General features: G+C 38.8%; 3 protein-coding genes and 1 non-coding gene across 5 annotated transcripts; 3 read left to right on the top strand and 1 right to left on the bottom strand.

Annotated features, from left to right (window-relative positions):
- Positions 1-13,324: 13,324 nt before the first annotated feature.
- On the top strand, positions 13,325-46,003 carry LOC124300277 (uncharacterized). 2 transcript variants are annotated; one of them, XM_046754191.1, is made up of 12 exons: positions 13,325-14,150; positions 14,358-14,472; positions 16,817-17,016; positions 34,440-34,560; positions 35,229-35,394; positions 41,776-41,969; positions 42,090-42,259; positions 42,342-42,524; positions 42,607-42,685; positions 42,777-42,955; positions 44,674-44,862; positions 45,646-46,000. In XM_046754191.1, the coding sequence occupies exons 2-12, from the start codon at positions 14,461-14,463 to the stop codon at positions 45,710-45,712; spliced, it is 1,560 nt and encodes a 519-aa protein (XP_046610147.1). In that variant the 5' UTR covers positions 13,325-14,150; positions 14,358-14,460; the 3' UTR covers positions 45,713-46,000. The 2 variants fall into 2 exon arrangements, with proteins under 2 accessions (XP_046610147.1, XP_046610148.1); XM_046754192.1 differs by having other exon boundaries at positions 13,325-14,134; positions 44,674-46,003.
- On the top strand, positions 40,319-41,159 carry LOC124300279 (probable small nuclear ribonucleoprotein E). Its single transcript, XM_046754194.1, has one exon. It carries the CDS (start codon positions 40,453-40,455, stop codon positions 40,735-40,737), a length of 285 nt encoding a protein of 94 aa, XP_046610150.1. The 5' UTR covers positions 40,319-40,452; the 3' UTR covers positions 40,738-41,159.
- Positions 46,004-50,943: 4,940 nt separating the features above from the next.
- LOC124300278 (knirps-related protein-like) lies at positions 50,944-68,227 on the bottom strand. Its single transcript, XM_046754193.1, has 3 exons — positions 67,731-68,227; positions 60,073-60,150; positions 50,944-54,092 (listed from the first exon to the last, which is right to left on the bottom strand). Exons 2-3 carry the CDS (start codon positions 60,148-60,150, stop codon positions 52,899-52,901), a joined length of 1,272 nt encoding a protein of 423 aa, XP_046610149.1. The 5' UTR covers positions 67,731-68,227; the 3' UTR covers positions 50,944-52,898.
- A 6,351-nt stretch (positions 68,228-74,578) lies between these two features.
- Trnap-cgg (transfer RNA proline (anticodon CGG)) lies at positions 74,579-74,650 on the top strand. The gene has a single exon. It is a non-coding gene; the product is annotated as a tRNA-Pro (tRNA).
- The last annotated feature ends 51,844 nt before the right edge of the window (positions 74,651-126,494 follow it).

Below are 126,494 nucleotides of genomic sequence, written 5' to 3'. Positions count from 1 at the left end.
ACGCGATATCTCTGCGAACAAACATGTCAGTATGAGCGGTCTGACACCTTGTCAAACTGATATAATAATATACCCTGGACGTTGCTGAGGTATAAATTTTTTCGTCTATTTTACTCTTGGGTTCCAATTAATTGAAAGTCATGTTCCGGTGCAGCAAACGGCTTGAAACTAGTTTCGTATTAAAAAAGCTCTGTGTTGTAAAAGTAATTTTTAGTTGCTGAAATCCTTCCGCATAATACAGACTTATTTTTCGGACTACTTACCGGTCACTTATTTCAGTTTGTTCGTATTATAGTTCACCACGATTTTACTAGTTTCTTTCACACGTACCAAAATTGTGGAAATCAAAAGTTTTCAAAACCTTAGATACAAATTATTTAAACTTACAATTTACAACAAATATAGAAGTCAGAATACGGTATTTTACGAGATCACTTGAAATGTTGCTAAACTTGGACCATTTTCAATCCGAACAATCAAAATTTGCGTGTATTCAACAAAAAACGATGGGAATTTGGGAAAGCTTATGAGTATTTATCTTGGACATTGTTAATTCGAAAAAAAAAAACACACACACATACACAATTTATCAGTCTAGTTCAATCGATTATTCGCGCAATTCTAATATCGGTTCAAACTTGTTTTGAATCTTGGTATTGAATAATGGTATTACCTTGAGGTATTCAATTTTATAGAATCAAAAAAGGCTATGAATGCCTGAGGCCAAAAATTTTTGAAAAACAGAGAAAAACTATTTTTCTAGCATTGGATTTCTTTTTTCTTTTGTTCAATAAAAAAAAACTGGCACTCGCAGTTTTTTTAATTCTTCAATTGAAATTACAATCTTCAACTTTAAGTATACGTGGAATCGCATAATAGAATTTTGCTGAAAAATCTCTAATCGTAAGCTGAAAAAAGTTTTTTCCTCGCGGCTGGTTTTAGATTCACGCGTTCCAACACCAAATTGTTGCGGCAAGAGCAGCAGGGTTACGTCTTAATTAAACGTTATCACGGTAGCCGCGTAAGTCTGACTCAACCAAACTCGCACATCGCGCCGTATCACGTTCAAAATAATTCTCTTACAGCGGCAATTCGAGCCTGCAAACTGCCTCGGAGGATTTCGTCTACATATCGTAGACACCGCCTGATTCGGGACCACAACAACTAGGAGTGCTTGAGCCCTTCCAGTTACGAATTAATTAGACGAAACATACCCGCAATATGGTTGCGTGTAGACAGCTGTAAAAGCTGCTATCCACGTTATTAACCCACAGCACGTTGCACAAAATCCTGGACGGTGTAATCTTTGTATTCCCGAGGTTTATTCTAGCTCTTCAATGGGGATTGTAAAATGATTGTTGTAAAATGATACGCGAAGAGAATAAGAATCAAGCAAAAGGAAGATGTCGGGAGATTTAAAATATTGGAGATAAAATTTACACACTAGTGTGTTACTACAATGAGAGAAATTTTTAGTTCCGGTTACCGCTCAGTCCTTAACTATTTTCATTTTTTACCAGAATTGAAGAATATAGTTCTGGGTACGAAATGAAAATTAGATTCGTATCCTGATGCGTATTAATTGAATAAAAATTCTTTATTTTCATATTTTTCGAAAACATACTTGACTTGATTCGATGCAGGATAATTCCAACTGCTAATTCTACTCTGAGTAGTAAATAATATCTTCAAATTGAGGATATTCTGATTAATTTTACAACTTTTTCATTATTCTTCACACAAATTCGATATTATAGTTTGTAAAATTATCAATCATTTTCTGATCAACAGAAGTATAAGTCGCTATCTTCACTATGAGTTCTATGAAATTTTTTTTCAGGTCACATAAAAACGAACAATATCACTATGACGGATAGCAAGATAAAAAAAAAAAAAAAGATAACAGTAGCGGTGAAAGGGAAATTTTTGTTCATTGCAAGACTTGAGTCTTCGGTCTAATGTTCCTGCGACTAAAACTGATGATTCTCTGTCTACAGCAATTATATTCGGTTAAATGTGTATAAAATCGGGTACGAACAGAGAGCAAGAATGAGCGCATTGTCGGCTCCGGCAGTTAGGCACTGCAGGTGGTAAATCCGGGGAGTGAAAGAAGGACTGCAGGAGCTGCTGCAGGGGGAGAGAGAACCGATGTAATATCTTAATGCATCAATTTGTAACGCCGGTTATATACTTGTACCTCCGTAAAATACACGTGTGCAATTCGTGGGATGCGAAACGTTTATGCACACATAAATGAAGGACGTTCGTACCTACGTACATACTTGCAGAAATGTAGGAAAGCGCGAAACACTCGCGATTTCCGAGTCCGTTAAGTGATCACTCGGTAATAATTTACATTGTCAGCGGTATCTCACGTATCTATCTTTGCCAGGTCATATTAATAATAATACAAGGACAGTTCCGGATAAAGATTCCTTCTACCGACACTTACCGACACTTTACCCAGACTCAAACCCTTTTTCGCTAGGACGTCACCGCGAGCGGACTCCTGCTGTACCGACCGAATTGTCGAAATGAAGCTGCCTTACCGACACCTCTTTGTATTACTACTTATGTTTTTACTTCCATTTCTATTTTTTCAACGAGATTTGAGGAAAGTAAGTTTTTTATGATGTGTTAAAACGTTGTATTTACCCTTCAGGGTCCGAGAATTTCTCACTTTGAATCGAAGCGACTTATTAGCCCAAGTTTTTCAATTTTTGTTACTGTGTTCTCATGAAACGATTATTGCAATGCTCAGTTTGACGGAAGTTTGTAGATATTTCAGCGCGTTTAAATATCTTCAACGATTTTCACCGAACGAGCGTAATTAATAATTACGTTTGTTCGGTTACCAGATATTTTTTTAAAGATTTATTAGGTTCGAGTAAAATAATTTTAAGAGCATTGTAACTTTTTTTTTCTTCTCTTTCTTCAAAACTGACCGAAACAAACGTTTATTCAATTATTCATTTGTAACTTACAATTTGATTCAAACAAATTCAATGATTCCTATATCAGCTACGTACAACTATATGAATGGTTCGCATATCTTTTTCAACCAATAAAATACTTCTTCCAATTCTTTATGAATATCATTTCAATTCGATTGAGGTCAATTCTAACGACTAAAAAAATTAAATATAAATCATTCTATGAATTGAAATTGTTTGGAGAGTCGACCTTATTGCTATTACAGATAATTTAGTTTTATAGTCGATATTAAACCAGGAATGTATTTTGTCACAGTCAGTTAAACATGATTTCAAGAAAATCAAAAACCAAGTCGACGCTGGCACGAGTTATCCTAGTTTCTCGTATAAGCGTTTCAACAAATTAAATCAAGTAAAGGTGACTTCACATTTTTTCAAAACGCGTACTCGAGTTTCTGAAAATGTCCGTTCGAGCTTGAAAAATACGTTATAAAATAAGAACTCATTATTGCAACGCCACCTTGTTTTTTCCCGAGGCGCGAAACCGTGGCCCAGTAGTATTGAAAACTTTCAGGACATACAATATTATACGTACAATATGAGGTACAGTTAAGCGGCAAGTTTCCATGGATATATTCCCATTCACACGTCGACTGTGAGAGGTAGGTATTATTTTTTTAGTGCCAATGCAAACCTAGAGCATAAACATGTGCCGCGCATAATGCTGAACTGCGATGTAGAGACTCCGTGCAAGCTGCTGCAGTTGCGATGCAAAGAATCTTTTCATCCATACAAAATTATACCTCGAGCTATTAAAATGCGCTCACATATATACAATACGCGTATAATCTATTATTACTTTTAGATTTTCCCCTGTTATTATACAAAAATACTATTACTAAAATACCATTGTCACTAATTCCACCTTAATCATCGTGAATTTTGATACATTGAGAAACTCTCTATCAAAGTTCATGTACAAAATGCTGGAAAATAAATCGATATCGTTTTGTGCAACTCTTTTTTAATTTGAGAAATTTCTTTGTCGAGCAGTCATAATTTATTAAGAAAGAGAAAAAGTAAGAGGAAAGACAATTTCCAGACTTGAATATCGTTGAATTCTTGATCACATCGCGTCTTACAAGAATTTCAGTGATACAGAAGAGGAACAGATTTTTACACATCTTTTGACATTTTTAGCAATGAACAATCTAAAGTATGAAACTATTATCTCTTCAAAACTTTTATTTTTCCTGCATTTATCTGGTCTCGCAGTTCTCAGAATCCAGACAGTCTCCTTCTACACATTACAAGTCCAGTAGAATATTTCAATCCCCGAATTATGGGTACAATAAAATTCCTAACATCTCGAGTTCGAGAAAAACATGAAACTATTTTCTATAAAATATTCATCGCCAGACTTTGGGAAACGTAGAATTTTTACTGCGTAACTGTTCAAAGAAGGCTTTCGATGTTAAGAGATGAGGGGAAAGAGTTAAAGCAGATAGCAATTTTTTCAAAAACAGGTACACCGATAATTGAGAATTAGATGCGAATATCGGTTTACAGAAGATTTTCTTTTGGAGTATAATATAATTCAATGACTCTTGTATCAATGGGTTCAACTATTTGAATGGTTCGCATATTTTCTTCAATTAATAAAATACTTTTTTAATTATTTATGAATTCGATTGACGTCAATTTCAACGACTGATAAAATTAAGGAGAATTCATTTCATTCGATGAATTCAAATTGTATGGAAATTCGACCTTATTCTTACAACAACATTCTAGAGTATTGTGTCTAGCCAAGGGTGACGTTAAAAACGCGCAGCTTCCGGAATCTCGAAGCACTTCTCGCTTCGTTGAACTTCACGGCTATCTCTGCCGAATTTCGTCGCCCTGAGTTTCCTTTCAGCTAAAGAGACACAGTCTTTTCCTCGACAATTATCTCCACCCTATACGCTGTACGTTCTTCGATTCTTCTTCTCCAATTGGCATCTTGCAGAGATAAAATGAATTTCTAGTAACATTTTCATAATTAACCGAAACATCTAGATTTGGGTAACAAAAATTAAGTCAATTTCATAGGTATTTAACGCTGCAGAAACCAAAAAATACAATATCGTCTATAAGTTTGCGATCACTTTTCAAATTTTCAATTGTCATAAAAAGTTAGATATCTCGGGCAAAAAAGGGTGCAAGTAAATGTTCCGGATCGTATTTGAAAGTAGAAAGAATCAGCTTCGTTACCTTTTTCGAAATTGTCCACAACCTGTTTAGGACACATTAGGTGATGTTAAACATGTCGTTCTTTTTTTTTTTTTCTTCGAGTTTTACAACTTTCTTAAAGAGCCGCTTCATTTCTTCGAAAGTAGCAATAAAGATTTTTTCTCAACAGAATTTCAAAAAGGGCGAGATTCTGTTTCGATTTCGTTTGTTACCGAATTTCTTGCGAATTTATCCCACTTTTTGTACATTAGTTCAGTTTTTGGAAAACCCATCGTAACTTAAAAACTATGGTATTTGAAATCAAATGTCAACTTGTTTTTTTTTGTTGTATAGAAATTTCTAAAAAAAATTCAACACGTTCAAAATATAACAACGCAACTTTTTTTCTTCTTGAGATTTGATTTTCAACCCCATAGGCTCGAATTACGATGGATTTTCGGAAAATTTGACTTCTGCACAAAAAGTTGAATAACCTTGCATTAAAAGATTGCAGAAATTTTTCGAAATACGGAATCAAAGCTGAAACTCACGCTTATCAAATTCCATCTAAGGAAAAATTTACCTACTATTCCCCAAAAAATTACACGCAATTTTATGAATGTAAGAAGATCACAAAAAACCATCTTCAACATCACCTAGTGTGTGCTAGAAAAATCGTAAAGAATGTTGCAAAAAAAGATAATGAAGCAGATTCGTTCTTCGTTCAAATGTGACTTTAATCATTTCTTTACGTAATTCTTTTTGTTTTGATTTTGACGAGATATCTAACTTTTTGTTCCGATCGAAAATTCGATAGGCGATACCGAATTTATGGACGGTACTGCAGGGATTTCGATTATTTAAACCATTATAACCGCTTGAGCAGTATAATTTTCTGGTAAGTAAAACGTAGATGTAATTTTTTCCCATTGCGGACAAGATAGTTGGTGAATTCTGAATTATTTTTTTCAATTCGCGAATTTTCGACTCCGATTTCGCGAAACTCGATTTCGACTTTGTACCCTAGTAATCGAGCCGAACGATGATTCGTTTGTTTTCAACGACTCCTTTCATCTTTCCTAGCGCATTGGGAAATCCTCAAGAGCCAGACGCACCGCACGCTGCACAGTCGGGAGGTTTTGCGTGTTTCGGAAGGGCTTCGCGATCTCTTTAGAATCGAGCCGACCGAAGTTGAAGAGGACTTTGAATAGGCCCACTTGTCGCGAAAAGGTGAATACACCCACACCTCCACCCCCACACCCCATGGAGTAAGGACAAAGTGCGTATAGTCGAAGGCTGTCGGCTGTCAGAGGCAGCGGACGCCGTCTTCTAGCTTGGCGTTCAAAGAATCCGCGCCAGGGTGAATTTTCGAAGGGCAGCCGCAGTTACGGACGTTATCAATGTTACGTGTCCTGCACAGCAGGCGAAAATCCATTAACGGCATTTCCGCAGACTGCGCCAATTCAAACATACGAAACCTCAACATCGACTTTCGCTGAGAAGACTTACGCATCGACCCTGTGTCGTTTCAATGGAACCGCGTGAGAGCGTGGCTGATATCGTTCTCTTGTGTTCCACGATTCTGAAAGCCTCAAGGATCAGGCTGATTGGCCTACAATCGACACTTTGCATTCGTAAAGGCTCCTTTAAGAGTACCAAAACAGAAAATACCGGAATCGTTGAACAAAAGATTGGGGTTCGATGCTTCGTTTCGGATCGCTTCAAAAACGTTGGAAGTCTAGTTGATACGCGATGGATATTTTATTCTTTGTGAATGTACTTGGGTACTCGTATTATTCGAAAGATTCTTCTCTGCAAATTCAGTGGAAGAACTTTTGGTATTGATTAGAATCAAACAATGACAGATTGAATTGACTACTGGATGAAAAATAAAATCTGTCCGAGAGACTATTTGGAAGACAGACTTTTGAATAACATCAGCCATTGTAGAATGAAATCAAACGATTCTACTTGATTTTGATTTATTGTGAATCGATTTGAAATTACGCACCGATATCTGAGCACTCGTTTAAAAAGATTTATGGAGCTTTCAGATAAGATAAATTAATAAGAACTTGATGTACGATTATCTAGAAAAAAGCTTAATGAGCAGTATTGATTACTTATCAAAACACTTTTTTTAAGACTGTTTTCTTTTCGTTACAATAAGCGTGATATTTTATTCGCACGGTGTACAGAAAGCCAATCGCAGGAAATGATTTTCTATGTAGAATTGTGAAAATCAATCGAATTCTCGTCCGTAATTTCGCTGAGAAAATACAATTTCTTTACTATTGTTTTCGTTCACATTATACTTGTTCGACTGCCACAGTAACGAACGAAAAGTTGGTTCAATAGTTGAATGATGAATGATGATAAAGAAAAAAAAAAAAATACAGCGAATGGATGAAAAAGAAATTCATGTATCCCTACAATTATTTTCAGATAGCTAAAGTCGCCATAAAAGAATAATTTGACTAATTTTCTTCTTTGTCCTTTATCAGGCTGCATTTAGAGCTCGAAACATGCTAAAGCTTGCAAGCAAAGCTCAGGGTGTAGCCCCAATTATTCATAAATGACCCTTGCAGTTGAGACGCGTTTAATAAATTCTTAGCATTTGCCTCTAATCTAACAGTTAAAAATTTCTCTAGATGCGGAATTGAACAGTGCGTTGAATTAAAAAAAAAATATACAAAAAGGTGAATTCAGTGCATCCGAGGGATGAAGAAACGTAAAAGAAAATCATTTTCCTCAAAATTCAAGATCGAAAGCTGTGCAGGTTGCAGTTGCGGAGAGAACAAAAAATCGGGAGAGAGCCGAGAAAGTAAAATCCGATCCGTTCGTTATTAAATGCAAAATTTCCTATGCACTTCTGGCCCTGTCTGCCTTTCAGCCAAGGCTCACGGGAGGGTCTGTCAAGTGACGTCATATTATTCAAATGTGCAGAAACGGGCTCGAGGCTAGGCAGGGAAGTACGAAGCTCCCCTTCGTGCTTGCAGATAAGACATTCGCGGCTTCCCTTCCAGGCACTCGATCCTCGACTCCGCTTTCGGATCGCAAAATTTATGCGGACCGGTCGGCGTTTATTGACTTCGCCATTTCCGAAACCATACTCCATAACGTTTCATCGCTGTCTAGCAAGGAAGCGGAAAAAATGGACGGGTTAAAACGCGGGGAAGAGACAGGAATTAGAAGGGGAATCCTTTCTCCTATTTCATCAATATCCACGATATGTTAATGCGCGGAGAGAACGTCTCGAGCTTTTCGTTCTTTCTAGGTTTTCCCGAGTATCATCTCGTGATTACTTTCCTCATGACTTATTCAAGACCCTCTGATTAAATCAGCAATCCACCTCTGAAAGGTAGGATTTCTTCATTTTTTTATTTTCTTCTTTTGCAATTTACCTTATTTTCTTGAAAGGGTTACGGTGAAATTTTTACAAACCTATCGTCGGCGATTCTGAATTCAACGATTCTAATACCTTGATCCTCGTCACTGTGACCGTAAAAAACCACTCAACAGGATCTTGTGATAAAAATGACGATGTTTTATCGATTCAAATAAGCGATTTCAAAATTGAAATCATTGAAAATTGTCAGTGTTTGAAATCAAGTGAAATCCTCTTACGTCACTTACAATTTTATAAGATTTTCAGATGCCAAGAAGTGCACAGATTTCACATACCGTGTAGAATCTTTCAAAATTTTGATGTTACATTATGCAACACTAAAACAATGATCGAAAACTGTACTTGCGGTAACTCTGGCAAAGTGTTTACAGTTCAATTGGATTACTTTCTGTGATACTTTGCTGTATAATACTCCAGTGTTCTCACACACCAAAAAATCATTGAAAAAAACCGTCAAATCATTGGAGTTTAAAAATGTTGAGACCTGATTCACGACTGCAAAAATTGGTCAGACGGCAACCAATTCTGATGAAAAACACCCAACATTCAATGATTAGTCAAGTTCTTTTGAAAACCGCGCCTCTCCGGTGAACGAGAGAAATATTTTTTGAGGGCGCAACTTGTGCCTCTTCAAAATATTACCCATAATGGAATACGCGGAGTGGATGGAGAGAGATGTGTTGGTTGAATGGAACCCGGGACAATGGGTACGTGTCAAATGTACCATGAATGCGGAGACATTCGCCCTATCAACACGCGGACAATGACCGCACTCGCATGTCTGTCCCGCATGCGTACATAAAAGCTTCCACGTCTGCATCGACGCGAATGGAGCTTACACCTAGTTGTGCTCTCCGCGCTTGCACGCGGGGTGTGAAGGCAACGACGTTTGTTCGTTCGCGAGAGAGTAACAGTCTGCAGAAATCTCCCTCGAATCATCGCAACCCGCAGCCCCGATCCACCACAGTATAGAATCCCATTATGTTCCGATGAATAGAGACCATCCCTGACCGCTTGTGGATGTATGTCCTAGGCGCATACGCGTATATATATCCACAGTTTGCGGTTACTCGACAACTCCGATGACATCTGGAAATTCACCCGCTCGGACATGCCGAGCTTTGATCAGAGGAAATTTTTATTTATATGATTGTTGAATATACTTAAACAGAACGCAAGAAGCCTCAATGCTGTTTCAAACTACGCGGGTCAACGCGCGATCTTCTCCGAGGCTCGGCAGATGGCGCGTCGATCGCGTAGCGATTGATCGATGCGCCGTTCTAATAGACGCAAACTTCACGACGCACTGTTCGATAATCTGATCCAATATGGCGACGATTTGATGACGTAAGATGTCCGGACACGCATTGTTTCTAAATGAAGCTTCTTCATTTTATTTCTATTTTCTCCAAGATTTCTGAATTGATTTATTTGCATAACCTAACTGTTATGTAGGTACACTTTGCTGAGGGGATTGTGTACGGATTTAAAGTTGATGAAATTCAGCGAAAAAGTAACAGATTTATTGTTTTAAGCTGCAATCATTCGATTAACGATCATTTTTATTGTATCATAAGTTATATTTTTATTTTTTGCGACAATCGAGAAATTTATTTCTTTTGGATAAAAAATGTGAAGAATAAGTTTTGCAGCTGTAATCTGCTGGAGGTCTCGTTGGCGTTACTACATTTTTTGTAATTTATGTTGTTACAGCGATAGATTGATGTTAAAGCCTTGTTTAGATAAAAAAAAAGTTGAGTAAATTAAACAAACGAATTGAATGGTGCGAATATGATAATACTAAATAGTTGCTTGTAACACGGTTTCCTGTAATTCTAAAAATACTTAAATTGTTATTTCACAGAATACCCATTTTGCTACAATTTTCTAGTAATTTTATCCAACAAATCAAATTTTTCTCACTAAAGTTCTATTTTTTCACATCAAAATCTATTGCCGATGAAAAAAAATCTCTCAAAATTTCTGTAATTCGGCAAACCTTGAAAAGTTTTCGTATACGGTGTGAAAACAATAAAAATCTGTGAATAAATAATCGTTTCTTTTTAACAATATCCTAAACACAAATATTAATATTAGAAATTATCTGTACGTATTTCAAGCACCGCGTAAGTACATAATAAACGATTTTAAAATGTCAAGATTAATATACACCGTGGTTTTTGATGAAAAAAAAAAAAAACAAAATTGCTGTTATAATTCCGTAACACAATTAGTACAGCCGGCCGAGCTGAATTAAAAATAAATCCATGGCGGAAGGAAGGGAAGAAAAAGCGACGCTGAAGTAACAATGCCCACCTAGAGGCTGCCTGGGATAATTATGTTACCGACGCGCAAGTCTTTTCACCTCGAATAGTAATTATCAGGTGTGTTTTCCAAGCTTCTGGCCCCTGCTGGCTCATTGTCTACGCCGCGAGGTGAGCCGTGAAACGCAAGAACCTTGTTTCACAAATATGTCTTTATGCATACTCACGCGTCTGTACCTGGCGAATTGCCATTCGTCGGTGGAGGAAACGTTGGAGCAAAAACCCGTGAATTAGTTATGAGCAAAAAATTACAAGACTGAACATTCTTGTTTTATGACCGAGTGAACAGAAATTACGATGCGCACAGCGACCGATTAAATCCCAAATTTTATTGTAGAAAATGAATCGATTTGCCCGAAAAATCCAAAAAACTCCATTTTTCCCGTTGTTCGAACAGGCAATCAACTCTTTTAAACTCACATTTCAGCTATTTAGTCACTCTTGAACAAATTCTCAAACACGTTTCCCATCTTCTGTGAAAACGTTGATGAGTTTTTATAATTTCTGAAATGTGAGTACACTGATGGAAATTAACACAATTGATGATTCGAGTCGTATTCGTTGATGCTGCTTCTTTCAATGTCACAAAATGTCTGGATTCGGCAGTACGGAACTTTGCTAAGATATTGTGAATGTATAATATGCGCATTATTTGTACTTTGAATTTCAGAGAATCATAACTAAAACACGTTTGAAATTTTTTCTTCAACCTTTACAGAAAACAGTTCGCAGCTAAAAAAAACGATTCAGAAAAATCATAGATGACGAGAGTCTGGAAATAGTGAATTTTGTAGGAATGGCCCGATTTATCGGTAGAATTTGAATGTAGTCGGTACATTGAATCCGAATAAATTGAATTTCCAATCATTGTATAAGTTTTCACGCTTCGGGATTTGCAGTCAAAATATAGGCTCCAACTTTTCAATTCGCCCGAGTTCGATGGGTGCCTGCAGGTAATTACGAATCGGATTTTATCCGGAATGCGATTATCATTCGGCTGTGAACCTCGCGAGCTAGTCTGAACGAGTATAAGTTAATTAGGTATAATTCAGAATAAAACGATCTGAGAATAATCGTAGAGTTAGAGAATATTTGAAAAGGATATTTTTTCAAAGACGTTTCAACTTGTCGTCGTCGTTCGTCGTCGGGTTATTCAAAATGAATTAGTATCAAGTTCTATGAAAGGTTCGTGTATGTAGGCATGCTCTGTGGCATACAGAAATCCTGTGGCTCAATGCAATATGTAGACGATGAAAAATTCTTTTCACATTCAACCATTGTATACGGAGAAAAAGAAATTGAGGGGAAGGAAAAAGACAGCTAGGAATGAAGAAAGAAAACACCGAGGTAACTGCCAAGCTGCTTATAGACCCTCTACGGAACTGTGACTAAAACAAAATTGCGTCAAAGCCGAACCACTCCGCATTCAACCGAGTTTTCACCGGGAGATAATGCGGTAATAATTTCTTTGGGACTTACAATTAGATAAGCAAGAGAGTAGAGCAAGGTATATGACTCTAAGATTGGCGACAATTCTATGTGTTTTTGCGATTTTATAATTTTAGTGAATAGCGAAATTGTGTAACACTTTACTGTTCTTAAATAATTTTTTTTCCACATTTTCCTGGTCTAACTACGTTGGTTGTGAGAAAAAATCAACTGTCAAACTTCAACGCATTGAACAGAAATATAATGGAATACTATACTCGGATGAATTTTATTAAAAATCTGGGTGGATGTAAGATAGTTCATCAAAATGGAAATCTTTCAATTTATCAATTCATATCCTAATCCAGCTGTCGGCCTGCGTTAATAAAGTTTGCTTACCATCCGTCGGTAACCTGTATGCCATTATCTTACGAGTCAGATGATCTATTAAAATGATCTACTAGATCGTTCACAAGAAAAAGTTACAAAATCAGGTTTACAATACATGATAACACTGGTGCACTTCATTAGATTTCATTTGATACTATTGTCTTAAGAAATACAAATGTTTTTGATCTGTATCGATTGATGGAAATAACTTACCGACCGCGTCTCGTGGAAAAAGGATGAAAATTATCGCCAATTTCGTGTACACCAACATTATTCGCGTCGTATTTTTGCGGTGATCGATTAATTAGTCTAATAAATTGGAGGTTGAATCGAAACAGCGGTTAATTGACTGGTAAATCATCAACTACGTACTTCGTTGATAACAGTTACCGACTGCTTACCGTACCGCCGAAGCTTAGCGTCGGATAAATCGATCGAAATAACTGACAATCGATCAAATTGTGGTAAGTTACCGTACGCAAATGGTACAATCGAAAAAGGATCGGTAAGGATCGACGGCCTCGCGACCGCGTACGATCATTACCTCGCTGAAAAAACGAGAAAAGAAGAAAGAGGAGATCGGAGGAGGAGTTGGTGGAAGGAGGGCCAAGCACGACGTTGAAAACTACTCAGACTGGGTCGGACCAGATTCCGAGTGAATTGTGCTCGGCGGTAAAGAATTCGTGCAGCCCGCGGTTAACGATCCGGTTACAATCGTCACGAAATAAAATGGCCCACGTGGTAGTCTTGGATCGTTGCGGTTCATCGGGTTCCGCATTTTTCGCAATTCGTCCGCGAAATCTGTACATCGATAGTTCGAGTTACTCTCCAAAAAAACAATCAGTAGCACATAAATTAAGCTAAATATTTGAATCGGAGAGGCAACGCGATGAGCTCGACTGTGAAAAAACAGGGACTGCAGAAATCTGCAGCACGGTGATAAACCGGGAGTAAAAAGGAAAAGGAAAAGGAAAATTGGTGAAAATTTTTTCATCGTTCTCGGCGTTCCGCTGGAGTGATTTTTTACCCGTGTACAGGTAGCGCGATCCTCTCGGTTGCAGAGGACGTGGCAACATCGGTGAGGAGAGTTTATCCTTTCGGTGAGAAACACACGTCGGTTCCCGGTCTCAGAAGTGGCCGCAGGTCGATCTCAGCATCGCGCGCGCAATGATTGTCTGACCTGGGTTTATCCGATTCCGGAAAGCGGTGATTTGTGGTCCGGTGAAAAGAGGAAGAGAACGGGGAAAAAATCGATAGATCGGATCCTGTCGTGCGATCGTTTGGATCAGCGAAGCTGTGAGCGGTGGGACGTCGAATTCCTGCGGAAGTGCGGGAGGATATAATATCGGTGAAAAACGTGTTTGTTTGACGGTACAGAACTAGCTAACCACCTCAGAGGGTGAGGATAGGTGATCCATCTTGGGACGAGGTTGAAGTTGGTAACGTTATTGTAACGTAACGTTGAGAAAAAAATCAATATCTTCTTACAGTAACAATAATTTTTAAGTAACTAGGATTACAAAATACAAGCTTGGTTTCCTTCATTACCGTTTAACGAGTTTCAAACAGTTCGAAAATTATGAAATAACGGTTTTTCCTCAAGCACGAATCGTTACGGATAACGTTACCAACTCCAACACGATGTCTTGTGCTCATTTATAGTGCTGTAATAAAGCGTGGTGGAAACAATATCTGGAGGATTAATTCCGGTATTCGATTCCTGATCTCGGAAGGATCTTTTCGGGATTCTTAACTCTTGGATACCATGGCCAGACGGGTTCGTCGACGTTTATTATTTTTTTTCGCATCTGACTTTGACGATTCGAGATGGACGAAGAGATACGCGTGATGCGATTATCTAACACGCCGTTCCTACTTGTGTGGATCATGTTGTGTGCAAATCTCGCACGCGACGCGTCTTCTATCATGACACGCGCGAATGTTTACAAGCCGGGATTTCATGCCGAAACGACAGATATCTTGCGAAAATTTTAGGACAATTTTAGAGACAAGTACAGTCTGGTAGAAAATTTTACGAAATGGAAATAAATCTGTGACACGAAGTTGGTTAAAAGTTGATCTTACAATTAGAATGGTCGATTTTTAAGGGTTTGAAGAAAATCGCGTTATTGAATAATTTTGCTCTTTTATTGATCGAAGACCGCTATTTTCCGATTCTGATGAATTATTACGTTAAATCGTATAAAAATTTTACGTTACACGAATTTTTGATTCAACGAATAGATCGAAAAGAAATTATAAATTCAGAGTTATATCTAATTAACTTATAATACCGTTATTAATCTTATTACAAAAATAACATTACACGTAATTTTAACTGGAAAAACTCTCTGATTCCAAAATTCTAAAAACCGAACGATGATATGTAAAAATTCTTCGCCTAATTTTCCGTTTACAAATCAAAATTTTTATATCTGTAGTGAAATTCATTGCAATTAAATTCAGTTTCGCATTTGACCGTTTATTTCTATTACACAAAACGACGGTTTTTACAATTCGATTTGTAGAAACAAATTTCTTTCTACTGAACCTGAAAGTGTTGAAACTATTTTGCGGTAGATTGTATAATTATTTCTGGCGTCATTTGTTCCCACCAAGTATCAATTCGTTGATCGAACCCAACAAAAAATGTTGCCTAATCACGTTTAACGGTTGTACTCATGCCTAGAATTGATCAAGTTCATTTGACTAGTTAGAATAGCATGTGCAATACGAACACAGTTTGTGACAACAAGAATAATATATCAACTTGACAAGTATAAAGATTGTTTGTTAAAAAAAAAAAAAAAAAGAAAAATTGTTTTCTTAGAGTAAATCAATGCTTCAATGAATTCCCAATCGACAAATTGTCGACGAAAATATTGAAATGAAATAATTTGCTAATCTCAGTCAGTTAAAATATTATAATCCATCGGGACGTTGGATGAAAAGCAATTTCACAATGAGTGACTATTTTATCAGGAAATAATGAAACGAATCACGTAGCACCTAATATCCGTTTGCTGGTATAAATACGAAATCTTCTCCCAGCAAATTGAATCGAGTTTGAATTGAATTCCGAATGAACAAAGTGAAAAAAACCTTGCAGGGCTTCACGCCGAGTTTTGCTTCTCGTTGTCCGTTCGTCGTTTGTAAAACAATTGACGTATGACGAATACGGTGGTTAAAAAACTGCAAAAAACCGAACCAATTAAAAGAGGATCAGCTGCATCAGAGATCGCCTCTTGAGCTTGGTTGATGCAGCACCGGCATCAACGGCAAGCTGTGCACCGGACACTGATTAAATATTAATTACTCAATTAGCACTGATTGTGTTTTGATTGCGTTCGTTTTTAGTTCGACGTCACCGCAATTATACCCCCTTCACCCTTGACAAGCGACACTTTTCCCGGAATTTCTGTCACGGCAACGGCCATTGTCATCGCTCAAACCGTCCCTTCTATATTATTTCCCGAAGTATTTACGATTTCAAAACGTTTTTCCTTGTCACTCGGAATTTGATAGGAAACAGTTGAAATCCGTTCGGATTTTTTTATTAATGCAATACGAACTCAGACGTGAATTATGTAATAAAATAATTTTACTGCTTTTGTGGTTAAAATTGTGATATTTTTGTAAAACCTTTTCGAAAAATCGACGGGAATTTCTCATAATTGAAACTTGTGCCTTGAATTATATCTTCTGCACTTCTTCGGCTTGAAATTGAAACGCAGTATGATTATTTTTTTGCAAAGACCGAAAGCTGCTTCTTCGTATTTGCTTCTGCATAATATCTTGTACAATTTAGATAGATACTAAATATCTCCAAGTCAAAGTAACGGCTGATTAAAATTTTTGTTTCAACGGAATGAAAACCGAGAAAAATGAGTTGACAATTTCAACTCACCACAAAAGCATTTCGTAACGTTTGTCTCGGCAACTTGACCTGGAAGAAACAAACAATAAAAACACAAATCAGTCTGTTAGGACGACTAATTGTTTTCACGTGCAATGGTCATAAAATCAATGGAGATAAAATTGGAAAAGTGAAAAATCTGGAACGGAAGAACGAGGCTACTGTTTCCGTCGTGATTGCCTGATAATTTAGCGATCGTTTTCAGAGAATGGCGGGCAGGTCCGCAGTCGGAGGATCGGCTGCGGGGGCGGCTGGAGTGCCAGGAGAAGCAGGACTCGCGGGAGTTCCTCGACTACTTGAAGATTTGGCTAGATTATCGGAGGACACGGAATCCGCCGACATAGTATTTTTACTCGGCAGGGAGGAAACCCCGATCTACGCCCACAAGATTATCCTCCAGTCTAGGTGAGTCCGAGCAGAATTTGATAATCGCAAAAGTGTAAGTGTGAAAAAGAAGTCGAGAGAACGGTTGAAATAATTTTTATCACAAGTTTTGTCATTGTCGAATAGAGGTGTGGATTTATATATATATATATAATAATATATATATAATATGACGGGAAGGGGTTGAAATTCCGAATTTCAAAAGTTCCGGAAGAGCCAGATTTCAAATTTTGCGGTGGCGAAAGTTGAAGTAAAGAAATTAAACTTGGATGAAATATCAAAGTTTCGAACGGTCCGAAACCCGACCCTCAAAGTTCCGAAAGTGCAAAAATGAGAATATTTAAAAATCTGGAATAACTAAATTCCGAATGATCGAAGATTTTTGGTTCTGCGAATTTCCGGCTTGGTGAAATTTCACCACTTTGGTCTTTCTCTGTTTTGGATATTTTATATTTTTACGTTCGGAATCGTGGTCACTCTGATTTTTGGTTTTTCTGATTTTTTACACCCACTTGTTGAGTAAACTACGCTGTGTGAGTATATTTTAATATTCGGAATTTTACTCTATCGAAACTTTATTTTTTGTAATTTTGTTTTGTCGGAACTTTACTTCTTGGAACCTTGTTCTATCGGAACTTGAATTTTCGGAATCTTGCATTTCGGAACTTTGAGCCGTCGGATTTCCGACCATTCAAAACTCTGTTGTTTCCTAAAAGTTTGATTTCTTTTCTTCAAGTTTCACCACCAAATAATACGGAATTCGGTGCTTTCGGAAATTTTTGAATTGGGAACTTCAACTCCGCTCCAATATGGCAAAGGTAATGTTTCGATAACTCAGTTGAAAATACGTAGTCTGAACAAAAATTTGCGCTATCAATTAGTGAGACTACATTTATTTGATTTGATGAAATGTTTCTTTTGCTGTATTTGATCGTCATACTTTACAAATTAATACAACCAATTTTTTAATTTTTCAACTCGACGCATTTCCATTTTTGAGGATATATCATCGGCACATAAAGAGATCAAAGACTTTTTCAGACAATTGACACGTACTTATATATTTGAGAGAACCGCCAAAGATTACTTAACTAGATATGCTATAATCAGAAGAACTTTGCCCTCGACGCACAAAAATGGTGGGGGGGGGATAAGTTCAAAATTCTACGTTTTCAAACAACAAATATTTCTCCTTCTATTGAATAAAAAGATATTCATACACACAGAGAAAGGATTTTTCGGATCTACAAAATACAGAGAACGGAAAGTTTTTTCGATTCAAAGAACCGTTATTTTATCCAGCAAAAAAGTATTCAGAACAACAACTTGTGTTACTAAATGAACAAAAATTAATGTGAATCAACAAAACATTTTTTTTCAACATACTTAATCCTCACATTCGTTATATTCGCCAAGTTTTCAAGATACTCGAAAATCCACGTGGCAATTTCCTAATATTTACAAAAAAAAAAGCGTGGAAAAGTTGCATTTTCTTATCGGTCTAAATTGACGCAATCTTTTTTGGAAACAAGAAAAATTGACCGATCCACAACGTAACGATGGATTGTTAGCGATGTGGCGCAGCATTACGGAATTGAAGTGGGTACAGCACGGTGATAAATGTTACACTCTACACCGACGACGTTACGCCGGTGAATCCGTCAGACGATCCGTAGTAGATTCCCTCGAGTGCACACCGTGTTATACGACATCACGTACAGTCGGTGGCGGGGGAATGGCGGTGGTGATTAATTATTAAAAACAATTTGGATTAAAATTTATCGACTCAGCTGCAGCCTGCTGCAACAGCCCGAATGGTGCAGGTGCGGGCAATGAGGGATGATCCTCTCTGGGGTTGAAGAACGCTCATTGATATCCGTTGCAAGTGTTGATAGTATAGCGAAACTCCAACGACTGCGTGGTCCGTCGTCTGCTAAGATTTAACGCGCATGCGCTGCGACGCTAGAAAGCGGCCGTTTGTCAGGGCAGCCAACTGTCTCTAGCCTCAAATTTTTTTAGAGTTGTTGGTCCTGAGCGCTACTGCCAACTGACAAATTTCGACGTTTTTGAGGTTATGTTTACGACGGTTGGTTACCACGGCAAACAGCCGCTCGGTGATTGTGACGCCTGCGCGTCGATTTTGAGCAGATGACGGAACGTGCGGTCGTAAGGAATTCACGATGTATGTTTGTGAAAAGGGACGTGAAATCGGAACGTTGCACTGAGAAAAATTTCATTTTTTATAGTAACTAGGAAAATTCAGTAAAACAGGTATCGTTGAAAAAATTGTTTGAATATTCTTAGTATTACGAAAAACGAGGCACGCGTAACCATTTTGCGCTGTTGTCAATCCTTTTTTGGTTATTGCAACGCAAAATCAGTTGCAAGAAAATCTAGTAACAGTGATCGTGATGAGAAAGAATAGTAACGGATACTAGAGTTTCCGGCAACAGCTAGAAAACTAATTTTCATTTTATACCTAGAACTATATTTTTCGATTGTGGTAAAAAATGAAAATAGTCAAGGACTGAGCGGTAATCGGAACTAAAAATGTCTCTCAGTGTGATAAACGGTGGTTGAAAACGATTATTAGCGACTCAAAAAACGCGCGAAATTAAACGTACGTGCGATTAATTCCTGCAGTCAGTACCTATTTGACTTGATTTATTCGAAAAATACGAATTTGATTCCCATCACGAAACTGTTACGCAATTCAATTAACGTAAAGAAACCAGATTTTCCGTACTGCATAAAAATTTTCACATCAGTTACATGTGTGGAAAAAAATTCTTCAAACTTGTCTTCTCTTATTTTTGTATTTGTAAAAGATTTGTGAAAAATTCTGATATTGTTTTTTACTCAAATCGGTATGAAAACAACGAGCGTCAAGTAAATATCCAAATACGTAAGCTGTTTGATTTTTTTCTAGAGAAAGCATCCTGCGCTTTGATTACGGATTGAACAGTCACCAAAATTTGAAAAGTCAGCAAAAAAATGAAGATGATTGAAATTATTCCACGTACTCGTATCGTTCCCCCTGACGTTGCTTGTGCCGTTTTCGTCAGTCGTGAGAGACAAAAATTGTATACATACCTTTTCGAAACTTGGTTACATGAATGAATCCCGAATCCCAGGGGTTTTCGAAGCGCTCCAACTTTTTTCGGAAATTTTATCCCTCTGGCTTTGAAAGTTTTCGATTTATGCCGGTACTCGGCTCGGTATTCGAAACGGGAATCGATTCTTCCCAAAGAAAGTAACCGTGTAGTCTTGTGCTCACTTATTGATGGACTGGATTCTACAAGTCGAGGTTATAGATCAAACGATTTATTGAGGCGAGTCACTCTCGGCGGTTGGTATATTTTTATCCGCATGAAAATATAACTGATCAATGGAGCCGCGGTGTCGATGTTTCGCTGAATTTAGCGCAGACATTTTACCTCATCGCTTCATTTTTCATCACTATACATTGTCAAAATTTACTATTTTCTCATCAATTTATAAAAATTGTCTGAAGAAATTATCAAGAATTCGATCAATTTTCTACGACTGTACTTTCAGGGTTCACTGTAAAAAATAAAATTTTCCAGTTATAAAATTTCAACAATTTACTCTGAAGCTCCTAACTTTCGGAAAGTGGAAAAAATTTGCCACTTGAAGAAAAAATGAAGGTATCGATGAAAAAAAAAACGTCGACAAAATATTGATCGACAGAATACTTCATTGGGTATTTTACGATTTTTAACTTGTGTGAAAAAATGTTGCGTTTCGTTCAAAATTTCTATTTTTGATTCTCATAAAACATATTCGACACTATCTACGACATAAGTTTCGAAATAATTTTGTTACCTCGAAAAATTCACCTAACGTTTTGAAGTTTGTAACAAATTTTTGATGAAAATATCAAACTATACCGACTGCAACGATTATTAGAAAAAAAAAATATCAATTTTACGACAATTTGATTGAACGAATACAGAAAAAAAAATCTACCATCTAAATTTAACCTCTAATTTACGTCGAGTACAGGCAAAACATTTTCCATTTCTTCTGTAGAATTGGATCTTTTGAAAGTAAGTGAACAGAAAAAGTTTTGAAAAAATCACGTGTATTTGTGAGTTTTACACCTCTCCAAAGAAATTCCGAGATAATAAAGAGGTCGATAAAAAAAAAAGAGATTCCAAAAATGTGGAAAGAAAAATAAAAACGCGGCAGCGTTGTAAAAGAATTAAATCCGATCCCCGGTAAAGTACTTATTATAACTGGTAATAACTACAAGCGAGCGTTTAAAGCTTTGGCAGGATTTTAATTGGGACGAGATTCTTCGGATGAAAGGAAGCAATTATAGGTGCGTAGATATTATACAATATTCCCCCGAAAAATCGGCACTTTGAACCAGCCGTCTAACAATAAGCATTCGGAACCCTCGACGTGTATTTGAAAGCGCCGAGTGTCGAATCCCCTCGAAAAACCGGAACAATTCGTTTTTGATTTTGCGTGTATGAGGTAATTATTGTTCGGATTGGTATATTTATTAACGCATACACGCGACGCGAGCGAAGCCGCGGGAATGAAAGCACGGCAATTACCGCGAGCAATTATAAAACAGTGCCCGTCTCTGTTTGACATTTACGCATGACGATGGGTGCGGATTTTCTCGCTATCATCTCGCATCTCGTTGTAGTAGGTTATTCAATTCGACGAATTAAATCCCATTCACTCGTTGAACCCGTTGACGGGACTTGAACCGCATTACTCGATTCGAGCTTTTTTATTTACCGTAACAGTGTTCCTTCATTTTACTCACGTGAAATTTCGCAAAATTTAAAAACGATCCGGGAAACTGCAGGATGAGAAAGAAAAAAGAAAAGAAAAAAAAAATTACCGAGTCTGCGGCCAGATTTTGCTAATTATAATTTTTGTTTCTTTTAAACACTTTTCTTTCGTCCCATCCATTTGTCGAGATCCCAGAGAAACAAAAAAAAATGCCTGAACTTTTTTTGTTTGATTCGATAACGGAAATGTCTTTAAAATTTTGTTTTCACAATTTCATAAGAAAAATTTCTATCTTCCATTAAAATTTCGAGTAATATTTTTCATTCTGTTTTTCTGTTTCGGCAGCTGTTCGGTAGAAAAAAAAAAATTTTTTTTTAAACAAGAAATGATATTTTAAAAAAACTTTAATGGTTCGGAGAATTTTCAACAAAATTTGATCAATAATCAAAATTTCAAATTCAAACTCACGATATTTTCTCTGTAAAATATATATTCATTTCAAATATATTTCAAAATCGATTCAAAGTGAATAAAGTTTATTTTGAATCGTTTGGTATAATCGCTGAATTATTTGCGATGGTTTTTTTACCTTCCAGTGCGCGATTCCTTTGCCAACAGTATTCGGGAATAAAATAAAAGCGGAATAACGGTACGGCGGTTTTGTGAAATTAAAACAAATGTAAATTATTCCACCCTCAAACTCGATAAAGCGAAACTTTGAAATGACTCGAAGCGAGCAGTTTGGGTGGCGGAAACTTCGAGGAGCAAGATACAGCGATATTCGCCGGTATCTGTGAGGGTGGATTTCGCGCCCCTTCGAATCGAGCGTCGGACCGTCGACGTTAAAAGCTATCAGGGTGACAATAAGTCAATCAGTCCTCCTCCCCACCCCCCACCCCCTTCTCACTCTCTCTCTCCCTCTCTCTCTCTCGCCTCTAGAAGTCGTTTCGTTTCAGATTTCGCATCGTGTTTCGAAAGATCGGTTCTCTGCGGTTGACAGACGAGAGGGTGGCTGTATTGTGAGGCGTTATAACATCGTCGCAAAGAGCGTCATGCCGTAGAACGCTTTCCCGATGTACACTGAAAGATTTAGGGAGGAATAACGGACCCCGATTTTTTCCACTCGACGATGTACAACCGTTATGTTGTTGTTTTCGTTGTTGCGTCGGATTTACTTCACGGACTTTTTTAAGGGGTGAGGAAATTTGGCGGATTTCAACCCCGACGAAAAGATAGAGACAAAGAAAAGACGCGATGTGCAAGGAGAGAAATACGAAATTTTTAAAGCGTTAGGAAGAAAGGGTTGAAATATTTTTTTGATTAAAGTACTTTCGGGAATAATTGTATATGTATGTATCGACTCGTTGAATTAAAAAATGGCTTGTTAAAAAAGTTATAAGTTTTTGGAATTTACGAACACTGCGACGATTTGCGTTGAAAGGATTCGTACAGGAGAAAATTTACCAATTATAAGAAAAGTGAGTCTGGTGAATCAGAATTAAGGGTGAAATATATTCGGATTCCATTAGATGAAGAAAATCAAGAAACTCTGTTTCAAAATTGTCGAAAGCTGCGCTTTTTTAAATAAGATTTTTTTTTTCAAATTGTTTTTATTTTATTATTACTGACCAATATATTCAGGAGTAGAAAGCACTTAAAAGAATTATAAATTTCAATCAGAACATTTCACCTTCTAACAATTTTGAAAAAATGCTTCTCTATTTTCTACTTTTACGCAGATTGTAATTTTTCATGATTATTATGTTCTTATTAATAATTGTTATTTATTTACCAATCTTGGGGCTTTGACACTCCCTTTGTTCTGGGCATACACGGTTTTCGAATATTTACTGAACCTAATTATTTTTTTTTCGCATACGGGAGTATACCTACAGAAGAATGTAAAGAATGTTCTTTGATCTCATCTAGGAATATGTTGGACAGGATAAATATTTGCCATCGAAGTTGTGTTTTATTTTTCGTTCTTTCTTTCCGTTCCCGATAAATTAAGGATCTGAAGAGGTTCTTTTTATCTTCTTGGCGCGAATGCGTCAACCAATTAAATAGAACAAAAATACTTTCTGTATCCACCACGGATTACAAATATTTTATAAATTGCACGAATACTTTGTAATTGCGTCACTGAAAAAATAACTGTCCAGGGGTAAATTTTTAGAGTAATGAAAGAACAAACCATGATTTTAAATATTTTTTTACTATCAAATTTTTGAATATCGTGTACATAATCCGCATTTTATTGTAACCTGCATTCAAAATTTGAACATCTGTACAAATCAACCGCTGTTTTGAAATCTAGTATTGATTGTGAGATACAGAGAAGCTCGGATTTAAATCTTGAAAACTCGTATCTTTCTAATCGTCAAGTCTTTGATATAATTACAAAAGCAACTACAATAAAAATCGCGAAGATTATACCGCAAAATCAGTAAACTCGGAAAAATTCAGGATAATTTAATTCTTCGAATGACAACACAGGTTCGAAACTTATATGTATAATATAAGTGATGTGAAGCGAGTTGAAAAAATTCAATTCGTGACTGGGTTTCATTCCATTTCGTTTGGTCATTTACTTGTATAAATGAGAAACATTATTTGGAACGAAGTTATAATCTCTATGAAAAGAATAGTTCAATTTTAATATGATGGAATTACATTATATTTTTTTTTTTTTATTACAATAAAAGAAGTATTTTAACTTTAAACATGTAAAAGAACGGTACCTTATGATATTTTTATCCAAAAATTTTGCGAATTCAGCCGCTGGGAATTGGTTTTTGAAGAAACAAGTATTTATCTGAAATAAAAAAAACAATATAATTTTCGTTGATAGGTGAGTATAGTTCGTGATTGAACAAAGGATTTTTTTTCCTGTGTCACAACTTATTTTACCGAAAATCATACCGTTCTGCATACAACACTACCGAATAATCAAATTTCAATTTTTTCAAAAATCCTTCGTTCATTCACGAGCTATACTCACCTACCGCCAAAAAATATTTGTTCATTTGATTTCAGATAAAGTTATCACGAGCTGTCCCGTCCACCTCGAGAATACTTGAACTATTCAAAATTTTCGATTGAAAATTTCACAAAATATTGTTCAAATATCGTTCTTTTTCATGTTTAAAGTTTGACTAATTGTAAAATAACTCATTAATCATATTAAAAAAGAACTTATATAAAAAATGTTTTTTTTTTTTTGCCATTTAAAAGCCATGTAACACCTTAAAAAAAATTACAAATTCTCAGGGCTGTAATGAGATACATCGGAGGCGGCCCAATTTCGATTTTCAGTTTGAACGAGACGCAAAACCGCTCAGCGTTTGCGTTTCGCTCTTTCGATCCAGGTGTGCGAATAAATAAATACATGCACGCGGCATCGGCGTCGTCGGGGGTGAAAAGTTAAAGTCTTCAAAGTCTCGTTCTCGGGGGTCGTTAGTATTATGTCGGCGTTTGCCCGAGGCGGCAGAGAGCGTCATTCAACCCCATCGCGGAAAGCTCGCAGCGAGTGACAAAGGTGGAGAAAAAAAGCTCCCCTAGAAACTCGGTTTCGCCACACGCCCCTGGCACCGATCCTCTTTTCTCTTCCGCCGCTGTGGCGCCAGCAGCATATATATATATATTTACACCCTTAGACCCGGTAATTTTTCGGTTTTCTTTGATTTCTCGCCGAGTTCTCCGGGTGATTAGAGCCGAGGCGTCGCAAATTATGAGAAAACAATAAAAATTTCATTTGTTATGGTAAGGAGAAAAATTCGGTAAAACAAGTATCGTTAAAAAAACTGTTCGAATATTGTTGGAATTACGAAAAACGAGCTACGCCTAACCATTTTGCGCTATTGTCGATACTTTTTTGGTAATTGCAACGCAAAATCAGTTTCTGAGGTTTACTCTACTTTTTTAGTCAAACGAGGCTTTAACGTCAATTTATTCTTGCACAAGCAATAAATTTTCGCAACACTTGCAAGAAAATCTAGTAACAGTGATCGTGATGAGTAAGAATAGTAACGGATACTAGACTTTTTGGTAACAGCTAGAAAACTAATTTTCATTTTCTACCTAGAACTATATTTTTCGATTGTGGTAAAAAATGAAAATAGTCAAGGACTGAGCGGTAACCGGAAATAAAAATTTCTCTCAGTGCAGGGTACTTTTTTTCATTTTCCGAATGTTCATCGTCCCACCTCAAAAATTGACCTAGCCTTATCACAGTTTATTTACAACTTCAAATGATCTTTGTTGCTTCCTATGACTGATATTGCAATATAGAAGTAACAAGTTTCTGCGAAAATCATAGAATTTTTATGGTTTTTTTCGATTTTGTATCCGCCATATTGAATCCGCGATCTTGGATTTAAAAATGATCCAATACTGATTTCTGATTCGTGATCAGCGAGCGAAAAATACCCGGTTATGAAAATTCAGATCAAAATATTGAGTAGAAAAATGTGTCAATGAAAGGGTTAAATATGCACCATGCGTATTTTTTATTTCACCTTGAAGAAAGCAAGCTTTTATTTCTTAAATTTAATTTTTCACGTCTTTGGATTTTTTCTTCACGCCAGCATCGCTGGTTTTTCGTTTCTTCATTAATACCGAAGCCTGCAGCTTGCTGCGAAACTGCACCGGTACACTTATTAATGCAGTCGTTAAATTTGACCCGTGAACGTCATTATTGGAAATTCTTGATTGCAAGATAGGGTTCAAATTACAAGAAAAGGAAAAAAAGAAAAGCAAACCAAGAGAAAGAAAGGTCGACGGAAAAGGCTTGACAAGAATCGGAGGTTGAGAAAAAAATGAAATAAAAACGAATGAAATGCGGTTTTACTCGTACGATTTTAATGATTTCACGTTAAGTGCGTTATGTGCATAGTACGCGTGTTAGATTCGATTTATAATCGATGTATTGCGAAATTCAATGACCGAAATGTAAAGGGTGAGAAATTTTATTCCAAAACATTTACGTTTTTACTACATTCGTCAGTTTTTCTCACATTTTAAAGCAAATTCTCAAATATTTGAATAAAAGAGTGACAAAAAATGAGTTTGCCTCAGATCGTTATAAGGTATGATAAAGAAATTATTTTTTGATTTTCCTTTTGCAGTAGAAATTTCAATTTCATTTATCAGTATTTTCAAACGCAACCCTATTCATAATTAAATTATACCGACGAACTTGAATCTTCCGTCATGTGGAAGAATATTATATTTTCACGCTAAAAACGAACCTCATATATCTCACAATCAGTGAAAAGTAATGTGATAAAAATTATTCAAGCGAAATTGAAACGGGTAAGGAAATTTCCCTTAAGTGTGATTATTATCGTTAAATATTCGGTCATTACCAAAAATTCTCTATTATGTGAAGCAAAAATAAAATCAGTTTTTAAACAATTAACGTACGTAAAAAAGCACAAGTTTCATTGGAATGATTTGAAAAACGAGGCGAATTAAGTAGTAAATAACTCTAATTGAATAAAAAAATTTCCGGATACATCCGTTGAATGTAATAATAAAAAATAGGTACATGTATGTACTGAGAAAAATTTTTATTTCCGGTTACCGGTCAGTCCTCGACTATTTTCATTTTTTAATACAATCGAAAAATATAGTTCTAGGTAGAAAATGAAAATTAGTTTTCTAGCTGTTACCAAAAAGTCTAGCATCCGTTACTATTCTTTCTCGTTACGATCACTGTTGTTATATTTTCTTGCAACTGTTGCGAAAATTTAACGCTTGTGCAACGATAAATTGACATTAAAGCCTTATTCAACTAAAAGAGTAGAGTTAACCTCGGAAACTGATTTTGCGTTGCAATTACCAAAAAAGTATCGACAATAGCAAAAAAATTCCAACAATATTCGAACAGTTTTTTTAACGATACCTGTTTTATTTATTTCTTGCAGTTACTATCCCAAATGAAATTTTTCTCAGTGCGTATTTTCCAGTAATACGAGTAACGACATTGTCGCGGTTTTGAAACTTGATCGAGTCATTTGAGCGGAGATCGGAAGAGTTTGTTTCGACGGATATGCACGTATGTACGGAACGATCGCGTCGCCGCAGACAGGTTGAAATGCGGTCACCGCTGGATATGCGCTACCCCTTCAATTTCACCCTTTAACCCGCGCCGATGAGTAATTTTCTACCTCTCCAAATGCGGTTTCCACATCAACGCTGCAAATTTTCCCGATCAAACTGCGCGCTATAGATTTCAATCTACACTCGTGGATATAAATTTTATTATGTACCGTACCTGATGTGTACGCGAAAAATATGCTTATACCAAAATTGAAATTGCAACTTTTACATATAACGCAAAATATGTTGCGAAATCGCAACGAATTCAATTTTCCCACGATTCTCGCTTCTAGCCACCGATTTTGCGGAATAATAAAAAATAAACATCGCTGTTTCAATTAGAGATCATATTTTTGCGGGAAATGATAATTCACGTTTAACGAACATTGTGATATATATTTTATGATGTAGTTATTTCGTAACTATTCTTGACAGAATGATAATTTTATATAAATAAAACCTTGAACTTTCATTTACGAATCTTAGGCATCAGAGCTTTTTTGCAGAATGTTCAAATCTCTACAAAAATATCTTTTATCCATTGTTGTCCTTATATTCGTCAACGACTTGCGAAATTTCAAAGAGCAAAAAGAGTTTTTCCCACGTCATTTCTGATTTTGTTTAAAAAATTTTCTGCAATTGTCCCAACTCTGAAACAGTACCTCAAGTTTTCTCAGATTTTTAATTCAACTGATCAATTGTTTATGAATATTTGAAGTGATTTCAAAAGGCGCGTATTTAAAATTAATCTCAATATTTATAAATAATTATAATATAACCTAGAAAACCGCAACCGGAATAGTTAAACGGTGAAAAAAATTACCAAACTCTGAAACAAAAGAATATATTATACTTAGTGAAAATGTCAACATTAAAGTAAATTATACTGGAAGTAGAATTTTTAGGTATCTTGCATTTTCAATAAATGAAATATAATTCGCGGATGACGATTCGTGCGAAAGAACATAAATTCGATGCTTTTCTCGCTTTGGAAATAAAAAATTTTCTCGCTTGAACGGATTTGAGATTTGAAAATTTCATACAATACGCAAAAATTAGATTCTCTTCTATAAATCTACCAACATCAATCACATATTTCACGTAATTTTAAATAAACAACGAGACACGAAAAGGATGGTAAAATCGAGTCAATGAAAAACTATAAATATGGTTACCAGAAAAATTAGAAAAATCTCCACAAGTGCAAAACGAGAATTAAACCTTCGGCAAATCTCACGTGATAAAATTAACAACTAAATATGTAAATTATTTCCAGCCAATGTGTCAAAACTATAGGACAAGTTAAACGTAAACGAGAAATGTTCCCCTCTGAGCAAAACATCATTTGGGTGTTATCTCGTTCACGCACGAATAACTCTTAACAAAGTTATACCTGAATTCGATTCGGTCTTTTAGAATGAAAACTAGCTCAACATGGTGACAAAAAACTGCGATAGATATAAGCTATATTATACGAAATCCAACTCTAACAATTTCGATTTGATCCACGAACTTATTCATATTATCGTAAATAATTTTTTTTTCTTTTGTTATGCAGTTGAAAAAAATTTGCAATAACAATTTTAAATAACGATAATTTTTATACCACAGAAATTCTCCCATCATCTTATTATATGAAATCAGAATCATGAAATTATCCGTTATTTATAGAAAATCGTACGTGCTTTATAAAGATGAATCAGTTAACGATTTACGCGTATATAATTTTTTTGATTCTTTGAATTTGTGTCTGTAGAATCTTTTTCTTCTCTTATAAATTACGATTCAGTTTTTTGCCATGTATTTAGATGCGTTCATTTTCTTGAAAATATATTTTACTATAATTTTTTACTTATTTTCTATGATAATTTTTTTCCTTATGTACTTGGATTTTATTCTTAACCAATCACAATAACCGAATTGAAAAATTCAATATTCCGTACAGATTTTTATGAAAATTATTGTTCCGCAATTATCCGTCACGGTTTGATTTACAATTTTTGATACATTTCGGTTCAAACTTGGAGAAATTTATGTAGCTCAAAAGCAGCTTTAAAAAAAATGATGAAAGTAATTTACTGCGTAAACGACACTGTAAAAATGTCTAATTGAAATCCGATACGGTTGTCGATAAGGTGTCAAAGATTGATTGAGTTGTCACGAAATTTACGAAACCTAATTTTCATTGTTTTAATCCTGGGGATAGCAAAAGTTGTACAACAGGTATTTTAAGGAATCTAGTTTAAATCACTTGTTGATGCAATTCTTAACAATATTAATTTTGAAAGATGAGCATAAAGATATATTGAACAAGAAAAAAAAAAAATCTTTGGACGAGCAAGTTTTAGTGTTAAAATACAGACATCAAGAAAAATTTGTTGCGACAGTTAAAACCTTGCAAATTCGAGTAAATCGAAAAATCTGCCTGCAGGCTAACATAAAGTTTAATTAAAAATCATTGTTGTACTGCAATGAGATATAATTCCTAATGTCTCCTTAATATCCTAGTCCGAGTTATTATTATTTATTATTATTTTTCACCGTCAAAGTGTGAAAGATGGGAGAAAAACCGGTCTGCAAAAATGTGTCAAAGGGTGCTCGAACTCCCGGGATGACTGAGGTTCCGATTGAGGGGTAAAAAGGTGAGGGGGTGAGAGGGGTCGGCGTGCTTGCATGCGCGTGTACGCTTACACAGGTAGGAAAAGGTAAATGGAAAAGCACAAGACGAGCTTTGAGCCCCAGCATGGTCTCTGCATCGGGTTCTCTGTGCTGCAAAGCAATGCAGCAAAGCCACGTCGAGACGCGATACGCGATCGTGTATGTATATATATATATACACATATATATAGGTGAAGGTACGTGTGTATTGAGGGCATGTAATATACGTGTAATAATTACGTATGCAGTATACATCCATGTCACCCGTTTATTTTGCAAAGAACGCTTTTAACCTGGAAAACTGGCGATATGTGAAATCGCAAAAGTCCCTGACTTCGGACTTAAACCTACGTAGGAACAAAAGAGGAGAAGCAAAAAAATTCGAATCTCCTAATGGTGAGAAGCAGAAGAACAAAAAAAAAAATATATATTAAAATAAACAATTCCACTTGACCGAAAAGAAATTCGGTAAACTTTCTTAGCGTAGTTTTATTGTATCACACGTGGATCACCATTCGAATGTTATAATTGATCGTTGAGTGTTTGATTGAAGAATAAAAAAAAATGTCGATTGGTTGCAAAAAAATTTTACCAACAAACTTGATATCAATGTAAAGAATGATGAATATTTTTCTGAAAAATCGATTTTTACTAATTTATCGAGAATAATTTTTTTTTATGGAGCTTCCACAAGCATTTCTTAATTATACCTATAAATAATTCAAATCCGGTTAAAATTGAACAAAACTGATAGACTCGAACGTGACTTGTTATTGTTTGATGGTATTCGGGTGAAATTAAATTTTCACAAATAAATTATCCTATCACATGTCGATGTTATTCAAATAAAAAAAAACCGACTCTCCTCCGCGCGATCTCAGAAAGGTTTATCATCCAAGCCCTCGAGGCTGTATAAAAAAAAAAAAGTGCAACTTGCGGGCGAATTCGCGCACCACTTTTGCGCCTCCGAAGGACCGGATATTGCCTCCTCTGGACTGACAAACATAGGAACGTGCCCAACAAACTCCACGGACTCTCTATCCGATGTACATTATAGTATATATACTCGTATCTATATATATATATATATATATATATACGTATGTATATACACATTATACGGGAGTTTATTGGCAGCGTTATTGGCTTCTGACCGAATCGATGAGTCTAGCTGCACGTCGATCCATGGCGATTCCATTTGTATTTGCTATTCGCCGAATAAATTTGTACCCGTTGGATTTGTTTCCACGTAAATTCTTGCCCGCGGTCTGCCACTTCGATACTGGAAACATTTTTTTCTACAATTCTTTTGGGTATATATTTACATGTACGTACAAGATACAATTTAAGTCTTGGGTTTACGAAACAGATGTTTGTGCACGGGGTTTTTCACATAGCTTTGCTGAAGACGTCGCTATAATGTTTGAAAAAAAAAACTCATGTAGATTAGTTTCAACAAGTGTACGTTGATGTTGAAGTTTCACAAGTTTTGAGGGGTTCGTTTTTGAGTAAATTCGTTTGAAAAGTCATTGTGTATTTTGAAACGATGACTACGTCAATGTTTCGGGGATTAACCTGCAGTGAAATTGTTGACGCAATATTATTCATTGTTTGTCCTTCAAAAAAAAGGCTTTCAACGGTTGAAATTTTAAACACGTTTTTGTCGAGCTGTAATCGATGAAATGACACGAAATTTGTTCGAATTTTCAAGAATTTTTTTCTCGTCGCCAAAGAGTGAAGGAGAAAAAAAAAATTTGTCAGCCGAAAGCCAATACGATGTAGTTGATGAGCTTATTTTTTTATTTTTATATCGGACTACCGGTGCTTGCGATGTTATGAACATCGATCAACTGCGCACGAAAATCATCGATAAGCGTAAATAGACAAATCTTTAAGGAATAATATTTTCTTCCGATAAAAAGTTTTGAACAAACTCCTCAACGTTTACAAAGTTGGTATCAAAAAATTATTAACCTTGCATGAGTAGTTTTTGCCAGATTAATTCCTAAAAATCAACCTGTTTCGATGTTCGTCACGGTATAAGCTGGATATCCGTTAAGTTTCCAAAACTTTTGCCAAATTTTTGCAGTGATTTTACGATACTCATAGGGCCCAAACGAGAGGTGAGGGGGGGATCCAAAATGGCTGAAAATAGCGTCACGTAACATTTGAATGGCCCCTTACGTGTATTTGCTGTTTTGATGTTTTTTGAGAATTCGATCACCAGCTTTTAGTTATCGATTTTCTCGACTCAAAAATATCAACACCCGGTTTTGTTGAATTTTTATATAAACTAACTGAATAACACAAGATCAAACATTTGTATTTCTTTGTCAGTGAGTATTGAGTTACGATGATTTATTTATGCATCGACGATGCTGTTTTTATTAATTTCAGTATGATATTTGGTTGAAAAGAAAGAAAAAAAGCTATAATAGTATTCCCTCCAAATAGGGCCCAGTCTCATTCACGTCAATGCGGTTTTGTTTCTCAGGTGACAGTTTTTTTTTTCACCGATTCTAAACCTATTGAGAGTGTTCCCATTGAGAGGGGCTCTATTGAGATGGGCCCTATTGGGAAGGGTCCTATTGAAAGGGTGTCTATTAAAAGGGGCCCTATTAAGAGGAAATACTGTAATACACCTGCCCGAGAGTACAAATATATTGCTGAAAATTTGTCAAAAATCTGTGGTTTTCGCATACGCTACGCACCGTATTCCTCTTCAAAAACAGAAAGAATAAAACAAAAAAATACGGACTCAAATATTCTCTAGGAAGTAAGCCGCTGCTGTCATGCCGGGGTGACAAGGGCAGAGAGAGAGAGAGCGAGAGATAGAGAGAGAGAGAGAGAGAGGGAGAGAGAGAGAGAGCGACCATTCTGACGAAGTCAATTACGCTCTTTTGTAACGAGAATAAGTCACGTGTAATACGCCTCATAGACGCAGAGGTGTGTACGGTATGCGAGTGCAAGGGCGGCGCACACCCCCTTGCATCATATTGCAAGCCCTGCCGAAGTGGTGCGTCGCGTCGGTATGACTCGACTTTGGTTTGAAGACAGACAGGGCTGCGAGCAGCGTGCAGCTGGGATCGTTAGAAAAGGGCGTCTAAGAACGTTGCATCCCTGCCTTTTGCGCTGGGTAAATATATATCTGGCTCGAGTGCGATGCGAAATTTTAACAACGAAACCTCACGTCCAAAGACGTGTGATTTTACGGCCCTAACTTTGATAGCGGACAAAGATTTAGGAATTATTGATTTTTTTAGAGTGCTACTCGAATGAGGATTAGTTTTCTGATTTTCAGGCAGCAGGGACTGGTAATAATTGTAAGACAGAATTGTTGCGGCTGAATTTTATATTGAAAAAATACTTTTCTAATTTGATGCTGTTTTCTTTCTTACATTGTTAGAGTCACTGAAAAAACAGTTTGCGGGAGCGTGGCAACGATACGAACAAAAAGAACTAGACAGAAAAGTTACTAGCTATGAAAGAAAGCAGCTAGATTCTGGCACTGAATTTGAAAAATTGGTGTATACGCCGACAAAACCAGACCAAATTTTCCATTGGTTTCGATAAAGAGAAATTTCAGATTGAGCAGGTTAATCGCCTACGTTTGCAATTAAGAAGTTGGCATTTTTTAGTCCAATTCTACTAAAATTATTCACTGAAAATTGGTAAAAAATTTCGCGGAACAAATCGGAAAGAGTATTATCGGAAAAGCGTTCAAGAATGTTGCGAAAATATGCATGCAGTATCCAAGCATTTTTATCATAAATCAAACGTCCAAACTGGCTTATAAGAAAATTATAATACACGGCGAAAACATTTTTTTCAGTAACCTTTTCTGTACAAGATAAATAGGATTTTGCAGAGAACAACGTCGCGTGTGCAATATTCGTTTGTGTTTGTTACAGGTGCAAAAGTTTCACGGCATCGAAAAGGATGGGATCTCCTGGGAATCCAACACCCGTAAGAATGCCTCATGCGCACCCGGAAACTTTCCGACAGTTTATCAATTACATATACACTGGAAAGGTGAGTGCCTCGTATTATATATTTCGGCAAAGATCAAAAACATTCCGAATTTTGCCCAATATTAAAATCTTGACGGAAATATGGGAAGCGATAAAAAAATATCCACATGATAAAGAAGAATATACAGTGCAGTCAGTACTCAAAAATCTGTGCATTATCAACTGTTATCTGATTATAGTTTATGTTCATAACAATTCAACATTAACTGTGTTCATAGCTGACACTGGTAATTTACCCTTGAAATTCGTTCGAGAGTTCGATATTTATTCTACAATTCTGATACTCGTTACAAAAATATTCATAAAGATATTTCGTTCTCAGGTGTATTTATTTTTAACTAAGCACTGTTGAGTGTTAGTTTTGACCTAATCTTGAAACTTGATGAGGCAGTATTTCTATGTATCAAGAAATTTAATACTTTCATCATCGCAACGGTGCATCCAATTTTCCAACTTAAAATACGGTTTTGTTCGTTAGAAATTATCTACGTGACCATTCTCTCAAAAATTTCAGATAACTTGTAATATCGAAGTCCAAGGCATCTAAAAACTCAACTATGTAACACGCTCTGTTTCCAACGACGCATCCAATTTATAAATTTGAAAAAGAGTTTTGACCGTCGAGAAATTGTTCAGATGGCCTTATTTTTTCTGAATTTTTTCATATAGATAATGCTACAGGACAGTGGAATATTCGAGATGCTAGGTTTGGCCCAGGAACTGGGCGTCGAAGAATTGTGGAGGAGTTGCGAGGATCATGTTTCGTCAACCCTGAGTCCCGGAAACGCTTGCACCTTGCTGACGGCAGCCCTCGAGGCTCAGGATAACATGCCAGGTGATATTATCGAAATAATTACATTATGAGCGCTGTGAGATACGACTATTCTTAAATATCCTCAGGTGCTCGAGAAATTTGATTTTTCTGTCTCACATGAGCGGTGAGATACGACTATTCTCAAATTTTTCAATATGGGCGGAAAATTTGATTTCTCTTTCTTGCATGAGCGGCGATATACGACTATTCTTAAATTTTCTAAAGTGCACGGGAAATTTGATTTCTATTTCTCGCATGAGCGGTGACATACGACTATTCTTGAATTTTCCAAAGTGCGCGGGAAATTTGATTTCTTTTAGCAGCTCGGGTGTATATTTTAACCCTCGTTTCATCGAATGAAAGCATTTTCTTTGTATACTTCGTTTTCCTTTCTCGTCCTTCTTTTAGCATCGGCACAGCGACGATGAGTTATGAGGCGGTATTGTGGTCTTTTAGCAAAGTGTCACAACCGGCGGAGACGGACAAAGGCGCGATGGGGAAGGGACAGGTTTCAGATTCACCGTTTCCGCTCCTGCGGGGTGACACGTTGAGCTTTCGTAAATTTTCCCCTTTAACAAAGGGACGCATCACGCGGCTTTCCCCATTTGTTACTTCGCGAATCGCGCTGTGTGTACGCGGCGTTTGAGGGGGCTAAAGGGCTCCCCGAATCTCACCGTTTTAGCGAGCTCAACCGCCCAAATAACGTTTCGCCTTTCGCCTTTCGCCGCTCGCTTCGTAAGCTTCGAAAGACAAAGCGGAACTCACCCCCCCCCCCCCCCCCCCTTCCGGAGATAAAAAGGAAAACGAAAATAGAACGGGGAAAAAACAAACGCCGCTAATGGCTTTCCGTAACCTTTAACCTAATTTCACGGGGTTCCGGATTCTAAAAAAGCATTTATCGCTTAGATGATATTCTGGGCAAAAATATTGCGCAGATAATTATATTAATTCACAGTTCGGCATTATTCATAATTGATATGCATCGATGCAGGAACTTAATCAAAAAACTTTTAACCAGTGAACAAATTGTCACCTTTTTTAGTTGGCGTCGAATACATTTCTAACTCTGTAGCCTTGGAAATACAGAAAAGTCTACCCATTTTTTGGAAATATTAGTTTTAACGTGCTGTTTGGGGATGGTTTCAAGTTCTTATGAGAATTAGAACCCTTGTAGTTATCATACTCTTTCAACGGTTCATACAAATGATTGGCAAGGACGAATTTCAGCTTGATAAGAAAGTTAAATATTTTCAAATTGGTCTGAGAAAATAAATTACATTAACAACAGTTTTCTGTTAGTTTCTTGACAGTCAAAATTTTGGTTGGACAACATCAGCAACGTGGTTATGAAAATTGAGATGTTCTCATTAAAATTTGAAAAAAATAATCAGTTCTTCGAATCTCGGTAAAATATAAGTTCAATATTCCTCAAACTTCTCGTCAAAAGTTAACATATTCTTATGTTTTTGGGAAAAAATTTTCACCTTTGAGTGTTATGGCGATCCCGATGCGTGAAATTGATTTAGCATTTCACGGGAGTGAAAATCGAGTACAGAAAATATTTGGAATATATACTCTGTAAAAAGATGATACGTACATTTGCACAAATTCAACGGAAGTGTAGCTGCATAAATTTCGTGCAGATACTTTGATCTCGTATACGGTATTGTATTAGCCATAATGGAGTCAAATCTTAATGAGATTATCCGCGTCTGACAAGCCCGCGCATTCGTGAGTTATACCCTCCAATTCGATTATTCAACGGTCAATTGACCTGCCTGCCTATTGCTACGCGTTCTATAATAATGAACCACAACAGAAACGTCCCCTACGGTAATTACCATGCGATTGTGCCGGGAACATGAAAGTTGGACGGAACTCAATGTATGGGGAGGGGTTCGATTCACTTTCAAAAATACAGATTTAGTCAGTATGCAATTATATTTTTATACAGTTTTATCTATACTCGTCAAAATATGTTTCGTGATTCATGTATACTGAAGATAAAACAAAGGATCAAATTCTCTTTGTGAATTGAATTTCCGAGTGTTAAAATAAGTAATTCGACAAATTTTGAGTTAAGAGTCATCACAATTCTTCCAATTTTTTGTTCTTCCGATCCCCACACCGTTTCAAAATTGTAAAATGTCATTAATGGATAAACGATCAAAGTGCTTGACTCATGTGCTACAGGCTATAATCCTGTATAGAAGGGGATGATGAGCGTGGCTTAATCCTTGCAGGGGTTTCTTTGTCTTTTCGGCATATTGAAGGATGACTGTAAGCCACCCCGATGAGAAAAAAAAGAAAAAAAAAAAATTGATGAACGAGTAGAGAAATTAGGTACGCGGAATGCCGAGGTGAGAATTAAAAGCCACCCTTCGAACTAATACATCGCTTACATCTCGTCGGGCATAACGCGTTGTACTCGAAATCGGTTATCCGCGTATTTTCATTTATGAATATGCAGTCGAAAAGAGATTTTCGAAATACAAGAAACAAAAATGAGCAGCCTTCACAAAGCAAATATCACTATCAATACGCGTGTTTCAACGAGCGTTGGTTGTAAAGCTTTTGTATTTCACAGGTATTCGTTTTGAACTGAGTCGAACCGGATCGAAATAGAAAATTCCACGAATATCCAGAAATCCTTTCACCGGGTAGTTCGAAACAGCAACGCTGAATTTAATTAACACTGGACATAAATTTGCCACAGCGTGGAAATTTTCTTACCCCCGTATAATTCGATATATGTTTAATATGTATCTACACTACAGTAGAACCTCGATGATACGAACTAATCGAGCCTAGTTCGGATAATCAAAAGTTCGGATAACCGAAATGAATTTTTTATCTTAAAGTATAATAATATATACTACACAAATTTAAATCGACAAACAGTCCGTATTAAACATCCAAATACATATTCAACCTCTTTCAAACAGGGAACGATTATTTTACTACTTTGGTTTTACATAGTCGTTTATTGTCAATTGACGAACGGCTGCTTCACATTTTTAGCGAGAAATAATGTATATTTCGCACCAAAAATGTATTTTTTGGGCCAGAGCTCGGATAAATCAAGTCATGGTTCGGATCATCGCAAGTTCGTATAACCGAGGTTCTACTGTTGTAGAGATATGGAAGTTGGTTGAAAAATTGACTATGTAATGCAGTTCAAAAAGAAGTAATGGAGAGAGAAAAAATGACCAGGTACCCCTTTTTCCGCGTGCCAGGGATTCGGAGAGAAAGAGAGTGAGTGAGTGAGTGAGAGAAAGAAGGGAAGATCGAGGGCGACGGCTAAAAAGGTGACATTCTTGAGTCCCCATCAATCTTCATTATTTTAATCTCGATGTATGGGCAAGAAGTGGTATCTGCACTATATATTATATATACGTGTACATGTATTACGGCTTCGCCGATACGGCTGGACGCGAAGGAAAGAGAAGGACAGAGCAAGGGGGAGAGATTTCATCCGGCATCGTTAGGCGTGAGTGAAATGTCGTTCCATGTCACTACCGTTAAACCTTAATCCTTTACGTGCCAGAAATTCGTAAAGCTCCTCTGTATAATTTCAGGCGATATGCGCATGCCGTAGTTGTAGGTATATAAGGCATTCTTGTATGAGTAAATATATATAATACATGTTCGGAGGTTAAAAGGTCTTTGTTTTCCGAGTGTCACAGGTCACGTAATGCTACGTTTAGCAGTAGGTATTGTTGCGCAGTATCCGTGGAGTTGCCTCTGATTCCACCAGCGTGAATCAAAGTTAAATGTTCAGCAGAAAGGTCGCGTATTACACTGTGGATGGAATACGCGTTGTGATTTATTGTATTCGTCACGTTGTTCAAATCGTTGTGGATAACGAATGGCAAAGCGATGTCATTGAGAAATTGAACATTTCTTATGTAGAAAAAAGTTACTTTTCTTCATTTTTTCAGTAACGTGATTTATTTTGACATTTCGTTTAACTGTTTTTAAGTCATTGCAAAAATGATCAGCTTCACATTTAACCGTTATTTTACGACAGAGTCAAAATAATTGTGTTGCAAAAAATTTGTGAGAAGAAATCTGAAAACTGGAACACATTTCTCTGTTCAATAATAAATTTTCACGAATCGCAGTTTTACAATTTTGACAAATATTTACTTGCACGAAAAAGTATTTACTTTTTGGACTAAGAATCCATGAAATTAAACTTACGTCATTTGCCAAATATCAACAATACGTATTTCGAAAATTTGCTTAGTCATGTGGACATTGAATTTTCAGATTTCCCATAAATTTGCAGCATAATATGGATATCTAATTACCATTTTTTTCACAAAATTCATGTACAATCACAATTTTTGACTAGCTATCAAAACGAAATACACAAATCTACAATGAAATTAAAAAAATTATTATAATTTTACAAAATTCTCATTTCTTGCTCATTTTCACCATATAAAAGTAACATAATCGGTTGCAACCATTCAAAAACGACTCATTGAAACGTTTTACATGCAACCATGTATTTCTTACTGAGTATAAACTGTTATTTGTCATTTGATATCAATAAATTTCCATTAATACATCGCTTGAATGTAGAAATTTTTATTAATAAAAAATTTCGTGAAATCTATTCAAATTTTGGCGCGTCGCGGTCATAAAATATAAAAGCATATGGCCGCTTTCCTTTTACGTCAATTTTCTGACACAACACAACACCAATTCATTTCATTGGCGTATTCCGTTAGATTCGACCAATGAAATCCCTTGACGTCGAGTTGTGTCAGAAAATCGACGTAAGATAACATTCCAAACGCGGCGACGATGCAACGATCCTTTATATCAACCGTAATGTTGCTGCGCTAGTTCGACATGCTTCCACCAAACGGTGCGGCGTCACTTGCCGACGGACTTAAATAGCTTAAATGGAAAAAGTGCCGCCAGGCTCATCGCGGCGGCCATATTCGTTATTCAGATCCCAGCATACAACGCGTCTTGGTTTGCGCGGTGTCAACGTATCGGCCGAATTTGTTTAAAACTGAAGCTTACGTTTAAAAAAGTGACGGGCAATCTCAAAGACTCGCAAAAATGTCGTACAAAGGACCGCCAAAAGTGCAGAAGGTTATGGTGCAGCCGATAAACCTGATATTTCGATATCTGCAGAATCGCTCCCGAGTACAAGTCTGGCTCTTTGAAAATATCAACCTGAGGATCGAGGGTCACATTGTCGGCTTTGACGAGTACATGAATCTCGTCCTTGACGATGCCGAGGAGTATCACGTCAAAACGAAGAACAGAAAACAGCTGGGTAGGATAATGCTGAAGGGGGACAACATTACCCTTATACAGAATACGAACCCTGGTGCGAACTAGAACGGGAAGAGAGAGCGGCAACATAACCTATCCTAACCTAAAAAATTAGAAACCGGCGCGCGCGGCGCGCATCGTTGGAAGTTCGGAGACAAGAACGACGGGAAAGAAGAGCGGCGAAGAGCGAAATTTACTCAGGGTCGAAACCGTCGACGAACAAAGAACGCGACCACTTGTAATTTAAATAGTTTTAAAGCTTAGGATTAGGGCACAGTGTTTAATTGAATTTGTATTATTTCATTCCGATTCAGAACGAGTCGACTCATCTAGCATATTAACTTACTATGTACTCATCGAAATAATCAAATTGTAATATGCATATTTGCAAAAGTTTCAAATCAAGTATATAATATCTCTCTTTCTCGCTGTGATCAAATTCTCATCGCCTCGACTCGTTGTGTTCAATAAAAACAGTACAAATTTCACGTTGCGTGTGTTTATTCCTAGACTTATTTTATACCTGTTTTTTATCTACCTATTCTTTTACCTGAATCACTGATCTATTATTGTTTAAGGATTCAACAATACTGTACAAAAATCCAACTCCGTCGACTCGAGTCGCCTCTTAGTTAAAGAGGATATTCGAATTCTATGTCTTGTTCCATGCTTACCCGCACTTTGCTATGTACTCTAAGTCGCAATCAATCGAGCTTATTTGCACAGTTTAAAGTTACCTAAGTTGCTTAAAATCTTGAAATGTTACGTACGAAATTTCCATATTGGCAGCCAAATGAGTTTTTTATCAAAGATAGTCAATCAGAACTTTGGGTAGGTTCTTTTCTAGATACTCATGTGTCAGCAAAAAATAGAGGATTCAGGAGACGAAAGCATTCTAACAAATTGTAAATAATTGCTGACTGAAGCATTCTAACAAATTGTAAATAATTGCTGACTGACAGAAAAATACTCATATCGAACTTCGAAATCCTAGGTTTCACACAAAAGTGAGCAAAGACGGCATTTTTGTTCACTTAATTAACATGTATCTATGGAGTTGCGAGAAGTGTGCCAAAAAATAATTACTCTTGATGTTAAACGTAGGTGGAAAAAGTGCCTGCTCGACGTTTATAGACCGCTGTTATGCTTTTATCGGTGAGAATGCGGTCGAAACGGTAAAAACGACGTCGTTTTGTACCCTGCCAAAAGATGCATTGATCAAGCTGATTGCATCCGATTACCTTGCACTCGAAGAAGAGGATGTTTGGAGGGCAGTTCTAAGCTGGGCAAAGTACCAGGTTCGAGCTTCAGTATTATCGATAGTTCTTCCACATCCAATTTGCGGAATGTTCCAAAAAGCTGAATCTGCTATGATTAACTCGTGTTGAAAAAACAGATTACAAAATTTTACATTTCAGGCAGGAGTTACTCAGCCTACTCAGCACTGGACCGAGGAAGAAAGAGTTCGAGTTTGCCAGCACTTGTCTGGCGTTATCAATTACGTTCGCCTTCTCCTGATCGACAGTCAAGTATTCGCAGAGGAAGTTGAACCGACCGGAGCTGTGCCGATGGAATTATCTTTAGAGAGGTGTGTTCAGTACGCTGAGAAATGAAAATTATCAGAATCTTGCTCGCGGACTTGACTGAATATTGTCCTGTTTTATTTGAAGGTACAGATATGCCGCCCTACCGAACAAGTATGCAGAAATATGCTCGGACAAGAGACTCCAGCCGAGAGTCAGTCTCATCCTGTTTCCAGGATCCCAAATATTGTCGCGAGACAAAATTGCCTTCCAGCGACTCTTGAATCAGTGGTACGGCATTCAGAAACAGACGTGGAGACTCATTTATAGGTGAGTTTTTTCAGCAATCCGCTGAGGAGTTTTTGCAGCACAACTCATGACTGCGTTACATTGAGTTTTCTAATTTTTCCAGAGCTTCGAATCACGGTTACTCAGCAGCATCCTTTCATCGACACTGCGACGGCATCTTTCCCACATATGTTCTAGTTATGGTAAGATTTATTGATTTTAAACCAAATAAAACCAACGAGAACCCCGAATATGGTTTTAGTAAAACAACGCTTCTTGACTTTCCAATTTCAGGGAGGACGTGGTGAAATATGTGGAGGATTTAGCGATGTTCCTTGGGGAAAGATTACTACGAAGGGATATTACGTCTCATCGGAAAAAGCCTTCCTCTTCACACTGACCAACAACCAAGATGTCCCACCCACGAAATACGACATCGTCAAAAAACCATTCGCAATTTGCTACCATCCAGAGTAAGAGGCAATTTCTCGAACTATCTGACTTGACAATGTCTAATGCTGTTGGCTTTCAATTTTCTTTCAACACTAAATTTTAGTCAATGTCACATTCACAGAATTTGCCAATTTGATGTTAATTTTTCTTTAACAGTTATTAGATCTGTTCATTATGAAATAATCTTCATTATTTCACCAAGGCATTGAATTATTCTACTGAAACGTACCAAATCGAATGCTAATTCATAAAACGCTTATAGTGCCACTATAATTATATCGACTCATTGATTCATCGAACGAAAAAACGAGATTTTTTCCCTGACCAGTTTTGACGTTTTCGCCCTTTTACTCACTTGAAGTTCGTATTGAAAGCATCAAAACTGAATTTTTTCAGATTTTCCTGATCAAGCATTTTCTTACCGCAGCTCGTCAAAAAATGAACTTCTGACAATTTCTCATTTTCCTATGCAAAAGTTTCGCATCTTTGTATGAAATTTCTAAAAATAATTTTACGTGCCCCGTTAAAGTATAGTTTTGATGAACAATCTTCTCAAATATTCTCTAACAAAATGGTGCCTTAATCGAATCGGCTGAAATTTTTACACAGCATTTCTTTTTCAATAACAAAGATTGTCTATAAGTTTCGTAGTGGTGGGAAAAGTAGTTCAGAAGTTACAAGTAATAGTTTACATGGAACCGTGAAATTTCTCATGCATACGTACCATAATAATGGCGGTACGAATGGTAAAAATTATACACTCGGTATTCCGATAGGTAACACATCGTTGAATTCTTACCTTGGATGAATACGTTTAAAAAATATTGTCCGGCAGTACGGAACTCACACATCATGTCAGGAATCGTAATAAATGATAGAAAAAGTCGACTGAGGTTATAAACAACACCCGTAACAATTGAAGATCGCGCTCGAGCGCGCAGCAGTGCAACGCGCAGGGTAAACAAATGCTTGCCGCGCCGCGAAGTTTGAACCGAATTCTCGCCATTGTGTGAATATTTGTTGATATATATTCTGAACCACTGCACTGTCCACTATGAAATTTTCAGACAACATTTCGCAGTGAAGACGGCACGCTGTGTATAAATTGTAGCCCGTTCGATTAGGGCACTTTTCAGTTACGAACACTTGGTGCGTATTTTCTATCAATACTAGACTGAAACGGGTTATGAAAAATCCTAAAAATACTCTCGAGAAGTTTATAAGAAAACCTAAAATTTTCACATGTCGTCCAGGTTTTATAGGCATGAAAAATCAAAACATTGTTTAAATCAATTCATTGGATGAGTTGCGAAGAAATCATGTGTCGAAAAAATCTGAAAAAATTCAAAGTCCATGCTTTCAATATGTACTTTTACTGTGTGAAAGGGCAATCGGATTAAAATGAGTCAGGGATGCCGAGCGTTCGATTTGACCTGGAATATCCCGTATGCATACCTATTCAGTACCTTCAAAAATTCAAAAACATTGCATATCTGCCGATTAGTATGCCAAAAACGAAATAATCGATAAAGTAGAAATCCGAAATTCTTTCTTGTTTCGATAAGTCAAATTCCTATCTTTTCCTCGGGCGTGAGTACATCTGACATACTTATCAACTCTCGATACGTGTTCTATTAACGTGTAAATTGTCGCGCCGAAAAACTATTCACATCGAATGGTAACCAAGCAATAAATATTCTAGCGACTCACCAACGGCTGCTGCTTCCTTTTTTTTCAGAATCGGTCCGATATTTGGCGCAGGTGCCGATCTCCTGATAGCCAGCAACTGCAACGTCAACACCGAAAGTTACAGCAACTTGCCTCACAGCTACGACGGCGAGCATGCATCTAGCAGCATCTTGATGGGGGATTACCACTTCACAGTCCTAGACTATGAAGTATTCACTCTGAATCATACTGGTGTTAAGTAATCTGTTCGATATTAAGGCACTGGTTTTTTAAAAATCTCATCGACAGTGCACCTGATGTAAACAACGAACAAACACTGCCCGCTCTTGCATTCACTTCACACTATTTTAATATCTTTAGCTGATTAGTTCGTCCACCAAAACTCGACGAGAAATAGTACAAACGTTTTCCTATCCTTTCACGTTTGAGATCAGGTTTGATTATTTTCACATTCAGACATACATTGAGTGATGAATATGTATTTTTATTTAAAATGAAAATTAAATATGTTAAATATTAATTTTATGATCGAAAAATTTGTACGGAATATCATTGAATTTGAGATTTATGCGAAATGGAATACGTCCGTATTTGTGAAACTGGTTTTTTTCAGTAGTTATACGTTATATTTTTGTAATACGTTTTTGTATGATATCCATTAGTGTAGATCAAACCCTGTCAAATCCGGCTCGCCTTTGCTATTGGATTGAAATTATCGTAGAATGAATTACCAAAGTCGCGACAAATTTCTCACCACCGAAAATGCCATGGCATCCAACACTTGAGTGCCGAGATTTTAACGGCTTATCTCCACTCTAAATCATTCCAAATAATTTCGGCGAAAGCAAGGAACCTATCGCACAAAAGTTCGTGATTTATGGCGAATATCGACGCTGTGAGAGTGTCGAACGTTGATATTAGGAACGCTTCGCATTTCACCGTCTAAATTAGAAATGGCGATCCGCACAGCCTTCGCTGTTCTTCTCAAGATATACTTTCCTAGCGTTATCGCAAAACCTAGGCCAGCTCTAATTTTCGCACGGAGTTCCGATCGCCGACGCAGCTCGAAAGCGACTGGCTGCAGATAGCTGATCACGATGTAAACAATCAACGAAACTCAGTACTCGTTCGATGTTCTGCGATCCATTTACAACCTTCAGAGAAACTGAAATTCAGCTTTTGTTTTGGTCGCGTTATGTTCCATCGCTGTAGTTAGGTTAGGTATCATATTTTAAGTTTAGCAATATGTGATTTTATTCGTATTACGTACGTAGATTGTAGTATGTTACGTTGTATTGTAAATATTGTGACATGTGACTGGTACAAAAAAAAATAAATAAATAAATAAATAAACGAAAACAATAAAACAACACCCTGAATAATTGTAGCGTTGTCGATACGACATTCTTTTTTTTTTTTTTTTTTTTGTTCCAAAACTTGTCTTGATTCATGTTTCTAGAATGTAAAATTCATTACACGCGGAATAAATTCGGTAAGACTTATTTTCTGTTTATTGTTTTCTCAAGCGCAGATGAGTTAAGAGTAATTTGTATGGGGTGATCTGGTAAAAGAACTGGGGCCCCCTATGTGGAACTGCGACGTTTTAGGGTCCATAAATTCGTTTAATTGATAAATAATAGCCGTGCTGCGGCGGCCGTATCTCCTGAGGATCGGCGCTCAAAACGTAGTGTTCGTGTCGTGGCCCCGCGACTGAGGAGACACTTTGGCCCTACAAGAACCGGCATAAATTTAAAACTCGTTGCCCCTGCACGCTGTTGCTGCCTTTTCCAGGGTCAACTTGGATCCCCTGCAACGGGACAGGAAACAAAATTTGGAACAATTTTGTGTTCAGTTATCACATGGCGAATTGCAGTAAAATATGATATCTTTCGAGTATACGATATACACATCAACTCTTTTTGAGTTACATTTTAGCCGTCTTTTTGACACGTATGGTCACAACGTTGAGGTTTCGCAAACTCTTCTACATTATCGTCGAATTTTGATAATGGTCAAAAGCTATTCACGATTATTCATGGTTTATCCAAATTGAACGATGTCTACCATATATATCGGAACTCAATCAAAATAGGATGAGGAGGCGACTTGTAGTAAGTTTCGTTCCCCCAATATTAAAATCGAACGGGTGTACGTGTTGTTCAAAAAAATGAACACTAATAAAATGGCTAGGCTATGAATACAAACAGGTCTGTCTATTGGTATTCAACATTGTATGACTTGGCCTTGTTAACCAATTTGGTATCAAAAACAGTGATCAGTTGATCGTTATTGGTAATTAATCTGAATCGCGATGACCAGGAAACTTTGCGCAGATTGTAATGCTCCTATTTAATTTCGTGATTTTACTTTACACTCTGCGGTATTGGATTCCATTGAAAATTACTCTTGCTTCATAATTAAATACGATTGTCTAGAGGTAAGATGGTTCTTTCAATAAGTGGTAGTCTTCGATATTATAAATCCGAATTCTAACATGTATTGATACTTGATTCAAATTAATTACAAGTTATCAATTCTTTGTCAAGATGAATTTGATTTTTCGTAATGGTGTGAATTCAGTACATGTTTCGCAAATGTCGAATACATCTGTAATTCGGGGGTTATATTTACTGCAAATGTTGGTTATACAATCGGTGTGCGAAGAATTAAGACTTGAGCTTAAACGTATGCGGATATAAGATAATTTACAACTAAGAATAGTTTAAACTGAAGCTCACTCCGAAGAGCGCAACATTCTTGCAGGACTATGGAAACTCAAACAGAAAAAAACATAAGTGAATGAAATAACAATAAATATATACTATAGAATAATAAACCCACTTATAATTCGTATAATCTCACGCAACGACACGATAATTATTCAGTAGTAACAGCATTCGTCCCTATAAGAGAAACGTGTTTAATAAAGCAAGGTGAACGATAAGTTGAAACCACTCTAACCTCCTGAACCCCGGTCACATAAACCATGGATTTATATGTAAGGCTACGGGATGTATACCCGACTTGAACTACACGCGCTGCGCGATCCTTACATGCGAGAATATCGTGACGATGCGTTGGCTGGGTGCAAGGTGAATAAGCCAGACCAGCTCTTTCTGCTCATTGCTCGCAAGTGATTTTGAATTTTTATTGTCTATGACCGTGGGTGCGCATATACCGGGTTGTTTCGTGGAAATATCTCATAGACAGGTTAACACGGGGTGAATCCGCCTGTCTGTATGCAATTCAGGGTACATTCTTACCGATTGTCATTTGTTTCAAGGTCCACGATTGGTGAGATTGCGAAGAGTCGGCCAATCGTAATTCAACGAGACAAATGACGATCGATGAAATGTACCGTCGGTTGCCGAATTGCAGGCGGTTGTCGTTGATGTGTAACCTGAGTTGCTTAACTTCAGGCGGATAAATCCTACTATGAACTGCTCACGCGACATTCCGTAAACGAAATAACCCGATATACTGTATTCCTAATAACAACGGAAGATTGAGGCTTTAAAGACAAGCTACCCGCGTATAGCTTTGTACAAATATATGTATATACTTACGTAGAGGCATACATATAAATATGTATACCAGCTAATCACTTACTCGTATCTCTCGTAGATCGGGAAAAAATTGTATTTAAGTAAGAAAAAACTGAAAGTCAAATAAACGAAAGAAGAAACAGTAAAAACAAAACGTAATGAAACAGAATAAAAAGAAACAAATTCGTATATCTGTTCCGTGGGAACAGTAAAAACGGGGTAGATAGGTAGGTAGGTGTATGGTTTCTTACCGATTATATTATGTGTATACCTGCAGCAGCGCTGTCTTGTAGTTTTTAATTAATTGGCCCGAAGACGGTTGAAGTTTTAATTAAATTTTCGGTGAAGTGCGGCGCTACTTAACGTTCTGTTGACACGGATGACTCTCGATCCGAGTTAGGGCTCCGCTACGTCTTTTTTGGCTGCATGCCGGCGGATCGGCCTTCTCTAATCGACTGGGCCTAAAACGAGCTTATTAATCATCGCCCGGATGACCAGCCTGCAGAGACCGTACAGCATCGAGTGTACTATGCTCGTACACAAGTTAGGTCGCCTTCACTGGAGAGCGAAATTAGTTTTTTACGAATATAATGCCGCGGTTTGGATATGGATCGACGATCGCTTTATGAACCCGAAGTCTTCTCTTAATTACCCTCCAATTAACGTGAATTATTTTCATTATTACTGCCGCGTCTGCTGCTCTTGCCATACTGCTACTGCTCATATTGTAGTATCCTTTGATTTCTATTAATTTTTACCAAAAATAATTAACCGCATGCATCGCAATCAATCAGGTGTGTGTTACAGGTTATTGCGGTTGAATTGGTTGTCGGAAAAAATCATCCATATTGCTCTACTTCTCATAATTACACGGTTAATTAACTGTGTATAATGCGCATTTACGCTGAATATCGAATATTATATACCTGTGAGAAAAATGTTACGATTAACGCCAAATTTTAACCAGATGATGAGTTGGCTACCTCTGTTTCACCTTACGTAAAGAACTGGAATGATAAACGATGATTAAAACCGTTGCAGACAAAGCTTTTGTAATTACTTTGCACACGATTGTTTCAGGTTATGTACACAGAATCAATTCATCATTATAGTTTTATGGGTTGTAATAATGTGGATAGAATATATTCTTCTTTTCGTCCAAGATATAAGTCTACAATTTCTATCAATTGATTTTTACTCAATACCTTTTGCCCCTTGATAATAGTAGAACACATCTTTTAAAACGATCAGCTGATCCTTTTCTCGACGCCATACTGTTTGTTGTCAGCTGCAAGATGATATAATGGTTTGCCCAATCGTTGTTTTCGCGTTTTGTTTTCTTTTTTGCGTAAAATTGATCAAGAGGTGTTTAGATCAGTCCCAACGATGAAAAATTTCAAAATGACAAACGTAAGATTCAATAAAAGAGGAGGTCCTTGACATGTAGGTGAGTCGTTACTTCACATATGGAACAGATTTTTATAACCCGTATGTCAACGTCGTATAATATTCTCACAAGTTTTGAAATATGTAATAAACCGATGACCACGCTGATATACCTGCAAGCTGCGAAAGTCAGGAATGGTTGTAAAAAAAAATCGAGAAAGCAAAAAAATAAGAAGAATGTATACCTTTGCCATTATTCGTCCGCGGATGCTAAACTGCATCATTTGAGCTCACGTGTGTGCGGATATGCGGATTTGTACACATATTATATTCATGCGTGCATATATTGGTGTGCTAAGAATTTCTACTTTATGCTTGTCGACCGTTGAATATTCATGTAGTGCTATTATGAGTTAGTGCCACCATCTATGCAAAGGTTTATTATATTGCCTATTTATGCGCTTAACCTTTTTCTTCGCTCAACGAACCTCCGCGTGCACGCAATCTTCACCATCAGCACCATCGCAGCAACATCGACGCACGCATTTTCTTCGCAGTTTTAACCGTATCCTTTCCTTTGTCATCAACCTTCCGCGAATCGACGTTTGAAAGAAAAAAAATGCGAAGAACAACTGGAGTAAAGAGGAAAATTTAAAAATCCTGTCATCTCCAAAATCGAGATTTTTCAAATTGTTTTACGTGACCCAGATCAAATACACATATCTGTATTTGATCCTTGACACTGGCACAAAATATCTTCAAATTTATTCTATTGCCAAATAATCGTTCATTTTATATTTGAGGTGAGACAATATTTGTAATTAAATATTGGAACACGTGTATATCGGTGAGAAAATTAACGTCACTGTAAAGTTCCCAGGCTTCGGGAGTTAGTTTCGAAAGACGAGAAGACTTTAGTTTATTTTTTTTTTTTTTAATTCAATTAAATTTATTTATAACTTTTGTTTTATCGGGTGCACGAAGGAGCTGACCGCTTAATTGGTGAATACGATATTCAACGGATAGGTCAATTTCCAAATACGACTCTTATGTACTTACCCACGCTGTTATAACGTGAGTAATGCCTATGGTAACCCATTTCGACTCATTACCAGCGACATTTTGATGCGGAAAAAAAACAAGCTGCACCGATAATTTTCGATCCTAAAAAAGTGGTCGTAATTACTTGACGTTCGTCAGTCAATAAATAAAGAGAAATAGAGATAGGGGGATAAAATATGAGTACGAAAAAAAGCAGTAGTCAAATAAGCAAAGACGAAATGTTGCGTGTGATTTTGTCATTATTTTTTTTTTGCAGAATCAAACAGCTGTAACGGATTGAATTGGTTAGTTGAATAACTCTGTGTATGCGTGCGTTTTTTCTTTGCAGAATACAAAATTTATGGTTCAAAATACACTGCGTTTCGATTATTGTTTATATTATATTTTATATTTTTTGTTAACAAACTCTATGATCTTAACTATTTACAGTACTACTGGCTTCGGTCCCATATCGCAGTAATAATACACATTTATATATTTACACTATGTATAATATTATAGTAGGTATACGCCATGCTTTTATTTTATTGGTGCTTGAGACTTTTGACAGTAAAGATATAAAAAAGATAAATAGACGAGAGGGGAGATGAAGTGAGAAACGGTAAAAAAAAAAATCAAGGTTTACTAATATCGATAAACGTAGTAAACTGTAAGGATTTGATATTGATATATATATATATATATATATATATGAAACGCTACAACGGTTTGCGAAATTGGTTCCACTGTGGTCAACATGATTGCGCATTTCCAATTTCAAATTAGCCGACAACAGGTCCATCCGTATAGTTAGAGATCTAATCGTTGAGAATACTGGCCTATTATTTGATCAGCTGTGTCGATCAGCGTTCGTGGCAATTAATTTAAAAAATCCGAGAATCCGCAGGTAGATGGATTTTTAAATGAAAAATAAAAAAAGATCCGTGTACATATTTATAAACGTACAGGTAATTGGGGAACGGTTTAGTATACATGTTATGTACAACGTAGAGAGCTGCACCGAAAATATGGTATATGCGCTTCGTGATAAGTAGACATATATATTTACAATTAATATATATAAATACTAAACGCTATAAATTAACAATAAAAACTCTCGCCTATACATGTATACGTGTATATAGGTATACGTATATGTGAATATATAGCGCACCTATTCATACATAGAAATGGTAACGATCATTTTTCGTGGTTATGTTGATATTTATAGATATATTATACATTTGTGGTTTTATGTATATATAATTCGTGTTATATAGATCTGAGTCTGCGTATAATTATACCACTTGTATGTACCTAGACGGCTAGCATGCAAATGTCATGGGGTAAATATTCTCTTTTCAGTGTTTACTTCGGCACTCCACACACAGATATATATGTATGTATAAATACATATATATGTATATATGATATTATCACCCGATCGTATCGCAATGATAATTAATTTATTTTTATCCTATTGCAGCGGTAATTATTATATTACGTGGGTTGCATATCTCTCTTCCTCTATTTCTCACTCTATAATAGGCGAATTCACTTGCGGTTGACTTCAGAGCGAGTCGCGGGAAACCTTGGGAATAGATTTTTCAACTCGCCGATGTATATTCTTGCTAAAAGCGAAACTATGTTCGGCAAGTTGTCTTATATACTTTACACATACATCCATATGTATATATAATATACATGCACACAAGCTCCGGGTATAACATACATATGTGTATATATATATATATATATATACACACTACGGGAAGATAACGCGGTAGGATAATTATTGTCCGATTCAATTTAATTGATTGCTATAAGAGTTTCACCAGCTGCGAACGGCACGTTGCGTTCCTTCCTAGTTCGCAGCACCGTGTCACTGTAATATAATGTGCGAAGAAAGAGCTCAGGAAGAACGACGACATCGTCGCTGGTACCTAATGCAAGGGGCTGCCGACGTTCACTCGGAAATATATCGAGAACATCGCAACTTCTCTGTTTAAAGTCGTGGAAAACGTGGTTTCACATTGAGCCTGAATTTGCGAGATATTGAATTTATTCCGAGGAACGATCCTTCTTCAAATCAGCTAGTATTTCGACGAAACGGTTGGACGTGAAGAGCTTCTCAAGACTTTTCAAAGTGTCTTTTCAAAGGCGGAAATGTTTACGCGTGATGTCAAACTGATCGCGTTCTCCAATTGTTCTTAATAAGTTGATTGATAATCGTGACAACCAGAGGTCCGAGAAGCCGTTTTTCTTTTATCGGCAGACCATAAACCGACTCACCTCGTTCTTCCTACGCCTTTGCGCAAGTGAGGTCAATGGGAGCTGGTCTTCTCTTGGGAGGTGAGCAATCAGCCTCGCTGACATCGTCCACGTCGCCGTTTTTCTCAGACTCGTTGTGCGAGCTTTGCGAGCTTTCGGGTCGTTCCCCGTCGACAGTGGACAAATTCTTCATCGAAAGATCCATGGGGTTGTCCTGAGGCGGGGGAGTGGCGCTGGTCCGACGAAGTCTCGGACTGCTGAGCGGTGAGGCAGTCTCGTTGTCGGAGTTGGTTTTGCTTGACGTTGGTGATTGCGGCGGTGGCGTCGTCCTCTGGCTCTTGAGCACCGCCTCCAGGTAAAAACGTTTCGAATAAGTCTCGACGGTGTTGCCGACGGGTGAAGCGGCGCTAACGCTGTTGTGGTTCTGGGCGTACCGACTGTTGTTGTTGTTGTTGTTATTTCCAGTAAGCTCGAGCTTTTCCTGAGGAGCGTCACCGTGTACTCCAAGGAGCGTCGAGTGCTGGAGCACCCCGGGACAGTGACCCGGAAGCAGGGGGTGAGGGGTTCCTTGGGGGGTCCCGTAGAGGTGGTAAGGTGGGAAGAGGGAAAGGCCGTGGGGCGGCAGGAAGCCCGGGGGTATCAGTGGCATACCGCCCAGAGGAAAGCCCAAGGGAAGTCCGAGCATCTCCTTGCTGAAGGCCGAGAGATCGGTACCGTGGTGGGAGTGCAAGGGTCGGAATCCCGGGTGGCTAAGGGCCCGTCTTTCCGAGACTTCGACCGAGCTGTCGCTGTTGTGGGATTCGGGAGAGCTGATGCTCGGCGACGTCGAGTTTTTGTAATCGTCCAGACCCAGCATCAGCATTTCCTCTTTTCGTTGGGACATGTTCCCGCTCATGGAGGGACTCCTTTGGCTCTGGGACTGCTGCTGCTGATGGTGATGTTGTTGTTGCTGGTGCTGTTGGTGCTGCTGGTGTTGTTGGTGCTGGTGTTGCTGCTGTTGCTGCTGCTGCTGCTGCTGCTGCTGCTCCTGGAGTAGGCAGTGGATCTTGAACCAGTTCGATCGGCGACCGTAACGCGAACCTGACTTCGACATTCCCACCAGAAGACACTTCCGCAGACGACATGCTTTGCACGCTGTTCTGTTCTTCTTGTTTATCACGCATTCGCCGCCGTTCTTACACTCCGATATGCTGCTCAGATTGTTGTACGACCTCCCGAAGAAAGACTGAAACAGATAATCGAAACTGAAACTACGATGTCACGTTAAGAGTGAGAGTTAGGACTTAATTGTTAATCAAGTTACATCAACGCTGAGCGTAAAGAACAAATTCACAATCACTTCGAAGGTGTCAAGTTTCTGAAAAATGCGTTGCAGAAAACCCAAGAATTCTGGTATCATACTTTTTTTTTACAAAAAGACATCGTTATTCGTTAACGTTATCGAGTTTTAACTTCATGCGTTGCCAAAATTTTATCGCAGCATACTTTTCATATACGTTTTTGAATATTGAGGCCAAAAATTTTCATCGAGATCAGATAATGTCATATTTTGGTGAGTCGATTGAATTCATGGTTAAGAATTTGAAAATTTTCTAGGTTAGGACTGCACTCTGCTCTCCAATCCCGAGTATTACAAGTACTTGTATAAATTTTGAACCTTCGTATTCGATATCGCGACTTTCACGTTTATAGAATACTTGCCGCTGCGGTATCATGCGCGTAGTTTTACTCTCTAAATAAAGACACATGGGAGAAGTCGAGGTGTCCGTCTTATGGTACGTACAAGAATCGACACATTTTACCGGTTGCTCTTTACCTGTGCAGAGCGTTAAACGTTGTCCGTACCTATATTTGCGCGTTTTACAATATAATAACCGAAGATAAATAACGTTCGGATTTTATGCTTATTGTACATCCAACTAAGATGTAGAGAGTTATGCATAATCCAGGGAGTCGGAAGCTCCACTTTAATGGATGAATGAAACAATGAAAGTGAGATTACAGTGCAGAAGACGAAGCAGGACGCGACGTTGTAACACTCTGCAAAGTTTCTGGGTTACGTTAGGTGGTTGTACGATCTCATCATCATCATCATCATCATCATCATCATCATCATCGTCATCATAACAATCACATTGTACGTGACTGTTGACTGCGTACGTCCGATGGTCTGAGGTGCACTTTGTACTCCCATTTTGCGAGTGTATTAATTAAACCGTGTTAATTAGAGTGTCTCGACAAAGCTGAAGGTCGCGACTAGTCTGGCCGTGTGAATTCGCGTGTCTGTTCGTTAATCTGTCCGACCAATCCAGTGGAGAACTGGTACGAAAGTGTAGGTACACGTATGCGTAGACTATGCTACTCAATGCATGCTCAACTTTCTCGCAACTCTTTGAACACACATGTTTCCAAGTTTGCCGGCCGCGCGTGTTTTCAAAGAATGGAGAAAATTTCAGGGCGGATGATTTGCAATAAGCGTTATGTAGGTGCACGAAATTCATCCGGCACAACGATCTGCGGTGAACGCGCGGAATTTCGCCATAAATTCTTTTCTGGAACAAGTTTTCGGCCACGCGTCGCAGAGTGAGTGTAATTAAACACGACCGGAAACGGTCGATTTTTCGCCAGGCCGAAAACGTCGACGCGATTTTCAGCGCCCTCCCGTACACGAAGTATCAACCGAATACCGAGCAGCGTTTTTCGCAACTTGCGTGAATCATTTCGAGCCTCGACATCAGGCACTCGACGATGGAAATTATGCCTGCCTACTTGAAATCTTCAACAAATGTGATATAGATTGTTATCTGCGAAATCGCGCATCCGTAAAGATTCCTACGTCTGTACAAGATATCGCGCTGCTGTGAACGAACAGCAATTACCAAAAAAATACGATATTTCCTCTCATTCAATTCACCTCTGCCGCTACGGTTCCTATCGTTTTCTACATCTCTTACCAAATCCTGGCTTCTTAAAGAGTATCAAAATTGCGCAATCTCTGCCTGCAGAACGTATCAGCACAACGAACAACACCATCTCACTAAATTCCAAAACGTTTGGCCTCATTACCTTCGAGGTTGTTCTATAAAAGATTGCTAATTGTTATTCTTTTTTTTTTTTTTTATTTTCTTCTATTCTTTCTTCATTGCTGTATCGTAAGATTTATCGATCAAAAAATCTAGATACGTACGATGATAACACGAATAAGATTCTTGTCAATTTTTCGTATCACGAGTTGCTGTTTTTCTGTTCGATATTCTATCAAAATTTATGATCTAATAATGTTCTTGAGTACAGAATAATCTGGTTAAACAAATTCCGCGATAGATCGGGTAATAAATTAATGATGAATATTGAATAGTTCATTTGTAAATTCTTTATCTCGATACAACACGTCTCCGATGCCATTATCGCCGTAATGAACTTTGCGAAAATCATCTTAAAATTTACAGAATTCGAAATTGAATTCAGGAAAAATTTTCCAGCGTCCCGTCGTCGTGGTTGACAAAAAATTGATGCAACGTTGATAGTCAATAACGCACGTAACCGCGGATAAGAACTGACGATTTTTTTTTCTAACACACTTGAATTTTAAGAGATGTAAATTTTTTAACGTCTAACAAGAGACGAATTTCATAAACTTGACGATTTCCTTGAGATACCGTGCTTCTGAGAAATTCTACTAGTTCATAGAAACCCGATGTGTCGGCTAAAAAAGACGGGGAAAAAAAATATCAGATTTAAAAAACGTTTAAGCGGTTCGACATTTTTCCTCGACGATTCAGCGACGGAATAATTATCGTACGGATTTGAGACCGAGCTTTCGGTAATATTCGGCACGTGGCTGAACGAACGCGAATGTTGCAGAAGAACAATTCGTTGTATAACGCCGCATCGGCTGGCGGGATCGCAAAATGATTCGTTCGCGGTTCCATTATCCTGAAATCGAGAGCTTCCTCTGTCTTGGCCCAGTGTTCTCGATGCTCGAGTCGGCGAAACAGGCAACGTCGACGCTATTGTTACAAGCCTTGCCTCTCGATGGTGGGCAAGGCATAAGTGGCACGTAATGTCGAGCATCGGTCCGTGCAGGAACGCAATGGAACTGCGATATGAACTCGGCATGTTAGTCTGTACTTAGCGAGTGACACAACCGAGAAAATCCTAGCGTTACGCGTCCTCCCATCCTCTCTTCAATTTTCTGTTGCAGATCTAGTTGCGCAACTTTTTCCACCCAGACGCGGTGCGCAATCACCGGAATTAAACGACATTCAGGTTACAGAGACGCTGATTTAAGTCCAATTTTAAACCGACTTTAAATCTATATTCTTTGTACGTAATATCAGGATTAATTACACCGGCTTTAAGTTGAACAATTACCCAACATTTTACACATTTTAAATTGTAATATTTCAATTGAAAATCTCTCATGAATCGTTTCTCAAATTATGATATTCTATCAATTTCAAAGTCCTTCTCAAATTTTACTACTTGACAATTGTGTTTCATTAAGATCGTAAAATTATTGAAACGATAAGTATAGGTAAGGTTGAATTTCGATTCTTCAATTTTTGGAACAAAGAAGATCGGTGAAATTTCCGCGATTCTTCCACGTGATTGAAAAAAAAAAGACAAAATTTCACAGCAAGGCCGTCATTTTTAACTATCGTTCACAGTGGGGTAATTTTGCAAAAAAAAATTAATAAAGCTTGACGGGGTTGCCTGAACCGATCCAACAAAGGCGGGAAAAAGGCGGTCGAAACGCCGCTTTTTTCTTCCCTCTATTGCTGTTGGTGTTTTGCCAATTCGCGTTTCACCGATTCGCCCGCAGACTGAGTAAACTTTCTCGGTTTACTCGGGTCAAACGTCTGTGCAGAACTCAGGCATGCTTGTCAATATTTGCGCCAATTTAAAATTCTCCGTGTTGCAATGCTCCAGCAGCAGCAGCATCTCCGAGAAGCTTTCGCGACAATGATAATAATTCGTCGCTTTGCATTGTCGATTGCTCGCTTTGCTTTCAAAATTCTCCTGCGATCTTACAGATTCGCTATTTCATTTTGCACAAATAATATGTCACTTGTGTTTTCTCAAAACCGGTGTGTAATTATTTACCACGGTTTCTTTTCGGTTCAGAAGTCGAGCCGAAACGTCGCAAGACACAAATTATTTCGAATGAAAAACGTCTATCGTGACCAAAATTGAAGAAAATTTTGTACATCATGATCATGAATTCTGAATTTGCTGATTCAATGATACGTTTTTTTTATTTTTTATCTTGAATGCATAAGTAACAACAGGAATCATTGAAAATAATAAAAGACAAAAAAGTCGTCAGAATAACTAAAGTAAAACATTACATATCCAAAAACGTCGAATTTTTTTATTTTCTCAAGTAAACAGGTTTTTATAAGAAAGTGTTTATTATTTCCCGATGATCGCATCTAATTCGATTTTTCAAACGTGTATTGTTATTTTCACTATCAGACATGATTCTGAACATTCCTGCCGTATTAAATTGCTTAGATTATTCAGAAGCGTGCTTCATCCCCTAAATTTTGACCAGGTGAAGATCGAAACAATACGTCTTCACTAATATCAATGAAACTTGGAAAAATAATTTGCAAGCACTGGCTTAGCAGAAATCTTTTGTTTTAAAACGGCAGTCGCACTTCAAGTTTCGAAGAATTGATTATTCTCAAAATTTCCAACAAATCTTGACGTAATTTTTCGCACAACCATCTATTATCGAGTCTCATTTTTGATTTTTTATTTAAGAATTTAAAAAATCCGACAAACATCTTTGTAAAATGTTCGTTACGAGTTAACAAATCGACGGCAAGTCAAGATTGTCTGCGAAAAAAATTGTTCTACAATAATGTTCCAGCCGTCAGGCCTATTACAAGAGGTGACAAATGGACGTCCTATTTCTTGCCGTTCTATTATTCTTCCCTCGAGTTGATTCACCGATTGCGAATCGGTGAAGAAAAAAGAAAATCGGCACCTCGTCCGCGGGATAGAATAGTTCATAGTCGTTTGGCGTGTTAGTAAAGCGAGTAACCTCAGAGGTGGGAGGGTGACATGCTAGAGCGGGCCTGAAAACGAAAATAACGAAACGAAACGAAACGAAACGAAACAATACCGTGGCGAGTGACGTAACCGTTAACTAGGGCGGAAACAATTGTGGCGGACAAGTGCGAAGCGCCGGAAACCGCTTTTCAAACGGTTGAAACTCACTGGAGCTTAGACGAGCCGACTGAATTATACACGCGTATATCGTACGTTACAACGGTAATGGGAACACTTGTAGTTTCGACCTGAGAACCACGGGGGGAGTTCGATTGAAGATGAAGACCATGAAAAAAGCCTGCAATTGTCGTTTTTATTTATTTTTTTAACCCTTTGCCGCACAGCGACTCACATGTATGAGACATGCACCTTTTTTGAATCGGTTATTCAAGATTTAAATTCAATTTTTGAGATGTGACTGTCGTTGTTTTTCGCGTGATTCAATTTCCAGATATCGATGTTGATGTTTTAAGAGAGATCGTGATGAATTTGCGAATGCAGTTAGCGCTATAAATAAACAAGGTGCCGGAAATGCTTGATTTTATGGAATAAATGTTATCGTGGGAAGGTTATATGAGGAATAATAAAGTTGAACTCGGTAATCTTGGATTTTTCGGGTCGCTAAAAACGAATCTGACGTCGAGATTCGAAACAGCCGATCCAATATGGCGGATTGAAAATATGAAAACTGATCCGATTCGCTTGAAACTTGTCATTCGGGGGTTTTCGGGATCAATGAAAACGAATTTAACGTCAAAATTACATGATTCAACATGCGGAATGTATTTAGATCTGCCGTTTTGAATTTTGAAAATTTCTCACTATTGACCCCATTTCTGAAATCAGCGGCCCGGAGAACTCACATATACCAAGTTTCAAGGAACTTGGCTGAAAGGAAAAATGCATGCTTCAAACAGTTGACATTTTTTCTTTCTTCAGCAAACATTAGTTTTGGCACGTAAATGCTTTTAAAAAAATTGTTGTTGTTATTATTATTATTATTATTATTATTTTCAAAATAGCAGCAACAGCCCTTCTTTCAATCCTCCTCCTCAATTATAGCTCGCAAAGAAAGAAACAAATGCTTGAATGGTAAGAACGAATAAACCCGAATTGGAAAATGAGAAGCCGACAATCAAACTCACTTTGCATCCCTCACAGGTGAAGGCGCCGAAATGAAAACCGGCTGCTGGTTCGCCGCACACTTTGCACTGCTGGTTCATCTGGAAAAAATGAAAAGAACGGATATTGGCATTAGTTTTTTCGACAAATTATTATCTGCGACGATTTGTATTATACAGAGTGAATTCCTAACGACCGCACGTTCCGTCATCTGCTGAAGTTCAACGCGCATGCGCCACAAGCCAAGAGCGGCTGTTCGTCGGGGCAACCAACTGTCTCTAATATCCAAAATTTTGACAGTTTTCGGTATTGAGCATAACTGCCAGGGACAAGTGTCAAAAAGTTTGAGGTTAAGTTTATGACGGTTGGTTGCCCTGTCAAACAGCCGTTGTTGGATTGTGGCGCATGCGCGTTGAAAATTTGAAAAGACAACGGAACGTGCAGTCGTTAGGAATTCGCTCTAACTGTATCGTTCATATGTACAAATAACGCGTGAGCCTGATTCAACGGTACCCTTGTACACGGATAATTAATGCGGATATGGTCGAAAACTGGGAGATTCGCCTCGTTATTACAGCGATGTCCGCGTGTGTCAGTTTCTTCGAGTGTAGGTTATTATTACACGAACAAATTACGCAATCGATCGCGAATCTCGTTCTCGGATGACGTCACTCCGCATCTTTTCAGCTAACGCGATCCAAGGTTGATGATATCGTAGGTATAACCTACGCCGATGTACAAGTGCATCCGATCGTGCAGACGTAATGTAGCTCACAGACGCAAAAATTATACAGCGTAATATCGTTCATCCGCGATTACGATCTTATGCTCGGACTCGCTAACTAGCCATTATTTTTTTTTTCTTCCTCTTTCCCGCTTTCTTTTTTTTTTTTTTTTTTTTTTTTGTTTGTCATCTTTTTATTCCCGTGCAGCAACTTCTCACCTAGCATTTTTTCCACCTCGAAACGATCAACAACGACAGCCGTAGGTGCGGATCAGTGAAAAATTTCAGATGGATTGATCGAGAGGAACCGATCGTGGGGGAACAAAAGGGCTGACCAATTACGGAATAAAATCGACCAGGTTCTTTGTCTTTACTCGTTCCGTTGCGTTTAGACGATTGTAGAATCGCCCGTGGTCTGATTTTGCAGCTATCAGATGTTGAGGTTGTTTTCTATACCGCAGAATTGCAGATTTGTGACAATAATGTGCAGCAATCGTTTAGGATACGCCAATTTAACCGAATTTTACACAGACCGTGCTATTTTTATACGTACACAAGTCACTCAATTTAAAATGCAACGTGTTAATTAAATTAAGGTGTTTTCTTTGTTTTGTCAGCGATTGTTTCTTCTTCTTCTTTTTTTTTTTTTTTTTCTTATTATTTTTACCTTATCGTGACTCCTTCGATTCTGTCAGCTTTTGCGTGTCTGTATTGTATATAAACGTTATACACACAATGGTCTCATGACTTCTGCAGCAGTTACTCGATCCGTGAACCGCCTCAATTTAGCCACAACCTAAATTGCCACATCGACCGCGTTGTCGGTTTTTCACCGATGTTTTTTTTATCGCCGATTGTTATTTTTATTTTACTTTTTTTATTCAGAGCTTCGGTTTTTCCCCTTATTTACCTTCAGTTCAAGTCGAAATTGCTCGGCGAGTGTGACAATTGCGAAAAGTTGTAAAGTGAAATTTAATCCGATCGATCAATCTATCTATCTATCGATCGATCGATCGATCGATCGAATCGCTAATGCGGCAGTTTCAGCGGTTTGCTGTAGCCGCGATGGATAATCGATGCGGTCACACGGTCCTCGCTTTTGTATATCATTACGCGCGTTCTTTTATTTGGTTTAATTCATTTTCCCGGTTATTTATTGTATTGTGTTCAAACTTTTTTCCCTTAGATATTTACTCTTCTTCCGCGGGCGAGATTCTCTAAACGTTCGACTTTCTCGTATAGATTAAATCACGAGCCGCCGATTCTACTTTGTGGCTAAGTGATATCCGTGCGGCTTTACCGGAAATCTCAGCGCGTGCGGTTTTTGGCGATCGGTACGGAATCGACCGCAGCGTGACGGCGATATCTGCATATCTGTTATTATTATGTACCTGTTACAACGATGATCGAGTTGCAAAAACCAAAATATGGCGAGAACGCGAGAAGGAAAGCAAAAACAAAACTTGGGGAAAGATTGATCGCTGATGCGTTATACGCATTTTCTAATACGATAAAAAAGCTGAAAGCGATTTCGTCATTTAGATTCAGGCCCGTTGGATAAGGTTTTTTTTCTCTAATAAAACTTTTCTTCACACCGATCACTTTCAGAATCATATCGGTTGATAAGAACTTCATACAAAATCAGTTCCGCATTTGGAAAATACGCGTTTTATAAACGACGGTATTGTAGCTTTTTTTTCAGCTATCAAAAAGAACTGTTTTCTTGAAATTGAACGGTATGAAAGAAAAAATTTCTTCATTGAGTTAAATTTCGTGAACGGATGTTATCAATTTTTCTTGATCTTACGAGACTTGATATGATTACGTCTACAGCAAAAACCTGACAAGATATCATCTTGTATTTTCAAACAGTGACATTCTGTTGACTCTGTTTTTATATACACGTTTGTTTTTCATTGCTTTTTTTTTTGACAAATATTAAAAATTGAATTGTGACAATATTCTCAGTACATGTATAAACACTCTGAAAATCGAACAAAAACTTGCAATTTACCGTCACCGTGAACGAATATCTTGTGCCAACATTTTCATACTACATCGTAATTGGGTAAAAATTCTATTTCACAATAGTTTTCAAAAATGACGAATTTTTCATTTGCCTTTACTCGAAAAAATTGAACCCCTAAGAATACCGAGCTTCGCGGTTTAATTCCGATGGCGTTGACTCTTGTCCAAAGACTTTTGACTCCAACTCGCAGTTGAGGATGGGGCCAAAAGTGTGTAAAAGTAAAATCAGACCTGATTTTCGTGAAAAGCGCAAGGTGTACGGGGGAAAGTTTCGACGTAAAAACGTAAACCCTGCATCGGTTTGTTTCAGGATGCAAAATCCCACGTAGACAAGTGTCACAACTTACCAGCCACCGAGTATTTCGAAAGAGGAGAACTGGTATAATTATTGACTTGCACTGCCGCTAATGAATCCCCTCGAAATAATTTCCGAGTATGTCGGCATGCTCGCGGCTCGTATATATGTAGAAACATACAACTGTTGACAGAATTTCGCTTCTTTCATAACGTCCGACCGTTAATACGAGTCACCTGGTGTGCGTCTGGAGACATGTACGCACATTTATACCCACGTATCGTAGAGACTCGGTGAATAATTGTTTTCGTGGTAACGGCGATCAGCCTTCCCTAATACGCACGCGCGTCCTATCCGTGAATATGAGTATAAATTAGAAAAGTTAACAAATCGAAGAGGCCCCCCCCACCGACATGTGGAACCCAACGGAGTGTAGGTCAGGAGGCGAAACCTCCGAGTCGACTCGGTCTGCGTTTGTGTACTCGGTGCAAGAGCTGCCTCGAGCTGTCCAATGGGTTAATCAAACACCGAGACGGATGTGCCTTTTCCATTAGACCGAATTTACTTTTTCGTTTAGCGACAGTCCGTCATCTATGAAAGTCGGTTCCAGTACGGATATATGTGGAACATCACTCTACTTGTTCTTTTTATCGTTACACTGCATTGACATTTTTATTCTCATTATTATACATTTTTCTCTTGCCGGAAATCAGTGAAAAGTATCCCGTATGGTGTTTATTTATTTTTGTATAACTATATCGCGAAGCCCGCGATTACATCCCAGTTTTTTTTTTTTTTTTTTTTTTCACTAATATTTCAGTCTGAAATTGGGGTGAAGCTTAATTATTTCGTAAACTTGTCGTTAATGTTTCTGCCATTTTGATTACCCATTTCTTTTGAATATATTTTTTTAAACGATACATGTACATTAGTTTGTATTTATTGATGTTTCATTAATCTTGCGTTGACAGTTACAAGTATATAATTCGCGATATTTTTCAGATACTACTGATTTATCATCCTGATATACTTCCGACATACTTTTCGTTTCATAACGACTGTATATTATTTCGAAAACGTTTCGAAAGTAATCAAAATTTCTTATTATTACTTATTGGAAGCGTTTCTTCCATCGTATCGGAACGTTTTAAGATCTACGTAAAAATTTTGAAAGCTCGAATTATGCAATTAATGTATTTCGAAAACATTTCAATACTATAGGAGATATCATGTTGCGTTTGAGATATTTATAAAAATGTTCAACTGGCGCATTCGCAATTAATGTATAAAAAATTAAAATAAAAAATTAGTGTTTCTACTTATTGTCAGAAAACTGTATTGTTACTGTATAAATATTTTATTCAAATCATTTTTATTCATGCAATTGTTTTAGTTTTACTGCGCAGTCACCCGTGTTACATTTTCTTACTGCTGTTGCAACGTGCAGTGGTGCAATAATAAAGAGGTAGCCAGCGATGCCATGAGGTATTATTTAAACTAAAAAGTCACAGTGAACTTGACGAACGGGTTCGTAAACTATAACGTCCTGTTAAAGATATTTTACTTTAATCGTAGAGCATTTGCGAAAAGTCGATAGCACGTTTCATTTTCGCGATCAATTCATCCGGAATGATTTCTAATAAGCAATTATTTTTTTAGCATGCTGTGACGAAGAGTCAATCTTGCAACAGAAAATGCCGGTGAGTTTGACATGCAGAGTTCAAAAGTATCTCCAGGTTCGGGATTCATTTTTTTAACATTGTTTAAGTTAGAATCATTAAATTCTCTCCGTACACCGAAGACAATCTATTATTACAGACAAAGTGTGCGAGCCTTAGTGCTTGGCGTTGAAAAATAATTGTTTTTCTTCGATCCGATTGCGAGTCAGGGTTCACCATACGAATCATTCGTAACACTTGACCGAGACGGAACGAAATTTTCCTCAGTGTTTTAATTTCAATCCCAGCCAATCAAACCGCGATTTCAAATAATCGCTGAATGGAGAGGCGCATTTGCTGCAGTAACCAGCAGCAGCAGCAGCAGTCGAGTAGCAAGAACGATCACATTTCGAGCGCGCGCGCGTTATAATTCTCACGGCTTTGCGCAGGATCTCGCAACTTACGACAAGGCCTTTTGCGGCACGATCTGTGATCTTGATTATCGGATATCTGGAGAGCAGAGTATACAGGCACTGGGAAATTATAACCTGCAGCAATAATTTCCTCTATTCATTCAATATCGTACCTGCGGTAATAATTCCGTCCGACACCGCGACGCTGAGCTTTTGCGCCGCGCACAGAGCTTCGTTGAAACTGCACACCGTAAAATCCTTCGTCACATTATAGCGCAGCTGGTATCTAATCGCGTCGGTAATGCGCAAACGAATCGCAGCTGGGACTTAGATCGTATCCCCTTAATTTTTCTCGCCGATTCAACGATTCCGAAACCGATTTTACCTCCACGATCACTTTCTTCGCCAGCTCTATTCTCCGAGTAGAAAAACCACACCTGAAAATCGAATGTGATCGGATAATCTCAAATTTTTATCGGCGAGATCGGTAACGGATTACCGATTCCTTGTAATCCGTATGTACGGATATTGGAATTGAGTGAATGAAAACTCCCAAGTAATTCTTCTCAGCGATTCAACGATTCCACGCAACCGATTCCGCAACCGATTTACTCTCCACCATCACTTCTTTCACCGGCTCTACCGTGCGAAGTATGAAAACTATACCTACTTTAAAATAGCACGATATTTAATGTTCTCAAATTTTCATTAATAAGATCGACAACCGATCTCTTGTGATCTGCACGTACGGATACTGGAATTAGGAGTTTAAAAACTCGTAAGTAATCTTCTCGGTGATTCGACGAGTCCACTCAACCGATTTCACAACCGATTTTATCGCTACCATCACTTCCTTCGGAATATGAAAACCATGCCATGCATTAAAAATCGAACGATATCTGAATTTTTCGAATTTTTATCGGTGAGATCGGCAACAGAGCGCGGATCGCTTGTGATCTGCATGCACGCACACTCGGTATCAGGATTTAAGAAAGTTCCGATTACTTCTTTTCGGTGATTCAACGATTCCACGCAACCGATTTTACCTCCACGATCACTTTACTCATCAGCCTTACCGTTGGAACTACGAATTACACTAAAAAACTGAGCATTCAAAGTTGAAAAACTCGTAAAAGCGTACAAAGAAAACCGACTGTAGCGATATTTCAATATTTTCGAGGAGGTGTAAACTGGCGAATGAAAAAGGGAAACACGTAGTGAAGTTTTATTGCGGTAAAAAAAAAAAAGGTTGGCGATCGGGAGCTCCCGGTTTGGCAAGAAAAAAACGATCGGCCGCAACTGCACCGGCTTTGAACTGAACAGTAAAACGCTGGCTAAATCGTGCCATTCGTTTTATAGATAGGCATAGGTTTAATACCCATAACACGGACCCCGGAGGCGCCCGTAAGACTCGAAATAAGTCCCAGGTCATGTTTTTCCTTTTTTTTTTTTTTTTTTTTTTCCAACGGCAGCCGAGCGTTACAAGGGGTGGCAGTAAACGAGCATTATTTTGGACAATTGTAAAAAGTTGTAGTAAAGCGTACCGATGCCGTTTTGGTCTATTGTATGGGAGCAGATTAGTCCCGCAAATTCCATCGCCTAATCATTCACAGCGCAATCGAAAACTCGAATGAATTCCAGATTATGGCTGTCAGTTGCGAAATAAAAATGAAAAAATGAGACGATGAAAAATCCTACATAAGTTCAACTGAAATACGTGCAGTTTGAGTCCCGAGTTCGAGTCACAGCGGGAAAATTTAGATTATTAGTCACGGTGTAATTACTTTCTATGAAGAAATCTTTTTGTTTTAAGTGTATAATAACGATCGGCTTCTGCAGTGATTTGGAATAATCAAGGTTCAGGATTGATGAAACTCGTTCTGGTCAATTGGTCATCGAACAAGATTCGTGATAGTTATGTAAAAATTGATGAACCGCGATTTTCCAGTAACTAAATAAGTTTTCGTCAAGATTACAAAATTTATTGATTCAATGAACGAAAATCATTGCGTTGCTTCGGAAATGAAACCAAAATCGTGATCTGACAGAAAAAAATCAGCTCACTTTCGACCCAGATAATCTCGAAAAGTCCGCCGTTTGTTCTACTGTTTCAAACTTATCAATTAACATTGAAACATGCCTGCATAAAAAAGAGAAATTCTTTCGTTAAAAAACCGCTGTTCCTCGTTTCCGACGAGTTGGATTCGTACAGTAATTTCAGTCAGTCTAACGATCTCATACTTGCAGTCTCACCATAACCGAGTCACTTCACTAAAAATTCTTGATCCGTCCAATTCAATTTCTAATTTGCCAAGTGCTCAGAATGACTAAACTAAAACGAATTTCCGAGCTATTCTGAATCTATTTTCGCATGAGTGATTTTTTTAAGCGATGGATTTCAAAGTTTGTGATATTGTTTAGCAAAGTAGCGACATCAATTACTTGTCAAAATGGACTAACGCCGACATTTTTATCACGCAATTACCTCGATTTTATAGTCTAGAATTTGAAAAAAAATTGTATTTTAGGTCTCAGTGCGTAATATGATCGTTTCATGACTCACCTTTGGCGGATCTCTCGTACAAGTTGAGTCAGTTTCCTCGGATATTTCCCGGAGACAAACCACGTGGAAAAATTTCACGATCCGTAATCCATATTATCACTGTCAGTCATACGATTTGCAAAAGAAGAAGAAAAAAAAAAAGAAAACTCCGTTTTAAACACAATCTAACGGCGTACAGGAAGACGCTCAACGTCGGATAGCACTGTGTAGTTTGTTAGAAGCGTTGCCGATGAGCGACGGCTACCGATGAGGAAATCCAAGAACGATGAGCAAATGTGTCCATTAAAATCAGCACCAAGTGTATTCACGACGTTGTCAAAATGACGAACTCGAGTCTTTTAACACCATCGATGTATAGTTACAATATCAGTCTGCACAAAACTCGGCAAAACAACGTGACCGGAGTTAAAATCTCTGCACTGTTATACAACACGTGTCACGGAAAATAAAAATAAAAAAAAAAAGAACTCGCTAAAGTGAAAAAACGAGAAAGAACCAAAAACAGTACGTTGAAATAAATAAATGGATAAAACAATTTGAAAAAAAAAAAGAAAAAAAACAACAATAAAATCAAACGTTAACTGTAGTCCAATTTCGCACACAACATCCACAATTATCAGCGTTGATTTTATAATCCCTTGACCACTGCGCGTGTGTTGTTACCACGATTTTCACAAACGATTTACAATATCGACGAGGACGGACGCTTGGAGATGAAGCATCAATACCAGCGGATGTTCTCCGATCCGACGAGCGGTGGGTGAATGACTTTCCTGATCTTGGTATTGAGGGTGTCCACCTGGACTCTCGGTCCCCAGCTCCGCCCCCACTGCCTGGGTTATCTTCTCGACAAGAGACAGAGCGAGAGAGAGAGAGAGAGAGAGAGAGAGGAAATTCAAGAAAAAAAAAAAAAATGCACCCAGAAGGAGTAACGAAGAAGAAGGGTAACTGCAGCGGAATGGAAGGGATAAGCGGGGGGTGGAGGGGCGGGTGGGGGTGGGGGAGGAGGTGGAGGGTTGGGGGGTGGTGGTTTAAAATTGTCCGAAACCAACTTTACCCGCGATATCACAATTTCCGACGCGACTCAATCGTCTGTATACATATATATGCATACATATGTACGCGTTCGCGCGCGCGTGTGTGTGTGTGTGTGTATATCACAAAACAATCGCGTCCCCCGATTACCGTCGGAACACGATCGCCTTAATACCGCGTGAAAATCGGACAACACTATGTTCAGTCAGGCCTTACGATTAGACACTATACGAAATACGTTGGTTCGTTCGTCTTGGCTGGTTCTACGCGCGCGGGCATCACCGGAGAAGTGTAGGGCCCCATCCACACGGCACAGGTGAGCCACACGGGCTGTCGCCTCGGCGGGAGGAGGAGGAGGAGGAGGAGGAGGAGGAGGGATGACGGTAGTACGGGAGGGGGGCGGAGAGGGGACGTCGACTCTTGTGGGACTTACCGATGCGCGATGCGATGATGCCCGGGCGCGATTGCGGTCCCTCGTGGTTGGAGGGGGGAGAGCGCGCGAGAGAAAGAGAGAGAGAGAGGGAGCGATGCGGGACAGAGAGGGGAGGCGCACAAAAATTACACGATAGATAAGGATAAAGAGAGCGAGAGACGGTGGCCCAAGAATGGGAGGGGGGTGAGGGGGGAGGGTGAGGGGAGGGGCTTCGGAGATTCCGTCTTACCCTCAAGGGTGACGATGATAAGCCGTGGGAAATCACGATACTGTGCCTATGCTAGTGTCCTACTTATCGTTTGTACAATAATATTTCCATACATTTGTTGGCATGAGATTGGTTAAGCCGTGTTTACCTTTGCAGATTCCAAACATTACGGGATTATTAGACTTGCCGATTTTCTTGCGAGGAGTTTATCGCACGGCGTTGACGATTTTCATCTCCAATCGAAATCGTCGGATCGATGTTATGCGTTATTGTTTTTTTTTTTTTTTATTCGTTGATACGAGATAAGATTTATACAATTTACGTAAGACATGTTTCAATGAGACTCCGAGGAGTTTGATTCAAGCAACATTCAACGGCGATGGTGTAAACTGTGCTTGCTTTCTTTTTTTTTTTTGCAACACAAAACGGTACCCATCAACAAATTAACACTAAGACGTTGTTGACTTTTACGATATTGTATTTTTGGTCTGGAATTTGATTAGCACTGTTTTTTTTAAACGCAGTTATTCTTTTTATTACAATACATCCGTATCGATACTTGGATATTTCGGTAATCAATCTCTCCGACTCTCGAGACGAGATTTTTATCACCCGATCTATGCGCAATGTGCATTTCTGTTCGAAATTCTCTACAGCCTTCGACTTGATTGCGAGTGGTTGAACATGTGTAGGCTGTTGCTGCGGGATTAGGTGTGAACCATATTTATACGACACGAAGAACGGACCGTAGTATCAACCAAATTTCGCACCTGCAATAAAGTGATAAATTTTTGCACAACATACCTTTAAATATTATGCCTATTACAGTGAGGCGTTGAACTTTTCTTTCAACTGCGGTGAGCTACATAAGGTGATAAATCAATCCTTTCTTACCAAGTTTTGTGTCTATCGTCGATTATCGACGGCGAATTATTTTATTAATATTAAGGTTTCGACTCATCAACACCATTTTATATATATCCATGTATATGAATATTTTACAGACATATATATATATATATATATATATATACACGGGCGCATTCGATTAAAATTTCCGTCAATCAGTTTCTTCGACTCTATAAACTGTTTCTATTTTATGTATATATTGAGGGTATATTCCGTTATGAATTCAGATTGCGTAATTCTTAATTAAAGTTTTTAATTTCATTTTCCTTCCTCATTAACACATTTAGATTTGCTTCGCATAAGACAATATCATTTTGTCTACATTTATTCGGTTCACCGATAGATCTTTACTGATTTTAATCCGAGTTGTCGTATCATACGTATTTATTTATAGCGATCATGTGTGATAAAGGCGTCGATCCGACCGTCATAAAACGCTAATTACACGTCTTTGGCAAGGGGTACGTGTGTGCAACACCTCGCCTCGTGTAGTCGAGGGGTGGTCGATGTGTGTACTGATAGCCCAAGGCGTGAACACATCGAAACAATTGTCAGTTCTACGTTTACTGAAGAGAAAATTAGAGAGCTCGTTTACAAAGAGGTTGCAGAAATAGATCGATTTTGACGATAATTAACGGTTCGTTAGCGTTGGGAAACTTCGTGTTCATGCATACCCGTATTACATATACTATATATATATACATGTGTATTTATACATAACTCAGAGTTTCGATTTTGGTTCCATAATTTTATCGATACAGTCAACAGATTCACGTTCACCGGACTTTGGTTGTATATCTTGATGCGTGGTTATGCTATAGTCTGGATGATGAATCTTGCAGTAAATTTTTTTACGTACTAAAAATTTTTTTTCGTAATACCGACAATATTGAAACAGTTTTATTCTTAACGATACCTGTTTTATTGAATTTTTCTAGTTACTGTAACAAATGAAATTTTTTCTCAGTGTGAAACTTTTGGAATTCTAATGTTTCATAACGGAGTACGGAAAGAATGTTTCGGTGCCTGATAATCGTTGCGATATTAAAGTATTATCAAACCGTTTCCAAATGTCGCTCCGAGGACCGAGGATGTATGAGACTATTATTATCATTATTGTAATTGTTATTACACGCTATGTGTACAACAAGTGTGTAGGTACCGCATGGAGGAAATCACCTCGACCCCGTTCAACCCGGGGACGTTATACCGTACAGGCTGTACGTAGGTATCCGCACAACGAATTACATAATGTTTTTTATGTATAACACAGTGCGCGTACTCTCTATGTCCTAGCGTTAAAATGTAATTACCATTAGCCTACCGTCCGGGTTGCTCAAAGAGCGGGTTGTAACACGGTGAGTTGAACCCGTTGATCTGCCGGCTACCTTGCGCGCATACTTGGACGTCAATCCAGAATGCAGAAGCCGGGGCGTTCAATTGGAACGCCTCAAATTTATGGATTCCCATAAAACGCAGCGGGGGGAAAAGTGTCTCAAAGTCTCAAAGACGTCTTAAGAAAGTTTCGGCGGGGTCTTTGCAGAGGAAGAAGTCGATACGTTGGCGGGCAAAATTATGCAAGAGAAGCATTAATTTTCTATTCTTATTTATTTTGTTTTGTTTTTAAACCCTTAAAAATGATCAATATTACCTGAAAGGTTCAACGTAAAAGACTTCTTGGTCCGAAGATGTCCGAAAGGCAAAAACAACACCCTATCGTAAACTGACTAAAAACGTCTAAATGCTTCGAAGTTGGATACAAGATATGATCGAAACGTATTTTGAGGCACCTGTGTAATTTATTGCTTGAGAAATGACCACAGCGATTTGTCTCTGGTGCTTAGCGTCACGCGATAAAAAATTGGCAATGTAAATAGAATAAGGGTTGTAAATGTTCGCACCGATTTAAAAAAATTAATAATTTTACGGGCATATTATGCATGGTCAAGAATACTTACGACTTTCAGTTTTGTGTGTATTTGTTAATGGGCCGAGCGGTTATTTGGGAATAAACTATTACTGCAAAGGTATTCCTCGCACCACGGGTTTCCCATAGCCGTAAAACGATGATGCCTCGTATTGTTGCAGGCTCGACATAGAAAGGCAGTGTTTTCGGCATTTCCGGGGTTGGTATTTCTGTTTTAATCAAGGATTTTCCCGAGCAGAAAACAACATTTCTCACCATGTATATGTATCGTTGAATTTTCATTTTGTTTGCAATCGTGTGTAATTATGTTTACCTGTGCCGCTCTAATAATTATCATTTCTACCTAGGAACCGAAGTTATATTCGTGGGCGGAAGTTTATTCGATACTCTGACCACTCATTTATGACAGGAAATGAATTTTTAAACCTACTCAAGCACTCGGCTATGCTGCACAACTTTTCAAACGATCAAATCAATTTTTGATATCTTGCATGATTTGCGTTTTTCGATCGAATTGAAAACAGAATGAATATTTTTCCAGTTACGGTAATTTCAGTAACAAGAATATGAGTTGTTGTCAAGATTCCTTCAAGTTTTTCGAAATCCCTGTAATGCCAACTTTTCTTAATCTCACTGTTTGAGAATCTTGTAACCATTCATCGCATTAGTTGAATTTACAACGTTCTATTAACCTAAAAATGTTTACTCACCGATTAACCCTAATTCGGTCACATCTTGGTAGAATCGCGTAACAGTTGTACAAAAAATCGTATCCCGTTTCCACAATGACTTCTAAAAAAGATAGGTATTGTTTAAGGATAGAAAAAAAGCTCTCTCAATTTTCATACCCAAAATTACCACGGCCAAGGGACTCTACGAGGAGCTTGAAAGATTTTTGGGGTGATATTCGACCTCGGTTTCATCAATTAGGTTAAAAGTTAAAGGGTAAAGATTTCTTTGACGCGATTACGAAGGAGTATAATATCTTCGCACCGAGAGAATTCCATTTCAAAATAACAGCGGAGCTTTTCGAATCGTTCCACCTAAGAGCAGCATTGTTAAAACATCGAATGTCGAATGTATCTAAAAATATAAGTTCATAAAAAAGAGAGGAAAAAAAACTAGGTATCAACGGTATCCCATAATTTTATATGTCTATATATGTGTGTGTGTGTGTGTAATATATGTGCGTGTAATAAATTCGAATAACTGTTATGCGAACGAGCGACATTATATTTCAGCAGCGTTCGCAGAGACAATATTATACACGATCACAAATGTATACACACACACACGCATATATATATATATATTGGTATATATGCAGATGAACGCGTTACACCCACCCGACCAATATATATATGCATTTTATTATATATACTTAGATACAATTGGAGGCCCGAGTGTTTAAAATGGATACACATCATAATACGCGTCGTAAAATAAAGAGCGTTTTGTTAATAATCCATAGCCAACGGGAGTCGAGAGGATCGAGGTTTGATTTAAAGAAACGGTGATAGGTGCAAAAGCGGAGTAGGGAAGAAAAAGTGGGGGAAAAAAAGAAATATTACGCAAACGCGCGTTGTGATTTTCATTTTAATTTGCCGACCGGAGAAGATTACGAGCTTTATATTTATGCAGCGGTACTTGCTAAAACGCGTTACATACAACTATAAACGAGCCGGGGATTTCAATGCTAGCTTTATGGCGCAAGACACGATGCGAAGAAACTCAGCGCCGCTTCTATCTACGATCAACAGATGGCGACACCTTTATAAACGGGGCCGTTTAAGCGGAGTTCAAAGACTGTTGTCGCGTTGCTCAACTGTTCGAGAATATCAAACGTAACGTTAACGTTCGTTAATACCTTACGGGCTTCGGGCTAGCTTTTTTTCCGCTCCGAAAGAAAATGCGAGCTCGATTCTATACGAATTATGTGACAACGACTGGCGATGCTGCCGACGTGAGAGATTCGGTGTGATTTTCACATAATAATCGAACATGGAATCGAACTCGTGCTTTGCTTCGTACCGATAACAAGTCGGCCGAAAGCCGATGGCATTAACGAACGTTACTGTATCCATCTTCGACGCAAGGATAAATATTGTAATCGGTAGAAAACAGAATGAAATTTGAACGAACGTCGTCGACGAATGGAACGAAGATTCGGATTGTTTTTACCCAATGCGAAACTGTTTTATCCGGTTCCTTATCGACGAACGCATCTTCCTTATCGATAAACAAAACACGATCCGCGATCAGCGTCTTGCAAACAAAAGACGAACGCTTGGGTCAAGCTTTGCGATATGAAACGCGCGTAAAACAGATTTTATATCGGCTCGTTGGTCTAGGGGTATGATTCTCGCTTCGGGTGCGAGAGGTCCCGGGTTCAAATCCCGGACGAGCCCTGATGTGAAAATATTTTTTTTCCGTCATCTGATAGTTACTTCGAGTAATCGACGATAACTCGTTGCTGGATCCATATTCCTGGATCAGAAAATAACTCGTGATTCATTCGTCGCGTGGCGGGGCGATCCGAGAAGAGAATTAATGTTCACAGGAAAAATGAGCAATAGTTGGACACCGGAAAGTAATTCCCTGTGGAGGATAATAATGTGGAACTAGGCTTGCGGTCGCTTGTTAGCTGCAGATTATTCCGGACTACATGAAATGAAACTAGAGTTGCGGTGACGGTACTTAGCACACCGCACAACGTATCAAAGGCACGCATCACCGGGTTAACCGACGTTTGCTGTACGGTTCACCTGTGACTAATTGAGGAAAGGCTATTTTGCATTCAGTCATTAGACACGAATCGCCACTCTAACGAACATGCGATCATGCTCATGATCGTTGTGGCGAACCACTTTCCAGTCTTCGCTATACGCACCTGTTGCATTTTAAATCGGCTGGTTGCGGGCTGCGTTGCTTACGCAGTTTTTATTCATTTCTCTTATCAATTTTCCAATGACAACAACAAGCTTCTTGACAAAATGTAGTTGAATAAGGCTTTAACGTCAATTTATTGTTGCACAAGCATTAAATTTTCGCAACAGCTGCAAGAAAATAAAGTAACAGTGATCGTAGGGAGAAAGAATAGTAACGGATACTAGACTTTCTGGTAACGTCTAGAAAACTAATTTTCATTTTCTACCTAGAACTATATTTTTCGATTGTGGTAAACAATGAAAATAGTTAAGGACTGAGCGGTAACTGGAATTAAAAATTTCTCCCAGTTCAGGATTTGAAAACTTAAATTGAATTCTAAATTCACTGAGAAGAATTCTTGCAATTTCAAAAATGTTTTGCAGCAATTTTCAAATTGATTGAATATTCGTATCGTGATACGTAGATCGTACACAATACATAATTTGTGAATACAAAAGTGAGCAGTATTAAAATTATTCCTTATATTCGAGTGAAAGTCGAGAAATTTGAAGCGGACTGTATATATTAGCACTTAAAGGGGCATTCGTGGAATGAAATAATGGGAAAGAAGAAAACAACAACAACAGGTAAGAGAAAAGGAACAACACGTTAATTTTTGTTCTTTAAGATAAATTCATAATGTCAAGATCTTAAAAGTCTCGAAAGAAATTTCTCTAGGTACTTGGCATCGATTGCTAACGACGCATTATTATACACACCTTAGAGGTGGGCACCACCAAGTCAGCCGTGATGAAATGTCGAACATGCACCGCGCTTGGTCATGCCTGGTGTGAAGAGGTAAACTTCGTATATTTATCCAGCCAGTTTGTTGTAAATAAATTACCAAATTGTGAGTAAAAGCAAATACCCATCGTATGAAGGGGGAAAAAATAAAAAAAAAAAAGAAAAAGTTTTTCATTTAAATGCGTTGTGAAACGAAGTGAGGGAAGGATGTACATATATCATAAAGTACCTAAAACGTACAACAAGTCTCTTGAAACTGGCTGCAAGTACTCGCCTCACTTCACGCGTGTAATAATGCATGAAACTAATTATTGAGCTCACAAAAAAATTTCAAAATACATCATTGTCAGTGGAACGAACTTTCAAAATTCAAAACGAAGCGTTTCTCACACGATTGGTATTGTATTATAAAAATTTTGACGTCATCTTTATACTGCAATTTAAATACTTCACCTCTATTAGTATAATTTAAAGTATTTCAACCCGAAAATTGTTCGTTTGTTATATCCCATTTTTTTCCAAATAAAAGGCGTCTCCTAGAAAAACTATCGATATTTATACGTTTCGTCGTACGAACGAAGGTCGTACTACCGGACATTACATGCAGTAAATATCGAAAATTTTGCACGACAAGTTAAAGTGAAGCAGGCAAACTGTAATTACGATACGCATGGTAAAAATTTCATATTCAGGTTGAAAATAAATGCGGCATTACGTACGGTTCCGAACGTATTCGAAATCCTTACCGCGGAATGTTCGGATTTCGAAACAAAATATTCACTACTGGTCAACAGAAATGTCATGAATATATACGATTGAAAGGAAACTGAAATTAATATCTATAAATACATAAAAAAAATTTTACAAGGAACGAACATAGAATTCGGTTGCGTAACGGGTGACAGTGTCGAAGAAATCGGGTCAGTTTAAGCCCGGGTTTCCATGCCATTAATTTGTCTTGCGACGCTTATAACCTGGACCCCGAATTGCTTCTGCCCTCGGGCTTCATTTGGCGTCGAACCTTACGAACCACTCCACATATATTTACGTCCCGTGTGTTTTTTTCCGTTTACTATACTCGAAACCCGAATCACTCCTCGGTTTCTCTTCTGTCAATTTTTCAGGGCTCGCTTTACTCAGGTGGTAACAAAAAAAAAAAAAAAAATCAAAAAAAACAAAGTGTGAAAAGTTCTTTCCAGAGTGAAAAGAGCATCTGAAGAGGTGTGCGATTAGTTAGAAGTTGTGTGCGTATAAGAATACGAGTTAAATTACGAGACATAAGTAGAAGGGTCGGTGAAACGACAATGTTTTTTTTTCTTTTTTTTTCTCAAACAAAATTTGAAAATCGGTACAGGAGATTGTTGTAAATTGACGAAAGTTTGGACAAAGTTTGAATTTCGACGAGGAAGCTGGTCAGTCGAATGATTTTTGATGGAATTAGAAAAAAAAAAAAAATTTGCGTTGAACCTCGAATCGATCAAAAATTCACACGCCCTCCTTTTGTCTCGCTTGTTTAATGGTAAGATGCTTTCGCCGGGTGAGAATTAACGCTGTAGAAACTGGCGGATGATGATCCGCGTAAATCGGGTCCGAGGATAGAGAAAGATACACACCGGCTGATCCCTCCATCGATCACGGTAATTAATCACAGACCGCTTTAAAGAAATTCGTCCGTCTCTATCTCAGTTTGCACCGCGAATCGTTCTTTCGCTCGTTTTTCGAATTTCAAATTTATCACGGATAAAGTGGTCCTTATGTAACGAGGGATTTAATGGCAAAATCTATGTACACATACACGTGTGCAATATGTATATTTATGAATGTTTGCACGTAAGTGTAAAGTTTTGGTACAGATGCACCGTGGGAATTAATTTCGGCCAAGTCTCGCTTACACCAAATTCCAAGCTATTTCCGGGCACTTGACGAGCTCGTTAATGACCAGCCCGTCACTGTTGCATTTTAAGCGATCTTATACGCGAGGCATGAGTAATTACGAATTGGTTTAAATTCCAATTCTTTTTTTTTTTTTTTTTTTTTTTTTTCAACTCACCTTTTTCTCACCTCAAAATTAATTCTCTCCTATACATGTATATTTTTCTGACGGGCTGCGGGTGACTAAACTCTCTGTATTAACGGATCGGTCGGTAGGAAGTTTTTTATTCTGCAATCATGAAATTTCACTTGAAAAAAGTAAAGTCTTTGCGGACATAATCGAGAACGTTTTTTACAATTGTCGGGAATTCTGATAAATCTAGCGATCTGTTTGGAATACAAAAAATCTAACGGTGGGGTTAGAATTTGGTCGTGAATTTGATTCTTCGATATTAGCTGGACTTGAAAAAAAAAAAAAAAAAAAACGCAAATTGCATATCGTTTGTCAAATACAATTACTGACGGCTTATTGCAATCGCAAGTGATTCGTTATCCACAAATTGTCTGAAACGAATTTTCAAAACCAACAATAATTTTTCCACCAAAGTACGAACAGATTCGTGGCTTATACAACCGGTGACAACGGATTATTCCGTATTCTTATGATTAACTAAGCAGGTAAAGTAGAAAAAAATTGGTGTCAGACGATTTGTAAAGAATTAATTTGCAAACAAAATGAGGTATAGCCGATCAAAATTACACAAACTGTATACGTTTGGCCTTAAAAATATTGTCAAATTCATTTCAAGATTCTTAATTATTGCAGACATTATTACCACGAAGTTGGCGACATTCTTTTTGTCGTTTTGATAAATTTCACTTCCATCAATTTCAACCGCGCACTCATAGAATCCTCAATAAATGCTACAAGAATTACAAGCAAAGTTTAAAAGCCGATCTATTTTTCTGTTTGTCCAACAAGTCTTCGAGAAAACCAAAAAAAACAAAAAAAAAACATTTCACCCCAACGAAACGATCGATTTTCGTTAGACTGTAATTTTCGGTATGCAACAAGAGGATAAAATTTAAATGAATATGGTTCGATACAGGCAAGATAAAAAGAAAGAGATCAGGTAAGGTGAAGAAAGTGAGAAAGAAGAGAATACGTCTGGCAGATATCACCGAAGCCGCGGGGATGAGTGAAAAACACAATCGGTTGCTAATTCGTTGATGGTAAAAGTTGTTGACCGTAGATACCGACGATCAGCGGGGCGGGGGAGGGGGGATTTAACGTTAATTTCGAACGTGTGAGAAATAAAGCTACGTAAAAAAAGACATAAACAATAATAATAAAAAATAGAAGAAAACAATTTAGAAAAAAAAAATAAATAAATAAAAAAATAAAACACCGCAAAATAAACGTTTACGTTTCGGTTGCGCAAGGCGGCCGCCTCTATAATAATATAATCGCGCAAAGGAGGTCTTGATTTTTGATCGATGTAACGATTAAACGAGGACGCTTATTGCTTGCATGTGTTTATATACATATATATATATATATGTGTATGTACGTGTACATATTTTACCGTGCAGATCCACAAGACGCCGAGAAGAAGAGTAGGAAGAGGAGGAGGACCGTCACTAAAGTGAATGTGTTTACCCGAGTGAATCTGCAGCATAATACCTACCTGATTGCACACGTGCGTGAGTTTATAGATGCGAATACACGCACCCACACACACGCGTGTTCATCAATGCCTGTGTTTTATGTGTAGGCAAGCGGATAACACGCGTTCCTGTCGTATGCGCGGATGTTACATGTATGGTAGCTATATGTGTTCGCGGTCCGATCCGCGTTTTTGCCGCGGTTGCAAAAAACGCTCGCCAAACAGCCCGTGCAATCCGTGTAATCGTATTTTGTGTTAGTGCATGTAACGCGGTTGTATATGTATATATGCTCTGAAGAGCTCGTGCCTGACGTCGTTAAAATATCTTAAGAAACGAGAGGAGTCGCGAGCCTTGAACCAGAAATCCGAGGAAGTCGTCACGGGCGACGGAACCAGCGCCTAGATAACTCGCGAATATTTTATCACCTTGTTTTCATCGCTGTACATGTACTACACGTGAACACACGTCTAAGTGTATCGGGATCGAAGAAATTTTTATTATTTTTTTTTTTTTTTCTAACGTTAAACGTTAGAATTTATCATCGATTCTAAAAAGATCGCTTACGAGAACAAATTAAAAAAAAAAAAACAAGAAAATCCTACAACGTTCCGATTAACCGAATTTTCGATTAATCGTTGGACGTTACAAAATGAGGAAAAGTACGGATTTAGCCAAGTCGTTATTTCTTTCTCTGGGAAAATAAATTTCGTATTGAAGTTATGGCGGAGAGAGTTAATCGTAAAATATGATATTCTCAACATTTGTAAATTAAGTATTCATAATGACGCGTTATTATTCGAGTGTATACATTAAAAAGTCTGAAGACAATGTAATTTATTTTCATAATCCCCTGGATGAGATATTTTAATGACTCGACAGGCTTAATTCACCTGTTATACGAAAGGAAATTTTACATGAAGTAAATTAATTTTTTACCTGTAATCGTTACAGGTAGGAGAATATTTTTCCATGAATCAATGAATCGTATTTATAACTGTCAAAGAGTATTGTAATGAATATTCTCTGATGTTGAATTGTGATTTTCTTCCTTGGAGTGGCTTGATTTTTTCATCTGTGTAAAATTGCTTCGAAAAATGAAATTCAACGTCAGTATTAACGCGTTACGAGTTTAAAACCACGTACGTTGAAACTGGCATTGATGTCATTCGCTTGTAGTAACTGAGAATTCGAGTTTATGTTTTTTGTTTGAATGAATTTATTAGAACGTTACCCGTCCAGGGTCCCCTTAACCCGCGACAGAAAAAGAAAGGGCAAAGTATTCGGATGAAGAAACAAAACAACTTTGCTTGTTTCTTGCGTCATGACGTGTAACTGAACGTGTATAATAATGAGGACTTTGCACGCGTTAATTATACCCGGGTGATCTGCCGGTTGAAATTGTTGTTGAGCACTGGCTTTGAGCTAATGAAATTTATATTAACTTCGAATTCTTAAAATCTTACGCCTGTTATTTCCAGCCAGTTGTTATATCACCGACTTTTTGGAACAACAATTTCTTCTGATTTTAATATGTTTTAACGTCCATTTATTCTCAATCTTTATACTTATCTTTGATTTCTGATATGTACATTATTTACCGATAAAAGTATAGGGAATGGATTATTAACATGAGATTCCATCCTACACTTTTATTACGTTTTTTTCATTAACAAAGGTTTTTGAAACGGTACAAATTAATTTAACCACTAATAGACTGTATCAAAAAAAAAAAAAAAGATTTTTTTTCAAATTTCAAGTGGAAAACATTGTTCCAAATGAATAGAAGAAAAATGCTGTCAATTTTTGAACTCTCAATGTCAATATTCAGAAATGCATCATCGCGATTTTTTATTTCCCATTTAAATAATACGGGAAAGTTTTTTTTTTTTTTTTTCAAATTTGGACTTATATAACTCGTCAACGCGTTAGTGTACTGATGGGATCAGAACGTATTTTTATAGGGAATTGAACGCTCTACAAAAATGATCTCCCATCATTTCATGATAAACCAACTCTTTCAAAAGTTATTCAGGGTCAAATGTCAGAAAAGGATTTTGTCACGTGCTATTTAAACGGGAAATATAAAATCGCGACTATGAACCACTGAATATTAGTATTAAGAGCTCAAAATTAGACAGAATTTTTTTCTGTTATTTCGACCAATATTTTCGACTTGGGTTTAAAAAAAAAAAAAAAAAAATTATTGATTTTTTCGATAGAGTTTAATATATATACGAAACCAACAAAAAAGATGATTAGTTTGGAATTTCATGTGTTAAAAATTCTCGTTTGAGTTCATTTAAAAACGTATAAGCAAAAAAAAAAAATTGCAATCGAAGAGATCGAAAATCTAATCATTCCAATTAAAAAACCTGGTATTTCTAAAAGTAATCACTTCGTCTGAGGATAAAAAATTCTGGTGTAACGGACCGAAGAGAAGCGATATTCGAGTTATTTGAGATGAACTTCTGAATGGAGTCGTAGGTATGCTAAGGAACCAGTGTCAACCGGTTGTAAAACGGATCTCTACTCCAAACTCAAGATAGAAGGGATATAATCTTTGGATTCCACGTATCGCGTAGCGACTTTGACACGTGCCCCGTGGTTGGTTATAAAACTTCTCGTATCACTCTGACCCGTGAAGAAGAGGCTGGAACGCGCGACGAAAGCCGGGTGCCTGAATTTTTTACTCTCTCCTATCTCTTTTTATTCCACACCTTGTAATCAACGTTCCTCGAAAATCATTCTTACCTTCCAAACAATTTTTTCTGTTCTGCAACTTTCCACGTTCACGTATCACCATTTTTCTTAAAAATCCCGCGATTTGACGCCGAATTATAGATAAAAAAAACCTCATTCCCACATCGACAAAAACAAGTTTCTTTACAGGTGAGCAAAACGGATCGTCGTATCTTAAAGATTGAAGCCTTCGGTCGAAAGTGCGGAAGTGCTGCTGATAGAGCAGCCGACTTTTTGCCGCCCGTATATCAACACCTTTTTTATTGAAATAAAGTGTATATTTTTTTTCCTTCTTCACTCAGAGAATTAAAATGATCGAAGGAAGACAGGGAAAAAAATTTACCACCGTGCTGCTAGAGAGCCAGCAATTGTCGTGAAGAGTACATAAAATCCGAGGTGAGGGATACATAAAAGTGATTGACGAGTCTCTCTGCGTCTAGACATCCGGTTGTGTTTATACGTCCCAAAAAATGTGATCTTATGACTGAGCTTTACAGTGATTTTAACCAGCTAAGAAAACAGGCAAAAAACTTGACTGATCTCGACCGAGGATCGGGATCAATTTCGTAACAACCAAGCCAGAGTTAAAACTAAACCAATGCCTTCCGATGTCGCTGATGGCATTTCGATCAAACGGTTTGATGATGAAATTTTCCCGTCAACTTGAGGAATTTCGATTGTCACGACGTGCATCTTCCCGAGTAGCGAAGTGATTCGGTGTTGAAGAAGTAACTGTACAAAACTACGAGAAGCATCTTCAAAGAGACTCCAGCAGCGACGACCAGAGACAGAGAAAGTGAGTCTGATTCCTCCGATGATCGTCGTCGAGCAATCGTTAGTCGTGGGAGGAGACGCGGGTCGAAGCTTGAAGGTGGTGGTGATGGTGATGGTGATATAAGTATCGGCCGGTAACCCGAGGCGACTCCTTTTCTCCTGGACCGTTTTTTCCTCGCCTCTCTCCGGCTCCTCTCGACGAGCATCTTCCCGTTCTCGCCTCACTCGTTCCCGGCACAGCAGCATCGGCGCAGAATTAAGCGGTGGATAATTCGACGTTGGAGTGTCGCAACGCGGACCGCGAGCATGAGAACAGGTTAATCGTTGATGGATACGCTTAACCCGAGGTCACTCGAGCTCGTCTCGAAGTCTCCGAAGACGGCCTAGAATTTCCACCCATCTTCGGCAATTGATGCTTTCCATTCGTCAAGTTTCTTGGCCACGGACTTACCGGAGTGAGACGTCTGGACGGCAGCCTCCGAATCGCACATCCGATCCATCGTTGAGCACCGGGCCTGATCAACACCTGAAAATTCATTCGCGACGACGGTGAATCTGTTTGCAAAGCTGTAAGACACGTTGCGTCATTGTGTCAAGTCACTCATCGCTCTTGGCGAACGAGACAGCTGAGAGAATTGAGCCGCTGCACTCCAAGCCTTCTCGTTTTTCATCATACTTCCACCCGACTCTTTGGTCAGGCCATTTTACCCAACCGTTGAGCGACGACTGTCAGCTACTTGCATCGGCGAGTTTTCAAATTTTACAAAGCGCATATGAAAGCTTTGGAATCCGTAGGTGCTACCACGAGTCAACGCCTCTCCAGCTACCTAGGCGTGCGTGCACTGTAGTGTGGCTCGTTTGGATCCGGTGAGGCAGGGTCATCCTCGCGGACAACCTCTGGATCCGACCTCCATCGACCTCTCCCACATTACCGTATGAAAACGCACTCTTCTCGCTTGCATGAGAGGATACTGCAGGTCCGTTTCACGGAAACCAGTGAGGCAACTTCCAGCGAATTAAAGAAGGGTCATCGGTCTGAATGATTTATTTTTTCCGCATTCTTCTCTATCTCTGAATGGTTCAAGTTGGCCGACGCGAGTTCGTGCTGGTGGAGGATATTCACGAACGAGAGGTTCTTCGAGTAATTGTTTACAGTGTTCTGATTTTGAGAACCCTTTTCGATCATGATCAACAACGCAACTCGCTATGGATAAGTTGATCCGTACTGTTATATACCGATCAGTTAGAAACTTTCCTCACAAGTGTGGATAACAATTCCTCCTTTGATTGTTTATAAAGAATTGTGTGTGTCAAGGTTTGGTATAAAAGTATGAGGATGACTTCAAACGAAATATAAAACGACATTCAAAACCCTGTGGATGTATAAAATATAACAATAAATGATACATCGATCCATTTGTATAGTGTTTAGAGGCAGTGTGCATCGATGATGTGACGTTATCCTGAACAGGTGTTAAGTTGAGAATCATTTTCGGATGAACCGTTTATGTTCCGTTGCGAATCGCTGCGGACAACACGAAACCATAAGCTTGAGTCACGCACTAACGGCACCCGCTTATACGATAAATAAAACAAGTGTCCAAAGATTGATTTTAAAGAATATTTTGAGTATACCGTGCATATTCAAAATCGTTACTTAAACTTGAGCTTTATTTTGGGTATAAGGGCATACTGAAGATCCCGAATATCACGAGGCGTTATTAATACAGGTATTAATGGAGTCTTGTCTTCTCACGAAGAGACGCTGGTCACCATTCGAGCTTGGCTACAGCCATAAATAAAGATTTTTGCAGGTAGTCCCGAGAAGTGCGTTACACGGAGCGGTGTGCCGAGTAAGAGTGCACACTCCGTGGTTCCGACGAACGCTCGGCGGCAGCTGGGTGGTTGAAACCGACGACAAGAATGGCCGTGTGCACGTACGCGGTGTATGATTTACGCAAAATTATCTCATTACGATTCAAGAGACGCGGTCGTTAGCGTGGTCGCCCGCAGGAGGCCGCTGCTCATCTTCAGGGAAGACTGCACCGGGAGTTGCATAACCGATATTACACTCTGTACCCACTACTCGAGGATCGTGCGCCTCGCGACTCGCTTGGGTATAATTAATCGGCGAAACGTACTTCCATCGAATTCCCTTCCTGCAATGTGGGGAAATCGTGGTCGTGTAGACAGTTGAACATTGTTTCTTAGATCTTAACGTCATTTGCCGTTCTAGGATCACGTTGTCCGATAGCTCCAGCTACTCTGATCAACCATTTTCAGTAGACCCCGTGATTGACGAATTGAGGTCAGTTCCTTTTTCACTCGGAAATGTTGTCAATTGCAGTGCTTTTGACGAAAGGAATAACGAACGACTGAGGTCTGACGTATGTAACATACTCTGTGGATAATTTCGATCGGATATCTTGAAGCGATCGATACGAAAAGAATGGAAATACTATTTTTCAGAAACGATGCAACGGTTGCTTCTAGCGTAAAGATGAAAAACCGTCGAACTGGGACTACAAAGAATAATGAATAAGAATCTGCTGGCGAGGAAAGGATGCCGACAGGTGTAAAAGGTATGAGCTTAAGAAGCGTGAAGGGTACTGGAGAAGGATTGAAATACGGAAAGTTTGCCGATGATTGAATAACTCTAATAACAGCTCTGCTAGTCGTACCTCATTTATCCGCTGCGATCTTCAGTCTTAATTTTTCCTTTCGAATGGTTCTTCCGCCTCTCTCAGTTTGCGGTTTTTCCGAAGCCCCCTGGTTGCACGTATAACGACTGTCCGCTTCTTCGCGGGCGCTTTCATAGACACTAGAGGTTGACGTCGCAAGAAGGTGCTTTAAAAAACGGCAATAAAGCTGCCCATGGACGACCGGAGACCTGTAGTCTGATCGTAAATCGGCAACGTTCTACTTCCAGCGTGTTCGAGCGGAGCAGAGAAGGTTGATTGATCGGGGCCCCAGCGTAAGCGGAGTTGCGTATGTACCTGACCGCTTCGTGAGCTAGTGTCCACAAGTGTGCGTGAAGCTAGTTGAATGATAAAGGAAATTTGAAACGGACGATATTCTCGCACAGTCATTAGGAGGAGAGAAGCCCCGGCTTTTGAATGTATGTCGTTATTAATCCTACCCGCACGTCGCGGCTACCAGCTTCGAGATTGACTACCCGCTAATTAAGAAGGCTCTTTTCATTTTCAGTTCTTCATAGCTCTCTCGTTCGAGAGACTCGCGTGATTAGCGACCCGACGTGAGCGATTCAAGGTCAAGGTGAAGTATTCCTCAGTGTCCGACTCGGGATGAAGATCTCAGCCCTGGTCTTACCATTGCACCAATGATCATCATGCACACTCCTTCCCTCGGTGTGCAGCTGTGTACCACAATCTTCGACTCCTTTAGCTCCTGTTCACTGAGCCCGGAACTTCTCGACTCGGTCTAACAGATGAATCGTTTAGAGTATAGAAATGCATGAAATTCGATCGGTGATGTCTAATCTTCAAAACTGGCTGATCAACCAGTTTTTTAGATCATGAATTCAAGACACGCATGGAATCAGTTCAGCCACTATAGAAAAAATTGACTATATGGAGAGCTTTTTCTTTACAGAACACAGAAATTCCTCGAATTCTGAACAATTGGCACCACAGTCGACCTTTTCTTTGAATTGGTTTCTGTTTTGTGTCACGGTCTTGGACCTCATGTCGCATAACAACGATACTTTGGACACTCGAGTAAAGACATCAACTTGATTCCGTGCAATAGCTGCGCTATTCGAAACGAACAAATCTGCGTAGACCTTTTTCTGTTGCAAAAGTTTTACTGCTAGAAATGAAAAGAGTATAGCTGATCCAGACAATTCTTTCATCGATCCAAACTTAATGGAAACAAAATTTGGTCTAACTCATCTTTTCGCCCGTTTGGCGATCAGTGCAGCTCAGAATATAGAGCAGCTTGATTAGTTTGTAATTTCAGTGCTTAGAACCAGAGGGCAGGCGGGTGCCGCTTGATGCCCTGATAACCATGAGCTCGCGGATTCGAGCAGATAAGTTTCGGTCGTGAGTGAGTGTGGACGAGCGTAGCTTGGCGCATATTTCATAAACCGCCTTATCCTCAACTGGTTTTCCTGTATTGGGTCCGCTCTCTATTATGAGCTCGCCTTTCAGAGTCACTAGTCAATTGTTCGGCTAGCTCATCAAGGTAGTCATGGGACATTGGCTGGACGAGTCACATGATGTGCTCGCGGGCAGGCGATCTTAGAATCGCTGCCGGGGCACACCCCTATTGGGACCTTGAGTCCACATCCTGCAATGTGAAAGAGGCCCCGGCTGCGGCCGCGTTGCAGGCTTAGGTAGGGTGCGCTTGCCACAATTCTAAAGTTTGGTCCAAGTCCTCTTTCGTTTGCTATTGAGACCGTCCCTCACACGATGATTAGACTGAAATAAGAGAGCTGTCTTAGGTAGAGATAATTAAGCTAGAAATAAAGGTCGACCTCTGGAGTTCCTCATATTTATGTCATTGGGTCTGATGTTACTTCAGTCAACAAACTTCCTTGCAATATCCGTCTTGCTCGGAGATTTTCCCTCCACCCTGGGAGGGTTTTTACGCCCGAGCAAGTTGTAATTCACTAAATTACCCGCGAAACGACTGTGTTATTATTGAGAAACCCCGACTATCCAACCTCCTTGAATTCTCCCCTTATGACACAATTTAAGCAAACATCATCTTTCATGCATCTGATGTTATTTGGAATTCTTCGCTCGACTGCTCGTTCTTCTTCTGGTTCGGGAAAATTTGGTTCAATCAATCTTTGACGCACGTGATCTCAATTTCCATCCTTTGCTTGACTGTTCGAACTTCTTGTTCTTCTTTGCCTTTTTTTCTATGGAAACAAAGTTTGATTAAACCCATATTTGAGGCATCCGATCTCACTTTCTCCCCTTCGTTTAACTCTTCATCCGTCTTCTTCTCCTTCTTCTTCTTCTCCTTCTCCTTCACCTTCTCCCCGGTGTTTCCGGTGCGGCGGCAAGCGGGAAAGTTGGCGGTAAATCGTGTGCGTGTTTGGCTCGTGTCAGGGGGAAGGTAAACAGTTCGTAATTCACCGGTAGTCTATTAATTATCCGGTGTTAATTACACGTGTATGGTAACCCGAGTTAAAGTTTGAAATTAAGTCACGTACGTGGAGACGTGGCCGGTTGGTTGGTCCGTCGGTCGGTTACGCGAACACACGGGACGGCGACACGCATTTGCATATATACCCAGGGCATCGGTCCGTGAAGGAGACCGGGAATACAGGTAGGAGTTATAAGCACCTCTACCCGAGGCTTACGATTAGACACACCGGACTCACACACGCGTGAATCTGAAATACAAACGAGCCAACCATGGCGAGGAATTCAACGAGATTGATTTACAATTAGTCGTCGTTAAATTGTAGTTTATTTAGCATACTATACCGCATTCTCACCATTTCTGTCCATTCGCTGCACGTGTGAATTTACACCTTACTTAATTACTCCCCCCCCCCCCCCCCCCGCCTTATTTTGACTATCCATTATCACGTTTTCAGGGTTCTCTTCATCTTTATTTTAATCTTTATTTTTTCAACCAGTCTTGGCGGTTCGAAGGCTTCGTACAATACATCACCAGCCGCGTGGCATCGCTCGGATATCTTGTAGAAAAGTTTTGCTCGGTCAATTTTACGACCGCTGTCATTTATCGGATAACCCGGAGGGCGGTACAATTTAGATAAGGCGGAGGAATTGCTGTTTCTTCGGACCAATAAAATCTCTTCGTTCCTCTCTATATCCGTCACCCAACGCACGATCTACTCCGCTGATCAATATCCAATAAAGAAAAAAACTCTTTAACTCTAGCTTTTAAACTTCATTTTACAACGGGTCGAAAATTTATTCTCAAGCAGGAATACGTTTTTGTCGAATTAATACATTTTTCAGCGTTTCGTGTAATAATGGATAATAATGATATTTTTGATTATCACCGTTTTCAAAAGAGAAACGTTACAGCGATTCATTTTGGTGAACAAATACTTTGCTCAAATTCGATATTACAAATAAAAGTCGTATCCACGGAATCGTATCCATTATTTTTTGTTTTTCACTCATTGTCAGTGAAATGGACATATATTTCAAAATTGTGTTATTATCTGTGCGAAAGAAATATTTAGTCAAAAAAAGAAAAAATCCAGTTTGTCCAAAAGTAGCAAGACCATGTTCTCCTCAATTCTTTCTTAATTTTTTTATCACTGTTGACTGTGTACTGAATCGATGTTTCTTTAGCATCAGTCGATCTTCGGAATTTTATATGTCATATTTTTGATTCATACCTACGAAACATGATTTTGAAACAGTTATTAGAAATAAAACAAAATTGCGGTGAAATGTACAACAGCTTCACAGTAGATGAAACATTTCTATGAATTCTTCTCAATTCCGTAATCCACGTTACTGAATGAAGTTCGAGTCGATTTGCCCCGCGGCAGTGAACCGATCGTCAAAATCGTTTGTGCATCTCGATCCGTAGATAGGTAAATGGCGGAGTAGTAAATTAAGTCAAGGAGCGTTAATATCGCGTAATCTGAAGGTATGAGGCAGTTTAATTTTCATACCCTAGCGCCTGCGAAGGAGTCCGGCTAATGGAAGTGCGCCGGTGAGCGTGGGGAACAATTAAATAACGCTTAAGTATGCATAAAGGCTTCTATTACGCTATCTCTTAATGTACCAGTAAATGCAGCCCGTCCGGCGCTCACTAACTTATCCCCGACGGGGCTGAAGGGGAGAGATTCTGGATGCTGGATGCTGGATGCTGGATGCTGGGATAAACGATCGAGCTCTCGAACCCGGACAGGAATGGCTCGTGTTTGTCTAGAGACCCGGGGCCCGGAATTTCCAACATATTTATACGAATGCTCGTTTGTCCGAATGCTCGACGAGGTTGGGCAACTCCGATTCGAGCATATGCGCGGCTAACTGTAAATCCGAATAAAAGCACCTGGTCCTCATCCAGGTCTCATCGCACCTCCGAGGAGGCACGAACGTCTTCCGCGACTCGTTAGGCACCAATAACCGCTCGTTACACATCGTACAAATACTGCAGAACCAGCTCGGTCGAACGGACAATGTGTGGGCGCGGTTATACCTCGGGATAATTGTCAGATACAGGTACTACAGGTACTAGTGTTGAAAAATTGTTACCATTGTTCGGCCAACGACTTCAGACACCGAACGAGCGAGGTTTCACCTCCGGAGGATGAAGGTAAGAATATGGAAAGATCGAAAAATCGAAGGGTCTCGATATCGAATTTTCAAAGAAACGGAAACTTGATGAAGAGAACTTTGAAACGTTGAAGGTCGAAGTATGGAGAAGTAAGAAAATGATTGAAAGGTGAGAACATAGAATGCAAAACTCTAAATCGTGAACATATTATCGAATTTGCTGTACTATGTTTTGACCTTTCTATATTCTGTCTTGCTGTATTTCGACTTTGAATATTTGCAACTTTATAAACTTGGACTTTCCACATTTTTAAATTCTACGAACAAGACTTTCGCATCGATGAAAATTCGATATTCTGGTTCTTCCATCAACCGGCATTCCTAGCTTTTTACCTCTGCTTGGTAAAAATCGTTACTCGAATTCGTCTTACGTCTTTTCCACGCCTCTGCTGACTCAATCAGTTACAAAGAACACGGAATTACGACAGAGTTTACTCAGTGTGAGAAAAGTGCGGTGTGGATTACCGAAGATTAGCATGATCTTGTGTCAACATCCGATGTCTTTCTGGAATAACCGTGAAGATTTTTCTACGGTAATAGAGACCTGTCAATTTTTGTTTAATTTGAATTTGAATACCACCATTCTTTACAGCGTCAGTCATCCGGAACATTTTTTTCCAACATTTATCCGAACCGATGATGTTGATTGACGCTCAATTATAACACATCAAGTTATTCGCTCTATAACGATCCTCAGTTTTTCAACCAGTTTCCTAACAATTCTGATATATTATCAGACGCAGGAAAGAACATCGTGAGAATGAACCAGTGCGAGACATATTCGTCGATTCCTGTTTATAGAAGAATGCCGACGAAGTCGTGTTCGGCATTACAAGAGCAGTCGAAAAAGAAGTTCCACAATTAACACGGAGGAGATGCCAACCTTGGGACAATTTTTATGAATCGACGCTTGGAAGTCCAGCGAAAAAAAGTATCATAATGGAGAGCACGAGGCGAGCCTCGAGCCGCAGGTTTAAGTGAGCGATGAGTTGAAATCTAACAAGCCTACCGGGACGATATTCAAGGTTGGAATATCCGCGGCGATCCGATGGACGTCATACTTCGACGTGGGCGGCGAACCGTTCTAGGTTCAGAATGTGTCGGAGAGTTTATACGCTGATAGGAAACGGCGGATAGAATCGAGCCGCGAGTCTGACCGGATATTTTTAGCCGATGATCATCGGTGCCCGACGCTCGCCGATTTGGAATCCTCGGTTTTTGTCTGGGCCTTCGACCATGCGGAGTGGTCCCTGATCGTCAAGGCTGTCGGGGACCGAAAACCGGCACGATTTGCCCGAGTGCGGTGGAATTTTGTTGACTTGATTAGGAGGAAGCGGTTGGAGAAGCGCCGATATTCTCGCTCCTTTATTTCAATCCAGTAAGTCAAAAACGAAAGGAAGGAACCGGCTGCTCGCGTTGTCGCGCGCTATTTGTGCGAATAAAAATCGCCGAGAGTCTAAGTTATAACGGTCCTGTCTCACGGGGAAATTGATAGCCGAGGGAGGGGAAAAAGGTTTCTTTATTTTGACAGGGTTGAATTTACAACTCCATTTTGGGACTCCCGGACTCCGGGCGTCTTCTCTCTTCTTTGGATGATATGCAACCTCGACTCCGCGCTCGCCTCTGGCTCATGTCTTTAATCCAGGGCACTTTATGCAAAGAACCCACGGCTTTGCATAATTCCTGTCGTAAAACAAATTAATGTGTATTATATATGCGATTCGCGTTACCACCTCGGATCTCTGCGGGGATATTCTAAAGGCGAGAATGAAACTCGGAGAGAAATAAAAGGTGACTTTTGTGAGAAGATCTTAATTGATCATATTGATCAATCTGAGCCTAAATCCTTGAGAAACTTTAACTACGAGCGAAATTTCGACCCCTGAGTAGTTTGAATAGTCTGAAAATTAAATCAGTCTGACCTTTCAAGACTTGGACTGACATCACTTAACGCTTAACGGTTGATTCGAATTTGTAGATACTTCCCAAAAATTGGAGCACGGCAGAATGAGGAGAATTAAAAACGTAGAATCGTTTGAAAATTTGATCGGTCTGAATTTCCAAGACTTGGTACTTAATGGTCAATCTGAATTATTTCTTACCTCACAAACATTTCAAGATTCGAAGAATATTCAAGTCTTGACCTCGCTGATATAGTGGAGTAATGGATATTGGAACTGTAGGCCAATGAAATAATGATCCAATGACGGTGTAAATGAATGATATATCTTCTGAGAAGGATCCGTACTCGGGTCGAAACGTTGACGAAAAAAATGATGCGACGTACTTCATTGACCTACAATTCCAATATCCATTACTCCATTCCAAAATTTGACAGTTTCGACTTTGACAAACATTCGGACCAACGTGACTTGACACTTGATGGCCAACGTCCACATTCACTCTCCAAAAATTCTGACCATCGAATCTTGAACCGTGTCGAGTTTTGCGCAACCGAAGTAACGAGACTCGAAATAATTATCAGTCCAGATTTTGCCCCGCACCGACTGGACGTAATTTCTCACCAACGACATAACTCACAGCTCGGATCCTCGCAGTTGAATAGCAATACCAAGACACTCCCGTGTCCGTATTCTATTCGTTGAAGGCAGTGCTCCAGGTCTGACGACGGAAGCCGTTCGTCCTAATATTTTGACAGTGTACCTACAGCGCGTGCATGTCATTAGAAGGGCGAACGTCGACGGTATCCTATCAGCGGATCGTGGGCTCATTGACGGTAGAGTTTGGGCCTGACGATGCACGGGCCCCATTATGCGATGGGTTGGATGGGGCCCGGAGGCACGCCGCATCTTTATGTAGTACAGTACAATACGCGGAGTATAGGATAAGGAGAATAAGGAAGAATAAAGGAGAACGCGTTGTACACGCTGCAGTGGACGGCATAAGGTAACATTCAGAAACAAATCCGAAATCCGGTTGGTGAAACGAGCCATTGTCATGCGCGCGTGAAAGCATTATAACGAACGAATGAATGAATGAATGAACGAACGGATGAATGAATTGCGGGGCTTCCGTGTGACGACGTTGCACGCTCGGATCTATCATGTCGTCCACATCGCGGGACGCCTGACGTCACACAGGGTGTGCCAGCAGATGAAGACGTCCGACGTTCTCTGCCTCCGCACCTGGTTCAGGGACCAGGGACCTTTAGGGCCCATTAGAAGGGTGAAAGCGGCTCGCATATCTAATTCATCCAACTCCTTTGCCCGAAGGAGTTCGGGTACGGTTACTGGGTGACTTTGCTCACGAGAGGAAAACGACATTCGTCAAGATTATCTCGCTCGATTATTCGCTCTTTATCCTCGTGCGCTCAACGGCATCCTGCAGGAGCCCTCCGACCAACTGACCGAACTTTGTATTCCTTTTTTTTTCAGGCGCCGCGAGGAACCCTGAAAATGTGTTAATTGCAGCTTGACTCCTTTACCGGTACGAAAAACCGGTGCACGTATCACTGAGAACAGGAAAACGAGAAAACGATTTTCATTTCGTAATGTTCGTTGAAACTCAGGTCTTATTTAATCGTATTTATAAATGTGAAATTTTAGATATGCCGAAGCTAAAAAGAGCAACTAAGGCAACGAGTGCAAAAAAATGAAAAAAAAACAAAAAACATTCAAGAGGTTTGAATGAATTTTGGTTACAATGCTGGATTTACGTATAGAAAAAAATGACCCTGCATAAATGCAAATTGTGTTTTTGATTATGTTTCTGAATAAATTCGTTCAATTCGATGGCCAAAACGTTAAGGTACATTCATATAAAATCACAGACTTTGCTATACATATATCCCGGAAAATTTTCATTTCATTAAATTCAATTTGCAGCGCGTTTGCGGAATTTTATTTGTTTTTTTTTCTTCAGCATAAGTCTGTATACTTTTGCGGTTCTTGAGAGCGTGAATTATTATAATAAGAATACGCGGTGAGACTGAGAGGAACACCGGTTAGACCCGAGTGACTGAGGCATTTAAGTTGAACGACGACGATTACAGTGAAGCCAGAGTCTGCGAAGTTAATCCTGAGTCATCGCTCGGTTCGGAGCTCATTAGCAAATGACAGAAATTCGTTCAATTGGGGCTCCCATTTATCTGCTAACAGGCATCAGCGATCGGATTGTAATATACTTGTTTCTCCTCGTCATTGGCTGTGAGGAGAATTTTTTTCCCCCAATTTTCTGTTTTTGTTTTTTGTGCATTTTACGTTATTTATTACTTGCTCGTTTTCTTAAGCGATAAAATTATGTAATTATATCATTGACTCGACACACGTTCTGTAAAAAGAATCTTCATTATTTATATATGGGGCATTCCATGACATCTCGATCAAGATCTTACGTCGATTTCTCAGATTCGATTAACAATTTTTTTTTTTTTTATATGAATGTACATGACGAAAAACGCATGTATAGACGTTTTTCGGCCCATACAATAACGAACTTTTATGTTCATTTTTATGTCAAAAATGCAATCCATTAACAAAAATTTGTTTTATTTTCATTTTTCTATTTATTTTTTGAAGTTATGAAATCTCCATCTTCAAATAAGTGTTAAAAATTTTCAGACTTTACAAAGTGGAATCTTCTTTTAAAGTTTTCAAATCATACTTCAGATATGCTGGGTAGAAAAATTCTTTAAAAAATTGCGATTGCATTTTTCGTCATGTACTTTCATACAAAAAATGATAAAGCTAATCCGAGACATCGATATAGAATCTTGATCGAGATGTCATGTTTACAAAAGTGTAATAAACAGATTAAAAAATATAAAAAAACTCATCTTGCAATTAGAAAAAAAATACGATGCAAACTGTACTTGTTTTTGGAAAATACGGCGAAACGAAATACAAATTGTAAAATTTTATTTTAATTTGAAATTTATTGTATAACGTTATACTCGATAAAAAGTTATTAGTTTACGAGCCCTGCAGTCGTTATATTTTCGATATCATTAATGGAATGCAGTTTGTCATTTCGAAAGAGTGGATGTCAAGGAATACCGCGAGCACGGCATATAAATTGTTTGTTTTTTTTTATGTAGTGAGACACAATCCTCTATCTCGACAGCTGTGATATTTAGGAGAAGAATCGCAGCCAGCTATTTCGTAGCGAAAGCTTTCCAACGTTATAAGTATACACATTCACATGTAAGCACAGTTTTTATTCAAACCCATCACGATTATAGCAACAAGACTGACTGAATCCGTCGCAATTTATAACCACAAGAAGCCGAGTGACCCCCTTAAGATAACAAACCCGACAGGCATTCATTGAAAACCCACGCAGCGACTCGATCTTCTTCTTACTTTGTAGTTCGAAAATGGATCGGTAAGATTTTTTTGTTGGTACGAGTATGCGGTCGTGTATTGTACAGATTTCTAATACCAAATAGCTCGCGTCTCTTTGAATTAACCGGTTACAAAAATTTCGGCAGACAGCGATGATCGAATGAGATTTGCTGAGAATTGGACCGGTTCTAAAATTGCTATTTCGTTAATTAATTAGTTAACATTTTATCCTGGAACCGTTTTTATCACTCGGCTAGCCGTCGACTCTTCTGCTTTTTTAGGTTATATAATACCGTATTATACTGGTCGAGTAAATTTTCAATTTAACGCAATGCATGTTTGAGCACAAGCTTACAGACATTTATTATATTTTATTAACAAAAAATTCTGCTGATTGAAGACGATCTGTCTGTGTTTTTTTTTTTTTGGCATGACTTCATTCGGTTTTTTTCAATCAATTTACAGCGAATGATACATGCGCGATTTTTATCGGACCTGATACCAATTATTCATTATCCAAATTGTGGCTGGTTGAATAATCGTTCTACAAACTGAGTTTCTTATACAAATGTTTATGAACTTTCAAGCTTCTTCATTTCTGTATATCTTTGGGCAGTGTGAGTTAAGAACGGCAATTTATTTATTTAGGATTCAGCATAGAACTTTAGAATATAACGGTTTGAATACTTGAGATTTGTATATTTGAGAATTATGTAATTGAACAAGTTTTATACCACTTTGTATCCAACGGAAATATTAGGAGAAATTATTCAACTCGTCTACTTAATTTGCAACACGGTAATATTAATGTACTAAAATTATTACGAATCTCGGTCTGTAACTGATGATTTTTAGATGAATCCATTAGATTTTATTGCACGGTCCAACATTTAATTACAAATTTATGTTGAACACCGTTGTGGTTCGACGACCTTTAAACTGAATCTTTACATTTTTTTGGTGTTTTTATTCTCAATAAAAAAGGAAATTTAGAAAAAAATGGATATTCAAACAGTCCTTAGGAAGCTGCACTAACAAAATTTCGTAAAAATGATACTTCTGGTTGCTGCTATAGCACCATTCTGAAATTGAAGGATAAAATTCTTAAATAATTGACACCCTGAAAGATTTCACTTGTTTGTAAAGATATTTGAAAGAAAAATTTCTTCACAGTAAGTGCAGCACTATAGAAATTTCTCTCAGCGCTAGTCGGGGAAAGTAAAATGGCTGGCGAAAAACGGCCTAAGCGTAGCTTACGACGATATAGAGGTAAAGAAGACTATCTCGATGTAAAGAAAGTGTCCACAAAGTAGAGGAAAATTAAAATGGCGTTGCTGCAGCAAAAGTTCCACAAAGCTTCACGCTCAGCGTCTCACCTTTCTTTCACAGCTTTGTACTTATTAAACTACGTTTTTGACAATAACTGCCAAGTTTTTTGATTCCACATGATCTCTGAAATATTTCTGAGTTTGAAAAAAAATTTTAATTCATTTATTTGTTTATTGGAAAAATAGGGCATGTAAATAAATGTTCGAAATTCGTACTTTTCCACGAATAAAAAAGTATTCTTTGCTAATATACTACGAAAATCCGAATGCCAATTTTTACACAAACTCAATATGGGCCAAAAAATGATATAGAATTTTTTCAAAACATTCGCTTCCTGTTGTTTTTGTTTGTCCATAATATTGGATCCACCATTCTATATTTTCGAATTTCCAGTTCAGATTCGTGATCGGCGACCCAAAAGTCCCATGTATGCAAAATTTCAAGTGAATCGCATGTGAAGAAAAAAAAAAACAATTTATGCATGAAAGGGTTATTACTTATGAGCGCCATTTTGTTGACTCGTTGAACCACTATTACCTGCTTTTTGGTGAAATTCTCCTCACTTCTACCCTCCATAACGTAACTGTGGCAGGAAAAGGTCTCTGGAGGGAAGTCTCGAGACGAGTCTTGCACGTTCGGTTGAGAGAGAAAGAGGTAGAGAAAGAGAGAGAGAGAGACGCGCGTGCGATGCTGAGTGACGAAAAAGTCAATCGGCAGCACGCGCTCGAGTCGGTGTGGTTTTGCTGGAGCACGTCGCTAACAAGCTTCTACACCTGAGATACCAGAGTGAATATGCGTAGAGGGCATGTACCTGGACCTGAAGAATATCTCGTGTGTGGACTGCGGATCATGCGAGATGATACACGCCGCGTTTTTCACCCCCACCGCACGCGTGTCCGTCCGATAGAGCTACAATCTTAATAAACCGTTCCGCCGTGAGAGCAGCCGCATTTATTAACCCCCTGACCCCCAGACCACGGTACTTCGTGCCAGGAACAACTTCCGGTTCGAAGCTTGGAGATGGGCGCGATCAGGGACGTGGGCGAGAGACTCTGAGACACCGAGGCTGTTTCTTCTTCGTTATATTCTCTCTGCTACGGCTAATTTGCCCGATTTTCGCACGTATCAACAGCCACGCCTACGTACCATGATCTTTAAAGTGAAACATGGAGACCTTTGTGCTCGCTTGATTTCTCGTTATGTGTATATCTTGTAAACAAGAAGGCACACGGATTTCTCCACTCTACGAAAAAGAAATTTCGATCCATTGGATCTTCAACTATAAGCCTCAAAGGACTTGCCAAAATAAACGCAAGACCCGAAAGACCCCATGTTTTACTTTAAAGGTTAGCCTCCACTGAAATACGACATTTCTTCACCCATTCAAGCAATTCACAGAACTGTAGTTAAGCAGCTTTTTTCCGTATCATTCCGTAGTATAAACAAATCAATGTAAATCAGCCATGGGAGGACGGGTTTTAAGCATTCGATATTTCGGGATTGCGGATAAAATTATTGTAGAACGTTATTGGAACCAGCCGAATCGGGTATGAGAGATCCGTGGAAACGAACGTCGAGCAACACCAAAAAAATCTATTCTACCAATATACTGACTCGTTTGTTTTTCAGTTCACTATGAAACTCATGATGTTCGAAAATGTTCACGTACACGGCATTTTTGAGACGTAAACTCCAGAACGTATCCCCCACTGACCCGGGACAGAGTTCAAGATAATGAAAATCAGGGTAAGTTTTGTATGTGGAAAGTCGGACGACCTCTTGATATATACAAACACACATCCACGAGTGAAGTTGCGGATGATCTTTGTCAGGTCCTGAACCGAGTATTGGCAGGTAAAATATTGAAAATAGTGAATAAATGAGGGTCACCTTCGGGGCTGTTTGAGTGTCCGGTACAAAGTGGACCTCTGAAGCCAGCTCGAGTCGCTCTGAATAATGGTCGGCGGTCCGTCTGATCCGTTTAGGAGGGTTCGAAGAGTTCAAGTCACGTGTAAAGATTCATCGCATTATGCAATCAATACACCATTGTAATCCGACCACAATGACCTGCGCACGTCATTTGGCGGGCATGGATTTCATTCGTTCTCGCTCCTGCACGAATACGAGTATCTAATAACGGTTTGAAGCCAACGAGTCAAAGACCAACAGCGAATCTCTCGTAAAAATATTATCAGAGTACTCAGTCTTCTTCAAAGCAAATCAAACAAACTTGTCCGTTTTGTCGCATGAGCAAATCTCAAGAACTACTCAAAGTCAGGTGTAAGTTTCGTGAGAAGTCACTTGAAGTCATCTGGTTTCATCGAGTCTTGGATATCATACGTACACTTCATTCTGGAATACTAAATTCCTCGTAGAAATCCGCTTGTCAGTAAGATTAAATACTAGTTTTTCAGGTAGACGAAATTCGGAAAACTGTTTCGGTTACCGTGGATAACTTCCGATGCTGATGGAGTGGAATACCCGAGGCTTTCCTCAGTGTGGGCTAATGTTGAGTCCGTAATAATGCCTAGGCTTGCGCAGGCGGTAGATTGTCCGCATCTAGGCCGATGAATCACACGCGACCCACACGCGACACACGCGCATATTCGCCGCCCCTTGTTCCTTGGGTACAGGAGGGATCAACCTTAGAGTTACGTATTGTGTATAATGTACCTGCACCAAAGTGCACCTTGTGTTAATGTTCGTTGTTGGATAACCAGGACCAATTAGCCGCGACTTAGTCGGCTGATTAATGGCCCAATGTAAGTACTCGGTCAAATCAAAACTGCATCACGAATCGCTGAGGAGAAACTCGACGTTGTGGATGAACAATGCGAATCGTCTTCCAAGTGCATGGGTGTCGATTACGTGTTCAGGGCGTTTCTGATCTTATAGATCCCAATGCTCAGAGGTTGAACTAATTGTTTCGATGAATCACTGGATCTATTCTAGACTGATCGAAAGATCCGTGTTCAAAAGGCTTTCCATAATTAGACCGGATTCCTTTCCAATGTGATTGGGTTCTTTTTATGCACCTTTTTTTGTTTCTTGCGTATAGTAATTAAGAGCCGCAAGTCTTTTGAGGGCAGATTCACATTTTAGGACAGTGGATGAGGTATTCAGTCTTACTTTGATTGAAAGAATTATACGGCAAAATTCGTTGACCATTTAAGTTTGAGATTGACGGTTCCCAGTCCGTGACTTGCGATTATAATCGGTTGACGATCAATCACACGAAAAATATATTTCAGGCATTGAATGGTTGAACGAATGAATGAATGGATGAAGGCCGGCTAACCCGTCACACCGATCCTTTTCCGAAGAGCATATGAGTCAAGAATATTGCATATTCATGCGTCTGTATTAACGTATCGCTTGGAGAGTAATTAGTCAAGCAGAAACCAGTCCGACAAGGAAACCGTTAGAATTGGTCGAAAAGAGTTGCAAGGTATATAATTCGGCTGGGACACGAGACAACCTGACTTCTCCTCACCCATTGTCTCACGAGTAAAGTTTCATTGCGCAAGCAGTTCTTCCGGCGTCCGGGGATCTCTGCCGCTCTCCGTGTGGTGTCGCAATTCCGTGGGGGGCAGGATGTCGACGAGGCTGGTGCACGCTTCCCTGCCCATGGCGATCCCGATTCCGGGGACTTTGCACAAACCAACTAACGTCTACCTACCGACACAAGACCGTGGTAATGCTAGATAACCGGTGGCTGCACGCCGCCGCGTCCTAAGACCCCGTTGCCGGAAGTCGGTGGGAGGAGACAGTGGAATAAGGCAATGCTTCCGGTGACTGACAAGGACGTTTCTACCTTGGCGAGACCTCGCGCTCGATCCGGTGCATCCATCGGTGCACACCGTCAATTTTGTACCTACCAGCCGCCTTTGCTCCTTTTACAGCTGATGGTCCATATCGGCAGGGAATCGAGAATAGTCTGGAATCGGAATATACCGGATGCCGATTTCACGGTGAATATGATATTGAGTCGCGTTCGATGTTGTTACAATTTCATGGTATATGTCATGGTTAACCTTGTTTGGTGCAAGATTTGAATCTGCTCAGTGGAACAACCCGCAAAGTGTGTTCTTGACTGTTGGGTATTACTCAACACGTACTGTCAAATTCAGCAGCAAACTGTGTGCAGGATTATGAAACTGTACGGGCTTCGAGAGTTCAAAGTGGCGGCGAATTCAATATGGATTGAATTTGAACAGTATACTGAACTGTTTGGAATTGTATTGAACGTCGTTTGATTTTGACTGATGGACGACTTGACCGAAAAAGTTTTTACTCTCCATAAATTGTCTCGTTCTTAGATCTGTAAGGGTTTTATCATCGGTCAAGTGACACCAAACCATGTACTTACGATGATTACACAGCGTGTCTCGCTATGCAATGAAAAGTTTTTTACCTTCCAATATTCTCAGACTGTTTTATCGTTCACCAAGATTCTGCCGATGGAAAAAAATCCAAGTTACTCGAGCCAAAAGTGTTTCAAGCACGGCGTTCAGCTCCGCAGTATGATGGAAGACGAGAGGAGAAGAGATTGAAGCAAGTGGTTGACTAATGAGTATTCATGAATGCAGCTGCGCCTCTCAGCTATAACCAGCAAGGTTCAGTTCTTGCCCCCCTTCCTCCGGGAGTCGGTCGGTTTGATCTAGTTCGTTAGCGGGACCGGTTGCGGAGTGTGAGCCGTTTACCGGTATTACACGTGAAGATAGCACCTGATCATCGTCGCGTCGTTTCGAGGTCTCGGGCTGTTGGCCTTGGTCAAAAGCCAGGTGAGAACCGCTGCATGATACGCTATTGAGGCGAGCCAACAACGGCACATTGTTACCTGGGCATGCATATTCAACCGAGATCATCGAGGAGGACCCGAAGACACAACTCCGGCACATACCGACCGGGAATCGGCCGTCTCATCTCGCGATACAATGCGATCACTTCACGCGGTTCTTACCTTCACATGTTTACGTTCCGTTGCCGTTCACCGCGCTTCATCCCGCGGGAGGACACAAGCCCCGAAAATCACCACTCACCTTCTCGATCCTCCGTTTCTCCTCCGTCGACCGGTCAGCGGTCTCCCTCCACCTATATTCTTTCGAACCCACGGATGACCGGGTACGCGGCAATGTGACAGAGTCATCGGGGGATCCGATCCGGCCCATCGGATGCCCGGCATACCGGGACCGAGATTAATGGTACTTTAATAACGTTAATTGAACCCCTTAGAAGAATCGATACGGTCCGAGATACCGATCGATCTTATGATAAATAGTCAGCGGCACCGCGGGCGATCGTTCCAACGCCTTCGCGGCCGACCCGCGCCCCGATCATCCGGCCTCTATCGACATTTCGCGGTTCGTACGCCCCGCCGAAGACTTTCTGATCCGGGGTTCCCTGATGTGATGCGTCTAGTCGATCTTTTACATCGTTCCCTGATTGAAGTTACATTTTTCCACTGTTTTTACATTCTTCTTATTATCCCTTGTTTGACACGCTTCTGTAGAATAATGTACTTGACACACTGGGGTCGTTTGTACCCCAGCGACAAATTTTTTCATGAAAACTAAACTGATCAACATTTTCACTTAATGATTTTTTTGGAAGTTCTTAAAGCAATATTAAAATGCCAGATGGCGTCACAGACCCGATTTTTTCAGATTCAGGTACTTTTAATTAACGAAAAAAGGACGTGTGGTCGTTTGTACCCCAGGGTGTTAAACAAGCGTTACGGGAAGATTTTTGGACCAAAATCGGTCTCATAATTTTTACGTGATTGAAAAAAAGTAGTATAAAAATCCTTCCACCAATTTTTAAGTTATGGTATTATATGCATTGAGAAAAAGTTTTAATCTTCTGCTGTATGTAAAATGTATATGCAAGGAACCCTTTAAAGAAGATTGTGTCCACCGCTGGGTAAAATTCCTTGTGTATAAACTTTCATCGCAGGATGTTGAAACGTTGTTTTGAGACCCTATACTACCATAATGTAAAAATTGTCGAAAGATTTTTTTTATGCGACTTATAGTAACGATTTTCAAGAATTTCACTGTAAATCTTTCCTCAACAGCGTGAGTGACGAATCATAGGAACAAGTGGAGTGATGGCAACAATCGTTATGGGCGTAGAGATAAAGAATATCAGGTGAAAGATTGATTCAAAACTTTTGTTTTTAACATTTTTCAAGATGTTCCATTTTGTATTAAATTTCAATTTTTTTTTCCCATTCGCAGCTCATAATAACTGTTAATCTTCAATGAATAAGAGTGCAAAAGTTTTGTTCGAATTACTAATGTATAAATCATGTTCCTTTTTCAAGAACAATTGCTCCGAAAGCAGCGTCTCTTTTTCCATACGGAAGTCTGAATTTAATTTTTTTCAAACGTTTGAATTATCCGGGGATGTCGATAATTTATCTGCATCGTTAAGGTGTTCGATCCTCTTGAAATTTATTTAAATCACTGAATTCTCGGCACCATCGTGCGAATGAAAATTTCTATTCGGCTAACATAAAACGATTGCTATTGCTGATCCTTTTCAAATAATCCATATTTTGCTATAGATAAGCGAGAAAATGAATGATAAGGTTTTCGCAAACTTATTTCTGTGTTTCTAAAATTGCTGGAACGTTTTAAAAAAATTGCGGTTTCTTAGTACCAACTGAACAGTGCAATCAATTTATTTTACCGACTTACGTACATGCGTATAATGTACGAACAACGCTATGTTTCAATCAAGTATAATACTCGAGAAATAAAATCCCTATGAATCACTCTTCGCAGCTGCATTTATATTACGGCAAACGTCTGAACAGGATAGTGAAAATAATCGTGTTATCTCGAACAGGCGAGTGTGCAATTAATTCGCGTAACAGGGTATGTATGCATGTATAATAATGCGGGGAGTTTGCGTAACGCCAATTAACGACAACACTTTTGCCGCATAACTATTCGTATACACGTCTCTACACGGCACTTGAGATTCGCGTATGTGGAGCATGGGATTCTTATTGTCCATTGTTGCAGGCCGCGTTTATCTCGGGTCATGGTCGAGCGTGTTTCCTTTTTAAGATCGAATCGCGCGCTGAAACACCTCATCTGGAGATCCGCTGCGGTTGACAACGAGGAATCGATACAGGTAACGTAGATTTCTCCCTTCAACCCTTCAATTCACGCTGGGAAGCTCAGCGTCCCACCTTTTTGTTCATTAAACTACTTTTTTGGTAGCAGCTGTCGAGTTTTTCGGTTCCACAGGGTCCCTGAAATATATCTAATTATAAGTCTAAATAACATACCAAATTCATTTATTTATTTATTTGAAACAAACGGTCGATTTTTGTACTTTTCCAGGAAACAGGCATTCTCAGCGAATCTACAATGAAAATCCAGATTCTATTTTTTACACAAACTTGATACACACCATAAAATTATACAGAATTGTTTTAAAATTTGTCTCGTAGTTGGTTTTGTTTGTCCGCCATATTGGATCCGTAATTTTGAATTTTGGAATTTCAAGTACAAATTCGTAATCAGTGACTCCAAAAGCCCATGACTGCAAAACTTCAAGTGAATCGCATGTAAGGAAAAATGTATGCATAACAGGATTAAGATGACTGTAGAGGTTCAAGATTGTTAAATTTGACATGACCTTGATTTCTTATAACAATGGTACAACCGGCTCATACTTTTAGGGGTGTTTATTGACATATTTGGGAATAATCATATCGTGTGGCATGGTTCCCAGGTCAATAATATAGACGTTCCAACGTAATTGATCCAACGAGCCAAAATTGGGTTCAACCACGATTCCAACCGAACGAGTAATTCAATCCGGAGTCTCTTAGTCTCTCTATCGATTCCCCCTGAAAAATTTTAAATCATACGAAAATTACAAAAATGGTGACCAAAAAACCCGAAATTCAGAACAAATCGGGATATTTGTTGTCATAAGATCGTGAAAAATTTTTTTAGGGATTAGTTTCCAGGGGGATCTGTAAAGAGGAGTCTAATCAATAGATCCAGACAAGAAGACTCCGGATCGGATTACCCGTTCAGTTGGAATCGCGGTAAATCAAATGTTGCATAATTGACCAGGAAACCACACCAAAGGGTATAATTATTCCCAAATATGCGAATAAACACCCCTGAAACTATAATCCGGTCAGATTCATTCTTACCATTGTTACAAACAATCAAATTCAGGCAAAGCTTCAAAATCTTGAACCTCTACGTTAATTCCCCTTAATTGCGCTGCACATGTGACGACTCGTCTATTAATTTTTACTGCTTTGGAAGATTGGCGGTGATTTTCTTGCCGTTGATACCTTTTTTGCTCGTATTCTTTCAATTTTTACGACCAACTGTTTTCTAAACCTGTACGTACATACACGCGCCTACATACATTTATGTACGCGTACGTACGTATTAATAGCAGTTTTACTGTACGAAATTTTCTCTCTCTCGAGTTAAACTTTCATCTCGGCAACCTCGACTCACGCAGGCCGTTATTATATCGCAAAAACTTGGCTATTAGCGATCGATGAAAGTTGGTATATCATTTCATACAGACACGGAAATATTTTGGTTTATTTCTTCGGCACGATACGGACGATGTGTTGAAAAACCTGAGAAAAATCAACAGTATTTACGAATTACTGCGGGCATTTGTTCTTGTTTTGTTTGTTTATTTCAAAACCATGTTCCTATATATTCGTGTACTTATGTATGTCTACATATTATTGAGTCTTTGTTTGCAAACCTGTTGAAAGATTTCGGAGCATTGAAAATGGCAAGTTTTTTTTACCACCCCGGGTTACAGAGAATTCTACGAACTCATTCTTGCTTCTGTGCAATGATTGAAAAAAATTATGTACCATAGAGGTACAAAAACTTGAGTTATTTACCTTGAAAACAACAGGTGTATAGAATAAATATTCAAGAGAAACTATCTGTAGCTCGAGTGAAAATTAGAAAAAAATTACCCAAAACAAATACTCGATATTCGGATTGTGGATTCAACTCGCATTGCAAAACTTATTTCACCGAAACATGAAAGCTGCGCCAAACTTTATTCCACTGTCATAATTTGCATATTTTTTATTTTTTTTTTTATTTTTTGGCGTGGAATATTATTTGATCTTTTTTTGGATGTTGCTTAAAAGTTATTATTAAAATAATTAAAATACGTGACACTTCTACTAGGCTTTCCGTTAACAGCTAGAAAACTAATTTTCATTTGGTACCCAGAACTATATTTTTCGATTTTGGTAAAATATAAAAATAGTCTAGGACCGAGCGGTAACTGTAAATAAAAATTTCTCTCAGTGTATAAAACTAATTCTACTTATTAAAAAATTGAAACTAATCGAAGAGTGTTCGGTTTTTTTTCTTTTTAGAGGGAAGGGGGATTTTTGAGAATTTTTATATCATCCGACGGTTCTTTAGCAAGAGTCTTAGTCAGTCGGTCGGTATCTCGCCCATACTGAGAGTCGGGGAGATAATACAATGGTTCTCTAATACACCTTGGCAAGTGGAATGAGGAAACGGGGGGTGAACGAATGAAAGGGATAAAGGGATATACGGACGGCGACCTGCGAGGGCGTCGACGATGAATGGAACGGATCGTTATAAGCTTCGAACTTTGAACGGCCGAGAATTCTTATCTTATCGGATCTTTCGGCTATGGAACTTGACCGGCTCAGCTGCGTTTGCAGTGTCTCTCACTTAATACAGGTGATAATTTGATCGGAAAGAATGAAAGGAAGGTTCCGAGAATAAAGAGGATCGGAATAAGAAGAAAAAGAATTAATAAAACATCTTTAATTGATGTGAAAAGTTTCGGTGGGACGGGGAAGAAAAATCAAGGCTTGTTTTTCATTTGCCGAATTTCAGAAAATGCAGTTAAAATTATTAAGGACAACATTTTTTCGAACAATGATTTTTTGTATACAACAACGTCGAATGGTCCATTTTTTAGCGGGGAAAATTTTATAAATTCACTTGATTGAAAAGATTTTCTTTTAATTTTCACTTAATAACAGATTTTCACTAAACACTTATCAATTCTCTGATAAAAAGTCGATCAAATTATTTTTTATCGTCCGAAAGTCAGAATACAGTTGACAAAAAATAACACTTTGTTTCATTTTCATTCGACACTTTCTACAGGCATATTTTTAACTGAAAAGAATCAGTTCCGATTTCAACCTGTGAGAAATTGACGTAGTAGCGCGAAAATCGATTCTAGAAATACAAGATTAGATAATCTGCGTATCCGGTTATTCGGGACACGACCCATTTGTTTTGGAAACAAAGCGTCCGAAGCGACTTTGAGATCTTGGGTAAATAAGGGCTGACGATTCAGCGTCGATTCAGAGTCAGTCGATCGGTAGACGCGGCGCGGTGATTACACGTTGTTCGGATTCGCGATGCAAACGATTAAAATTTATGTGTGAATTTCTGTGGTTTCACTCGACGTTTGTGAAAGTGATACGCGTTGTTTTCCACGATAGCTGCAACTAAACGCAAAACGGCCCGAAGCGACCTGCGGATGAACCGAAGCACGACTTCGACTAACCAACCAAACACTGTGCCAAAGTTCTCAATGGTGCTTTTAAGGTAATTTTTATTCATTACTAATAATTGTCACAACGTGTTTGCGATGAATCATCTTCGAAAATTGACACATTTTTACAGAGAAACTATTTTACTGAATTTATCGATTCGAAATGTACACTGAGAAAAATTTTCAGTTCCGGTTATCGCTCAGTCCTTAGTTATTTTCATTTTTTACCACAATCGAAAAATATAGTTCTAGGCAGAAAATGAAAATTAGTTTTGTAGCTCTTACCACAAAGTCTAGTATCTGTTACTATTCTTTCTCATTACGATCACTGTTACTATATTTGCTTGCAACTGTTCCGGAAATTTAACGCTTGTGCAACAATAAATTGACGTTAAAGCCTTGTTTAACTAAAAAAAAGTAGATTAAACCTCAGAAACTGATTTTGTGTTGCAATTACCATAAAAGGATCGACAATAGCGCAAAATCGTTAGGCGTACCTCGTTTTTCGTAATTCCAACGATATTCAAACAGTTTTTTTTTAAAGATACCTGTTTCACTGAATTTTTCTAGTTACTTTAACAAATGAAGTATTTCTCAATGTAAACATAGATTTAATTTAAATATTTTATACATCGTTACATGTTTTATCTTTTCATCGAGAGCTATTTTCAGCACATTGTCAGCACATTTGTGTTTTCCTTAGGGGGCTCATTGCTCCAGGACATTCGGAATGAACGCTTTTCTCTCTCTCTCTTCTCGATTTTTCATCTCCCTCGTAAAACGGGTAAATTCCCCGTCAGCCTAACGGAAACCGACGTCGAAACGGGGGGAGACAAGGATCGCGTGCGATGTCACGCTCGGCGAATGGGCCTTCGGGGTGTCTGGGTAAGAGTGGCTCTGGCTCTCCGTATTGGTCAACGAAAGTGAAATTGTTTCTTCCTTAAATAACGGGCCATCCGCAGCCCTAGCTCTCCTACAACGAGTACCGTTAACGCGGTTGGCTGCGACGTATCCGTAGCTTTGAAAAGGCAAACTGTTGCGACTCGAATTACGGAAACGAGAATCCCGGAAGGTTGCCAATTCGTTAAAGTTTTTTTTTTTTTTTTCTCCATCTCGTATTTTTTGCGGGCTGTGCATTGTAACTAGAAAATCATTTTTATTCAAAAACAGATAGTTTCTTGTGTGTAGAAAATGATGTACTTAAATTTTTCTACCATTTCGAAGACGAATTTGATATGTTTTTGTAAATTTCTTTGTTATTTTTTTCTAATGTATTGAAAGTCTGATAGGACTGGTTTTTATTACAAATATTCAATACTAAGTTTTTGATCTTTGGAGATGTTGATTCGTAAAAAATTAATTTTATTTATAAAACTTCATTACGAGATAGTCGTTTATTCATTATTTATCGAATCGTCTTCGCCAGTTATGGAAATGTTTTTGAATATACAAAATAGAAGAATAACGGATTTATAAAGGAAGACTTCGTTACATCGATGCATCATTTCAAATATTTTTAAAATGATTGAAAATAGAGGATTTGGGTGATTTCACACAAAGACGTTTAATTTCATATTTCATTTATCGATCACAATTACAGATGCTGTTGCAATTCTGTAAAATTAAACACTCCACAATGCTAACAAGATGTAAAAAAGCGTTTCAGCGTGAATGTGAATAAATAACAGCCTACCGAACAAAGCCAACCACCGTCGTGTGAAATCGAAGAATCTACTAGATTATTAACAATTTTGAAAATGATTTCAAACAAAGTATCTATATTGTTCAAAGTATCAAGCTTTTCTCTACGATACCAGGGTCTTTTGTTTTCGTATTCTTACAGAGATCCTTGCAGCTTACGATTGCAATAACTAAGTAGTTATAAATGTGCCAAGAAAATTCATTGCCACAACCGTCCGAAAATCGTTTCGACTGAATTAGACCAGAACGACATGCGATTACATCCCGTCAGTAAGCGATCCGCCATCGTCAAGGATATATCCATCCATCTACCTCTGCTGCAGGTAGAGTAATATAAGGCTGAAGAAATAAGACAATGGAAGTCCGAAGAGTGATGAGAGGGGGGCGATGGGGGGGGGGATATCTTGATTGTTAAAATTGTCCAAGGTCTGAGTGGTTTCCCATGCGTATGTAGGTGCCCGAGCTTTTGCCAGGCACATCATATGTACGTATATACGTATATACAACGTAACTCGCGGGTCATGCACGCGATGATAATATGGAAACGGAACACGGGCCGGCGAGAAGGAGAACAGTAAACCACCTACAAAGACACTCGCGGGAAGTTTACAGGTACATACGTAAATCCAAGTATTGCGAAACGGTGTATGAGCGAGGAAAAACCTCGCGTCGGAGGGACCAAAGGGATAAAAAAAAAGAAAACGACAAGAAAAAACAAAAAGAAAGGGTGGGGGAGGGGGGGAAAACGCGGGGGAAGCGTCGGGCGCGTGTATACGTTGGTATAATGATTAGCGAGAAGGAGGAGAAGGAGGTAGAGAGAAAGTGGGAGAGGATAATTTGCTTTGTTGAAGACCCCCACGCCCTAGGCTGCACACCACGTATCTTGTCCATTGTTGTTCCTCTTCTTCTTCCTCCTCCTCTTTTTCCTCCCGTGATCGTGTTCTCAGACTCGCATCGGGGAGTGTGGAAGTCGGAGGCCTACGAGGAAGGTGTCTCGGGTGGGCAGAAACTCGGTGAGTCATCACGGAGACAGAGACTCGCCCCGGTCTGCATTGTCGACTGTTGGATCTCCTACGATGGTTAAAAGGACTTGTCGCGAGGTGAGCCTTCTTCAACGGACTGTGAAATGGTGAAATGGTCCCACATCGATGATCACTCTTCGAGCAAATCCAGATCGTCCGTTTACGAAACAGTCATGCTTGGTCCGAAGATCGAAATTTCACACTGGGATAAATCAGCATCGATCGTTTCGGATCTGGATCGGAATTCTTTTGAACTGCACTGAGAAAAATTTCATTTCTTATAGTAACTAGGAAAATTCGGTAAAACAGGTATCGTTAAAAGAACTGCTTGAATATTGTTGGAATTGCGAAAAACGAGGTACGCGTAACTATATTTCGCTATTGTCGATCCATTTTTGGTGATTGCAACGCAAAATCAGTTTGCGAGATTGACCCAAGGTGATGTTTTGGTTCGAAATAGTCTTCAGAGTCAAAATTCATGGAGTTCAAGTTTCGGATTTGAAACGAACAATGGAAGGCTTCTCACTACCACTACATATCTCGTTTGAAAATGGCTTCATACGATGTAATTCTCTGGTATTAAACTGACGACGTTCGAGTGAGAATTAAAAGTTATGCAACGTGGGATTCAGTCATACATATGACACATCGTATGATTATTTTTTAGATAAGGAACAGATTCTTTTGTAATCGAAGGCTTATGGCTTCGTGAAACTTGTTTTGGTAGATCGGTAACCATTATGATGACTATACTCAACGGTGAAAATGAAAACATACTGTGATTTGATCGAGGAGTTAGGTTGATTCCATGCCAACACTGATATCTAGGCTATCGATCAATCGGGTCTTTGACAATTTCGAAAAAAGCCTTTTATACTATTTTTGAACAGATGAAATTGGATCCAAGAAGCTATAATGAGCAAAGCATGATCTATCTTTTTACAGGATAAACTGCAGGTTTACAGAATAACAAACTAGAATTTAAAGTATAGGTAACTACATTTTAGATGAGATGACGAAAAACAGCTTAGCGATGATTTTGAAACGAATGATGTTTCGTCGAAAAATATCATTCCTGATCTCGCTTTACAATTCTATTTGATCATGTGTTTGATAGAGAAAAGCAGTTCGGAAGTTTTCCTGCCAATGAATCTGAACCTGTGGCTCCTTGGTAACAAAAATGACAGAACTCAAAAAAACACAAATTTCCAGCACGAACAGGGAGGGGAAAAAAAATAAAAATCGGAAAACCAGGAGGTAGTCCTTTATGACCGTAAGAAAGAGACTTGACGTATTATCAAAAAGTTTGCTTTCATCCTACAGAATGATGTTTGAAACAGTTCGCATTCATCGAACTTCACCAGGGCGCAATAACTTGAAAAAACAACTTTTGAATTGCGTCACTTTTTCAGAAAGATCAAATGATTTCTAATGGATATCTAACAAGGATATAATTTTTATTCCGCATTTTTTAAACTTTTCAGATTTTTCCCAAATAGTCTAGAAGCGGGAAATTCCTAATTTTTCCGTTGCAAAACTTAAAGTAAAGACCTTTCAAACAATCCTTAACTCGACGCTCAAAGTTCCGAAAGTGGAAAATGCGAAAAGGTCGTAACTTTGACAAGTCAAAGTTCCGAAAGTGCGAAAATGAGAAAATTTAGAAATCAGAAAATCGAAATTCTGAATGATCGAAGATTTTCAGTTCTGTGAATTTTTGGCTCAAAGAAATTTCACCACTTTGATCTTTCTTTGTTTTGAATTTTCGATACTTTTACGTTTGAAATTCTGGTCATTTTGATTTTCGGATTTTCTGATTTTTCAAACCCCCTCGTCGAGTAAACTACGCTGTACGAGTACATTTTAATATTCGGGCTTTTACTCTATCGACACTTCATTTTTCGGAATTTTTCTCCATCGGAACTTTGCTCTATCGTAACTTGAATTTTCGAAATCCTGCATTCCGGAACTTTGATCCGTCGGGTTTTCGTCCATTCAAAACTTAGTTGCTTCCACAAACTTTAATTTCTTCACCTCAAGTTTGGCCGCAAAATATTTCGGAACTAGACGTTTTCGGAACGTTTTAAATCCGGATCTTGAACCCCTCCCTTCCCCGAAAATTCCTAATCCCACCAAAGCCTGCTCAACAAATCACTTTGTTTCGTATACACTCGTATACAAATCCCTTTTTTTTCCGCAAGGTGCAGCATTATACAGAGTGTTCATACTAGGTGGTCGCTGGCCGCGGTTTAAGAGGCCCACAATAAAGCTAAAGGGGATTCCAGTGTATTTCGGGCCTTGTGTGAACGCCGAGTAAACGCGCTAAAACCATCGATCGCCGGCTGGATTATTTATCCTCTAATTTTTCCCCGTTCCTGAGGTAACGTCGGCCCGCTTCAACCGGTCGTAAAATCCATTAGGAGCTTGCGAGCTTGCGCGCCGAAGCTCAGGCGGGAAGATAGCGAGAGTGGCGCGGCTTGGCGGACGTTTCCTGGTTCGATTGCCTTCGTTGCGCGGTAGTCGCGAGATAATGCTCTCCTGGCGTTTTTGATTCTCGAGGCGGCGTTTACGGCTTTTGAAAGGCACCCTAAGCACACAACCTGTACAATACCCCATGATCTTTGTCCTTTGTCTCGACCACCGTAGCGCTACAGATGCCAACCCCAGTAAAATAAAGCCCCGAAGCTCCCAGGTAGAAGGAGGCGTCGTCTGATGTTTTTAGGGTTTTATTAGGATCGAAGGGCGGTGGGGGGGGGGGGGGGGGAGAAGGGATCCCTCCACCCTCCCCTAGGACTTCTTTTGTGCCTCTGATTCTCAGACTCTGGTGATATTCCCGTAACTTCGATGCGTACGATCGAAATTGAAACGAGTTTTTCTACTCGTAACGCGTGTTATTCGAGCTTACGAACGACTTTCAGACCCATCGACACGTCGGAGAGTAGAAATAAATTAATTAGTAGAGACGCGCACGTTACACGCCGTATATCGGGATAGGATTTATTTGAATACCGCAACTGTGAAGAGATTTATTTGTTAATAATAAAAGAGTCACTCGCCGCGAACGTCGGAATTTTTTCGTTTTTTTCTCTTCGCTGCGAGTAATTTATTTCGTCGCTTAGAATTACCGGTGAGTTTGTTTTGTGTTACGTAGGTTTTGGAATGCATTTTTTAACAGTTCGATTTATCGGTCGCTGAAATTATTATCATTGGTACACTATTTGCTTTGAAGGTTAGAATTCATCAGCTGGAACCGAAACTAACTTGTAACATGTTTCGAAGAATCCAATTGAATTGTCACATCGATGATTTAATTGAGAGAATAAACTGAAATTTACGGTCAAAAGTTAAACGAACAATTCTTATGGTTAATGTACGCAGTCCTAAAAAAATTAAACGAGCCAACGTATAGGATTTGACTTGACTTGTCAGAGTTTTTTAAATGGAGAAAATAAATCCTTTGATTTGTCGTCACCGACTTTCGGTACAAAAATCACAGAAAATCAAAAGGGTTGAAGAGAGAGAAAAAAAAAAATCCCACACGTCACGCATACGTGTAAATTAAATTCTGTGTAACGAAATATGAAACCTTATCGTTGCACGAGGTTTTTGATACAGGAAAAAAATTTTTAAAAAAATCCTGCAGATATTGAAAAGAATAACGCGTCAATAAATTACATTCGATAACGTGACTTCGAGTTCCCGATATCGCGTCGCATTTATGCATAGTGCAACAAGAGTAAAGTACGAAATCATGTAGTTTGCGATGGTATAAAAAATTGACCCCAGACGTACGGGAAGTTGGTTTAAGAAAAAAATTTAATATCCTTGGTCGAGCGCAGCTGGTCAATTAGCAGGATGATAAATCGCGGCAGATTAACTCTGGATAATCGATCAATCACAGGAACTTTTTCGCGGACTGATTTAGGGGAAACAGCATCGCCTATTATGTGTCGGGAGTGTATAAATCGGGATATGCGTAAGTCCGGTGCAGCGGCTCGGTGTCGTTGACAAATGACATTTGACGCCGACACCGTGAGACCGTTTTCTTAAAAATAAATTTCACGTTATTTGCGGTAGAGAATATTACTTCTCTTCGAGTGGGTGTCTCGGCGTCTCTGTGGGCGATGATCGGCGAGCATCGTCGACGTGAACTCGAGCCGACATCGTTTCTTGCCTGTCGAGTAAACTGTTGCCATCGTATCAAAACGGCGTTTAAAAATCGAGTAAATCAAATTCCGGACACGTCGCCCAGACCATTCACGGTTTAAGGATGAATCTGTCTGGACCGTCCGAATCGAAAGTTATAGGAGGAGAGAAAAAAAAAAAGCAATTCCGTTCGCTTCGAGAACGGTGAATACTGTTGAAACGGAATTCGAGAGGGTATTTTGGGGATTTTGGGCGTTTTTTCCACGCTTGATATGAAAATATATATTTTCGCCATCCATTTCTTCACACAATTTTTCATAGCTGTTTAAAGAAATGCAGTCACATTTTTTCGAAGAAATGAATGAAACCTAAAAATGTTACGGGCCTCTGAGAGTACGGCACTTACAAAAAAATCGGTTGATGTGGTTGACACGATTCCAGTGCTCCCATTCATCCGGAACAGAAAAACAACGAGATTTATTGATCAGTAAGAATGTTGTTGTAGCCCGTACCAAAAAGAGAAAAAAAAAAAAAAAAAATTACAAAAATGGCGACTGTTTGAAGGCAAAATTAATTATTTTTCCTATTTTTTTCGATGTGTTTTATTATTATTTTTTGTTTTTTTCTTGTAACTAGTTATGGTAATAATTTTATAATTCTAGAGGAAAGTATACTGAATATGCGTACGAAATTTTCAAGTCAATCGGTTGGATAGAACTAGAGATTTTATATCAATCAAGTTGAAAAATGTAGTTTTAAGATAAATGCGTTTCAAGTAAACGTATTTTTGATTTCGGTTTTGACACTTATTTCTGTATCAGCTGGAATGGGAATTTTTATTACCGTTGATCGGCGGTTCCTGAGACATACAGGAAGCCATCTGTCGAAATCGCAGCTTCGTCACTAGACGATTTTTCTAGCCTTGAAGCCAATAAATCTATTGAGACGCATATCGAGCAGTCGTACATTGTTTCACTCAAGTGCTGATAACTTTCTCAAGTTTTGGAAATTTGATATCGGGCGTAGGCCAAAACATCCTTAAAAGATGTAGCTGTGATAATATGCAAAAATAGAAAGTTGATCTTTTCAGATCTCTAGACCAGAATACATATCCCCTTAATGATTTTAAAATCATGAATGATCTGAGAATCCTTGAAAATCATTGATTTGAGGGGTCTCATTATTAAATCATTCGAAATTATTGATTTCGTATGTTCTCGGGCTTTATTTTGTTCGCCACGGAAATCTCCAGGTACCGTTTTAAAGAAATTTTGAAAAATGGTTCACCTTCAAAGCGGATGGATGCGGATTTTTTTGAGCACTGTGGAACAGATTTCAGTCAATCCGATTAGATTTTGGCGTCACAATTTGTGAGTATTCAAAAACATTGTTCCAATAATAAAAGCTTAAATTCTCAATCGATTCATATCCCAACTATTACATCATTCAAACATTGACATAAAAATTTACAATTCACAGCAGAAACACGTTCTCTTATTTCAATTCAATATCAACGGGGCAAAATGGCATTGCTAGAGATTTTTATAACGGTTTAATTTGTGTATTTTCTTAACTTTTGGTTCAGACGGTACGCTCTGGTCCAAAACCGTCTCAGTCCATTCGAGCCTGCGTGCTTAAAGAATCCCACGAGGCAAGTATCGTCAATAATTTTTAAAAAAAGTGTGTTTTTCAACGAAACTAAGAGAGTAGATTCATGGGAACATTTTTCACTAGGAGAAATAGTTTCCCAAGATTTTTTCCACGCGTGTATTACCACGCGGATGTTTTATGGTAAACACTTTGTCGTCGCGTTGATAATAGCGCCGGGACACATTTTCGGCTCGTAATTTTACCAGAGACTGCGTTCGAAGTGTCTAAAAAGGAGGCGTGAATACCAGTTTCCGAATCATAAAAGTATTGTAATTATGTATGTATCCGATGTTGTTGCAGTTGGCAGCCGTGACGTATGATTCTTGATTTCCTCTTAAATTCCTACAACGTTTTATCGTCGTTTGCAGATCGAAGTCAACACGGACTGATGTGATCAGTGACGTAGGCAGTATTGGTGCTGTAAAAACCTTTTTATATCCGAATATAACGCGATATTTCGTCAGTAGTTAAATATCAAACTTTACCACGGTAACTGCAATCAAAAGTTTCATTATCGACATTACTGAAAATTTCTCGTCGCAAAGTTGGTGTCGTATAATTATAATAAACTGCGAAAAGATACCTTACTTGTGGAGATTTTGGTACGGATAATTTGTATGAACTTCGAATTGATTATGTTGAAATTGACACGTTTCTGAAGTCAATCTTAACATTTGCATCGTCGTGCAAATCCCCCGCAGCATTTTCAACAGTGAATTCAATGGAAACTCATTTATAAACTGGTAAATTGATTTCTAGGAACAGACAAACACCGAGTTACGATTATTTCCCATTATAGACAAAAAATACGATTTATTACTGTTCAACACATGTTTATTTTAAAAATCATAGGTTACGTAAAGTGTATTGAAACTCCATTAGCTTTGGAGTCGAATGATCCAGGTGATCGAATAAACTCTTTAGAAAATTAAACAATTTCAAAAGTTTTTCAAGTTTATTCAGGATATAATTTTGATACTCAGGTACCGACTGGTTTTATCTTCGTGTTTAATTTTTTTTTTTTTTTTACAGCAATCACAATCTTTGACAGAGATTAAGACTGATTCAAAATCTAAAACTTCAGCGTTTCGAACTGTCAGTATTGAAAAATACTATTATAATAATAATTCGTGCTTCGAGCATCTGACGATGTATTGTAATACCGAAAGTGTAATATAATAAGAAAATCCTGAGCAGATAATTAATTTACAACCTATTTAGTTCGACGCTCTATAGATAAAAAAAAAAAAAAAAATAGAACGGAAAGCCATTTTAAACAGTATAAATCGCACATGACAAGATTGATTATTCATTTCCTTTCTATACACGATGTCATTAAAATGCTCTACTCTCTAATATGTATTTTAATTGTCATTGTTTTACTTTTTATATTTCTCTCTATTTACAATGTTGTTCAGTTTTTTGATCAAATTCAACTATACTCTTATTTATACACTCTGTGCTGCCTATTTATATTTGATATTTAGAACTATCAAGCCAAGTTTATTGGTTTGCGATGGGTAGAAAGGATTCATTTCATGTTATATTATAAACTCAATGGTAAATAAACGAGTAATTTGTTTTTTTTTGACACTATCTTAAACTATCTGATGCATTTTTTTTTTAATTGGTCTTTTTTATTTAATGTCAATCGTTATTAAAACGTTACAAGTGTAACAATACAAAATATTCACTATTCACTATTCGAGAAATTCGTAATGATTTTTATCGTCTCCAATAGATTAGAAAAAAAAAAATGCCCGGAAATATCAAACTTTCGAAGTTCATCCAAGCATTGAATAAGCTGTCGAAAAAAATTGGTTATATTCATGGTTTTAAAAATCAGTAGCATCAATTATACAATTCTGTTTTCTTCTTTCACCAGTACTCTAGTGTATCAGAAATTCAAGAAGTTGGAAATAGACAAAGATCAAATTTACCATGTCTGTAAACACAGTAAAGTTACTCGCCAATCGGATCGTCAATTTAACAAAATACAAGCAACAAAAAATTTCAATACGTTCTAAAATTCTGTGTGTTTCAACGAAAGCTTTGCCACACTTTGGATCGTAGTTGTGCGTAGTTGTAAAGAAAAATAAATAAAAAATCGAAAGAAAATGAAAGAATCAAGGTGGCCGTAAATGGTTTTTAAAAATCGTGGACAGCGCTTTCGGAGTAGCGGTTCGTGGCTCAGATCACGGGATGCGTTTCGTACGTGCCTCCCAGTTTCTCGAACGCCTGGATACGTGGGTCGGTCTGGGGTGCGCCGGAAACGAGACAGGAATCGCTACCGCCAGCATAAGTCAGAGTTGTGAAGTAGACAAGATCGATAGATAAAGGAAAGAGGAGAAGTCGCGTGCTTCCGGTTGTCGACGGCGGTCCCCGCAGGGGACCCGGCACGAAGGGCCCAACAAAGCTCGCAGGTAGAGCGCGAGCCGGGAGTCCCCGTCACCCCGAAGAATCAAGCCTCGGGGCCGTGTCAGCCTCGTTTCATATTCCTCGTTGCGAGTAAGTCGAACCTTCGCCCCGATGCCATTGACATTTTAAATACCGAGTCATATATTGTGATTATTGTTATTTTCGTCATCCGCATCGGCGGGCGGGGCGCGTCGTCTGGTCACGTCCGAAACCTGCACCGGCTGCATTACGCTCTCTTTGTACGCACATACGCGCCCGTGATAAAAAGCTCCGTCTACGCGACGCCGAGAAGCACCATGCAGGCATGCGTGCAGCCAGAACTCGAGTGCAGCACCGATCGCCGGCACGTGCATCGGCCATTGTTTGATCGAGATACTCTCGGATTCCTTCTTTATAACCGAATGTGCCAACAACAAAGGCCCTTTTCCTCTTTCTTTTCCTCTGTTCCTGGATTTTCCTCAAACTCAGGCCGAGCAACAACCCGCTCGGGTACCTGCCGGGCACCTGCCACTCTCACCAAGCACTTCCTTTGACAAAGACGTTAGAACGGCGCATCGACTATTCCTTTGTTACGGAATCCATAATAATCGTTACGATTATGTACATCGTTCTTCTGCCTATTGTCACGAACGTACCTTCTCACCCTCTGTGTATTTAAACAAGGGAATCTTGGCACTTACGGATAAAAGCCTGTTGAAAATATACGAATTATTTCGGTGAGAATAATTTTCAGTTGTTACGGTAACTAGAGGAATTCGGTAAAACTGGTATCGTTGAAAAAAAAACTGTTCGAACGTTGTTGGAACGACGAAAAACGAGGCACGCCTAACCATTCTGTGCTATTGTCGATCCTTTTTTGGTTATTGAAACGCAAAATCAGTTTGTGAGGTTTTTTTTTATGAACAATGCTTGAAAACTTTTGAATCTGCCAACTTTTGGATAATCTAGTTGACACCTTGAGAAGAAACCCTGAAATTTTTCCGGTTTCTTGAAAGTTCAGAATACTTTGAAAAAGTGTGCAGACAAAAGGTGTGAAAAACAAGCATCCACACGGAGGGTTAAGTGGTAAAAATTATCGCAGAAAGCTTGCCTCCGACATATCAGGGATGCAAACCTTGAAGATAAAGCCACTGTTGATATTATCGTCCGTCGATAGTGCAGAATAATATCCGATTTGTTCAATCAAGTAATCTCACGTAGTTATCGTGAAATCCTGAGAGACAGATTTTTGAGAATGAACTTGAGGGGTCGTTTTTATTCCTCAAACGACCAAATTGGCACCTAAATAAAAATACGCGTCCAATGCTTCTGCATGTACTACAAAATATTGAGGAAATGAAAAACTTAGTCAGGTACACTTGGCATACTTTTTTTTTTGTGAAAGGTCGGGCTTTCAGCAGATAATAATGGAAAATCTAAGCAATGGTAAAATGTCGAAAGAATGAAACGAGAAGAGATCGAAGTGACAATATAACAAAATAAAATAAATAACCGAATAACAAAGATAAAAAAAATTCTGGAAAGCTGTCGTTCGATTCTTTTTCAAAACTTTTAACGTCGGACGATTTTTGATGCTTGAAACAAGAGAAACTCAGAGAAAATGTTGGAAGGGATCGTTTGACGTCGTCACGTGCCATATTAGTATCGATTGCAGCGTGCATGGCGTACCTCGAGTTACGACCATACCGCATATACGCGACGTTGCGTGTACCAGACACGCGTGCCTTCGAGGCTGTCCTCGCTATCGATCCTCTGAAATCTATGCAGCACCGATCCGCATGCCTAGGCGAGACGTCCGCGTGCACATGCCTCAATATGATTTATATTTCAGGCTAATATTGTACGGAACGTGATGCCTAGCTGATCAACCCGGCCGGGGTGGTCTTCGGTCGTTCATTTTTTTATTACCCGGTCATGACTGTCGCCTTCGCTCGATCCTTCCGCAGCGTGTTAAGTACTGGCCGACGTACGTGATGAATGCATACGTCTCGCATACTGCGAGGTGGTCCAAAGTCGGGATTCCAGAAGACGGGGAATCAATTCCGGATACAGAGATTCCCCGGAGAGGAAGCACCTATTGTGTGATAAAATGTGACGGAAAGTTACAAATTTCAGCATTAAGGATTTCAAATTGATGGTAGATTTCTCGGATTTCTTTCGTAACATGCAGGTTGTCAATCAAACCAATATCAGAATAAGTGACTCAATCATCAATTTATCCCAAGATCGAATTCCCGTAGATGATCACGTCTAATTCGTACATTTGAAATTCAAAAAATAAGAAAGTACGAAAGTCGAATTACAGTTTGTTCAAGATATAGGAAGCCAGATATATAGAATTCATGAATTCTACACTTCGACTTGTCTGTTTCCGAAATTTACCAAATTAGATTTTCACGTTTTGAAAATCGAAAATAGCAACCCTTATTTTTTGCGAAGCCAATGATACTTTTTGAGCCCTACGTATGTTGAAATTCAAAAAATCGATCCTTCCGATTTTCGTAGATCATTTCTCTTCACCAGAGTATGATATTCTCGTCGAAACAATTTTCGAGTATAAGATCGATTGAAAATTGAATCCAAAGAATTTTTCGCACGTTAAGACAAACGTAGAGCTAGTCTTAAGGGTCGGTGCTGCGTGACAGGACACAATTAGCATTGATGCAGGTGTGGAGAGGTTGAGTTAGACGATCGAGATAGGGATCTGCGTTTGACCGGACGAGCGGACTCCTTCTGCCTAGCGATACTCCCGCGCATAGATATATATATACACACACATATATATATATATATATATATGAAGATATACATAAGCTCCGAAGAAAGGCGAGGAAAGAATGAAAGCGGATGAAAGAAAGATGATGAAGAAAAAAAGAAACAAAGAAGGAGTCGCGCAGAGGGAAGTAGGAGACACCCTCCTCGCACAACTCCCGACCCTCGCCCAACGCAGTTTGGCTTTCCAAGAGCCAACCGTCCAGCCGGATACGCCAGTCGCTCTCTGCATCTGTAACGAGGACGGGCCCGTGATACCCGATGTAGAGGCGGCTGACCAGGTCCCGAGTTTTCCCGAAGGCGTGGCAACGCTCGGGGCCCGAGGCCCAGCTCGGGGGTTCACCGGGGTTCACCAACGGGCCCCGAAGAGGTTCGGGGACGCTCTTGGAACGCCGCCGTGAAGACCGCGGCGCGTCGAGAGCGGGCCCCGCCGACGTGTGGGGCGGGGGCCCATCGATTGAAATGCGGAGCGCGGCCCGATGATTTATACTTTGCGTAGAGCGCCCCGCGATCCATTCTGCCCCGGTGTACGTGGGACGTCGATCCCTCGATCCGTCGATCCGTCCATCGATCCGTATAACCGATCCAATTCGTAACGCGAGCGCTATTTTCAACGGCGCTATTTATCACCGTCTTTTTAGATATATGTCATGTACACCCAGACGCCCGGAGCGGTAAGGATATTTTCGATCGACAAAGTATTATATTTTGTATGCCAGAGCTATAGGAGGTCGGTTTCTTACCTCGCTTTTCTTACTTTCGGTACATCCTTCTCGAATCAATCAATTTAGTTGGTTTAACTCGAACAAACTATCCGTTCAGACCGATTTGTTTAACGGATGCGCTCGTTCCTTGGGTTCACTAAATCTACGGAGGTGAACGCGTGCTGATTGGATTCACCAGGCGGCGCGCGTGGCGCGGCTTTTCCGATTCACCGCCAGGTGGCGCCACCGCCAATCGCACTCTCACAGTTGAAGCAGATACCGATATCACCGGTTTTTACCAGGTTTTTAAAGTCAAAAATGTCCAAATGTTTGTTTGAAACAATGAAAAGGAGAGACATCGCCGAATGGAATGAAATCCCGACAGTCGACTAATGATACTTTCTAATCAGCCGGAAGGCGAATAATAACTAGGAAGATCTTTATCCTTTTGCGGTTGAATGAAGTTGCGTTGGGACTTTATGATTAGAATAATATTCAGTGCACATTGTTCGATACGATATTGTTGAGAAAATATCTCCGAACTGTTTTCCGTTTGAATTTTTATTCCAAACTTGAATCGCATTGCTCAACCAGGCGAAATTCCAAGGGACCAAACCCACTCGATCTGCAATGCCGAAAACAATTTGCGATCGATGCAATAATCGAACAGCGACTGAAAATGCGGCCGTGGTTCAACTGCACGGTTGCCTGTGTATTACTTGTAGACATATTCGCGTTGATGCGCGTGCCGATAAGGACACAATCCAGATCTCGTCACACCGCAAGTGCAAAACGTGTAATAACCGTACAGAATAAGAGAGAGAGAGAGAGAGAAGGAGAGGGAAAGAATAAAAATTAACTTCAACCAGCGAAGACAATGGGCTGATTTGAATAACAATGCTCGCTACTGTGTGGGCTTCTAAGTTTGTAACCATCGATGTGTTGAGCAGGACTATAATTAGTAACGCGACAGCTGCAGCGCTACAATACGTGATGTGATTCGCGCACCAATAGCTTATATATCTATATTTCTTTTCTTTACTCTATATTATTGCGTTAATCGGCGTTAAGGTGAGGCAAGATCCTTAGTTATTATTACCTCAGTCAGAAACTGGTTCAGTAACTACTAAATATGCATTGCATTCAGAACAATGTTCATAGAAATCTGCACAAGTTCTATATTCAAGTTTAGTTTACCGCGTGGACGAAGTTTCAAGCCGTCGTTGGTTCTTTATAGAAATTTCTAGAAATCATTCTCGAAGCAATTTGTGTCGATAACATTTCGAGAATTCATCTAAACTCCTTAAAGCGGTTGGTGAATAGAAAACAGTTATCACAATAAGTCGATAAATATTTTGCAAGATCAGTTTTTACAATGCACGGGTATCCATTTTTCAGGTTTATCATTATCTTTGGAATATAATTTCCGTCTTGTATTCTTACTTCCTAATAATACACGTGACACGGTTCGTGTCTTCTTTATTATCGAAGTAAAAAACATCGAGAAACGTAGTAAACATAAAACTGAGTCTAATTCGCAATTTCGTCCGACAATACTTCCCCGAAATGTTAGATTTATAAAATTTCTCCACTTTTGTGAGGTTTAACGTCTTCATAAACGTTTATCGTCTTGCCCTATAAATTAATCCCTAATTGCATCTACTTTCTCCATTATTGAAATCAAATTTCAATAAAAGATCCGTCGTATCTAGGACTGTTTAATTCAAACAACACCGGCTCACGCACCTTTCGAATATTTCGTAGGTAATTTTGTCCATTACGCTGCGTTTGGAAATTTCCGTCAGCCAAAGCTTGCGCAAGAAGATGCACCGAGAGATTTTCGTCTTTTCTCTTCGCTTTTAATTTTCTACCTTCGGCACGAATCGGAGTCACGTGCAGCAGCCGTTGCAACTAGCACATCGCATCTGCCAAGCCTGGAGCCGCAAACTGGCCTAGATTGACAAGTATTTCCGCGTGAATTCCGGGGAGATGCAGTGCCTGTTTACGCGCACGTACATCTGCAGTTTAAATCTTTGTTAATTTCCCGGAATAATGACGCGGCTGTTGAACGACGAGTTACTCGCAAAGATGATAATCCGTTCTGTACATACACGGTCACGGACTTATCTTTAAACGCGTTTATGTTACTCTTTTGCGGGTAAACAGAATCTTGTTATCGCAATTTTGCACCGAGTGCGAAGTGTGCCTGGCTTCTTTGCAATCTTTACGCCGATGCATAGATACAATGCGCAACGTTACACAACCCTGCGAGCGTTTCTAAAAAAGGAATAAAATTGTCTAGGAATACGAGGGGGGAAAAAAAACAAAGGAAAATAAAATAATAAAAAATCAAGTCTCCCTCATGAATTTTCTTGATGTCGTTTCTCCATGTCAGAGTTGGCAGATCTTTAGATATCCACAAAGAATTTCGCAAATGTTATGAAAAAATAACAACTCTACGACGTGCGTGAAAAACCTGGAGACTGAAACTTTCACCGAAATTTGCCGAATAATATAGTTTGACAACGTTTTCGAATTGGAAGAGAAACAACAGAATTAATTTCTTATCGATTTGTGATAAAAATGTCTAGAAATATGAGGGTAAAAAAAGAAAAATAAAACTATAAAAAATGAAGTCTCTCTCACGAATTTTCTTGATTTCGTTTCTCCGTATCGGGGTTGGCAGATATTTGGATATCTACAAAGAATTTTGCAAATGTTACGAAAATATAACAACTCTACGACGTGCGTGAAAAAGTTAAGCTGAAACTTTCACAGAAATGCGCTGAATACGTTTTTGAATCGTAAGAGAAACAACGGAATTGAGTTCTTGTTACTTTTCTTTTCCTTTTTTTTTCTTATAAACTCGAGAGATTTTTCGTTCACCTGCAGGGCTCGATCGCTTTGTGTTTTTGTATTTCGAGCGAGTGGCAAGTCCGACTCATGACTCGCTTTTCGCGATGCCTGAACGTGAGTCTCTACTCTCCCAATGCGCGCTTTATTATTTATGAGGAGATGAGAATTGTCGCCCAGGTCACGCGCAAACTATATTTGTCTCACGCGCGCACGAAGCGAGGCATCCGTTTCAGGCGGGTCGCCGAGAGGGTGAAGACACCTCAGGGTCGGGCATCTGACTTCAGGTGTGTGTATAATCTATGTACGAGGCTAAGTGAGCGAATATTTGTGACGCGATGCACGATTGCAGCCGTCCGTCGCACCTCGCGGACAAAGAGTGGACAAATTTTGCTCGAGGATTTTTTTATGCATTCTTCACCAGAGGACAGAGTCATCGAATATCGTTGCCACACCGCTGAAATCATCGATTATTCACGGGTATTGCGTTTCGATATGCTCGTACGATTTTTTCTTTTTCTTGTTTTTTTTTGCATATTTTAATCATATTCGAAAGAATTGAAATATTTCGGAGCGGGGTTGAAGTTCTGAATTTGAAAAGTTACGAGAGTGAATGATTCTGAATTATTTGGTGGCGAAATTTGGAGTGAAGACATCAAACTTTTACGAAGCAACAAAGTTTCGAATGGTCGGAAACCCGATGGATCAAAATTCCGAAATGCAAGATTCCGGAGATTCAAATTACGACAGAGGAAAATTACGAATGTTAAAATACACTCACACAGCGTAGTTTACGCAACGAATGGGTGTAAAAAATGAGAAAAACTGGAGATCAGAATGACCAGGATTCGAACGTAAAAATAACGAAAATCTAAAACAAAGAAAGATCAATGTGGTGAAATTTCACCAAGTCAGAATTCTACAGAACTGAAAACCTTCGATCATTCGGTATTTCGACTGATGAATTTTATTTACCCTTTTGGAATCTTACACTTTTGGAACTTTCAGCATCGGGTTTCGGATCATTCGAAACTTTGATGTTTCGTCAAGGTCTGATTACTTTAAATTTTGCCACCGAAAAATTCGGAATTTGACACTTTCGGAACTTTTCAAATTCCGAATTTCAACCCCATCCCAATATTTCCAGCAAATTTTGCACACTTCACGTGACATTCGCGGCAAAGTCAGTCATTTTTAACAGCGGGTTACGGAAGTAATGGACCACGTAATGCGTCGGAACAAAACATTACGTCGCTAGTGATTCGTCCACGTAAATTTCAATTTTTTATTTTGCATATGTGTTTGTTTTCTCTCAAGAAAGAGAGATTTCCAACGAATATCAATTCTTGTCCAGAAAATCAAGCTTTCGATCTGAACTTTGTCTCAAACAGTAGAAAAGTGCTGTCAGCATTTTTTTTTCTCGTTATAAGTAGTGATTTTGAATACGTGTTTCTTTTCACTTGTCTTCAGAATCTTCAATAGTACTATTCATGACTAAATAACCCCAAAGATTGAAATGTAATTAAAAAAGGAAAAGCTATATTTTGAGTTTTGGTTCAGAAATCTGCAGAATATTTTTATCCCGCATTAAAATTTGTGAAAAACAGTTCTGAAAGTAAGAACGGTGTCCGTAAATTCATGCAAGAAAGTTGTACTCCAGTTTCTGTGATTTCGAAAGCGTAATTTCCATTCAATTTTGCTATTCGATTTTTTCCTTTCGTTTAGAACAGTTTTCGTAAGATTTCATTTCGTTGGTGTAATTTTC

Source organism: Neodiprion virginianus, chromosome 3 (genome assembly GCF_021901495.1).
Source record: "Neodiprion virginianus isolate iyNeoVirg1 chromosome 3, iyNeoVirg1.1, whole genome shotgun sequence".
In the NCBI taxonomy this organism is placed as follows: domain Eukaryota; kingdom Metazoa; phylum Arthropoda; class Insecta; order Hymenoptera; family Diprionidae; genus Neodiprion; species Neodiprion virginianus.
Note: the sequence above shows the minus strand (reverse complement) of the source record. Positions and strands in the feature narration are given on the sequence as shown.

Excerpts from the sequence above, each read along its gene's own strand:
- LOC124300277 (XM_046754191.1), top strand. Across the intron at positions 41,970-42,089 it reads TAAGCTGGGCAAAGTACCAG|GCAGGAGTTACTCAGCCTAC; the intron begins GTTCGAGCTTCA and ends TTTACATTTCAG. Across the intron at positions 42,686-42,776 it reads CCACATATGTTCTAGTTATG|GGAGGACGTGGTGAAATATG; the intron begins GTAAGATTTATT and ends TTCCAATTTCAG.
- LOC124300279 (XM_046754194.1), top strand. The coding sequence starts at position 40,453 with ATGTCGTACAAAGGACCGCCAAAAGTGCAGAAGGTTATGGTGCAGCCG.
- LOC124300278 (XM_046754193.1), bottom strand. The coding sequence starts at position 60,150 with ATGAACCAGCAGTGCAAAGTGTGCGGCGAACCAGCAGCCGGTTTTCAT. Across the intron at positions 54,093-60,072 it reads TCACCTGTGAGGGATGCAAA|TCTTTCTTCGGGAGGTCGTA; the intron begins GTGAGTTTGATT and ends TATCTGTTTCAG.